The 144,179-nt window shown below is 44.1% G+C and overlaps 5 protein-coding genes and 1 long non-coding RNA gene across 7 annotated transcripts in view; all 6 read right to left on the bottom strand.

Moving 5' to 3' along the window:
* Positions 1-16,661: 16,661 nt before the first annotated feature.
* On the bottom strand, positions 16,662-21,290 carry LOC124264044. 2 transcript variants are annotated; one of them, XR_006895033.1, is made up of 4 exons: positions 21,188-21,290; positions 20,056-20,281; positions 17,246-18,050; positions 16,662-17,099 (listed from the first exon to the last, which is right to left on the bottom strand). It is a non-coding gene; the product is annotated as an uncharacterized LOC124264044 (long non-coding RNA). The 2 variants fall into 2 exon arrangements; XR_006895032.1 differs by having other exon boundaries at positions 17,210-18,050.
* A 2,353-nt stretch (positions 21,291-23,643) lies between these two features.
* LOC124264047 lies at positions 23,644-40,671 on the bottom strand. The gene is made up of 3 exons (XM_046698765.1): positions 40,432-40,671; positions 24,751-24,853; positions 23,644-23,890 (listed from the first exon to the last, which is right to left on the bottom strand). Exons 1-3 carry the CDS (start codon positions 40,481-40,483, stop codon positions 23,644-23,646), a joined length of 402 nt encoding a protein of 133 aa, XP_046554721.1. The 5' UTR covers positions 40,484-40,671.
* A 1,548-nt stretch (positions 40,672-42,219) lies between these two features.
* Positions 42,220-45,304, bottom strand: LOC124264042 (integumentary mucin C.1-like). Its single transcript, XM_046698761.1, has 2 exons — positions 44,662-45,304; positions 42,220-42,436 (listed from the first exon to the last, which is right to left on the bottom strand). Exons 1-2 carry the CDS (start codon positions 45,020-45,022, stop codon positions 42,255-42,257), a joined length of 543 nt encoding a protein of 180 aa, XP_046554717.1. The 5' UTR covers positions 45,023-45,304; the 3' UTR covers positions 42,220-42,254.
* LOC124264049 (oviduct-specific glycoprotein-like) lies at positions 45,135-83,676 on the bottom strand. The gene is made up of 19 exons (XM_046698766.1): positions 83,403-83,676; positions 82,329-82,391; positions 79,515-79,691; positions 78,517-78,758; positions 76,640-76,764; positions 73,153-73,282; positions 72,729-72,914; positions 72,457-72,591; positions 71,590-72,355; positions 70,783-70,989; positions 54,054-54,281; positions 53,408-53,584; positions 51,821-52,062; positions 51,460-51,584; positions 49,823-49,997; positions 47,749-47,934; positions 47,404-47,499; positions 45,320-45,436; positions 45,135-45,263 (listed from the first exon to the last, which is right to left on the bottom strand). Exons 1-19 carry the CDS (start codon positions 83,536-83,538, stop codon positions 45,135-45,137), a joined length of 3,642 nt encoding a protein of 1,213 aa, XP_046554722.1. The 5' UTR covers positions 83,539-83,676.
* Positions 83,677-94,155: 10,479 nt separating this feature from the next.
* Positions 94,156-121,105, bottom strand: LOC124264051 (sushi, von Willebrand factor type A, EGF and pentraxin domain-containing protein 1-like). The gene is made up of 7 exons (XM_046698768.1): positions 120,839-121,105; positions 120,597-120,693; positions 118,331-118,415; positions 117,916-118,077; positions 116,233-116,355; positions 96,418-96,514; positions 94,156-95,348 (listed from the first exon to the last, which is right to left on the bottom strand). The coding sequence occupies exons 1-7, from the start codon at positions 120,871-120,873 to the stop codon at positions 95,171-95,173; spliced, it is 777 nt and encodes a 258-aa protein (XP_046554724.1). The 5' UTR covers positions 120,874-121,105; the 3' UTR covers positions 94,156-95,170.
* A 3,625-nt stretch (positions 121,106-124,730) lies between these two features.
* LOC124264050 overlaps positions 124,731-144,179 on the bottom strand; it is a 120,945-nt gene continuing 101,496 nt past the window's right edge. The window contains 9 exon segments of the mRNA XM_046698767.1: positions 124,731-124,740; positions 126,591-126,739; positions 129,029-129,190; positions 134,143-134,312; positions 136,039-136,194; positions 137,021-137,182; positions 140,175-140,330; positions 141,016-141,174; positions 141,380-141,467. Coding sequence (XP_046554723.1) covers positions 134,143-134,312; positions 136,039-136,194; positions 137,021-137,182; positions 140,175-140,330; positions 141,016-141,174; positions 141,380-141,467 — 891 coding nt within the window. The 3' untranslated portion in view covers positions 124,731-124,740; positions 126,591-126,739; positions 129,029-129,190.

Below are 144,179 nucleotides of genomic sequence, written 5' to 3' on the forward strand. Positions count from 1 at the left end.
CTGCCTTGTGTCAGACAGGGTTGAGTATCTCTCCATCCTGTGTCACTGCTAGCACTGACTGCCTTGTGTCAGACAAGGTGAGTATCTCTCCACCCTGTGTCACTGCAAGCACTGACTGCCTTGTGTCAGACAAGGTTGAGTATCTCTCCAACCTGTGTCACTGCTAGCACTGACTGCCTTGTTTCAGACAGGGTTGAGCATCTCTAGACCTTGCATCACTGCTAGCACTGACTGCCTTGTGTCAGACAGGGTTGAGTATCTCTCCACCCTGTATCACTGCTAGCACTGACTGCCTTGTGTCAAACAGGGTTGAGTATCTCTGCATCCTGTGTCACTGCAAGCACTTACCGCCTTGTGTCAGACAGGGTTGAGTATCTCTCCACCCTGTGTCACTGCTAGCGCTGACTGCCTTGTCTCAGACAAGTTGAGTATCTCTCCATCCTGTGTCACTGCAAGCAGTCGCTGCCTTGTGTCAGACAGGGTTGAGTATCTCTCCACCCTGTATCACTGCAAGCACTGACTGCATTGTGTCAGACAGGTTTGAGTATTTCTCCACCCCGTATCACTGCTAGCACTGACGGCCTTGTGTCAGACAAGTTGAGTATCTCTCCATCCTGTGTCACTGCAAGCAGTCGCTGCCTTGTGTCAGACAGGGTTGAGTATCTCTCCACCCTGTGTCACTGCTAGCACTGACTGCTTTGTTTCAGACAAGGTTGAGCATCTCTAGACCTTGCATCACTGCTAGCACTGACTGCCTTGTGTCAGACAGGGTTGAGTATCTCTCCACCCTGTATTACTGCAAGCACTGACTGCCTTGTGTCAGACAAGGTTGAGTATCTCTCCATACTGTGTCACTGCAAGCACTTACCGCCTTCTGTCAGACAGGGTTGAGTATCTCTCCACCCTGTGTCACTGTTTACACTGACTGCTTGTGTCAGACAGCTTTGAGTATTTTTCCACCGTGTTTCACTGCCAGCACTGACTGCCTTGTGTCAGACAGGTTGAGTATCTCTCCATCCTGTGTCACTGCAAACAGTGCCTGCATTGTGTCAGACAGGGTTGAGTATCTCTCCATCCTGTGTCGCTGCTAGCACTGACTGCCTTGTGTCAGACAGGGTTGAGTATCTCTCCATCCTGTGCCACTGCTAGCACTGACTGCCTTGTGTCAGACAGGGTTGGGTATCTCTCCACCCTGTGTCGCTGCTAGCACTGACTGCCTTGTGTCAGACAGGGTTGAGTATCTCTCCATCCTGTCCTACTGCTAGCACTGACTGCCTTGTGTCAGACTAGGGGAGTATTTCTCCACCCTGTGTCACTGCAAGCACTGACCGCCTTGTGTCAGACAGGGTTGAGTATGTCTCCATCCTGTGCCTCTGCCAGCACTGACCGCCTTTTGTCAGTCAAGGTGAGTATCTCTCTACCCTGTATCATCGCTAGCACTGACTGCCTTGTTTCAGACAGGGTTGAGCATCTCTAGACCTTGCATCACTGCTAGCACTGACTGCCTTGTGTCAGACAGGATTGAGTATCTCTCCACCCTGTATCACTGCAAGCACTGACTGCCTTGTGTCAGACAGGGTTGAGTATCTCTCCATCCTGTGTCACTGCAAGCACTTACCGCCTTGTGTCAGAGAGGGTTGAGTATCTCTCCACCCTGTGTCACTGCTAGCACTGACTGCCTTGTGTCAGACAGGGTTGAGTATCTCTCCACCCTGTGTCACTGCTAGCACTGACTGCTTTGTTTCAGACAAGGTTGAGCATCTCTAGACCTTGCATCACTGCTAGCACTGACTGCCTTGTGTCAGACAGGGTTGAGTATCTCTCCACCCTGTATTACTGCAAGCACTGACTGCCTTGTGTCAGACAGGGTTGAGTATCTCTCCATACTGTGTCACTGCAAGCACTTACCGCCTTGTGTCAGACAGGGTTGAGTATCTCTCCACCCTGTGTCACTGCTTACACTGACTGCCTTGTGTCAGACAGGTTTGAGTATTTTTCCACCCTGTTTCACTGCCAGCACTGACTGCCTTGTGTCAGACAGGTTGAGTATCTCTCCATCCTGTGTCACTGCAAACAGTGCCTGCATTGTGTCAGACAGGGTTGAGTATCTCTCCACCCTGTGTCGGTGCTAGCACTGACTGCCTTGTGTCAGACAGGGTTGAGTATCTCTCCATCCTGTGCCACTGTTAGCACTGACTGCCTTGTGTCAGACAGGGTTGAGTATCTCTCCACCCTGTGTCGCCGCTAGCACTGACTGCCTTGTTTCAGACAGAGTTGAGCATCTCTAGACCTTGCATCACTGCTACCACTGACTGCCTTGTGTCAGACAGGGTTGAGTATCTCTCCACCCTGTGTCACTGCAAGCACTTACCGCCTTGTGTCAGACAGGGTTGAGTATCTCTCCACCCTGTGTCACTGCTAGCACTGACTGCCTTGTCTCAGTCAAGTTGAGTATCTCTCCACCCTGTGTCACTGCAAGCACTGACTGCCTTGTGTCAGACAAGGTTGAGTATCTCTCCAACCTGTATCATCGCTAGCACTGACTGCCTTGTTTCAGACAGGGTTGAGCATCTCTAGACCTTGCATCACTGCTAGCACTGACTGCCTTGTGTCAGACAGGGTTGAGTATCTCTCCATCCTGTGTCACTGCAAGCACTGACTGCCTTGTGTCAGACAGGTTGAGTATCTCTCCATCCTGTGTCACTGCAAACAGTGCCTGCATTGTGTCAGACAGGGTTGAGTATCTCTCCACCCTGTGTCGCTGCTAGCACTGACTGCCTTGTGTCAGACAGGGTTGAGTATCTCTCCATCCTGTGCCACTGCTAGCACTGACTGCCTTGTGTCAGACAGAGTTGAGTATCTCTCCACCCTGTGTCGCCGCTAGCACTGACTGCCTTGTTTCAGACAGGGTTGAGCATCTCTCCGTCCTGTGCCACTGCTTGCACTGACTGCCTTGTGTCAGACAGGGTTGGGTATCTCTTCACCCTGTATCACTGCAAGCACTGACTGCCTTGTGTCAGACAGGGTTGAGTATCTCTCCATCCTGTGTCACTGCAAACAGTGCCTGCATTGTGTCAGACAGGGTTGAGTATCTCTCCACCCTGTGTCGCTGCTAGCACTGACTGCCTTGTGTCAGACAGGGTTGAGTATCTCTCCATACTGTGCCACTGCTAGCACTGACTGCCTTGTGTCAGACAGGGTTGGGTATCTCTACACCCTGTATCACTGCAAGCACTGACCGCCTTGTGTCAGACAGGGTTGAGCATCTCTCCATCCTGTACCACTGCTAGCACTGACTGCCTTGTGTCAGACAGGGTTCGGTATCTCTCCACCCTGTGTCGCTGCTAGCACTGACTGCCTTGTGTCAGACAGGGTTGAGTATCTCTCCATCCTGTACCACTGCAAGCACTGACTGCCTTGTGTCAGACAAGGTTGAGTATCTCTAGACCTTGCATCACTGCTAGCACTGACTGCCTTGTGTCATACAGGGTTGAGTATCTCTCCATTATGTGTCACTGCAAGCACTGACTGCCTTGTGTCAGACAGGGTTGAGTATCTATCCACCCTGTGTCACTGCAAGCACGGACTGCCTTGTGTCAGACAGAGTTGAGTATCTCTCCACTCTGTGTCACTGCTAGCACTGACTGCCTTGTGTCAGACAGGGTTGAGTATCTATCCACCCTGTATCACTGCAAGCACTGACTGCCTTGTGTCAGACAGGGTTGAGTATCTCTCCATCCTGTGTCACTGCAAGCCCTTACCGCCTTGTGTCAGACAGGGTTGAGTATCTCTCCACCCTGTGTCACTGCTAGCACCGACTGCCTTGTGTCAGACAGGGTTGAGTATCTCTCCACCCGGCATCACTGCAAGCACTGACTGCCTTGTGTCAGACAGGGTTTAGTATCACTCCATCCTGAGCAACTGCTATCACTGACCGCCTTGTGTCAGACAGGGTTGAGTATCTTTCCACCCTGTATCACTGCAAGCACTGACTGCCTTGTGTCAGACAGGGTTGAGTATCTTTCCACCCTGTATCACTGCAAGCACTGACTGCATTGTGTCAGACAGGGTTGGGTATCTCTCCACCCTGTATCACTGCTAGCACTGACTGCATTGTGTCAGACAGGGTTGAGTATCTTTCCTCCCTGTACCACTGCTAGCACTGACTTTCTTGTGTGAGACAAGTTGAGTATCTCTCCATCCTGTGTCACTGCAAACAGTGCCTGCATTGTGTCAGACAGGGTTGAGTATCTCTCCACCCTGTGTCACTGCTAGCACTGACTGCCTTGTGTCAGACAGGGTTGAGTATCTCTCCATCCTGTGCCACTGCTAGCACTGACTGCATTGTGTCAGACAGGTTTGAGTATTTCTCCACCCCGTATCACTGCTAGCACTGACGGCCTTGTGTCAGACAAGTTGAGTATCTCTCCATCCTGTGTCACTGCAAGCAGTCGCTGCCTTGTGTCAGACAGGGTTGAGTATCTCTCCACCCTGTGTCACTGCTAGCACTGACTGCTTTGTTTCAGACAAGGGTGAGCATCTCTAGACCTTGCATCACTGCTAGCACTGACTGCCTTGTGTCAGACAGGGTTGAGTATCTCTCCACCCTGTATTACTGCAAGCACTGACTGCCTTGTGTCAGACAGGGTTGAGTATCTCTCCATACTGTGTCACTGCAAGCACTTACCGCCTTGTGTCAGACAGGGTTGAGTATCTCTCCACCCTGTGTCACTGCTTACACTGACTGCTTGTGTCAGACAGCTTTGAGTATTTTTCCACCGTGTTTCACTGCCAGCACTGACTGCCTTGTGTCAGACAGGTTGAGTATCTCTCCATCCTGTGTCACTGCAAACAGTGCCTGCATTGTGTCAGACAGGGTTGAGCATCTCTCCATCCTGTACCACTGCTAGCACTGACTGCCTTGTGTCAGACAGGGTTCGGTATCTCTCCACCCTGTGTCGCTGCTAGCACTGACTGCCTTGTGTCAGACAGGGTTGAGTATCTCTCCATCCTGTACCACTGCAAGCACTGACTGCCTTGTGTCAGACAAGGTTGAGTATCTCTAGACCTTGCATCACTGCTAGCACTGACTGCCTTGTGTCAGACAGGGTTGAGTATCTCTCCATTATGTGTCACTGCAAGCACTGACTGCCTTGTGTCAGACAGGGTTGAGTATCTATCCACCCTGTGTCACTGCAAGCACGGACTGCCTTGTGTCAGACAGAGTTGAGTATCTATCCACTCTGTGTCACTGCTAGCACTGACTGCCTTGTGTCAGACAGGGTTGAGTATCTATCCACCCTGTATCACTGCAAGCACTGACTGCCTTGTGTCAGACAGGGTTGAGTATCTCTCCATCCTGTGTCACTGCAAGCCCTTACCGCCTTGTGTCAGACAGGGTTGAGTATCTCTCCACCCTGTGTCACTGCTAGCACTGACTGCCTTGTGTCAGACAGGGTTGAGTATCTCTCCACCCGGCATCACTGCAAGCACTGACTGCCTTGTGTCAGACAGGGTTTAGTATCACTCCATCCTGAGCAACTGCTATCACTGACCGCCTTGTGTCAGACAGGGTTGAGTATCTTTCCACCCTGTATCACTGCAAGCACTGACTGCCTTGTGTCAGACAGGGTTGAGTATCTTTCCACCCTGTATCACTGCAAGCACTGACTGCATTGTGTCAGACAGGGTTGGGTATCTCTCCACCCTGTATCACTGCTAGCACTGACTGCATTGTGTCAGACAGGGTTGAGTATCTTTCCTCCCTGTACCACTGCTAGCACTGACTTTCTTGTGTGAGACAAGTTGAGTATCTCTCCATCCTGTGTCACTGCAAACAGTGCCTGCATTGTGTCAGACAGGGTTGAGTATCTCTCCACCCTGTGTCACTGCTAGCACTGACTGCCTTGTGTCAGACAGGGTTGAGTATCTCTCCATCCTGTGCCACTGCTAGCACTGACTGCATTTTGTGTCAGACAGGTTTGAGTATTTCTCCACCCCGTATCACTGCTAGCACTGACGGCTCCTGTGTCAGACAAGGTTGAGTATCTCTCCATCCTGTGTCACTGCCAGCACTCGCTGCCTTGTGTCAGACAGGGTTGAGTATCTCTCCACCCTGTGTCACTGCTAGCACTGACTGCTTTTGTTTCAGACAAGGGTGAGCATCTCTAGACCTGTGCATCACTGCAGCGCTGACTGCCTTGTGTCAGACAGGGGTTGAGTATCTCTCCCACTGTATCACTGCAAGCACTGACTGCTTGTGTCAGACAGGGTTGAGTATCTCTCCATACTGTGTCACTGCAAGCACTGACTGCCTTGTGTCAGACAGGGTTGAGTATCTCTCCACCCTGTTGTCACTGTTTTTACACTGACTGCTTGTCAGACAGCTTTGAGTATTTCTCCACCGTGTTTCACTGCCAGCACTGACTGCCTTGTGTCAGACAGGTTGAGTATCTCTCCATCCTGTGTCACTGCAAACAGTGCCTGCATTGTGTCAGACAGGGTTGAGTATCTCTCCATCCTGTGTCACTGCTAGCACTGACTGCCTTGTGTCAGACAGGGTTGAGTATCTCTCCATCCTGTGCCACTGCTAGCACTGACTGCCTTGTGTCAGACAGGGTTGGGTATCTCTCCACCCTGTGTCGCTGCTAGCACTGACTGCCTTGTGTCAGACAGGGTTGAGTATCTCTCCACCCTGTGTCACTGCTAGCACTGACTGCCTTGTCTCAGTCAAGTTGAGTATCTCTCCACCCTGTGTCACTGCTAGCACTGACTGCCTTGTGTCAGACAGGGTTGAGTATCTCTCCACCCTGTATTACTGCAAGCACTGACTGCCTTGTTTCAGACAGGGTTGAGTATCTCTCCATACTGTGTCACTGCAAGCTCTTACCGCCTTGTGTCAGACAGGGTTGAGTATTTCTCCACCCTGTGTCACTGCTAACACTGACTGCCTTGTGTCAGACAGGGTTGAGTATTTTTCCACCCTGTTTCACTGCCAGCACTGACTGCCTTGTGTCAGACAGGTTGAGTATCTCTCCATCCTGTGTCACTGCAAGCACTTACCGCCTTGTGTCAGACAGGGTTGACTATCTCTCCAACCTGTGTCATTGCTAGCACTGACTGCCTTGTGTCAGATAGGGTTGAGTATATCTCCACCCTGTGTCACTGCAAGCACTGACTGCCTTGTGTCAGACAGGGTTGAGTATCTCTCCACCCTGTATCATTGCTAGCACTGACTGCCTTGTTTCAGACAGGGTTGAGTATTTCTCCACCCTGTATCACTGCTAGCACTGACTGCCTTGTGTCAGACAGGGTTGAGTATCTCTCCACCCTGTATTACTGCAAGCACTGACTGCCTTGTGTCAGACAAGTTGAGTATCTCTCCATCCTGTGTCACTGCAAACAGTGCCTGCCTTGTGTCAGACAGGGTTGAGTATCTCTCCACCCTGTATCGCTGCTAGCACTGACTGCCTTGTGTCAGACAGGGTTGAGTATCTCTCCACCTGTGCCACTGCTAGCACTGACTGCCTTGTGTCAGACAGAGTTGAGTATCTCTCCACCCTGTGTCATTGCTAGCACTGACTGCCTTGTGTCAGACAGGGTTGAGTATCTCTCCACCCTGTGCCACTGCTAGCACTGACTGCCTTGTGTCAGACAGGGTTGAGTATCTCTCCACCCTGTATCACTGCAAGCACTGACTGCCTTGTGTCAGACAGGGTTGAGTATCTCTCCATCCTGTGTCACTGCAAACACTGCCTGCATTGTGTCAGACAGGGGTTGAGTATCTCTCCCACCCTGTGTCGCTGCTAGCACTGACTGCCTTGTGTCAGACAGGGTTGAGTATCTCCATCCTGTGCCACTGCTAGCACTGACTGCCTTGTGTCAGACAGGGTTGGGTATCTCTACACCCTGTATCACTGCAAGCACTGACCGCCTTGTGTCAGACAGGGTTGAGCATCTCTCCATCCTGTACCACTGCTAGCACTGACTGCCTTGTGTCAGACAGGGTTCGGTATCTCTCCACCCTGTGTCGCTGCTAGCACTGACTGCCTTGTGTCAGACAGGGGTTGAGTATCTCTCCATCTGTACCACTGCAAGCACTGACTGCCTTGTGTCAGACAGGGTTGAGTGTCTCTAGACCCTGTGTCACTGCTAGCACTGACTGCCTTGTGTCAGACAGGGTTGAGTATCTCTCCATTATGTGTCACTGCAAGCACTGACTGCCTTGTGTCAGACAGGGTTGAGTATCTATCCACCCTGTGTCACTGCAAGCACGGACTGCCTTGTGTCAGACAGAGTTGAGTATCTATCCACTCTGTGTCACTGCTAGCACTGACTGCCTTGTGTCAGACAGGGTTGAGTATCTATCCACCCTGTATCACTGCAAGCACTGACTGCCTTGTGTCAGACAGGGTTGAGTATCTCTCCATCCTGTGTCACTGCAAGCACTGACTGCCTTGTGTCAGACAGGGTTGAGTATCTCTCCACCCTGTGTCACTGCTAGCACCGACTGCCTTGTGTCAGACAGGGTTGAGTATCTCTCCACCCGGCATCACTGCAAGCACTGTGCCTTGTGTCAGACAGGGTTTAGTATCCTCCATCCTGAGCAACTGCTACACTGACCTTGTGTCAGACAGGGTTGAGTATCTTTCCACCCTGTATCACTGCAAGCACTGACTGCCTTGTGTCAGACAGGGTTGAGTATCTTTCCACCCTGTATCACTGCAAGCACTGACTGCATTGTATCAGACAGGGTTGAGTATCTCTCCACCCTGTATCACTGCTAGCACTGACTGCATTGCGTCAGACAGGGTTGAGTATCTTTCCGCCCTGTACCACTGCTAGCACTGACTTTCTTGTGTGAGACAAGTTGAGTATCTCTCCATCCTGTGTCACTGCAAACAGTGCCTGCATTGTGTCAGACAGGGTTGAGTATCTCTCCACCCTGTGTCACTGCTAGCACTGACTGCCTTGTGTCAGACAGGGTTGAGTATCTCTCCATCCTGTGCCACTGCTAGCACTGACTGCCTTGTGTCAGTCAGGGTTGGGTATCTCTTCACCCTGTATCACTGCAAGCACTGACCGCCTTGTGTCAGACAGGCTTGAGTATCTCTCCATCCTGTACCACTGCTGGCACTGACTGCCTTCTGTCAGACAGGGTTCGGTATCTCTCCATCCTGTGTCGCTGCTAGCACTGACAGCCTTGTGTCAGACAGGGTTGAGTATCTCTCCATCCTGTACCACTGCTAGCACTGACCGCCTTGTGTCAGTCAAGGTGAGTATCTCTCCACCCTGTGTCACTGCAAGCACTGACTGCCTCGTGTCAGACAAGGTTGAGTATCTCTCCAACCTGTATCATCGCTTGCACTGAATGCCTTGTTTCAGACAGGGTTGAGCATCTCTAGACCCGGCATAACTGCAAGCACTGACTGCCTTGTGTCAGACAGGGTTTAGTATCTCTCCATCCTGAGCGACTGCTATCACTGACCGCCTTGTGTCAGACAGGGTTGAGTATCTATCCACCCTGTGTCACTGCTAGCACTGACTGCCTTGTGTCAGACAGGGTGAGTATCTTTCCACCCTGTATCACTGCAAGCACTGACTGTCTTGTGTCAGACAGGTTTGAGTATTTCTCCACCCTGTATCACTGCAAGCACTGACTGCCTTGTGTCAGACAGGGTTGAGTATCTCTCCATCCTGTACCACTGCTAGCACTGACTGCCTTGTGTCAGACAAGTTGAGTATCTCTCCATCCTGTGTCACTGCAAGCAGTGACTGCCTTGTGTCAGACAGGGTTGAGTATCTCTCCACCCTGTATCACTGCAAGCACTGACTGCCTTGTGTCAGACAGGGTTGAGTATCTCTCCATCCTGTGTCACTGCTAGCACTGACTGCCTTGTGTCAGACAGGGTTGAGTATCTCTCCATCCTGTGTCACTGCTAGCACTGACTGCCTTGTGTCAGACAGGGTTGAGTATCTCTCCATCCTGTGTCACTGCAAGCACTGACTGCCTTGTGTCAGACAGGGTTGAGTATCTCTCCACCCTGTATCATTGCTAGCACTGACTGCCTTCTGTCAGACAGGGTTGAGTATCTCTCCATCTGTATCACTGCTAGCACTGACTGCCTTGTGTCAGACAGGGTTGAGTATCTCTCCACCCTGTATCACTGCAAGCACTGACTGCCTTGTGTCAGACAGGGTTGAGTTTTTCTCCACCCTGTATCACTGCTAGCACTGACTGCCTTGTGTCAGACAAGTTGAGTATCTCTCCATCCTGTGTCACTGCAAGCAGTGACTGCCTTGTGTCAGACAGGGTTGAGTATCTCTCCACCCTGTGTCGCTGCTAGCACTGACTGCCTTGTGTCAGACAAGTTGAGTATCTCTCCATCCTGTGTCACTGCAAACAGTGACTGCCTTGTGTCAGACAGGGTTGAGTATCTCTCCACCCTGTGTCACTGCTAGCACTGACTGCCTTGTGTCAGACAGGGTTGAGTATCTCTCCATCCTGTGTCACTGCTAGCACTGACTGCCTTGTGTCAGACGGGGTTGAGTATCTCTCCACCCTGTGTCACTGCAAGCACTGACTGCCTTGTGTCAGACAGGGTTGAGTATCTCTCCACCTGTTTCACTGCAAGCACTGACTGCCTTGTTTCAGAACAGGGTTGAGCATCTCTGTGCATCACTGCTAGCACTGACTGCCTTGTGTCAGACAGGGTTGAGTATCTCTCCACCCTGTATCACTGCTAGCACTGACTGCCTTGTGTCAGACAGGGTTGAGTATCTCTCCATCCTGTGTCACTGCAAGCACTGACTGCCTTGTGTCAGACAGGGTTGAGTATCTCTCCACCCTGTGTCACTGCCAGCACTGACTGCCTTGTGTCAGACAGGGTTGAGTATCTCTCCATCCTGTGCCACTGCCAGCACTGATCGCTTTGTGTCAGACAGGGTTGAGTATCTCTACACCTTGCATCACTGCTAGCACTGACTGCCTTGTGTCAGACAGGGTTGAGTATCTCTCCACCTGTATTACTGCAAGCACTGACTGCCTTGTGTCAGACAGGGTTGAGTATCTCTCCATACTGTGTCACTGCAAGCACTGACTGCCTTGTGTCAGACAGGGTTGAGTATCTCTCCACCCTGTGTCACTGTTTAGCACTGACTGCTTGTGTCAGACAGCTTTGAGTATTTTTCCACCGTGTTTCACTGCCAGCACTGACTGCCTTGTGTCAGACAGGGTTGAGTATCTCTCCATCCTGTGTCACTGCAAGCAGTGTCTGCCTTGTGTCAGACAGGGTTGAGTATCTCTCCATCCTGTGTCGCTGCTAGCACTGACTGCCTTGTGTCAGACAGGGTTGAGTATCTCTCCATCCTGTGCCACTGCTAGCACTGACTGCCTTGTGTCAGACAGGGTTGGGTATCTCTCCACCCTGTGTCGCTGCTAGCACTGACTGCCTTGTGTCAGACAGGGTTGAGTATCTCTCCATCCTGTCTACTGCAGCACTGACTGCCTTGTGTCAGACAGGGTTGAGTATCTCTCCACCCTGTGTCACTGCAAGCACTGACCGCCTTGTGTCAGACAGGGTTGAGTATGTCTCCATCCTGTGCCTCTGCCAGCACTGACCGCCTTTTGTCAGTCAAGGTGAGTATCTCTCTACCCTGTATCATCGCTAGCACTGACTGCCTTGTTTCAGACAGGGTTGAGCATCTCTAGACCTTGCATCACTGCTAGCACTGACTGCCTTGTGTCAGACAGGATTGAGTATCTCTCCACCCTGTATCACTGCAAGCACTGACTGCCTTGTGTCAGACAGGGTTGAGTATCTCTCCATCCTGTGTCACTGCAAGCACTGACTGCCTTGTGTCAGACAGGGTTGAGTATCTCTCCATCCTGTGTCACTGCTAGCACTGACTGCCTTGTGTCAGACAGGGTTGAGTATCTCTCCACCCTGTGTCACTGCTAGCACTGACTGCTTTGTGTCAGACAGGGTTGAGTATCTCTCCACCTTGTATCCATGCAAGCACTGACTGCCTTGTGTCAGACAGGGTTGAGTATTTCTCCACCCTGTATCACTGCTAGCACTGACTGCCTTGTGTCAGACAGGGTTGAGTATCTCTCCATCCTGTGTCACTGCAAGCACTGACTGCCTTGTGTCAGACAGGGTTGAGTATCTCTCCACCCTGTGTCACTGCTAGCACTGACTGCCTTGTGTCAGACAGGTTTGAGTATTTTCCACCCTGTGTCACTGCCAGCACTGACTGCCTTGTGTCAGACAGGTTGAGTATCTCTCCATCCTGTGTCACTGCAAACAGTGCCTGCATTGTGTCAGACAGGGTTGAGTATCTCTCCACCCTGTGTCGCTGCTAGCACTGACTGCCTTGTGTCAGACAGGGTTGAGTATCTCTCCATCCTGTGCCACTGCTAGCACTGACTGCCTTGTGTCAGACAGGGTTGAGTATCTCTCCACCCTGTGTCGCTGCTAGCACTGACTGCCTTGTGTCAGACAGAGTTGAGTATCTCTCCACCCTGTATCACTGCTAGCACTGACTGCCTTGTGTCAGACAGGGTTGAGTATCTCTCCACCCTGTGTCACTGCAAGCACTGACTGCCTTGTGTCAGACAGGGTTGAGTATCTCTCCACCCTGTGTCACTGCTAGCACTGACTGCCTTGTGTCAGACAAGTTGAGTATCTCTCCACCCTGTGTCACTGCTAGCACTGACTGCCTTGTGTCAGACAGGGTTGAGTATCTCTCCACCCTGTGTCACTGCAAGCACTGACCGCCTTGTTTCAGACAGGGTTGAGTATCTCTCCAACCTGTGTCATTGCTAGCCCTGACTGCCTTGTGTCAGACAGGGTTGAGTATCTCTCCACCCTGTGTCACTGCAAGCACTGACTGCCTTGTGTCAGACAAGGTTGAGTATCTCTCCAACATGTATCATCGCTAGCACTGACTGCCTTGTTTCAGACAGGGTTGAGCATCTCTAGACCTTGCATCACTGCTAGCACTGACTGCCTTGTGTCAGACAGGGTTTTGAGTATCTCTCCACCTGTATCACTGCAAAGCACTGACTGCCTTAAGTGTCAGACAGGTTTGAGTATCTCTCCATCCTGTGTCACTGCAAACAGTGCCTGCATTGTGTCAGACAGGGTTGAGTATCTCTCCACCCTGTGTCGCTGCTAGCACTGACTGCCTTGTGTCAGACAGGGTTGAGTATCTCTCCATCCTGTGCCACTGCTAGCACTGACTGCCTTGTGTCAGACAGGGTTGAGTATCTCTCCACCCTGTGTCGCCGCTAGCACTGACTGCCTTGTTTCAGACAGGGTTGAGCATCTCTAGACCTTGCATCACTGCTAGCACTGACTGCCTTGTGTCAGACAGGGTTGAGTATCTCTCCACCCTGTGTCACTGCAAGCACTGACTGCCTTGTGTCAGACAGGGTTGAGTATCTCTCCACCCTGTGTCACTGCTAGCACTGACTGCCTTGTCTCAGTCAAGTTGAGTATCTCTCCACCCTGTGTCACTGCTAGCACTGACTGCCTTGTGTCAGACAGGGTTGAGTATCTCTCCATCCTGTATCACTGCAAGCACTGACTGCCTTGTGTCAGACAGGGTTGAGTATCTCTCCATCCTGTGTCACTGCAAGCACTGACTGCCTTGTGTCAGACAGGGTTGAGTATCTCTCCATCCTGTGTCACTGCAAACACTGACTGCCTTGTGTCAGACAGGGTTGAGTATTTCTCCACCCTGTGTCACTGCTAGCACTGACTGCCTTGTGTCAGACAGGGTTGAGTATCTCTCCATCCTGTGTCACTGCAAGCACTTACTGCCTTGTGTCAGACAGGGTTGACTATCTCTCCACCCTGTGTCATTGCTAGCACTGACTGCCTTGTGTCAGACAGGGTTGAGTATATCTCCACCCTGTGTCACTGCAAGCACTGACTGCCTTGTGTCAGACAAGGTTGAGTATCTCTCCAACCTGTATCATCGCTAGCACTGACTGCCTTGTTTCAGACAGGGTTGAGCATCTCTAGACCTTGCATCACTGCTAGCACTGACTGCCTTGTGTCAGACAGGGTTGAGTATCTCTCCACCCTGTATCACTGCAAGCACTGACTGCCTTGTGTCAGATAGGGTTGAGTGTCTCTCCATCCTGTGTCACTGCAAGCACTTACCGCCTTGTGTCAGACAGGGTTGACTATCTCTCCAACCTGTGTCATTGCTAGCACTGACTGCCTTGTGTCAGATAGGGTTGAGTATCTCTCCATCCTGTGTCACTGCAAGCAGTGGCTGCCTTGTGTCAGACAGGGTTGAGTATCTCTCCACCCTGTGTCACTGCAAGCACTGACTGCATTGTGTCAGACAAGGTGAGTATCTCTCCATCCTGTGCCACTTCTAGTACTGACTGCCTTGTATCAGACAGGGTTGAGTATATCTCCACCCTGTGTCACTGCAAGCACTGACTGCCTTGTGTCAGACAGGGTTGAGTATTTCTCCATCCTGTGCCACTGCTAGCATCGACTGCCTTTGTCACCTCTCCCCCACCGACACACTCATCAGCTCTATATCTTGCAACCCAAACGCACACTACGGTTCAGTCTTCTCCATGCGGAGAGGATAACAAGGTAGACCTTTGTGATAATGAAATGGAAACAATCCATTGATGTGCGAGTGTTTTCCAACGACCACTGAAAACAGTTGCTGAGGCAAAGCATATCATTCGTACAAAGTTTCGATCTTTGTTGAATACAACGGAAATAGGATCGTTTCTGGGTGCCTTGTCTGAAACTATAGCTCATCTTTCCACAGCCTCTGGTAATAATAAGGTCAATCTTCTGAGACATCCAGTCGAACAGTAGAAGACCTTGTCCCTGAAGCAAGAACAATTCCGACATAATAGGTCGGTTTCACGGCACGATAAAAACGGAATCGGCTGGAGTTTCATGGGGATAAAGATACAAATATGACAGTTCACGTACTTACTTCTTTGAGGCTGGTACTAGTTGTGACAAGACATGACTCCACCTGTAGATGGTGGGGCAGCCTACAAAACATGGCTCCACCTATATATGGTGGGGCAGCCTGTAGATGTAACAAGACATGGCTCCACCTATAGATGGTGGGGCAGCCTGTAGATGTAACAAGACATGGCTCCACCTATAGATGGTGGGGCAGCCTTTATATGTAACAAGACATGGCTCCACCTATAGATGGTGGGGCAGCCTGTAGATGAAACAAGACATGGCTCCACCTATACATGGTGGGGCAGCCTGTAGATGTAACAAGACATGGCTCCACCTATAGATGGTGGGGCAGCCTGGCTCCACCCCATACATGGTGGGGCAGATGTAACAAGACATGGCTCCACCTATACATGGTGGGGCAGCCTGTAGATGTAACAAGACATGGCTCCACCTATACATGGTGGGGCAGCCTGTAGATGTAACAAGACATGGCTCCACCTTTACATGGTTGGGCAGCCTTTATATGTAACAAGACATGGCAGCCTGTAGATGAAACAAGACATGGCTCCACCTATACATGGTGGGGCAGCCTGTAGATGTAACAAGACATGGCTCCACCTATACATGGTGGGGCAGCCTGTAGATGAAACAAGACATGGCTCCACCTATACATGGTGGGGCAGCCTGTAGATGTAACAAGACATGGCTCCACCTATAGATGGTCGGGCAGCCTGTAGATGTAACAAGATATGGCTCCGCCTATACATGGTGGGGCAGCCTTTATATGTAACAAGACATGGCAGCCTGTAGATGTAACAAGACATGGCTCCACCTATACATGGTGGGGCAGCCTGTAGATATAACAATACACAGCTCCACCTATACATGGTGGGGCAGCCTGTAGATATAACAATACACAGCTCCACCTAGGTCAACCATGGTAATTATTTTTATTGACTAAGGAAATGAAATATCTGCACTCCCTGAACAGTAGGTCATGTTGGGTCAAAGTGTACGCGTCTGTTGTTCCTACACCCTCACCCATCCGTTCACGTACCATAAACATTACCTTGTACGGGATGCCGTGTAAATCATAAGAAGTTGCCGATCGGGGTCAGTCGCCCTTTGCACGGGCAGCGGTCAGTCAGTCATCGCCGTGTACATATCTGATGCGAGTTATCAAGACAACCTAATCACAAGATAGACATTCTGCTCCTCCAGCGAACACTTCATTAATTTCCCGCTGGCCTTTTCATGATAACTTTAATTTCATCAAGCAATTTAATTACGCCGTGCCCAGCAAACGGACCAGGCTAGTCACAAGCTCGACATACTTTTGTCTGTGTGACCAGCAGTAACTGGTCAGTCGTTCATGCAAATTGCCTCCTCTCTATTACTCAGTGGCTAACTGCAGGATCGATGCAGACTTAGTCAAATTCGGAATTGGTCACAAATATAAGCATTAATCCTATGAATGTCGCCAGTAACACTTACTGATGATGGTGTTTGTAGTTGATATATATATGTAACAGACTGCTGGTTTAGACGTATATAGGTCATATATCTGTAGCAGCCTGGAGGTGTATGTATAAATGTATATAGGTGATATAAACAGCTGTTTTGTTTGTCACAGGAATAGGATGTAATACGAAACATTAACTTACTACTTTGAATTCCAGTGACTGATAGAAAACAATATCGTACAAAAACTGCATAGTTTATTTGAAAATGATATGTACAATATGGAAACGTACAAAAATCAACATCGTACGAAATGTAGACAGTACGCATGTTTGTTGGGAAGGCTTGTGCATAAACAGTAAACAAACTGTACACAAACAATAGACAATCTGTACACAAACAGTAGAGACAATCTGTACACAAACAGTAGACAGTCTGTACACAAACAGCAGACAGTCTGTACACAAACAGGAGACAATCTGTACAACAAACTGTCGACAATCTGTACGAAAAACGTCAACAGTCTGGTCACCAACGCCACACACTGTTTATTAACTGTACAGGCAATTATGACAATACTTGTTACCCAGCAAAGTATAGGTACCTCCCCTGTATCACACACGTCCCATCGTCACAGACAGGCTTACCGCCACAGACAGGCTTACCGTCACACACGGGCTTACCGTCACAGACGGGATTACCGTCACAGACAGGACTACCGTCACAGACAGGCTTACCGTCACAGACAGGCTTACCGTCACACACGGGCTTACCGTCACAGACAGGACTACCGTCACAGACAGGCTTACCGTCACAGACAGGACTACCGTCACAGACAGGCTTACCTTCAGAGATAGGCTTAATGCAACATCGTATCACATGCAACAAATACTGTTCAGATCTGTGTAAACGTCCAATCGTTTGTATAACGAATATATTTAGTAACGTAGCAACAGGATGGACCGACATGGCCGACAACGGAAATATATTATACCTTCATAACAAAATACATACTCTGTCATTGACTGTATTTCTGTATTGCGTCTGAGGAAACTATGCGTCATTGGGCCTCCCACGACTTAAACGAGGACACTTTTGTTGTTTCCACCGTCTGGTGTTAATGGAGAACATATATCATTTGCTCTTTCAGTTACTTGTAATGCTGATCCAAAGTATACTATTATCGATGAACACCTCTCCTACGGGCGAACGTTGATATTCTATATAGTAACGGTACACGTTTTGGCACATTGTGACGCCCGTCTTGTATGCGTTAATATTCCAGTGTAAAAAGAACATGACTATAGTCAGTGTTGTCAGAGAATATGTAAAGTATCTAGGAACCACATTGACAATCAACAGGTACGTTATATACCCCACGTTTATATGGCATTCATATGTACATAAGAGTATAAAATGGAAGATAACAATTTGAAAATATCTCCTGAAAACTAAGCTCCACCCTGCAGCACGTCCCCGGCTGTACGACCATCGGATATTTTCTCAATAGCTGGAGGGAAAGTGACGACGTCAGCGGCTACAGGTCCAAGTTGGCGGTGGTGGCTAAGTGTTGTTTCTTCCATGTTTGTTGTTTACTGATGTACGTGACATTTGGACACTGACAGCCAGCTGAAACGAAAATTACCAAAACATGTGTTCCTGATTCCAATAATTAACGACAGTGAGTAGCTGCTAATAACATGATGGAACCACCGCACTAACACACCAAATATTAGTCCTGACTGTCAGGGAAATGTAAGGGCAACCACTGATCGTCTGGAGCCGGGAGCCGGGAGCCGGGAGCCGGGAGCCGGGAGCCGGGAGCCGGGCTGGACCACAGGGGCTGATGTTGTAATCACCACCATCTTATACCCATGTGCGCAAACTCTACATCAGCCATCAGTAGACATCCCCGACTGAGTTAAGGCCCAGCCACGTATTCCTGCTGCGTTGTGACAGTTGGGTTAAAACAAGTGCGCGTCAATTTGTGTTTGATGAGCGCTGAGACCCCCCCACATAATGTGATTTACATTGTCAGGGCGTCTGAGTACTGTGTTTATAAAGTGTGTTAACAACGTTCACTTCATAAGTGACTGACAGCCCTGCTTAACATTCCGACAACTAGTCTTCTATTATATTACTACAGGAAGGCACAGTATTCAAAGATGTAAAGGGATTAGACTGCTGTCATGTAAAGCTGCATCTGTCAACATGAAGCTCCTCTGCTGGTGTGGGGGGGATTGTAGGGCTCTTCCAGTATTACGGTTTCAACCCTCAGAACTCTCTCAATGAAAAGAGGGGGGACGGTGTCAGACGCACTAATCCGATTCTTGATGCGTGTAAAATCTATCAGATATAATCTCGAAGGATTAGTGTTCATATCTTTCTGTGTTGCTAAAGTGTATTAAATGAACGTATAACGGAACGTCAGGTACAACAGTTGAGTTTCAGCACAGCTAGCACAGAGATCATGACAAACACTACTCAAGGTCCCTGTATATTATGTGTGACGTGTCAACTGACGGCTAGGTATAGTGACAACCCGTGGCTGTACAACAACTCTACCCTGTGACGTGTCACCTAACGGCTAGATGGAGGGACAACCCACAGTTGTACAACAACTCTACCCTGTGACGTGTCACCTAACGACTAGGTATAGTGACAACCCGTGGCTGTACAACAACTCTACCCTGTGACGTGTCACCTAACGGCTAGATGGAGGGACAACCCACAGTTGTACAACAACTCCACCCTGTGACGTGTCACCTAACGGTTAGGTGTAGTGAGATCCCTACCCTGTGACGTGCCACCTAACGGCTAGGTGTAGTGAGATGCCTACCCTGTGACGTGTCACCTAACGGCTAGGTGTAGTGAGATCCCTACCCTGTGACGTGTCACCTGACGGTTAGGTAATGTGACAACCCACAGCTGTACAACAACTCTACCCTGTGACGTGTCACCTATCGGCTACGTGTAGTGAGATCCCTACCCTGTGACGTGTCACCTGACGACTAGGTGCAGTGACAACCCTGCCCTGTGACGTGTCACCAAACGACTAGGTGTAGTGAGATCCCTACCCTGTGACGTGTCACCTAACGACTAGGTGTAGTGAGATCCCTACCCTGTGACGTCAACTAACGGCTAGGTGTAGTGAGATCCCTACCCTGTGACGTCAACTAACGGCTAGGTGTAGTGAGATCCCTACCCTGTGAGTGTCACCTACCGGCTAGGTGTAGTGAGATCCCTACCCTGCGACGTCACCTAACGGCTAGGTGTAGTGAGATCCCTACCCTGTGACGTGTCACCTAACGGCTAGGTGTAGTGAGATCCCTACCCTGTGACGTGTCACCTAACAGCTAGGTATAGTGAGATCCCTACCCTGTGACGTGTCACCTAACGGCTAGGTGTAGTGAGATGCCTACCCTGTGACGTCACCTAACGGCTAGGTGTAGTGAGATCCCTACCCTGTGACGTGTCACCTAACAGCTAGGTGTAGTGAGATCCCTACCCTGTGACGTCAACTAACGGCTAGGTGTAGTGAGATCCCTACCCTGTGACGTCAACTAACGGCTAGGTGTAGTGAGATCCCTACCCTGTGACGTCAACTAACGTCTAGGTGTAGTGAGATGCCTACCCTTGTGGGCTCTGGTCCCTCACAGGAGTGCCGTGCAGTCTTTCAGGGTGGTGGTGCTGGTGCCTACTTCATTTCCGCTTGACGACGACTGCCGTACGATCCCGGACTTGTTAACGCTGGCGTAGAGGCCTTCGGGGACGTCGATGTCGGTGGTGTTGTCCTCTAGTGTTGTCTCTATCCGGTACTCAGGCTCCGGAGCTTCAGGCCCAAGCTGCATCACTGCATCCTGCCAACAACAGAGGAGGACCACAAACACTACACATGGGATTCGGGCTATGCACGTCCCTGTAATCTCTGTTTATGGAAGATCAATTCCTGAACAGTGAATAACATCATTAATCTTGTACTCTTGTGCACCTGTATATTGCTAGATATATAATTCAGTCTTCAGAAAAATAAGATTGGTTTGCAGACACGGGTTCACAACAAAATGAAACTGAAACTGAAAGTAAGCTGCAAGATTTCTAATCATCGAATGACAAGTAATTACCACGTTCCCCCACCCCCACCCCCCATCCCCATACACATTTCCGCGCCCTTTTCTAGAATGACTTTGAAGTGTATGAAAATATCCATTAAACGATCAGTAAGTAGAGACATTCTATTGCAAGGATAGAAACATACAACAAGGATAAGTAATTGTTTGTGACATTGGGACTCCAGTAGCACAACAATATCAGAGTTACCTCCCTTGCGTTAGCGCTCGCTCAGTTCTTCATGTGACTATTGCAGTGGATTAGTGGCTGAAAGCAAACGTGTGTGAGGGTGAGATGTAACAAGCTACAGGTGAACGTGGCTGAGGGTGAGATGCAACAAGCTACAGGTGAACGTGAGTGAGGGAGAGATGTAACAAGGTAGAGGTGAAGGTGGGTGAGGGTGAGATGTAACAAGCTACAGGTGAACGTGGGTGAGGGTGAGATGTAACAAGCTACAGGTGAACGTGGGTGAGGGTGAGATACAACAAGCTACAGGTGAACGTGGGTGAGGGTGAGATGTAACAAGCTACAGGTGACCGAGGGTGAGGGTGAGATGTAACAAGCTACAGGTGACCGAGGGTGAGGGTGAGATGTAACAAGCTACAGGTGAAGGTGGGTGAGGGTGAGATGCAAGTGTAGCGTGTATGATATCTTACCCTTTCTTCTGTGTGACGATCATTCCTGTAACAAGGATCATGTTTGTATTATCGAAAGATTTCCGTATAACATACATTAGTGTCGAACATTAGTCACTTAGTATTATCATGTACTTCAAACAAAACATATTTCCCCTCTGAACAGGTAACCTCCCATTACCCCTACATGCCACTACCCCTACAGCTTATAACAACATAGTTTATGGTCTGTTGCATAACTAATCTCCTGCCTGTTACCTATTCCATACAGTGGACTGGTCCACTTAAGATGCACAACATGACACAAGACAGATTTTAAAAGTGACTTTAATACATGTGTTATCACAAAGTACCACATCATTGAGATCAATTGTCAAGTTTTTCAGTCTATTTACATTCAGTGTTTTCATATCATCATATAAGGATGAACAAAGATCACATTATCACAAGTGTTTCATATCAACATATCAGGATGAGAGAAAGACCACATTATTACATTATCACAAGTGTTCAAGTGTCAGTGTTACAGTCTATCAAGCTTGAGCAGGTAGCCGACGGCGTCAAGAAACTGAAGAGGGGATTTCTGTCCACGCTGAAGCTGTTCCTTGAGTCTGCACAGACGGTTGTCGATCTCTCTGTACACTCGTTTTCTGTTTGTTGGCGCAGCACCAAAGTCAATCTGAGCAATCCTCACTCTCTCGGCGTGTTCGACTCTCCTGATGACTTCTACAAATCTGTAGATGTTCGGGTGCCTGTGTGGAATTTCTCGATTCAGACGGTTGTGGAATCCTTCCAGGTTGTTGTTTGTCCTCGGCCCAGCTGTCAAGTTGTGGTTCCACAGGTGAAGAAAAATCTGGCAGTGTCGTCGACCCATGTTGTCACGATGTAGTCGTTGAAGTCGCCAGCTCTTGGGACGTCAGGAGTGTCATCCATGGCTTCAATCCAAGTGTCTTGGACCGCGGCTTGAGGAAGTAGAGGTAGTCCAGCTGCTCTCCTGATCCACTTGGTGACTTCGGGGTTTTCCTTGTAGGCAACAGCTAGTCAAGATCCTGAACCTTCCTCCAGATGGCTTGACAGAAATGGAAGAAACAGCCCTTCACGTCAGCAGTGGGAAATTCTGTTTCTATGGCGTGGATTGCTGCTAGCTCAAAATCGGTCTGGATGCAGGCAGGATCAAGCGGTCTGTTGAGTCTCTGCTGAACTTCATCCTTGAGCAATCGGAAGAGTCTGGAGTAGGTTGTTGTCTGGCGGTCCGGAAGAAGGGCGAAGATGAGGGGATATGTTGAGCTGCCACGTCTTGCATGGATGATGTATACTTGATTCCACAGTGCAGGACAGGCTGTGAAAGTTCCATCCATGTAGAGGTTGTCAGCTGACTGCAAGGCTTCAAGACTCTCTTGTGTTCCGAAGGCCAAGATCTTGTCGTCATGGCCGTCCGCAAACAGGAGGAATGGTCTACCATCTGCTGTCTGCGTCCAGGGATCTTGGAGGTCGACTTCTGATCTCGTCTGTGGTAAGACAGGAATCGTCTTCTGGCGGTGGCGGTACAGGGCACTGCTAACAGATGGAAAGGAGGGCATGGTACGTGTCTCGTCATCAGTCAGGTTGGTAAGCTCGTTGTTGTAGATGGTGCGCATCGGTATTGACTCCTCCCTGGCTCTCTTCCTCAGGTTGCTGACAAACCGGACCTTCTGGCTATCCTCTGGTGGGTGATTGTGTTCAGTCGTATTTCTTACCACATCGCCAACAGTTGTGACTCTTCCTTTGCATGTTGACTGCACACACTTCCAGTGTACACAGGTCTGTCGCTCAACATTCTTAGTGTGAAGATATCCATCCAACAGAACTTGACGGCTACCTCTCCGTGACATAACAAACTCAACATTGCGAAGACCAGCCATGTTGATGCCATGTTTGTTTCATGTCAGCACTTATATACTGTATGGAACAATCTCAATTTCCTGTATCATCTCCACGTTTTATTTCTCTCAACTTCTCAACATTGTAATATATGTAACATTAAAGTGCACTATAACAACTTTTCTTAACAACATTTAGCAATCACAACACTTTTCCAATTGTATGTTTCTTCTACTCAGGGTTGAGGTTTGTTTTCATCATGAGACCACTAATTTCCTTGCCACAAAAGACTAATCACATTTATGCATCCCTTGATCTCATCTATGCTCCATGCACTAATCCCTCTTTAGGATTAGTCTATTATATCAGACAGGTAAATGCTAGGTGTTGTTTTAACTAGCTGTAGGGGTACTGGAGTGTAGGGGTAGTGGCATGTAGGGGTTATGGGTGTGAACCACGGTACTCGATATTCGATACACTGTACACGGTACACGGTACTCGATAGTCGATACACTGGCCACGGTACTCGATAGTCGATACACTGTACACGGTACTCGATAGTCGATTCACTGTACATGGTACACGGTAGTCGATACACTGTACACGGTACACGGTACTCAATAGTCAATACACTGTACACGGTACTCGATACACTGTACACGGTACACGGTACTCGATTGGCGATACACTGTACACGGTACACTATACATTTTCCTCCGGGAGAAAAACCTACCCCTGTCCGCTGTGATCTGGGTCGTCAGGTATTGCTCGGAGGAATGGCGGCTCAACTTCTTCATCACTTCGACTCTCTTCCGTTCGTGTTTTGGTATTAATTCATAACCAAAGGACCGGTAAATTGCGCCACTGCCAAGAAATGAGATTATTTTACATATACAAAACTGTTGCAATATATGATAAGCTTCATATTCTGTTAAAGAGTCTGTATTCGCTAGACGAAGGTATTTAAAGGCCGGTAATGATACGAGATAGTGGTTTAACTGGACGTGTATACCGCCATGTTTCAGTGACTCAAACGATCACCCTTGGTACGGACAATGATCACTTCTGGTTTCCATGATTAGTTTAAGACCATGTAAGGCATGGATCCGGTGGTTCCAATCTACCTGGTTGACTGAGTCAGTGTACCATGAGTGAGTGAGTGAGTTTAGTTGCTGCACTCAGCAATATTCCAGCTATATGGCAGCGGTCTGTAAATAATCGAGTCTGGACCAAACAATCCAGTGATCAACAGCATGAGCATCGATCTGCGCGTTTGGGAACCGATGACATGTGTCAACCAAGTCAGCGAGCCTGACCACCCGATCCCGTTAGTCGCCTCTTACGACAAGCATAGTCGCCTTAAGTAGCAAGCATGGGTTGCTGAAGACCTATTCTACCCCGTATCTTCACGGGTCCAGTGTACCATGACTAATTCCATATAAGGGTGGGACCTGGTGGTTCCAATCTCTCCGTTTGACTGAGTCAGTGTACCATGACTATGTGAATTGTTGTTATCAGCCATTTGTTTGTTCAAATGTTGTTCTATACCCAGGCCTTGCTAGATATACATAAACATTACTGTCTTGCTTCAGGTATGTTATGTCGTGAGCAGGTGGTGTTTGTAGGTAGCATATTAATGCCACGTTCATTTACATGCTGTCTAATTCTACACGTCATTCTTCGGGCCTGATACATTAAATACAAGGAATATAGAGAGCACTTACCAGTTGTAAAAAATAACTGCCATTGTTATACAGAGGATGAGGAGAAGGATGGCCACTGTGCAGCTGGCGATCAAGTAGTTGAGCTCGGTTTCAGCGGCGATCACTGAAACACATTCACAGCTTACGTTATTGGGATCCTCTAGATGTTACCAGTGTCGTACTTTGCTGAATACCACCATGTTGGTATTGGGTGTATGTCAACATAACACATACACTGTCATACTTTGCTGAATACTGCCATGTTGGTGTTGGGTGTATGTCAACATAACACATACAGTGTCTTACTTTGCTGGATATAGCCATGTTGGTGTCGGGTGTATGTCAACATAACACATACGGTGTCATACTTTGCTGGATACTGCCATGTTGGTGTTGGGTGTATGTAAACATAACACATACACTGTCATACTTTGCTGGATATTGCCATGTTGGTGTTGGGTGTATGTCAACGTATCACAAACACTGTCATACTTTGCTGGATATTGCCATGTTGGTGTTGGGTGTATGTCAACATAACACATACGGTGTCATACTTTGCTGGATATTGACATGTTGGTGTTGGGTGTATGTCAACATTACACATACAGTGTCATACTTTGCTGGATATTGCCATGTTGGTATTGGGTGTATGTCAACATAACACATACAGTGTCATACTTTGCTGGATATTGCCATGTTGGTGTTGGGTGTATGTCAACATAACACATACACTGTCATACTTTGCTTGATATTGCCATGTTGGTGTTGGGTGTATGTCAACATAACACATACACTGTCATACTTTGCTTGATATTGCCATGTTGGTGTTGGGTGTATGTCAACATAACACATACACTGTCATACTTTGCTGAATACTGCCATGTTGGTGTTGGGTGTATGTCAACATAACACATACACTGTCATACTTTGCTGAATACTGCCATGTTGGTGTTTGGTGTATGTCAACATAACACATACACTGTCATACTTTGCTGGATACCGCCATTACGCGGAGTGATACTCAGGTCACGGTAACCACAATGCGGAAGTTTCCATAGTGACGTATAGTGTCAGATTTCATCAGTGTCATGAAACGGTTATGAAGTAAATACAGAACGTCACACCAGTGCCTTTATACCTAACGTGTTGAACTAAAAGATGTCATGGTTGGAGAGAAACAACGACTTCGAAGAACTATCTATAATGTGCTAGTTTGGCGTTCTGTATATTTGTTTAACGTCCTACAACAGGGGAGAAATGGGAGAAGTGACGGGGCCCCAAAACACGATAACATTCCCTGGGCCACAACCGAAAACATAATAACATGGTCAAGGTCCCACACCCAAACACGATAACATGGTCAAGGTCCCACATCCAAACACGATAACATGGTCAGTGTCCCACACCAAAACACGATAACATGGTCAGGGTCCCACACCAAAACATGATAACATGGTCAGGGTGCCACACCCAAACACGATAACATGGTCAGGGTGCCACACCCAAACACGATAACATGGTCAGTGTCCCACACCAAAACATGATAACATGGTCAGGGTGCCACACCCAAACACGATAACATGGTCAGTGTCCCACACCAAAACACGATAACATGGTCAGTGTCCCACACCAAAACACGATAACATGGTCAGGGTCCCACACCAAAACATGATAACATGGTCAGGGTGCCACACCCAAACACGATAACATGGTCAGGGTGCCACACCAAAACATAATAACATAGTCAGGGTGCCACACCCAAACATGATAACATAGTCAGGGTGCCACACCAAAACACGATAACATGGTCAGGGTCCCACACCCGAATACGATAACATGGTCAGTGTCCCACACCCAAACACGATAACATGGTCAGGGTCCCACACCCAAACATGATAACATGGTCAGGGTGCCACACCCAAACACGATAACATGGTCAGGGTCCCACACCCAAACACGATAACATGGTCAGTGTCCATCACCCACACCAAAACACGATAACATGGTCAGTGTCCCACACCAAAACACGATAACATGGTCAGGGTGCCACACCCAAACACGATAACATAGTCAGGGTGCCACACCCAAACACGATAACATGGTCAGTGTCCCACACCAAAACATGATAACATGGTCAGGGTGCCACACCGAAACACGATAACATGGTCAGTGTCCCACACCAAAACACGATAACATGGTCAGTGTCCCACACCAAAACACGATAACATGGTCAGGGTCCCACACCAAAACATGATAACATGGTCAGGGTGCCACACCCAAACACGATAACATGGTCAGGGTGCCACACCAAAACATAATAACATGGTCAGGGTGCCACACCCAAACATGATAACATAGTCAGGGTGCCACACCAAAACACGATAACATGGTCAGTGTCCCACACCCGAATACGATAACATGGTCAGTGTCCCACACCCAAACACGATAACATGGTCAGGGTCCCACACCCAAACACGATAACATGGTCAGGGTGCCACACCCAAACACGATAACATGGTCAGGGTGCCACACCCAAACACGATAACATGGTCAGTGTCCATTACCCACACCAAAACACGATAACATGGTCAGTGTCCCAAACCAAAGCACGATAACATGGTCAGTGTCCCACACCCGAACACGATAACATGGTCAGGGTCCCACACCCACACCAAAACACGATAACATGGTCAGGGTCCCACACCCAAACACGATAACATGGTCAGGGTCCCACACCAAAACACGATAACATGGTCAGGGTGCAACACCCAAACACGATAACATAGTCAGGGTGCCACACCCAAACACGATAACATGGTCAGTGTCCCAAACCAAAACATGATAACATGGTCAGGGTGCCACACCGAAACACGATAACATGGTCAGTGTCCCACACCAAAACACGATAACATGGTCAGTGTCCCACACCAAAACACGATAACATGGTCAGGGTCCCACACCAAAACATGATAACATGGTCAGGGTGCCACACCCAAACACGATAACATGGTCAGGGTGCCACACCAAAACTTAATAACATGGTCAGGGTGCCACACCCAAACATGATAACATAGTCAGGGTGCCACACCAAAACACGATAACATGGTCAGTGTCCCACACCCACACCAAAACACGATAACATGGTCAGGGTCCCACACCCAAACACGATAACATGGTCAGGGTCCCACACCCAAACACGATAACATGGTCAGGGTGCCACACCCAAACACGATAACATGGTCAGGGTGCCACACCCAAACACGATAACATGGTCAGTGTCCATTACCCACACCAAAACACGATAACATGGTCAGTGTCCCAAACCAAAGCACGATAACATGGTCAGTGTCCCACACCCAAACACGATAACATGGTCATGGTGCCAGACCCAAACACGATAACATGGTGAGGGTCCCACACCAAAACACGATAACATGGTCAGTGTCCCACACCAAAACACGATAACATGGTCAGGGTCCCACACCCACACCAAAACACGATAACATGGTCAGGGTCCCACACCCAAACACGATAACATGGTCAGGGTCCCACACCAAAACACGATAACATGGTCAGGGTCCCACACCCAAACACAATAACATGGTCAGGGTGCCACACCCAAACATGATAACATGGTCAGTGTCCCAAACCAAAACATGATAACATGGTCAGTGTCCCACACCCAAACACGATAACATGGTCAGGGTGCCACACCCAAACACGATAACATGGTGAGGGTCCCACACCAAAACACGATAACATGGTCAGGGTCCGACACCAAAACATGATAACATGGTCAGGGTGCCACACCCAAACACGATAACATGGTGAGGGTCCCACACCAAAACACGATAACATGTCAGGGTGCCACACCCAAACACAATAACATGGTCAGTGTCCCACACCCAAACACGATAACATGGTCAGTGTCCCACTCCAAAACATGATAACATGGTCAGGGTGCCACACCCAAACACGATAACATGGTGAGGGTCCCACACCAAAACACGATAACAGAGTCAGGGTCCCACACCAAAACACGATACCATGGTCAGTGTCCCACACCAAAACACGATAACATGGTCAGTGTCCCACAACAAAACATAATAACATGGTCAGGGTCCCACACCAAAACATAAGAACATAGTCAGGGTGCCACACCCAAACATGATAACATAGTCAGGGTGCCACACCAAAACATAATAACATAGTCAGGGTGCCACACCCAAACATGATAACATAGTCAGGGTGCCACACCAAAACATAATAACATAGTCAGGGTGCCACACCAAAACATAATAACATAGTCAGGGTGCCACACCCAAAGATGATAACATAGTCAGGGTCCCACACCAAAACATAGTAACATGGTCAGGGTCCCAAATCAAAACATGATAACATATTCAGGGTGCCACACCCAAACACGATAACATGGTCAGGGTGCCACACCCAAACATGATAACATAGTCAGGGTGCCACACCCAAACACGATAACATGTCAGGGTGCCACAACCAAACACGATAACATGGTCAGTGTCCCACACCAAAACACGATAACATGGTCAGTGTCCCACATCAAAACATGATAACATGGTCAGGGTCCCACACCAAAACACGATAACATAGTCAGGGTACCACACCCAAACACGATAACATGGTCAGGGTGCCACACCCAAACACGATAACATGGTGAGGGTCCCACACCAAAACACGATAACATAGTCAGGGTCCCACACCAAAACACGATAACAGGCCTCGCCCTCTCTCAAATACCTCATACTATGTCTACACACTGATGACCCATTCAACACATGTATTCATAATTATTAACCCGTAATGTAGACATCAGCAGCCACGCCCTTTGACGTTAGAGAAATGTAGTTTCCGACCTGAACCTGGATACGGTTGTTTCCTAGCCAGACAAGTGTGTTCAATACGGAGTGTTTACCTGATGCTAGACTGCCCGTATTGTGGGACATGTGGATGGTACACCGCTCGTTCATCTTGTGTCCCAGCTCAATACAGAGGGCTGTGTGTCTCATAGCAGCCATAGAGACATAGTCCATATTACACTTGCTTACAGATGATTACATTATCAGTGCTCAAAATTTGACCAAACATATATTTGTACAATTTCATTTGATATACTTTGAATGTGAAAACGATCTCATAGTAACAAACTACTAAGCTTTTCCTGTGGGACATCTAGACTCGATTATTTTACAGACCGCCGTCATACAGCTGGGATATTGCTGAGTGCTGCATAAAACTAAACTCAGTGTGGATTATACATGACCAACTGTGTAACTGTAGAGTGATTCTTTGAGAGGCATTTTAGAAATTAATGAAAACCAAGTTCTATGGTGGTCAACTTCTTAATTGCAATGAGTGCAACGTTTCGGTGTAGGTACTAACACCGTTACCAACCTTGAGTTGAACCTGACTTCAACTGTAGACGATACATGATCAACTGTGTACCTGCAGAGAATACATGATCAACTGTGTACCTGTAGACGATACATGATCAAATGTGTACCTGTAGACGATACATGATCAACTGTGTATCTGTAGACGATACATGGTCAACTGTGTACCTAAAGACGACACATGATCAACTGTGAACCTGTAGACGATACAAGATCAACTGTGAACCTGTAGACGATACATGATCAACTGTGAACCTGTAGACGATACAAGATCAACTGTGTACCTGTAGACGATACATGATCAACTGTGTACCTGAAGACGACACATGACCAACTTTGTACCTGAAGACGATACATGATGAGCTGTGTACCTGTAGACGATACATGATCAACTGTGTACCTGTAGACGATACATGATGAACTGTGTACCTGTAGACGATACATGATCAACTGTGTACCTGTAGACGATACAAGATGAACTGTGAACCTGTAGACGATACATGATCAACTGTGTATCTGTAGACGATACATGGTCAACTGTGTACCTAAAGACGATACATGATCAACTGTGAACCTGTAGACGATACAAGATCAACTGTGAACCTGTAGACGATACAAGATCAACTGTGTAGCTGAAGAATATACATGATCAACTGTGTACCTGAAGACGATACATGATGAACTGTGTACCTGTAGACGATACATGATCAACTGTGTACCTGTAGACGATACATGATCAACTGTGTACCTGTAGACGATACAAGATCAACTGTGTACCTGTAGACGATACAAGATCAACTGCGTACCTGTAGAGGATACAAGATCAACTGTGTACCTGTAGACAATACATGATCAACTGTGTACCTGTAGACGATACATGATCAACTGTGTACCTGCAGACGATACATGATCAACTGTGTATCTGTAGACGATACATGGTCAACTGTGTACCTAAAGACGATAAATGATCAACTGTGTACCTGAAGACGGTACATGATGAACTGTGTACCTGTAGACGATACATGATCAACTGTGAACCTGTAGACGATACATGATGAACTGTGTACCTGAAGACGATACATGATCAACTGTGTACCTGAAGACGATACAAGATCAACTGTGTAGCTGAAGAATATACATGATCAACTGTGTACCTGAAGACGATACATGATGAACTGTGTACCTGTAGACGATACATGATCAACTGTGTACCTGTAGACGATACATGATGAACTGTGTACCTGTAGACGATACATGATCAACTGTGTACCTGTAGACGATACATGATCAACTGTGTACCTGTAGACGATACAAGATCAACTGTGTACCTGTAGACGATACATGATCAACTGTGTACCTGTAGACAATACAAGATCAACTGTGAACCTGTAGACGATACAAGACCAACTGCGTAGCTGTAGACGATACATGATCAACTGTGTACCTGTAGACGATACATGATCAACTATGTACCTGTAGACGATACATGATCAACTGTGAACCTGTAGACGATACAAGATCAACTGTGTACCTGTAGACGATACATGATCAACTGTGTACCTGAAGACGATACATGACCAACTGCGTACCTGAAGACGATACATGATGAACTGTGTACCTGTAGACGATACATGATCAACTGTGTACCTGAAGACGATACATGACCAACTGCGTACCTGAAGACGATACATGATCAACTATGTACCTGTAGACGATACAAGATCAACTGTGTACCTGTAGACGATACATGATCAACTGTGTACCTGAAGACGATACATGACCAACTGCGTACCTGAAGACGATACATGATGAACTGTGTACCTGTAGACGATACATGATCAACTGTGTACCTGTAGACGATACAAGATCAACTGTGTAGCTGAAGAATATACATGATCAACTGTGTGTACCTGTAGACGATACATGATCAACTGTGTAACTGTAGGCGACATATCTCGCCCTCAGGCTGGGGAATGCGCGTCTTCGTTTATGCTTTGTTTATGGGTACGTGTCATGTTTTTCTGTGTAGTTGTGTGTATAACAATCCGCCATGCTCGTCAGCTGTCGTAACTGTCACACCTAGGAGGTGTATTTTACGGGCTGTCCGACGTGCTGCCCACCATATACCCTGACGGTATTTCCCAACTGTATATCTATATGACCACCATCCAAACATTCAACAAACATTCCGTGTTCACGAAATACAAAAGGATCATGTAATAATCCTGTAGCGTCTTGCCTACAACTGTACACATTTTCAATCCAATGAAATGAAAACAATCAACTTTTGTGTAACAAAGAATCAATGTTATTGAAGGTAAAAATTGTTTGCGTGATTTACAGTTATTGTAAAGCCATGTTGTGGAGGTTCGGAGATATTGCGATACGCAAGTCAGGCAACAATGACGCAACTTCCTAATCGACTTCACCGACTGTACTTGACAATATCTCAAATCCCCCCTGCTCTTACATAATTGACGGCAATTATCTGCTGTGAGTGAACGTGGTTGCAGCAAGGTGTTCAGGGGCGCCAGGCGTGATAACCTGGTCAATTAACTCACGTTTTGTAGATATACCTTTTTTGCCAGATGTGGACAACAAAAGATTTATATCACTATTACGCAATTCCTTGAGGCGTATCCATTCACCCTGGTATATAGTTGTTTATAAGGTAAAAGAATGCCAACGGCAATTTGAAAGATAAAACCAACGAATTCCAATATCCATTATAACATGGTGACATGATTCAATTGATACTGAGTAAACAGATCATCAGGATAAGCAGGGTAACCGGACTTGACATGTATGTGTACTCCTGTTGCCGGGTGACGACAGTACACCGAGACAGTGGTGTATCGGGGATCACAGACCTCCGCGGACACCCAGTCCAGTTTATATATATACTGTACGCTCGGTATTCTCATCACTTTCTTTATATATATATATATATATATATATCCTGAAACAAATATATCCAAGAAAGCCCATGCAAATCTAGAATTTGTGGCAAGTCCAGATTTCCACAGTTTCAAAATAAAGAAGGTGTCTGGGTTCCTTTTCATTATAGTATGTGATTATATTTTCATGAACAGTATTTTTCTGTAAAATATGTTCATTTCAGAAACTAGATGTTAGTCTAGCTGTGGTGCTGAAACATCTGATGCTGACATCCTCAAACTATGGATCATCACTGTCGGGAACATACAGAATGAGCAGTCACAGCCCAAACCCCACTTACACAACATCCCCACCATACTGGGATACGTTTACAAGCCACAAATACAGATGGAAGGTTTGTTAGTCGCTTAGTGCCGTGTGTATAGCGAGTGAGTGAGTAAGTGAGTATGGTTTTGGCAATATTCCAGCAATACCACGGCGGGGACACCAGAAATGGGCTTCACACAATGTACCCACGCCAGGAATCGAACCCAGGTCTTCTGCGTGACGAGCGGACGCTGTAACCACTAGTGTACCCCACCGCCCCGCCGTGTGTATAAACGTGCTGTTATGACTAACAGTATTTCTATGATACAGGACACGGGTTGGCAAGGACAGTCCTGTATATTCAGACAAACCTTAACGACTAAGTATCGCATCGCATGTGGATTATCCGCTAAAAACATAAAAACACCCCATTTCTAAAACACGAGAGGTCGTGGGGGTATTTATGGGTCTTTCCCACATTGGGACCTTAACACGTTCAGCACAGGACAAGGAACGTACAGGTGTAGTAACCGGTGTAGTTTGATATGGATACTCCACTCTGACACAGTGCACTAACTCCGGGTGGACCAGTAGTCCGTCCATCTAATGCCGAGCGCAAGGCAGAGCAATAACAAGCACCATCTCTCTGCAGGATCCGCGATGCTTGCGACTAGTGCATGCCGCACCTTTGTGCAACTTACATTCCTCCGAACTCCTTCATACAGCCAGTTTACAGCGGATGTACTGTCAGGATAAACGAGAGTCAATAAATGTGCCCACACGTTTCTGACAGTCAGCTCACCTCACCAGGTATTAGGTGTGAAGTATCTCTCTCGTCGTGCAGCTCTTGGCCGGCTTGACTCGGTGGTGGTGGGTACGGTTAAGTGAAGAATTGCAATCATAATTGTTCGTAACATGTTGCCAAGTTGTCTTTCAGTTAAAGACGAATTCAATAAACAGTTAAGTTTTCCATGATGATTATTTTTTGCCTGTCCATTTCACACCGAGCCAAACAGGACTGTGGTGAACAGACGTTACTTGGAGTCATCAACTCTAGCCTGTAACCCTGTCCTTTCCCTTATTGGAAATAGTGAAACATGTCTCTCTGAACCCCAGCTGAGTCAGACCGTGGTCTGCCAGGACCGTCTCCCATATCCGTGGTATATTTACTCATATACACGCACACTCCGACACCACCTTATGACTGTGACGTCACCAACATTCATTCATATGTGCACTGTCAACTGTCATACCCGCCTGCAGCTACAGGGTCGTAAGACTGTTACATCACTACAATGCGGTGGTTATGACGCCTTTTACTGTTTGGGGATATTGTTTGAGGACAAGGAAATAGTGAACCAGCAGTTTAAATACTTTTCCCCATTGATCCCATGGGTGTTGATCTTTCTGTGAGGCACTATGGGCTTTTCAGAGCATGGTAGTATTCTTAAAATATGGCCATCAATCATGGTCTCGTAGAATACACTGAGGTACATTACATGACTATAAGGTTGTGTAGACATTGCAATACAGCTAGATGGGGGATTGAAAACTGCCTCGGTTTATACCAGTACTGCCTCGTATTATACCAGTATTACCACGTATCATTTCAGTACTGCCACATAGCCCGGCTCGTGACCACTAGACAGGTTCCTGAGTGTGACCACTAGACAGGTTCCTGAGTGTGACCACTAGACAGGTTCTTCAGTGTGACCACTAGACAGGTTCCTGAGTGTGAGCACTGGACAGGTTCCTGAGTGTGACCACTAGACAGTTTCTTTAGTGTGACCACTAGACAGGTTCCTGAGTGTGACCACTAGACAGGTTTCTGAGTGTGACCACTAGACAGGTTCCTGAGTGTGACCACTTGACAGATTCTTCAGTGTGACCACTAGACAGGTTCCTGAGTGTGACCACTTGACAGGTTCTTCAGAGTGACCACTAGACAGGTTCCTGAGTGTGACCACTAGACAGGTTCCTGAGTGTGACCACTAGACAGGTCCCTGAGTGTGACCACTAGACAGGTTCCTGAGTGTGACCACTAGACAGGTTTCTGAGTGTGACCACTAGACAGGTTCCTGAGTGTGACCATTTGACAGGTTCTTCAGTGTGACCACTAGACAGGTTCCTGAGTGTGACCACTTGACAGGTTCTTCATAGTCACCACTAGACAGTTTCTTCAGTCTGACCACTAGACGGTTTCTTCAGTCTGACCACTAGACAGTTTCTTCAGTCTGACCACTAGACAGATTCTTCAGTGTTACCACTAGGCCAACGCCCGAGACCCACGATTACCGAACTCTAACACATGTTACAAAATGTATGCCAAAACATGTTCGACAGCTGTATAACCACTTGACACGGAACCTTCGTTCACTGAAGTACACAGTATGCAGCGGCTAATTGTGTACCTGGGGTATTTGTATTTCAAATGTGTATCTTGTTCAAGCGGACCTTCTTTAACCTTTTTTAGGCCAACAAGGATTGAATCGGGTTTCACGCACAGATGGGATTGCACTTCCTTGTTGAGGCAGAACATTGTTTACAGACAATGCTGCACATTGTGCTGCCGTGAGGGAACTTGTGTCCTTCAAGGGATTCACCGGATTGTCTTTCTCAAAGGGTGCACTATCAACATGTCTTCTTTATAGCATTGTCCATGCAAGCGGTGTACATGGAAATGTTTGTGACCAAGCAGATCGAATGTTCTCGGGGTTCTTCAAACCGGAGTAGTGTTGCAGCACATATCGCGAGGCTATAGTGAGGCTTCATATCGTAGTTTGAGGGGCATCAAAGCTGCCGTATATCACGGTATTAGGATACAACATGCTAGGCCATGTCATAATCTATTTTGTATTACCTCACACACAAATGTCGCTTTCTGATTGGCTCAGCGCTCTTCTAATATTTTCAATGTACAATGTTACAAGCGAGTAACATTTTCTGTGTTACCCGCTGGGAATGCCGAATAGTGAGAATTCATTTGGTACTTCTTGTTAGTAATTCTTTATCTCGAATAATTGAGTCACATATGACGTACGGAAATTACCGATATTTTGCGAATGCAAATCGATGAAAGGGAGATAACACTAAAGTTTGTTTTTCTTGTCGTCTGTCATTGTCGGTATTGGCTAATTGCCTAACACTGGTGCTCCTTATTATGGTTCGATACCCGTGCTTCAAACAGATAAAAAAATTCATTTATCTTCGGTAAGATAAATACGGTGTTCACAGGACCCCCTCGGGGCCCATGGGTTGATGTACCCTCAATGTTTGTTTATGTTTGCGTTAGGGACAACAGGGCGTGATGAGGAGAACTGTCACGTGCGTCAAGGCCGACAGGGCGTGATGAGGAGTACTGTCACGTGCGTCAAGACCAACAGGGTCTGATGAGGAGAACTGTCACATGCGTCAAGGCCGACAGGGCGTGATGAGGAGTACTGTCACGTGCGTCAAGACCAACAGGGTCTGATGAGGAGTACTGTCACATGCGTCAAGGCCGACAGGGCGTGATGAGGAGTACTGTCACGTGCGTCAAGCCAACAGGGCGTGATGAGAAGTACTGTCACCTCCGTCAAGTTGAATCAGCTAACGTTTACACACCTACTTCCGTCATACACGTCTCGGTAGACCTTTTCGGTCTTTATTCGGTTATTATCTTCCACTATATTGTATACACAACGATAACATTACGTATCAAAGCAAAAACGAATTGTGATATGATAATGATAGCATTCAAACCTACCAACAAAGCATATAACACTATCGTCTATTCCACTGTAAACAACACTCACTACACCAGCGTGTTTAGTAATAACATAATACATTATCTCGGCCCTTTGTACTTTGTTAAGTGGGTGAGTGAGTTAGGTTTTACGCCTCACTCAGCAATATTCCAACTATATGGCGGCGGTCTGTAAATAATGAAGTCTGGACCAGACAATCCAGTGATCAACAACATGAGCATCGATCTACGGTATACGATGCGATGACGCGTGTCAGCCAAGTCAGCGAGCCTGACCACCCGATCCCGTTAGTTGCCTCTTACGACAAGCATGGGTTACTGAAGATCAATTCTAACCCGGATCTTCACGGGTTGTAGTTTGTTAAGTACTGGGTAGTATTGTCTTTATCAACACCATTTGAAAGTAGAGGGTAAACTGGTACAATTAAACATTGTTTTCATTTAAAACTTATATATATAGTTATACAAGTCAGTGTATAGGGAATTGTTTCATCATGACGTCCCTGGTAGTGGAATAACAGTCCCTGACCTATACAGGAGCTGTACCAGGACGTCGTCGTCACACACACAGGCTACATCCACTTAATGGACATCGTCCATAGATAGTATTCTAGCGGGAAACAATAAGATTCTGAACAGTATTATTATCATCTGTCTGATTCTCCTATCTTTGTTCAAACAGAGACCATATAATAGACTATTATATGGTTTCTGGTTCAAGGGATCATATTTCCAGACTTATAAATCTATATATCACGCCCGGTGAAGCTTTGAAAGCTGCAATCATGTTGTGTACACATGTATATACAGTGTGTACCGTGTTGGCCATACCGGCTACGGCGGGAGCAGAAACTGCCTGGCCCCATGTTGACCCGACTGGGTGGATCTACAGCCCCAGTATGGTATGTATGTAGGTCAGCTTTTGATCATACTGAGAATATGCTTGTTCAATGCAAAACGTTTTCAATGCCTAAAGTCCCGAGAAGGGAATGTACACTGCGTTGAATGACTAATCTGAAATAGTTCATATCAAATTCAAACAACATATTCGAAACAACAAAAAATATATCACGTATTTACAGCCCGATTGTTTCCAATTGAAAACGATAAATTGCAAATTAACTCAAAATCGGGGAGAGTCTATGAAAATTCCATACTGTACCCTGCACCCAACAATATCTGCTGCCTATTATTTTTGTACCCATCATTGGACAAAGTTGTTGACGAAACTATCATGTTGTTAGGTGCACAATTGGACACTTTTAACGGAGGGGGCACAACAGTAGGAGGAACAGCCCAAACACGTCCTGCACGTGCTACAAAGTGTACGGTATTGTACACTCACAAACATGAAGCAGACAGAAGAAAACAGTTGTATGATATTAATAAATGCTTGAAACGACCGTTTGAAGCTAAGCTCTTGGTATGTCTATTAAGAAGCTGAAAAATGTTGTCCGTCGACGGGATTCTGGAAATCAGGCCATTGGTTGATAAATTAGACAGTTTTTAATAAAATAAATGAGACGTAAAATTGTTCATCTGATTTTTTTAAATGTACGTGCCACTAAGACTGTTGAAGGAATACCCTGAAAGTGAACCTGTGAATGATACTAGAATGAGTGTACTTGTGTTAGATATATACATCACATATGACCCTGTGATCTGGAGGTACTGGTATGTCGGTTACTCCTGTGTATATGGACTCCGGGTCAAGTCAGGACTCATTATCCAGGCATGTCTGTCAACTACCCGCCGCAGGCAATGGTCCTTTATCTTAAAATGTCTTTGTAGTTGCCACGCTTCATCAAGCATGTCTATATGTGTCAAAGGAAACCCTGGTTTATGAGGGGAATTTACAACTCCTCTAGCAGATCTAGAGTGATATAGCTTGGACACTAGCGCAATATACACTAATTATACAGTGACCACGAGTCTCTAAAAATAGATATATATTCAATTTGTGACATTTTAAACTGTCAAGTCGTCGTCTTCCTGTTGAAACTGGAAGATGGTTCAATATCGATTATAATTGTAGAAAATGTACTTTGTGCACCTTAAATGTACTAGAGATGAGTACCACTACCTGTTTAACTGTCAATATTTTAACGAAAGAAGAAAAAGGTTTATTCCCAAAAGGTTCATTACAATATGATTCATATATTTCAAACAAAACAATGTATCCACCTAAATAAGATTGTCCATATTTTGCCGCCATGAGCTATGTAGATTCAGATACATACTCCTTCAATACATTATTCATGCATATACTTAGCCATGTATACACCCGTATACAATTATTTTATATCTCTTCATGCTACATTGTAGTCTTGAGTGAATACAGTAAGGTAAATCAGGGTGGGTTTGTTAGAGGATTTGTTGCTTCAGTGCAATCACATACTGATTGTTTGATACAGACAGTGTCTGTGGGCAAGTACATATTCACTGTTCTAAATATACAAACTTATAACACACAGGCACACACATGGAGAAAATATTTCTTCCGTTTTGAAATATTTCAACAGCATGTCGCTGTCCAGATCGTGGTCGATCGTTTCAACACAACAAAACCCGGAGTATTTATAGTTCACGTGTCAGGTCTACACCCGTTCGTGAATGAACCACCAGTTCGGTCCACCATGACGAATCTGGTTTAGGAGCTGACAGCCTTCAGTTGGAACTCACGATTTGTGGCAGTTATTTCCCGAGTGTGTGTAAAACACGCACTATAAAGTGTGGGCTCCCTATAAACTGACCCGTGTAGGAGCGACAGTGTATGTACATTAATAACCGAACACCGACAGCAGGACAGTGTTGATGGGAGTCAATAACGTCAGGGTCTCGCCTATAACAAAACCGGTTACTGGTTCCCTTTCACTGCACTAACACAATAGGCAACAAGTGCAGGCAACTAATAGAGAGGTATTTAGCGCTATAACGAGGCCGGTATAACAGTAGGACACGTACTTCCTACAAACACAACTTTTAAGAACGGAGAAAGAAAAATAGCGAAGATTTTACAGTTGGGTTAATCGTTATTTCCCGTGTGCTGTGAGCGATCATATATAGGTCATGTATATCGGGTTAATGTTAATATGGTCGGTTGGAGCAACTACACATACCCCGACTGTCACCATCTCAACACACCTGCCATGTTTCGTCATATATACACATTTCAGTAAGTTATACTGTAGTTATACTGTACTGTAGTGTGTAGCGTGTAACATGTTGACAGGCGTTGTCCACGACTGTCACTGAAACCTACAACATCCTGGTTGATAATGTACATAATAAACATCGATAAACGTCGATAAACAAAACACCACTCACCTGGAATCAATGTTAAGAAGACTACCATCGTCTCACTCAGTAGAGATGCCATTGTGATCCTTCTGGGTACAATCCTAGTTTGTAATATCAGCACCCGGCCAGTCCTCCGTCCCAGTCTGTTCTCAGCACTGAGATCACCGTCGTACTGTCACTCTAGCGTGGTCGCAGTGGGCCGCGGGTTGGGTTACCTGTGTCGCCGCGCAGCTACCTGTCCCCTGAGTGGGATGGATGTGTCGGGGAGTTAAGCTGATTGGTCCACTTATACACGGATTTCGTAAACTTGGAAATATCCCAGATATAAATTACCTGTTACGTCAGTCCTATTGCTTGAAACAGATGTCTAATTTGTGGATGGAACGTTTTCTATATGATCGTGATACAGTTGTCGATTGTGTATGTTTCCCATATATTTGTTTACTTTCAATGTGTTTAATATATTCGTTAACTATTCGGCGTAAATATTTTGAATATTTCATTCAGACTGTGTATGTTGCCCTATTTATATTGTGTGCCTCTTTACCACTGTAGGACTAGCTTCAAGTCACGTGATGTACATAACGGCATATTACGTGCACACATCATCAGGTGGCTTTGTGTTATTTACGGAAGTATCGTCTGTAATACTGAACTCCGTATCCATTGTTGACTGGTGTGAGACAATACGTACCCTGCAGCGGACCAGTGGAATCAGGAGTCCGCTTCAAGGCCTCATTTGATTGGCTGTGACTAACGGGGAAGGGAAAGTGATTTGAGAGTGAGTTCGAATCCCTGTGTGATTTCGATGCCCATCCATGGTGTACAGCACTTATGACAGTGTCGATGTAGTGGTGAACACGTCTCCAGTCGACGACAGTTTCGTGAGAGTTACCTGAGACTGAGACTGCTCTGCCGCGACACGACACGTCACGTGACTCAGATATAACCAATAACAGCATGCTCTGCTTTCACTGCATGCTGATGTCCACATGGGATGGTGATATGTGTGACGTATTAGTTTAAATGTCTCAGCAAAACGTTATATTTATAGAAAGTCGACCCTCCACTTATTCCGGATGCTATATATATATATATATATAATACTGGTTGCTAGGGGCGACCGAGTGGATTTAGTGGTTAGGATCGGTCCTCCCAGGTTTTCCCTTGTCCTATATTCTCGTTGCTATGGGCGACCGAATCTATGGAATATTGCAGTTATTGCAGCAAACACAATGCTTACCTCACACAAAACATTTTGACAATACACCATGAACAAGCAGCTTTATGATCACGACGGGTCTCCTGTTTGTCTCTACAGAAACATATAGTTTTATTTTACGGAGACCGTATATGCCAGAAGGATGAATGCAATACACCATGCTCGTTCTTTAGAAAACAAAACGCACGTGTTGCCCGGTCGTGCACCGTCTTGCCCCGTGGGTTATTTATAGGTTGGAGTTGGTTCTATGAAACCGTCAATCGAGGCGACTAGCTCAGTGGTCAGGTGTACTGGTTGATCGCATGTGTGTGCCCACACAGTGGTTCGTTGTTCAATCAGTAGCCTTTGTACTACAGCGTCAACAAGCCCACATGACTCACAAACAACTTGTCCGATTTCACTTAGTACCAAATAATGATACGAAATTCCATTCTTGTGAGTTATGTAATTGTCACTTCCCAGGCACTCATGTCGCCGTGCATGTCACTCATAACGAAAACAAATTATGGGGAGCAATTGACTGGTAAAGAAATTAACACAGATATAAGCCACTTTTCACATAAAGACATGAAACATTTTGCCAAACATATTTTATTGACACCAATGGTGCCTACGGCGCAGTACGAGGTCAAGAACAGCTGGACACTGCCCACACCCAGTTGCATGTCTTGTAGACGAGGTCAAACACCAGTGGGGTGGGGCAACTCAAGGTGTACACCATCCCCTGAACACAACGGTAGAACACAGAGCAGTCCACGTCGCTCCGACGCCATTCCGCTGACGTTCCTGACGCACACTCGGAGACGACATCTGCAGAATAGATGACGTTGTGGTGTTAATGGTGAAATTACTGTGTAGTGATGTGCGGTTGTGCATAGGGTAGAGGTCACAAATCAGTTAAGTTAAACAATCTTGTCCTTAAATGGATGTCTGCGTTCGAAACTGCCTCTGTTCAAGCAGTGAATGGGTACCATGTGGGATGAGATGGCTCTATGATTGTTAACCTTTCATCGTCTCACCCGGATAATTAATGCATGCATAAGGATGGAAATTGCGCATCATGAATTGACCATTTTTAATTGGTGATTGTTATTGAACAAATAATGTCAGCACGTATTCATGGATAACACAGAATTTGCTATCATTATCTCTATAAGAAAATAGTGAGACGTTAGGCTGCGTCTGCCATACTAATGCTGATAATACACGACAATACAAATATGACCAATTCCCCCTAGCTCCCGTAACACACACTCATTCTCAACTGAGGCGGAATTCGGAAGTCATTCCAGCGGTACCAGAGTCTGCATATACACAGTAGATCATGGTACTGCACGCACATAAAGATATGTTAACGGAAATAGTAACTGTGCATAGCATAAAATTCCATAAAAAAACAGTTAGATGAAAAGTTATGAAAAATAATTAAGAAATACAGTTCGCTCTACCACCATGTATCGTGTAATAAAACACACTTTCGCCCTGAACTATAATAGTTAAAGTACAGAGGACGCTTGCGTCCGAGTGCTTTAACGTTATAATAGTTCAGGGCGAAAGTGTGCTTTATTACACTATACACATGGTAGAGCGAACTGTATTTCTTTTCTAAGATGCCAAATTCAATACTTTCTAAGGATAATTACGATTAATTTAAGGTAGACAACAGACGACGGTGTCGGTGACCTAAATTAAGGATCCCCGCACAGGGCTAACGTCATTCAATTGTTACGTCATCAAAAAACTATACCTTTATTGTCTGATAATGTTGTTGTTTTTTCGATTGTTCTAACCGCTAGGCATCTTAGAACCCTAAATACAACATGTAGCAAAGCACTTTGCATGAAATTTGTTGTCACCTATAACGCGTGGCACGGCTTACATCAAATCCGCGCCGGGGGTACGCTGGAGACTGGAATGGCCCAAAATGAAGTGGCCAGACATTTTGGCGCCCATCGAAACACGATCTCATCTCTCTGAAGAAGTTTTCAACATAATCGGAACACGAGAGATTTGCCGCAGATCGGCCGTCCACGCGTGACGTCACGTCAGCAAGCCAATCACATTCGGCTGACCCATCTGAGGGATCGATTCCAGACTGCCAGTTTGACTGCTCGGACCATTCCGAGTCAGTTCCAGGACTGTACAGAACTGACTGAGGAGCACATCATCCAGCCCCGGCGGCCTGCAATACATCCAATCTCACCTACAGGCACATCTTACCCGGCATCTACAATGCAGGAGACAAGATTGGAATGGTGTTTTGTACACTGACGAGGCGAGATTTCATCTGGACAGCTCAGATGGCAGGGCAAGGGAGTACAGACGGCGAGGTGAACGGTATGCTGACGCGTGCGTTGTTCAACGTCGACAGTTTGGTGGCGGAGTGTTATGATATGGGGGGGGGCATCACATCTCATGGTCGGACCCAACTTGTCATTGTCAATGGCAATCTGACAGGTCTGCGATATAGGGATGAGATCAATGGGCCTCATGTACAGCTGTTCATTCAAGGACAGAGACGTAACTTCACGCTTCAGCAAGATAATGCCCGTCCACATGTCGCTCGTGTTGTGATATATTTCCTGAGATAGGAGAACATTCCGGTTCTCCCCTGGCCAGCTGTTTCTCCAGACCTGTCCCCTATCGAGCACGCTTGGGATGAAAAGGAGAACTAGCCATTCACGTCAGCTGAATTGGGACAAGCGTAGGTTCAGACCTGGAACAACATTCCCCACGCTTTCTTCAGTCACTTTGTGTCGTCCATGCGTCATCGTTGTCAAGCCTGCATCAACGTCTATGGTGGACACACACGATGCTGAATTTGTGAACTGAATTCAGACACCACATCTCTTCAAGGACGTGTCACGATGCCTAGAGTCAACTAATACAGATTTCGATAGTTTCCTGTCAACAGTTAAACAGTGATTAAGAAAAACACCACAAATCATGGTGTTATTCTTTGCTTTAAGAAATGGCATGACATCAAATAATGTCACTGCTACGTTCTTCCGTTAGTATATATAAACACCACCTACCATTAAAATTGCTTGCTATCGTTGTCGGTGATGATGGTGTTGTTCCTGAAGTAGTGTCTGAGGTTGTGGTGGCAGATGTTGTCACAGATGTAGTGGGAGAGGTAGTCATAGCAGATGTAGTCGTTGGAGATGTCGTAGCAGACGTGGTTGTAGCAGACGTAGTTGTTTGAGATGTTGTAGCAGACGTGGTTGTAGCAGATGTAGTCGTAGCAGATGTCGTAGAAGATGTGGTTGTTGCTGACGTAGTCGTAGGAGATGTTGTAGCAGACGTAGTCGTAGGGGATGTCGTAGCAGATGTGCTTGTAGCAGACATAGTTGTTGGAGACGTTGTAGCAGACGTGGTTGTAGCAGACGTAGTCATAGGAGATGTCGTAGCAGATGTAGCTGTAGCAGATGTAGTTGTTGGAGATGTTGTAGCAGACGTGATTGATACTGACGTACTCGTAGGAGATGTCGTAGCAGATGTGGTTGTATCAGATATAGTCGTAAGAGATGTCGTAGCAGATGTAGTTGTTGGAGATGTTGTTGCAGACGTGGTTGTAGCAGACGTAGTCGTAGGAGATGTCGTAGAAGATGTGGTTGTAGGGGATGTGTTTGGTGTGCTGGTGGGTGAGGTTGCTGGTGAAGTTGTAGGGGATGTAGATTGGCATGTCAGCGCTGCACTAAGTTCTGACACCAACGGATATTCCTTGCCGCAGAATCCTCCTGTAAAATCATCCATGTCAAGAGACCAGACCATGGCACCGCCGTAACCGTTGTCCTTGACGTACTGCATCTGGGAGGGGAGACAATGGGGTGGGATGAAACACCGCTGCATGTTTAGGATACCCCCAAAAGGCCGCGACATTGTTTGCCAAACTGATTCGAAAGAATATATATGTAGACAGTTTTGGAATTTGTCTTTGACGGGCATTGTTCACGAAGGTTTAGCTGAACAGTTTTAAGATTATGAACAAAGGAACACCCTAACACATCTAATATACACAACCCCCAGGCAACATGTGAACTAAATACACAACAAGGCAGGGTATTTCCTAATGCTATTTCCTTTGGTACCTCTGCGACGAAGACCTAACAACCAAGACAAATGTTGAAGAAATGTTCGATGACCCTCAAGAGAGAGTTGTTACCCATCTAGGGTATGAAAGGATCAGGACCATAGCCTTTCGTGAGAATGTATAACGTTTTGATGAAGACCTAATTAATGGTGCTGTGCGACTTGTAATCATGGACAGCGTTTGTCGTCACCACTAGCAATCAGACAACAGTCTAAGCAATGGAAAAATCTCTCGTCTACTCCTTGGATGAAGACAAAATCTGCACCATCAGTAGAAAAGAGGTTATTTCCGTTTTTTTCAATTTCAAAGAATTCATATTGTAAGGGTAGACAAAGAACGGCAAATACTTAAATGAATACTAGTATGCTCAGGAATTCAACCAGGACAATGCACCTGGGTCCAAGTCAACATGGCTGCAGTGAATGACCGTGGCTTTGAAATCATTGACTACATCCAATACATTCAACTCTTCCATTACCTGATAAACGAGCCGTCTAGCAAACATGAAGTAAAATAAATAAGATGACATAATAAGGAAGGGTCTTACACAGCGGGATCCAGGCCCACGTCCGGCATCGTCGGCAGTCTAAGTGGGTGAACCTCGGAGGCCACCATGTGGAGTAGTAACTTGTAAGCGTGTCCATCAAGGCAGTCAGTCATAGCTAATAACAGACGTTTCGGCCACCTCAACACCCTTCGAAAACCATCATGTCGCTGATTAAGGACCATGATATACAATGCTGTCATGCTACTTTAGGAATGACACCACTGTAAAACAGTAGCAGCACCCTCCAGCACCCTGTGTATTTGACCATATCGCTATATACAGAATCCTGTGTCACCATTCGCAACGTAGAAGAACCATTTCTCACCTGCCCCACCACACTAAGCATCTTTCACACTCACGAGAGTCATTCTATATTTTGTGGTACACAGTTCGAATCAGCTCGAAGTGCATTGGCGTTGGTTGTATGAAACAGAAGATATAGAAGACCTACGACCTTACTGAAGTCCAATATAAGAACGTGCGTCAATTCTCTAGCTCGTCTAAGACTAAGGCTATACAGACCAGTAAGGCTATACAGACCAGTAAGGCTATACAGACCAGTAATACACACCAGGCTATACAGACCAGTAGGCTATACACACCAGTAAGGCTATACAGACCAGTAAGGCTATACAGACCAGTAAGGCTATACAGACCAGTAAGGCTATACAGACCAGTAAGGCTATACAGACCAGTAAGGCTATACAGACCAGTAAGGCTATACACACCAGTAAGGCTATACAGACCAGTAAGGCTATACAGACCAGTAAGGCTATACAGACCAGTAAGGCTATACAGACCAGTAAGGCTATACAGACCAGTAAGGCTATACAGACCAGTAAGGCTATACAGACCAGTAAGGCTATACAGACCAGTAAGGCTATACAGACCAGTAAGGCTATACAGACCAGTAAGGCTATACACACCAGTAAGGCTATACAGACCAGTAAGGCTATACAGACCAGTAAGGCTATACAGCCAGTATACAGACCAGTAAGGCTATACAGACCAGTAAGGCTATACAGACCAGTAAGGCTATACAGACCAGTAAGGCTATACAGACCAGTAAGGCTATACAGACCAGTAAGGCTATACACAGACCAGTAAGGGCTATACAGACCAGTCATCATAGCCCACCCACTCCGTGTGTCCATTCCGGGGGCCGTATGAGAAGGGAACACCCATAGACTCCACACGAACCGTGCTGAATCCACCCTCAAGCAGCTGGCATATCTGACAACAGAGTGTGACAGGAACATAGTTCTGGTGTGAGAATGCATCAAATACATTCATTGTAACACCAAGAGTCATTTAAATCGACCTTACTCTAAGGTTAGTGCCAGTACAGCAGTTAACACGCCTACTCGTTGTAGGCTTCAGTGGCTTGAGGTACAGTCACAAGAAACATTCATCCTGGCAAACAACCATCTCCGGCTCAATAACTGTTTGACAGTGCTGGGTTAGACAGTAAGTCATACTTACTTCATAGTAGCTGAGCGAACCTGTCATGCGGGTGTAGGGCCCAGCGGATCCTGCTGCCGAAAAGGGAGATCTGATGGCTATTTGGGACGGATCTGATAGACGGAAGTGTCTCCCATAGGTTGGTATTCCCATCAACATCTTCTTCGGATCTGCTCCCTGGTCCCGCCAGTACCGCATCGCATAGTCCTTTCAACACATTTAACTCATTTCAACAGTCTACACACTGCGTCCATATAGACACAGTTATGTCAACATTGAACTCACTGGCGACACATGAATACTGCGTGAGCACCGCTGTTCTCAAAATTCAGAGCATTATCTTGACAAATCTAACATGACATCTGCCGTTTGAGACCACCTATACAAAGTCCAGATCATTTTATTTCGTGGCAACAAACCAAGATTCTCCACATCAAAACCTTTCATTGGAAGAACAGGAAACTTCAAGAAAACACAGAAATTCAAGGAAAGAAGCCAGTCGAGACCATAGTCCCAGCTCCCTACCAGAGCCCAGCGTCTACTCCACCATGGTATCGTCATAATAGCCACCACGATTGCCCCCTTGCTTGTGTCACCATTACATTATTATCGTTGTACATTCATGCTATATATTAGCTTTACATAGCTGTGCATTAATCCCACCTTGTGTTGTGTTAACAGTACAATGATTATTCCATGCACTTGCTCAGCATTCATCGAAACAAGGGGCAAGATGTAGCTCTGAAACGTTGTCATAGAGAATGTACTTATGTTCTTTAAACTTCCAAATTCCTTTCACAGATTTCATTATCGGCGCATACTAGCAGTATGTTGTGGACACGTAGTAAAGTATTCCAATATCAGCCATCAATTGCCAGATAGTAGGTCCGGGTAAGGTATGGAATGTCGGACATAAATAATAACGGACCAGAGAAAAGTTTGAATTTGGAACACTCCACAGGTGTATCACTTTCCACGATTTTTAATCAACATGGTGGAATGTGTCATAATTTTAACCATCTATACTGTAACTGTGTTACCAGGTATATTATTACCCACGTGGTCAACGTATGGGTAGTTACACACTAATCTCGTACGTCACACGAGTGTCGTATCGTGTTGACCTGTGTCGTAACGACTTGTCGTAACCTGAGATTCTAACGATTTGATTGGATAACCGATGAACTCTCAATTAGGTCACGTTGTGACGGAACTACTTTTTCATTCATAACAAACACGTGAATTTACTCATTCTACACAAGAACACTTGTTTCGTATAATTCGTATGTTATGAGACCGAGTGTAGTATTCTCTATGTAAGCCCACCTATAGCTCTCCATCCTTTTCCGAGGCGAGGCAGGTCCAACTTGTTTTAGAATGATGTACAGTGGGTTTTTTTCTGAGACTTCATTGCGTGGAACTAAGCGTCTGGTTGTCTGACCTTTTTTAATGGACGTGAACACTGATGGCCACCTGGCATGGCTTCCTTGTAACCTTCAGTGATGAACAGTGGTTTTTTTTGAGACTTCATTGAACAGGAACTGACTTTTATTGCGTTTCTTCAACCATTTGTACACATTCCTTGTCTGATTGAAATCGAAAACTGTATTCATAAGATCACTAATGAAAACATTCCATGTCACACCAACTTTTGCTTCTGAGTATATAAAGACAGGCGGCGTGTGTGAGCGTGGTTCTGGTCTTCGTGTTAGTTGGAGCAGGTGTGGGGAGAGCGGTGAGTGAGCGTGGTTCTGGTCTTCGTGTTAGTTGGAGCAGGTGTGGGGAGAGCGGTGAGTGAGCGTGGTTCTGGTCTTCATGCTAGTTGGAGCAGGTGTGGGGAGAGCGGTGAGTGAGCGGACATACCGTGTAGTAGATGGCGCTGTTGGAGCAGGTGTGGGGAGAGCGGTGAGTGAGCGGACATACCGTGTAGTAGATGGCGCTGTTGGAGCAGGTGTGGGGAGAGAGCGGTGAGTGAGCGTGGTTCTGGTCTTCGTGTTAGTTGGAGCAGGTGTGGGGAGAGCGGTGAGTGAGCGTGGTTCTGGTCTTCATGCTAGTTGGAGCAGGTGTGGGGAGAGCGGTGAGTGAGCGGACATACCGTGTAGTAGATGGCGCTGTTGGAGCAGGTGTGGGGAGAGCAGTGAGTGAGCGGACATACCGTGTAGTAGATGGCGCTGTTGGGGTTGTAGAGCGGGCTGTGGTGATCCACCTCTGGGGGAAACGTCCAGGCTCCCTGGAAGTCGTATGCCATGATGCTTAGGAAGTCCACGTAGCTGCAACAGTGATTACACATTACAACACATGACAGAACTTGATACCATGTTTGAACACATCACTGCCTATCTACACTCTTAAAAAGATAGAAACACATACGGGATTTTGAGACTATTGAACTCATGTAGCTGCGGCAGAAACAACACAATGATACTATTTCTTTCTAAAACGTCATCTCTGTGTGATTGTAAACGGCTACGGAGCCAAAACGGGGCAATTTCAATTCTTTCCCTTTTTCAAAGAAGCGTTTGAAGAAATATTCGTCAAAACGTCACCAAGAAAACATGCAAAAGCTGTGGAATCGAAGTCTGCCGTTGCCCGACATTTCAACGATCATCAGAGCACCATATCTCGACTTGGGGATCATTTCCTGCAGACCAATTCCGCTCAAGGTCGGTCGAGAAGCGATCATCCTAGAGTTACCACGCAAGCCCAGGACCGCTACACCCGGGTTGTGCAATTGGGTCATTTCTTGCCATCCAGACTGCACAAAGCAATCCTGGTTTGAAATTTTCCGACCAAACTGTCAGGAATCGATTGCGTGAAGTGGGGATTAGACCAAGAAGGCTTCACAAAGGAGAGACTTCCATTGGCGCAATCACTGGAACCTGACCCTAAGAACCTGGAGGCGAGTCTGGTTCAGTGATGTATCACGATTTCTTCTTCACCGGCGAGATGGAAGACAGTGTGTTTGCCGCCGGAGAAATGAACGGTTTGCCCCTAATTGCATTCGACAGGTCGACAGATTCGGTTGAGGCAGTGTCATGGTGTGGGGTGAGATCAAACATCTGACTTAGTAGTGGTTCAGGGAACTTGACAGCAAATCGGTACATCAACAAAGTCCTTGCACGTCACATGCTTCCGATCATGGACCGACAGAGGGACTTATTCCAGCATGACAACGCTACTTGACATACAGCACGCGTCACAGCCCGCTACCTTGCCAGTTCTTACGTCAATGCCTTGTCAAAACACGCCTCATACACTTCCACAACTGACCATCGCACTGCAGTGTGAAAAAGTCCGCAAGTGCGACCTCGTCGACTTATCCAGTCTGTGCCGAGACGGTGCCGAGCTGTAATTTCTGCCAATGGTGACCATACACAGTACTCACGTTAGCCATCTTGTGGATTCAAGTAAACAAACACACAACAATAAAGACTGTTGCTGTGTTTGCGAACTCTTTGTCTATTGACGTGTGAATTGTGACCTGTTTACCATTGAAAGTACATGAAATAATTGCAATAAATTCTAACGCAATAAATTCTTCTAAGAATGGCGTATGCGTTTCTTGTTTGAAGAGTATATGTGCCGCGGTGACTGCACGTGGAAACAAGTGGATACCGGACAATGTGTTACCAACTACCCTTGGCAACTGACGTGCATTGTAAAACCTGACCTAGATAACATATGTTAATTACCTAGATAACAGAGGTGTAATGTACTATGTTACCAGCTGACCTAGATAACAGAGGTATGTTGTAGGAGCCGTCGATGATGGGCTGGCCAGCTGACACAGCGGCAGCCAGTATGAGGCGCTTCCGGTCACCCGTGAGAACTTCTTCATCAAACTTGGTACGTAGAGTCTTCAACCGAGCAAACACACGATGTTCAACATTCAGCATCAACTGGGAGTTCTATACCAATCATTTATAGCATCATCATTCGCGTAAAAACATGCAGATATTATGTTATGATAACAAAGTAAAATTGATCCGCATCTGGTGCTAGCTACATCATGGTTTCTATAGCGACCTGATTTTTAAAGGCAGCTTGTCACAAAATGTATATATGTCGACGTTCTGTTACAGTTCGCACCGACCTCCATCAGTTCCGTGTGTTGTGTCTTGTGGCCGGTCATTGACGGATATTCCCAGTCTATGTCGAGCCCGTCGAGGCCGTTGTCACGTATGAAGTTTATGGCGTTGACGGCAAAAGTTTGCATATCAGCCTGAGACTGTGTGACGCTAATAAAGCCTTGTATACGCTGCCAGCCACCCAGGGCAGCCAGAAGCTTCAGGTCAGGGTTGGTCTGTCTGACGGCACGTAGCTGCTGTAACATAACTGACGAAGAACATTGTGTCACCAATACAAAAGTAAAACTGCATCATTTTGTTGTAAAGAACCTAGATACCTCCTGTATACCAGGCGTCAAACACAATATCACACCCCGAAATTCCTAGACTATGCTTAATTTACATTTGCCCCGGGCGCCGTACGATAAATTGGTCTACGTTACTCCGTGCGATGTTTGGGGCATCGTAGATGGCTGCGGGCTACGGTGTTTGTGTTCATACTATCTACGATCATCATGGCATTCTTGTATTGTCCCTAGGGGGCAAGCCGGGGCAATCTGTACAGAGGCTGTTCGGACATCGCAGCCGTTGTGCAGCCGTTGTGCCGTTTTAAGCATCATCAAAACTGTATAAACATTATCACACACAACATTTTTGCTTGTGGTTTCCAATCGCACATTAAGAAACTAGAATTGTAAGTTTAGGCAACAACACAATGTCTAAATCAAGCAAACGGAGAAATGGATGGAAATCCAAGAAGGACCCACAGCCTGTTGAGAAGTTGCAATATATAGCCTACCCATCTGACAAGTGTTTGGCCCGCCTCAAGGCGGCTACACGCCCATGGCGAGGATTGTGCCGCCTGCGACATGTCTATTAACTTTTCAAATTTCTATTACTTCCCGCGAAACAAAATCGTAGAGGCTGCGGAGTCAGTGAATCCGTACGAACATCTCGGAAGCAGCACAGGAAAGTGGATATGGGCAGGATACGGGGTCCGAAGATCAATCGCATGCCAAATGACTAGTACGTGTCCCCGCACATACCGACTCTCCCACGTGCCTCCAACACTGACACTCCCATATTACGTGCCCGATCACACAAAAAATAAAACACCCAGAGATTACGCCCGCCCCCCCCCCCCCACACACACACCGATAGTGTCAGATTACGTGTCCCCGCACGCCGACTCTCCCACGTGCCTCCCACACTCTTCACTCACTTACGTGCCCTCCACAAAAACACAACGCACGCAGAGATTACGCCGCCCCCACACACACACCGATAGTGTCAGATTACGTGACCCCACCCCCACAGAAACACCCCAAGATTACATGTCCCCCACACAGCAACAGTCACCGATTATGTGTTCTCCCTCACACACGCGCGCGCACCCACGCACACACACACACAGACAGACACACGCGCACACGCGCACACAGACACAGGTTACCTGCTGCACACAAACCAACACACACAGATTACTTGTCCCACACACACCAACACTCACAGGTTACTTGTCCCCCACACACCGACAGTGACAGATTATGCGTTCAGCCACTCGTGGATGCTCTCAGATTACGCACGGGGATGTATGTACACATTATACTGACCATTCTCGTTCCACTCTCTGTAAACAATTGTCTTCGAACTCGCGTCGATGTCGAGGAAGGCGTAGAGGATGTGTGTGCACAGTGTTGCGTTGATGTTACTCGGCACAAACCGTGCCGGTGCTGATCTGTACTGGGACCAGTTGGTGATGTAGCACGCCCTCACGTACTTGCTGCACACTGTAGGCACAGACATCAGCTGTACTGCATGGACAACAGCTGCTTGCCTATAGAGGTCAGTTTCAACCTGTCCAGCAGCTGGACATTTCCTGACATCACTACACTTTGTACAACGATCATGTATATCACGTGTAACAGACAAGAGTGAGTGCATGAGTGAGTGAGTTTACTTTTACGCCGCTTTTAGCATTATTCCAGCAATATCACGCCAGGCGACACCAGAAATGGGCTTCACTCATAGTACCCTTGTGGGGAATCGAACCAGGGTCTTCACGAACGACGAGCGACGAGCGAACACTAAGCTACCCCACCGCCCCTTTTCAGACAAGAAGGGCCATGTATTTGATATTTGCTGCCACTAGTTTATAGAGAAAGTAACCTAATATTTTACTTTTGCTTGACACACATACACTGTAAGTAGATTTAAGGGAACAGTATGTGTCTGTGTCAAAATACCGAGAAGATTTACCTTCATTACTCGTACAGGTTTTCGTGAGGAAAGAGTTTCCTGGCTTGGTGACCTTGACCGTGTTCACAACGTAGACGTAACAGTCAGTGTCCCGTATCTCCGCTGCCACGCACCCGGCAGTCCCGTCACAGAAGTCCTTGCACTCCTGGGTGGAAGCCACTGTTTTAAAATTAGCCCAGTCAGATTGATCACCTGCAGTGTCCGCTTCCTCCGTGTAAGTGCAGCCCCCTGAAAACACACACACACACACAGAGTAAAGGGACATTAAGGACACAGTAGAATGAACATGCATGCCTATTGTATATCAGATTGACAGCTGGTTGTTTTTGAGTATATTATTAAACACATGACGATAATTCTGATATCAGCAAAATTCTAACACTGCATATGCATTGACTGCAGGATATTTATTATCAAATATGCACATAACGTGTTCCTAAATTAAAATCAACAATCACAAATATGCCAGTTGCTTAATATGTTTTCAATGAGAAAAGTTTCCGTCACTGTACACAACTATTCAAATCTGCCTGTCTGAAAAGGAAGGTTGACGTTGTAACATCTACATCTAGAATAAGATGTCCTCAAATATTTGGGTCACTTCATCTTAAATGTGTTTCCATAACTATTCACATATTCATAAGGTATTTAAACGTATTGTAGTAATGCCTTTAAGCATACTTGCGATGACTGAAAGAGATTACCGTGTAGCCTGTGTCTATCTGTGTCAATGACTTGTTTACAGCCTGCTACTCCAGGCAAAGCAAAATATAAATCTAACATTGTTTTGTGAATAATGATTCACATCATCCGAAGATTATGAAAAAAGGGACATGGTATTGAAAACTAACTGTTTGCTAAACGCAACAATACTACTCAAAGTTTGCTAGGGATTACGTCTTGATGACATCTCTACTGTCTGTGTACTTTGGTAATTACCTTGTCGACACAGAAAGACTTGTCCAATATTTATTCATATCATTTTGGAAATGAAATACTGACACTGTAGTAGTAAACAGATGTAAATAAATACGAAATCCCAATTACTATAAATGTCCGTTACCAAAGTACTACACAAAGCATTATATGTTGTTAAAGGAAGTCTTATTTGGTATTTTAACAAAAAGTCATACTTCCTATGACAAATTATGGAAATTATAGTGGTTATATTATATTATGGTTATTGCATATAGTTAAGATAAAACAATAGTTCCTTATATCCTAATATAATTTATGTCAATTACAAAGAGATGAAATCTGTATAATAACTCAAATAAAAGTTTAAAACTTCCAAGACAGCCTTTACAAAGATAATTTATTGAAAGCAAACAAGTTCACAACACAATATAGCCTTGTACGAAATGACAGGGTTGAACAATCTGTGAATCACAAATAAGACGTGATACATATACTTTAGTTTCACCGTGGTTGAAGATAGCAGAGGATTGCTTGCGACGCCTATCATCCCTTAAAACCATAGACATGCATAGTCTGAGCTTGAAAACGTGTCGAAGCCAAAGGGGGATAACTCTCATTAGTGTAACGTTCACTAACTCACTATAAACAAAGTTATGCCACTTTTCAAAAGTGGCTAAAGGGAACTACATGTAATCCATTAAATTTACTAATGTGCCACGTGTCAAATAGGCCTCTTATTGGCCCACGTCGCCCTAAAACCTTAACACCACCTGTGTCATTACAACATAAACCAATCATATAACACGGAAAGATTGAAACAACCCGATATACAATGGCTGGTTAACCACTACAGGACCCAAATTTTACTTTGAACGAACAGATTGCATCCAGTCACGGACACGGAATGCACGAGTTGCTTGAAACCCTGTGTTTGGATATATTCTGACTGAATTGTTGCACGTCAAAATGTTATCAGAGAGCACAGCATTTGATATTGACGACTGCACCCACCGGGGGCACGTATGCTCCCGCATCAGCAAAGAAGGTGTCCGCAGAAATATGACCAGCAGTGCATGGAACTAGAGGTCTGGATCGGGGAGACATGTTTCTCCGGATTATAGGAAGACGCCATTACTTCGTGACACCTATCACAGTCAGGAATGACCCATGGAAAGCCAGAAGCGTTAGCGGTAAAATAATTAGAAGTTGGTCCACTAAGGAAGGATAACACTATATGGATGAACACCGTCTATAATAAACATGGTCGCACATCCATATATTGCCATCCTTCCATATATTGCCATCCTTCCTTATATTGCCATCCTTCCATATATTGCCATCCTTCCTTATATTGCCATCCTTCCATATATTGCCATCCTTCCATATATTGCCATCCTTCCTTATATTGCCATCCTTCCTTATATTGTCCTTATATTGCCATCCTTCCATATATTGCCATCCTTCCATATATTGCCATCCTTCCTTATATATTGCCATCCTTCCTTATATTGCCATCCTTCCTTATATTGCCATCCTTCCATATATTGCCATCCTTCCATATATTGCCATCCTTCCTTATATTGCCATCCTTCCTTATATTGCCATCCTTCCATATATTGCCATCCTTCCATATATTGCCATCCTTCCTTATATTGCCATCCTTCCTTATATTGCCATCCTTCCATATATTGCCATCCTTCCATATATTGCCATCCTTCCTTATATTGCCATCCTTCCATATATTGCCATCCTTCCTTGGTTCCTACTCAGCATTGGTATAAAGTTGATTCGACATGACATGCACGTTACAGGATTGGGATGATGATAACGTCAGTTGCACGGCACATGGTTGTGGTTCAATACACAGGTGAGTCGAGATACGGTGGCCAGCCGGCATAGTATGAGGGGAGCTCAATAAGGATTTGTTATTTCAATAGAGGTGTCGGGGGACAGATAATGCTACAGGCAAGACATTACTAAATTTGTACGTGGGACCGGATGATGGTGCAGGACTTCATCCTCATATGGTCGATAACTCAGACCTTCATCGCCCCAGGGTTGTTTATGTCTGCTCAGAGCAGGAGACCTCTGCCCGACCTTCATTTTCATGGTCCCCCTACATATACACATACATATATATATATATATATATATATATATATATATATACACACATATATATATATATATACATACAAATCGCAGATACACTCTTCTACACTTGAACCCAGTTACACGTAAATCTGGAAAGTTATGTTTACAGACTCAGTAGCATATTCATATTGTGGTTCATTCAGATCAATACATCTGTGAAGATGCGGGTTAGAACTGATCTTCAGCAACGCATGCATGTCGTACACGTGTCATCGTATCCCAAATGCGTATATCGATGCTCATGCTGTTGATCACTGGATTGCCTGCTCCAGACTCGATTATTTACAGACCAAAGACATCCGACAAATTACACTCAATACCAATCCAACATTGACAGCAAGAGAACAGCGTGCCTCAGTGTAAAATACCCGGAGAAGTCAATGATGAGGCAGTAAAATCTCCCTCATGTCATGGAGTTTTTGAACTCTAACCCAAAATGGACATGGATACACACTAAGTCTATTAGAGAATGGCGTCATTTTTACAGAGAAGGGACACATGACATAACTCGGAAATCTCTAAACATGGGGCTGCATTCATGAGTAAGACAATGTACTGCTGGTAGCAGAGAAGACTTCCTGATTCACCATAACCACACTACATCATATCGACCTTGCAGTTTGTTATTAGAAGCATACCGCAACTTAAACAAAACGTTTGATCGGAGAAAGGTTGATTCTCCAGTGGATCTTTCTGCAGAAAGTAGGTAAATCCTCATAAATAGCTGGGGAAAAACAGTGAATTGTTCAACAGATATGAATGACATTAAGTTATCCTCCCAGGGCTGATTCCACAAAACTGTCTAAAAGCAGTTATATCCTGAATATAACAAGCTACATTGTGAAAAAACTAGTAATCAACAAACTTATGCATAGCCCTATCACTGTTATTTTGTTTGAGGTTCAACAAATAGCAAAATGGCTCCCCAACTGCGTTTTAAACTCATTCCAAAAATAACGCGTGGGCAATATCACACAAAGAACATGGCTACTTGAGGTACGTCTACGAGATATAGCAAGTTGGCAGTATAAAGGGGAATGTCTCAACAAATCAAGAGTACACACATCAATTACGTACTTGGTAAAATGTGGGAAGCGATCTTGCAGTCCACGGTTTGCGTCATTAGAAACATAACGAGAGACCTGTGGTTGGCCTTGTGCGTTTGCCTGAACTTATGGAATAATGCCATTCCTCAATCGAGTTCAAGTTAAGTCCGTTAATTTGGGGGCGTCTGTTCTGAATGACATTATTTTCTTTTATTAAATCCCATTTCGTTTCCATAAATCAGATAATTTTTCACTCTTGAGTTATAGTTTTAAAGTTTTCAGCTTCACATGTAACCATACAAGATGGCCGAATTGCTTCATGGCCGGAGATATGAACTTGCTTGGTTGAAATAACCTGTCTGTAACCTGAATAACCCCAATATAAGGAATAAACCCTTGTGACCTAAAATATGTTTGTCTTCATGCAACAAATGATTCTAACTAACTCAGTTCAGTCTCCTGAGTAGACGCAACTCTGTGTGCTGCAGACACCTGTATAATACAAACAATACGTGTTGTAGCACTCACTGTTAAACTAACTCTGTCTTGTCTGGCCACATAATTACACCCAACATATTGTAGCACAGACAGAAGTGCCTAGTTGTTTAGTTGACGAAGTACGTTTCTGTACCACTTCAGGCAGCATACATATGATCAGTTTACACATATAAGCTTTGTTATGACTTTCTTCTTGGAAATATATAGTAGGACGAAGTTCATTGTCCTTTCAAGTGTATATGTCATAATAACTCAAACAATCAGTTAACATATAGCAATAACATAAATACATTTTATAGAAAATGGGATCAAAACACGCCAATGAGCTATCTCATTAACATCTACTTGGCGACATCTATCGATTGCCACTACCATTAACTGGGACATCTTGCATAACGGGCATTGTTAAACTTAGTTCATCTCTTACAGCAACCCACAGTTAACCTAATTAATCAGGAGTGGGCCATTGTTATCCTTAGTTTATCTCTCTTACAGCAACCCATAGTCAATCTAATTAATCAGGAGTGGGCCATTGTTATCCTTAGTTTATCTCTCTTACAGCAACCCATAGTTAACCTAGTTAATCAGGAGTGGGCCATTGTTATCCTTAGTTTATCTCTCTTACAGCAACCCATAGTCAATTTAATTAATCAGGAGTGGGCCATTGTTATCCTTAGTTTATCTCTCTTACAGCAACCCATATTTAACCTAGTTCATCAGGAGTGGGCTATTGTTCACCTAGTTCATCAGGAGTGGGCTATTGTTATCCTAGTTCATCAGGAGTGGGCTGCTGTTGAATCACTATGACTGACCATCACTGACATCCATCTTTGACCTCGGTTAACCGTCAACCTATTTCATCCACAGAGGACCTTCATTAAGCAAGACTTACATACTTTATAGTGGCCAATCGTTGACCCTGACCTTGATAATCGGTAATGGTTAAGACGTAGATCATCCACAATGTGCCACAGTTGACACTGACCAAGATCACCAACAATAGCCTTGACCCTGTATTTGAACAGCAGGCCATAAGTGACAGTTGATTATCCACGATGGAGCTCCATTAAAGCTAACCTAAATCATCGACTGAGTACTATCGACGACCCTCATTATTTACAGTGGACCATCAGTGACCCTGACCAGCCTCAATCACAATCGTTTAGATCTGTCACTTTGACATACATCTTCCACAGACAACACTCGTTGACCCAGTTCTTCCAGAGAGACATCTTCCACCCTGACCGGGGTGGGTCATCAACAGTGGCCTTGACTTTGATTATGGCCCAGACAATAGACCATTGTTGATCAGGGGCTCCTTTCACAAAGCACTAAGGTGATCGTAAGTCACTAAGGTAACCTTAGGTCAATGTTAAAGAATGGGAGTTAAGGTTAACCTTAGTAAAGGTTGCTTTGTGAAAGGAGGCCCTGGACGGTCCATCGTGGAAATTCGTTAGCTTCGACCACCCACCATGAATCATCAATGACCTTAATCATCCCGACCTACATGATCCGAACTGGCCTCCACATATGTGACTTCTACAGTGGAGGCCATAATCCATTGATGAACTCCTGTTGATCAATGAATTAATTAGAACATCCACAGTGATCACAGTGACCTACAATGCACCATTTTAACATCATGAAACTACACTCTCCCAAAAACGAAACGTAAAAAGTGTATTTTCACGAATTTAATCCGATAACGTTAAAGTGAGATAACACATGTAACGCTGGATCAGTTCCAGTCATCCACTGTATAAAAGATTAAATGAATAGCGTATAAAGCGTTCAGTAAGTGAAGGCGTCCGTTCCGAGTTGGACGGTCTCTTCAGTACCTGTTATGGTCACCATGAGTCCCCAAGCCTGATCTGCGCCGTCTCGGCATGGACTGAATAAGTCTTTGAATAAGACCTTGTGCAATTCTGGCCCATTCCTCTTGCAATGCCTGCGACAGTTGATCTCACGACTGGGTGCCGGTTGACGTACACGTACGCGTTGGCCGAGGTCTTCCCAGAAATACACGATGGGGTTGAGGTCGGGTGATTTGAAAGGCCATGGAAGCACTGTACTATTCTCATTCTGGAGATACGGAATAGTGGCGTGTGCTTTGTGAGGCCTGACATTATCTTGCTGGAACAACTCCCTCTGGCGGACAATGCTAGTCTCTGTACCGAATAGCGGTTAAATTGCCCTGGAGGTGCACACAGTTAGAGTTCTGCTTGTAGGATATGGTTCCCCACCCCATGACACTCCCCCATCATATTGGTCAACCTGGTCAACACACTACTGGAGAAAACGTCCATCTCCCCGTCGATAGACACATAGTACCAGTCACACCACTGAAGCAAAAAGCGTGATTCTTCATTGAACCATACACGTCGCCAGTGTCGTATAGGGTCCAGAATCGAACGTTATTGCACCAAGGTCTTCCAGGCCGATCATGCATAGAATTGGTTTGTTAATATTGGTCCCCAAAATGACTGATGGTACTCTGGTGAACATTCAGGTGACTTTCAAGGGCAGACTGACACTCCCCAGGAGTGAGTCGCGGCATAAAGGTATTCTTTCATTTAGATTAAAAATGTCAATGACGGTCTAAAAGCAAAACGGTCCTCAAATCCGTACCTGCATACTTCTAACCACTGTTTCTTCATGACATTTTCATGCAGGTTTCGGAGATAAACTTGCATTAACAATTCCGAAGATGCATTCTTGCGCTTTCCATTCGTTCCATGTACACAAACCTTACAATAGCGATATTATAACAATCAAACACTAAGTTTGAACAATATTGGACATTTCATAAATCCATATCACCTATGCTGGGTTTTTTGTTTGTTTGTTCGTTTGTTTGTTTTTGTTGTTTTTTGTTGTTTTTTGTTTCTTTTTTTTTGGGGGGGAGTACTATAATGGGAGAAAAAGGAGAAACAAATGTTCCATAAAACAAGACGATATCACCCGAGTATCCCCAAATATAACTTTTTTTCTGTACTATTGTTCAGCAGTAACAGTAATACAGATGGTGAACGTAGCGTTGAGAGATGTAGCCTTGAGAGATGTAGCCTTGGGAGATGTAGCGTTGAGAGATGTAGCTTTGAGAGATCGTGGTGAGATTTCAAGCAATTTACTAATGTACAATATTAACTGTACTCATGGGGAACCACTGTCACGCTATCGAGGAATCCAGACATTGATGAGCAACACGTACGGACATACCTGAACATACCGGCAGGAGACACAGCACAGCAAACACACGGAGCACCATCATCCACACCTGGAAAATACTAACGTTCTACACATGTTATCTATTGCATAGTGTGTCAGTGTTATTCTGTGTGAAACAATGTTCCACGTTTAGTATACTGTATATGTGGACAGTCAGTAAGGGGCAGTGGTGTGCTTTTTTTAGGCTACTACTGGGTATGACGGCAGTATGGACCTTTCCACTATATTCTGACTCGGGGAGTTAGAGAATCTTTCGAAGTCCTTTTCCTAGCTGTATCAGGTGTGCCTGCTCTTGAACCTATCTCACATTAAATTTCAGGTTGCCAGAAGACCAACACTTGTGTGAACATCATTCTTGCCCTGGATACTTAGCCTACACCTATTTTGAAACTTGACCATTTTTTAAGAGAATTGAATATGGTCATCGTTGTCTTTATTGCTATGATCACTGCTTCTGTATTTGGATTTGTACTTCGCTCCAGTTTTTTTCTTCCTCTGTAATATCTTTGAGGAGATTTATATTAATTTGTAAACTTAGTTAATTATAGAATACAATGTTTCATTATATATCACATCGCTGTTTGTTGGTTTCAAACCAAGTTCTTTACGGCCTAATTTCCGGGTAACTACTGCATGAGTATGACTGACTGACTGACTGAGTTTAGTTTTACGCCGCTTTTAGCAATATTCCAGCAATATCACTGCGGTGGACACCAGAAATGGGGCATGAGTATGAAGTCAGCAGCACTGTGATACAAGAAGCACGCAGATGCATACATGATGCCATAATACTGAACCCATATTGCATTGTGATTACACAGTCACAAAACAAAATGAATCAGGTGAACTTGAATTAAATTCGAAAACAAATATGATTATTAAATGTATAGATCTTTTACAACAGACAAAACGTTTTGAGTAAATGATAATAGATGGTATTGTTATGAAAATTGAGAGATTAATGAAAACCAATGAATATTGAAATGGTCTTACAACTCAAACCTGTTATAGTTAATCTACGATAAGTATTTTAATACTTATTTCATTACCACATCTCATTGAACATATGTTTAAGGTTTAACAACATCTTTGAAATGATGAGAGTAATCGTGTGTGTGTACTACAGGTATGATAGTTGTCAATATGTACCGTATATAAACTGTTTGAATACTTTCAGATAACAGTTTGAAAATATGATAGCCCGTGTTCAGAATGTACAGGAATGGTTCTGCGTTGTTACACTTGCTGATCTGTAGATGTTGTAATAACAATGTTATAGAATACGAATATCGGAATATCATTTTCTTCTTGTATGTCCAGCATATAAAACTAAACGTAAAACTGTAGAATTCTATTTTGTCCATCCGTCAATTAATAAATTTTCTTCTATATTGAATTCAAATTCAAGTTCAAATGAAAGGGTAATTCAAAATGTTGCAGTTTTTAGTTATCAAGCCATGATGATAAGAAAACTGTATATATGAAATGTACTATAGGCCTGTGGCCTCCTCAGTACCGATTGATTGAGAACATCGAAATCCAAAAGAGAAAAACTAGACATAAACAGAGCCCCTCCCCCTTCCCTGGCTGTACTCCACTGTGCTAGTATCTCCTAGTCTAAGACAATGTGGTGGTTGCTTGCCTTACAGCTTGTGTCACAACAGACAGCTTTCCGTCATCACTACTTTGATTTATCACAATTGGTTTCCTTGTACATTATTCTCACTGGTTTCGTCGTTACATTGTTATACATGTACATTTATCTCACCGTGCGAAACGCTTTAGGTATTAGTGTTATCTATAGGCTCAAAATAACACTTCACTTCACTAAATCAAGCTTCCCTGATAACCAGGATCATTCTGTCTATTGTCAAATGTGCATATATGTCCCTTTTGTGTTTGCAACCTTTCGATTACGGAAAGATTTTGCATGAATATTATTTATTCCCCTGTTAAACTGTCTGTCACCTATAGTCGTACACATCTAAAACCCATAACGACAGTGTTGGGCCGAACGCTCAGCGTGTGTATCACATTGCTACGTCCCTGGTTTAACGTCATGTCCTTGTAGCTATCTTCCCCGCACAAAATATGCTTTAACAACCCCGAGGGAACATCTCTATGGCATGTAACCGTATGTGCTGCATGAGGAGATCATGGTGGTGTCTATGTTGAAGGAAACATCTCTGTGGCATGTAACCGTATGTGCTGCATGAGGAGATCATGGTGACGTCTATGTTGAAGGAAACATCCCTGTGGCATGTAACCGTATGTGCTGCATGAGGAGATCATGGTGGTGTCTATGTTGAAGGAAACATCCCTGTGGCATGTAACCGTATGTGCTGCATGAGGAGATCATGGTGGTGTCTATGTTGAAGGAAACATCCCTGTGGCATGTAACCGTATGTGCTGCATGAGGAGATCATGGTGACGTCTATGTTGAAGGAAACATCCCTGTGGCATGTAACCGTGTGTGATGCATGAGGAGATCATGGTGGTGTCTATGTTGAAGGAAACATCCCTGTGGCATGTAACCGTGTGTGATGCATGAGGAGATCATGGTGACGTCTATGCTGAAGGAAACATCCCTGTGGCATGTAACCGTATGTGATGCATGAGGAGATCATGGTGACGTCTATGTTGAAGGAAACATCCCTGTGGCATGTAACCGTATGTGCTGCATGAGGAGATCATGGTGACGTCTATGCTGAAGGAAACATCCCTATGGCATGTAACCGTATGTGTGATGCATGAGGAGATCATGGTGGTGTCTATGTTGAAGGAAACATCCCTGTGGCATGTAACCGTATGTGCTGCATGAGGAGATCATGGTGACGTCTATGTTGAAGGAAACATCTCTGTGGCATGTAACCGTATGTGCTGCATGAGGAGATCATGGTGGTGTCTATGTTGAAGGAAACATCCCTGTGGCATGTAACCGTATGTGCTGCATGAGGAGATCATGGTGGTGTCTATGTTGAAGGAAACATCCCTGTGGCATGTAACCGTAACCGTATGTGATGCATGAGGAGATCATGGTGGTGTCTATGTTGAAGGAAACATCCCTGTGGCATGTAACCGTATGTGCTGCATGAGGAGATCATGGTGGTGTCTATGTTGAAGGAAACATCCCTGTGGCATGTAACCGTATGTGCTGCATGAGGAGATCATGGTGGTGTCTATGTTGAAGGAAACATCCCTGTGGCATGTAACCGTATGTGCTGCATGAGGAGATCATGGTGGTGTCTATGTTGAAGGAAACATCCCTGTGGCATGTAACCGTATGTGCTGCATGAGGAGATCATGGTGGTGTCTATGCTGAAGGAAACATCCCTGTGGCATGTAACCGTATGTGCTGCATGAGGAGATCATGGTGGTGTCTATGTTGAAGGAAACATCCCTGTGGCATGTAACCGTATGTGCTGCATGAGGAGATCATGGTGGTGTCTATGTTGAAGGAAACATCCCTGTGGCATGTAACCGTATGTGCTGCATGGGGAGATCATGGAGGTGTCTATGTTGAAGGAAACATCTCTATGGCATGTAACCGTATGTGCTGCATGGGGAGATCATGGTAGGTGTCTATGTTGAAGGAAACATCTCTGTGGCATGTAACCGTATGTGCTGCATGAGGAGATCATGGTGGTGTCTATGTTGAAGGAAACATCCCTGTGGCATGTAACCGTATGTGCTGCATGAGGAGATCATGGTGGTGTCTATGTTGAAGGAAACATCCCTGTGGCATGTAACCGTATGTGCTGCATGAGGAGATCATGGTGGTGTCTATGTTGAATGAAACATCTCTGTGGCATGTAACCGTATGTGCTGCATGAGGAGATCATGGAGGTGTCTATGTTGAAGGAAACATCCCTGTGGCATGTGTGCTGCAACCGAGATCATGTGCTGCATGAGGAGATCATGGTGGTGTCTATGTTGAAGGAAACATCCCTATGTTGATGTAACCGTGGCATGTGCTGCATGAGGAGATCATGGTGGTGTCTATGTTGAAGGAAACATCCCTGTGGCATGTAACCGTATGTGCTGCATGAAGGAGATCATGGTGGTGTCTATGTTGAAGGAAACATCCCTGTGGCATGTAACCGTATGTGCTGCATGAAGGAGATCATGGTGGTGTCTATGTTGAAGGAAACATCCCTGTGGCATGTAACCGTATGTGCTGCATGAGGAGATCATGGTAGTGTCTATGTTGAAGGAAACATCCCTGTGGCATGTAACCGTATGTGCTGCATGAGGAGATCATGGTGGTGTCTATGTTGAAGGAAACATCCCTGTGGCATGTAACCGTATGTGCTGCATGAGGAGATCATGGTGGTGTCTATGTTGAAGGAAACATCCCTGTGGCATGTAACCGTATGTGCTGCATGAGGAGATCATGGTGGTGTCTATGTTGAAGGAAACATCCCTGTGGCATGTAACCGTATGTGCTGCATGAGGAGATCATGGTGGTGTCTATGTTGAAGGAAACATCCCTGTGGCATGTAACCGTATGTGCTGCATGAGGAGATCATGGGGTGTGTCTATGTTGAAGGAAACATCCCTGTGGCATGTAACCGTATGTGCTGCATGAGGAGATCATGGTGGTGTCTATGTTGAAGGAAACATCCCTGTGGCATGTAACCGTATAAAGCTGCATGAGGAGATCATGGTGGTGTCTATGTTGAAGGAAACATCCCTGTGGCATGTAACCGTATGTGCTGCATGAGGAGATCATGGTGGTGTCTATGTTGAAGGAAACATCCCTGTGGCATGTAACCGTATGTGCTGCATGAGGAGATCATGGTGGTGTCTATGTTGAAGGAAACATCCCTGTGGCATGTAACCGTATGTGCTGCATGAGGAGATCATGGTAGTGTCTATGTTGAAGGAAACATCCCTGTGGCATGTAACCGTATGTGCTGCATGAGGAGATCATGGTGGTGTCTATGTTGAAGGAAACATCCCTGTGGCATGTAACCGTATGTGCTGCATGAGGAGATCATGGTGGTGTCTATGTTGAAGGAAACATCCCTGTGGTATGTAACCGTATGTGCTGCATGAGGAGGTCTTGGTAGTGTCTATGTTGAGATGGATATAAGAAATATAGGCTTAACTTCCCCAGAATGTCCTTGGACAGATATCCAGAGATACGATTGTTGGTGACATCACATGCAGTCTGGAAAGAAAACATGGACTTCAATTTGAAGAGAATTTTATTTTATTTTGGTTTGGGTTTCGTTTTGGGAATCTCAAGGTGTTTGTGACACAGTGGTGTTACATGTTGATGCCGAGTTGAAACAATAGGGTCCCTGGAAATCAGGCCGTAAAGGAATCTGATGTGAAACCAACAACTAACAATTGTATTCTGATTGTAACTAAGTTCACAAAGCACTACACAGGAATTACAATGGCAGTGCAAAATAGTGCAGCAGTACAATCTCATTGGTAGTACAAATACAATGGCCAATGCAATATACAAGCAGCGATTATAATCATGAAGACAGTGATGAGGATATTCACCTCACTGCAACAGTGGTCAACAGTGGTCAACAGTGGTCACAGCTTCCAAAACAGGCATCGGAGGAATCGCCAGGCTGGATCGCCACAGAACTTCTTGTAGTGTAAGATGTATTATGAGATGACCGAGACAAAAGCGTGTCCCTTATATGTAGTGTAACTGTTCTTGACGTTTCCCAGGTATTAACGGGGTAGGTAATGCCGAAACGGCAAACACTCTCGGTCTAAGCATAGCACAAGACTAATATAGTATATCTCACTAAGGGAACGTTAATAATTTACGCATAACGTATGCTTACTTTATAAAGGATTACAGAGTTTGTACATTTTGCATAATCTATGGCATAGAACCGCGATATGATATATTTATCATGTAAATGAAAATGAAATTCATTTCGTATTGGTATGCCCTCATATCTGAAAAATCTTTCAAAATATATCCGATGTTTCAGTGTCCATGGTTATGCCATTCCAAGGGATGACGAGATGACGTTGCAACCCTCTGATATGAACGTTCTCAAATATCTCACAGATTGCGTTACAGATGAAATCACTTTCTGATCTTCAAAACATTGGTAATAGTTTCCGCTGCAGTTATGTTACGAATAGATTCATTGCATGAAGTGTACTTGGCGCCTATACCGTAATACTGAAGTCTGTTATTGATTCATGCTCGCAGCGGATTTGTTGAGACTTAATGTGATCTTTACTCTGGCATATGTGACGCTTGAAGAAACTACAGCGCAGACAGATCATCATTCCTTCATCATAGCTTATTCCCTACCGATATAGCCCGTTTAAGTCGAACGGTCTATACTCCACCTAAGTAAACTTTAGTCATTGCATTTATAAAATGATTTAAATTTCCAGTTGTGTTAGATACAACAGACCAATCTCATTGTGTATACCTGCATTTATGGGCAGGGCATCAGGCCTCGTGTTTACATGTTTCAGCACCACTCCTTGGTATTGACGTGGATCGGGAGTTAATTCATATTTTTCTTTTTCGAAAAGAGTTCTCTAGTTGTCAGAAGGGAATCTTGAACAATAACATTTTGACACTTTTATATGATTGTTTTGATTTACAAAAATATTAAAAATACTACCTTCAGTCAGTGTGACGAGACGTGTTCCGTGTGGGTGGTGAAGCGCTTGTTGACGATCACTAACGAAATACCACTGACAAGTGTATATGACAGCAAACAGTGGCAATAAAACATACCCCCTTCGGCATATACCCGTCTATATACAGTAGGCCCTCCAGGCAGATGGTGAAGATGCTCAAGTACAACACGTTACATGTTTACATTGTACCCTGAGGTGATGTGACTTAATATAAAAAACAACTTTATGTCGCGTCCAAAGCTTGTAAACTCTCTAAAGCTCAGTGTGGGTGACAACAGCTAGATTCATCCAACTATATATTTTAACAGCTTATTGTAGAGGCAACTGAGCAGCATCGTTCAGCCCGTCATGTTGCAAAGCTATGTATTTACATCCATTGATCCTCACATTTAGAGCTAAACGACAGTTGGAACTGTCTGGGTTGTTCCTTCGTCTTACCAAATCCTTTAGCTCTACACTTGGTCGCGACTGAATCACTCCATCAAGGCAGATGTCATCTGACGCGTATACATGTATACACCTGGACAGACGTTAAGCACCCCAAACTACCTTGACCACTAACAGAACTATGTTCAAGTTCAGCTTGTGTAGGATAATACATATGATACTAATGTGGCATTTATGAAATTATTGCAAGTGTACTTGGCGGAATTCGTCTCCCAAACACACGCTGAGGAGCATGTCCAGAAGCAAACCCAGGAATGTCCACCTGCCGGTATTTAATGTGCATGAGTTGCAATGTTCAGTCATTTTCAGGTTGCTAGTCTGTGTAGTCATTCCCTGAACAAGGGAAGACACGTGACGAACAGGTGCCTTTGACTACCCTTTACCAAGGGAAGACACGTGACGAACAGGTGTCTTTGACTACACCTGACCAAGGGAAGATACGTGACGAACAGGTGCCTTTGACTACACCTGACAAAGGGAAGACACGTGACGAACAGGTGCCTTTGTTTTCGCTTGACCAAGGGAAGGCACGTGACGAACAAGTACCTTTGACTTCACAAGACCAAGGGAAGGACACGTGACGAACAGGTGCCTTTGACCCCTTGACCAAGGAAGACACGTGACGAACAGGTGCCTTTGACTTCCCCTGACGAAGTGAAGACACGTGACGAACAGGTGCCTTTGACTTCACTTGACGAAAGGAAGACACGTGACGAACAGGTGCCTTTGACTACACCTGACCACGTGACGAACAGGTGCCTTTGAAGTGAAGCGAAGACACGTGACGAACAGGTGTCTTTGATTTCCCCTGACGAAGTGAAGACACGTGACGAACAGGTACTTTTGACGTCCCCTGCGTCCCCTGCCCAAGGGAGGACACGTGACGAACAGGTGTGCTCGACTTCCCCTGACGAAGTGAAAACGTGTTACTGGCAGGTGTGCCACACATTTGAGCAATGGACACCACCTAACAAAACCATGCAATAGACGTACGGCAGTGATATACCTGTTTTATACCTCCCTTAATAAAGGAAGACATTGATAGACTAAGGACTGATTGGCTGGCTGTCTGCTTAATGTGGTTTTATATGCAGAGAAATTCCCAGTAAAGAGCAACTTTCTATGCCAGTTACATTGCGGCATGCCGGTTGGATGCGAGTTGAAAGCCCAAAGTCTTCATGGTCCGAGGTTTGTAATTCAGATTTTAAAGACCAAGGCGAATAAGGTTTCGATTCCATCATCCTAGATGTTTGACACACATCATGGATGACACAGTGGCATGCGGGATCATAAACCACTAACAGTAAGGCCACTTCTATACCCCGCATGGGCATGCTCTAAACGCATACAACATGATGGACACTACTTCATCAGATAACCCAAGCTGCCTGTGGGGCACTAGAAGGTTACTAGTCACATGACCTATCCCACAGGGTACACATTCACTGCTGGGTGAACAGAGGCAAAACTCACTCGGCTAAGGTAAGACCACAGGCCATCGTGTCTTTGTGAGAATTAAAGATAAAAGAACAAAAATGTTTTTGTGATGACCCTCGATATCATGACGTATTGTACTATGAAGCATTTCGAGTCCGGGGTCATCTAAAAAAACATTTTAAAATACCTTGAACCCCCGCAAAGACACGAGGGCCCGTGGGTGAGACCACATGTGTCACCTGGCACATAAAAAGGATGTAACAAACACATATTCTCCGTTGCGATATATTACGTAACATTTAGAAAATAGTACAAATAATACAAAATGTCTGCATAACCTCAGAACAGCGAACATCTTCAACAGGTTTGGGTGAGGGTAACTCTATCGCTTGTTATTACATTCGGGAACCAGGAACGACCAGTTACACACTGAGTACCTGGTGTCGTAGGCCAATCCCGGGGACACGTGAAGGAGGTTAGAATGCCGTTGCTGCACATGTAGAAGATGGTGCAGTTGGCGCTGAGGCCGGAGTACGTCCAGGAACCGTCAATGCAGGTCTGCTGCAGTGCTGAAGCGGGAAACACGGTTGAGGGTAATACAGATGTGCATAACTGATACCCATATTAGCCCGTCCGTCGGGATTCAAATAAGAATGCAAAAGAAACCCAGAAAAACGTATATAGGGTAACTCAGCCCACACACACACACACACACACACACACACACACACACACACACACACACACACACACACACACACACACACACACACACACACACACACACACACACACACAAAACACACAAAAACACACACACACAAAAAAACACACACACACACAAAAAACACACACACATATATACATTGAGAGAGTTTTATCGAGACAATGGATAGCCGAAGCGCCATAAAATATCATATACAGGTGTAGTGGTTAATGCAATATTACAATGGGCAATGATAGCATCAACATGATGCTAAATATGGAAACGTCAATATCAATACATCTATGTTTAAATTCAGTTAAAAACCGCTGCACATTGGCGACACGCTGATCCATCCACACCTGTCCAAAACCAGAAGTAAACAGTAATTTTTTCACTTTTATTCCCCAACACACACAGACGCACACACACGCACACACACATACACTGTGAAGTTTAGACAAACCTTGTTCAGCCATAACTGACGTCGGAGATGTCGGTGATGTTCGAGATGCTGGTGAAGTTGGAGATGTTGGTGAAGTTGGTGATGTTGGTGAAGTTGGAGATGTTGGTGAAGTTGGAGATGTCGGGGATGTTGGTGAAGTCGGAGATGTTGGAGATGTAGGTGATGTTGGAGATGTCGGTGATGTTGGAGATGTAGGTGATGTTGGAGATGTCGGTGATGTTGGAGATGTTGGTGAAGTTGGAGATGTTGGTGAGGTTGGAGATGTAGGTGATGTAGGTGATGTCGGGGAAGTTGGGGATGTTGGAGATGTCGGTGATGTTGGAGATGTTGGTGAGGTTGGAGATGTAGGTGATGTTGGAGATGTTGGTGAAGTTGGAGATGTTGGTGATGTTGGAGATGTCGGTGATGTTGGAGATGTTGGTGATGTTGGAGATGTCGGTGATGTTGGAGATGTTGGTGATGTTGGAGATGTCGGTGATGTTGGAGATGTTGGTGATATGTCGGTTGGAGATGTTGGTGATGTTGGAGATGTCGGTGATGTTGGAGATGTTGGTGAAGTTGGAGATGTAGGTGATGTCGGTGATGTTGGGGATGTTGGAGATGTCGGTGATGTTGGACTCGTGACGAGGGAACAGTTGAGAATGTCTTTCATTTGTGATATTAGAGGAAAACTGACACCCCCATTACAGAAGGATCCATCGAAGTCATCAAAGCTGTAAGACCAGACCATGGCGCCGCCATAGCCGTTGTCCAGCACGTACTGAAGCTATAGAGGAACAGTTGCAAGTAATCAAATATAGGTATGGTAAGCACAACACATGTTACAATCAGTGTAAGCTCAGTGTGTGTTTAAAAGTTCTTCATTACCTTTTCGCGGAAACTCTGACTGTCGTCGTAGCCTACCCACTGAGTGAGGCCGTCTTTGGACCCGTAGGCGTAAGGCACCTTCATGTCGGCCATCCTGACACTCGTCCAGCCTTCCCTCTCGATCAGCTGACAAATCTGAAGTAGGATGCAGAAAGTTATCACCATTTGGAGCTCTTCCAAAACTAGGGATCCTGTGTTCGTCAGTTGACCCTTGTCTCGAAACAAAGTTGGCCAGGTCAAAAGAAAACGGGGGTTGAGTTCCGCGTGCTTACCTCAAAGTACCCAAGGAAGCCGCTGGACCTGGTGTATGCTCCGGGTGTTCCCGCCCCAGAGAAAGGCGCCCCGATGTTGGTATTGGAAGGGTTCGAGAGGGTGAACGAACGGCCGTATGAAGCCAGACCCAGGATCAGCTTCTGAGGGTCCGCGCCGCCTGCTCGCCAGTACTTCATGGCCCAGTCCTGGAGACAAACATCAGCCAGGTATGTAACATTGAAACATGAGGGGTGTAGTACTGACACATGCTGAGAGGTATACATATCAGAATAATTGAACATATAGTTCCTTGGTGTCCATGATTACTACTTTATGCAAGCTTCATTATGTCTTGTCTTAAGAGGGTGAACTGTGATGCCTTCGTTGGTGTTTGGCTGAATGTGATGATTTCTAACGTGAGAGAGTATAAGGTTGTGTACTTACCACACTGAACTGGGCATTAGGGGACACGTCCCCTGTCTGGGGATAGAGAGGGCTGTGGTGGCCAACCACTCGGGGATTGTTCCATGTACCCGAGAGGTCATATGTCATCACATTGATCAGGTCCACAAGGCTGGAAGAAAAAAGCATTCAGGATACAGTACTCTGCACAGGGGCGTGTCACGCTTAGAAACAGCGTTAGAAAGACATATAGGTATATAGACCCTACCCTAGTACTATATAAAAGGAAAGGGATGTAACGATGGAACCACCCCCTCCTCAATCAAAGTTAGATTTCACCACGTAAACTATTTTTAAGGCCCCGTCGAGGCCTATGGCCATCTATGGCCATCTATGGCCGACAAGTGAGTATAATAACCGATGGTTTTGGAGAAAATGCCTCCTTACTGTCGAGGAAATGATTTGTAGATGTTGCAATAAGTTTTTAGACCCGTGGAATGCCGCTGCCGATCGAATCTAGCCCTACATAGGTGCTGTCAATGTGGCTGGAATTAATTAACGAATTTAAAAGGTGAGTTTTCGCTGTCTTGGGTGATCCATGATTTTGTCTTGGAATTGCGGAGGTAGCTGTTTTCGGTGAGTCGTGGCGTATAACTTTTGAAATAATGATCCGATTGTGACCATTTATAGCTCATTTTGTAGGGAAATCAGGGGGTGGTTCCGTCGTTACATCCCTTTCCTTTTATATAGTAGTTGAGCTGATTTGAGTTGGGCTTTACGTCACATCGGCATTATTCCAACCATGTAGTGACGAGCTTTATATATAGTACTGGGGTAGGGTTATAGTACTAGGGTAGGGTCTATATACTTATATGAATTTCTAACGCTGTTTCTTAGCGTGACACGCCCCTGTGGTACTCTGAAGGTACGGTGGTAGCAAGGAAATCAACACTGGGAGTGAGAGTCCTAACGAATTCACTGAAAGACGGAAAGGATGGTGGAGGAGACTCACCCAGGCCCAGTATAGCTGACCTACTAGAGACAACAGGGACAGTATAGCTGACCTACTAGAGACAGCAGGGACAGTGCCGCTGACCTACTAGAGACAACAGGGACAGTATAGCTGACCTACTAGAGACAGCAGGGACAGTGCCGCTGACCTACTAGAGACAACAGGGACAGTATAGCTGACCTACTAGAGACAGCAGGGACAGTGCAGCTTACCTACTAGAGACAGCAGGGACAGTATAGCTGACCTACTAGAGACAGCAGGGACAGTGCCGCTTAGCTACTAGAGACAGCAGGGACAGTATAGCTGACCTACTAGAGACAGCAGGGACAGTGCCGCTGACCTACTAGAGACAGCAGGGACAGTATAGCTGACCTACTAGAGACAGCAGGGACAGTGCCGCTGAGCTACTAGAGACAACAGGGACAGTATAGCTGACCTACTAGAGACAGCAGGGACAGTGCCGCTGACCTACTAGAGACAGCAGGGACAGTGCCGCTGACCTACTAGAGACAGCAGGGACAGTGCCGCTGACCTACTAGAGACAGCAGGGACAGTATAGCTGACCTACTAGAGACAGCAGGGACAGTGCCGCTGACCTACTAGAGACAGCAGGGACAGTATAGCTGACCTACTAGAGACAGCAGGGACAGTGCCGCTGAGCTACTAGAGACAGCAGGGACAGTATAGCTGACCTACTAGAGACAGCAGGGACAGTGCCGCTGAGCTACTAGAGACAGCAGGGACAGTATAGCTGACCTACTAGAGACAGCAGGGACAGTGCAGCTGACCTACTAGAGACAGCAGGGACAGTATAGCTGACCTACTAGAGACAGCAGGGACAGTGCCGCTGAGCTACTAGAGACAACAGGGACAGTATAGCTGACCTACTAGAGACAGCAGGGACAGTGCCGCTGAGCTACTAGAGACAACAGGGACAGTATAGCTGACCTACTAGAGACAGCAGGGACAGTGCCGCTGAGCTACTAGAGACAGCAGGGACAGTATAGCTGACCTACTAGAGACAGCAGGGACAGTGCAGCTGACCTACTAGAGACAGCAGGGACAGTATAGCTGACCTACTAGAGACAGCAGGGACAGTGCAGCTGAGCTACTAGAGAGACAGGGACAGGGACAGCAGGGACAGCAGCTGAGCTACTAGAGACAGCAGGGACAGTGCAGCTGAGCTACTAGAGACAGCAGGGACAGTGCAGCTGAGCTACTAGAGACAGCAGGGACAGTGCAGCTGAGCTACTAGAGACAGCAGGGACAGTGCAGCTGAGCTACTAGAGACAACAGGGACAGTGCAGCTGAGCTACTAGAGACAGCAGGGACAGTGCAGCTGAGCTACTAGAGACAGCAGGGACAGTGCAGCTGAGCTACTAGAGACAGCAGGGACAGTGCAGCTGAGCTACTAGAGACAGCAGGGACAGTGCAGCTGAGCTACTAGAGACAGCAGGGACAGTGCAGCTGACCTACTAGAGACAACAGGGACAGTGCAGCTGAGCTACTAGAGACAACAGGGACAGTGCAGCTGAGCTACTAGAGACAGGTGCCACTGAGCTACTAGAGACAGCAGGGACAGTGCCACTGAGCTACTAGAGACAGCAGGGACAGTGCAGCTGACCTACTAGAGACAGCAGGGACAGTGCAGCTGAGCTACTAGAGACAACAGGGACTGAGTGAGACAACAGGGACTGAGCTAGCTACTAGAGACAACAGGGACAGTGCCGCTGAGCTACTAGAGACAGCAGGGACAGTGCCGCTGAGCTACTAGAGACAGCAGGGACAGTGCAGCTGAGCTACTAGAGACAGCAGGGACAGTGCAGCTGACCTACTAGAGACAGCAGGGACAGTGCAGCTGAGCTACTAGAGACAACAGGGACAGTGCAGCTGAGCTACTAGAGACAACAGGGACAGTGCAGCTGAGCTACTAGAGACAACAGGGACAGTGCAGCTGAGCTACTAGAGACAGCAGGGACAGTGCCGCTGAGCTACTAGAGACAGCAGGGACAGTGCCGCTGAGCTACTAGAGACAGCAGGGACAGTGCAGCTGAGCTACTAGAGACAGCAGGGACAGTGCAGCTGAGCTACTAGAGACAGCAGGGACAGTGCAGCTGAGCTACTAGAGACAGCAGGGACAGTGCAGCTGAGCTACTAGAGACAGCAGGGACAGTGCAGCTGAGCTACTAGAGACAGCAGGGACAGTGCCGCTGAGCTACTAGAGACAGCAGGGACAGTGCCGCTGAGCTACTAGAGAGGGACAGCAGCTGGACAGAGACAGCAGGGACAGTGACGCTGAGCTACTAGAGACAGCAGGGACAGTGCAGCTGAGCGACTAGAGACATCAGGGACAGTGCAGCTGAGCTACTAGAGACATCAGGGACCGTGCAGCTGAGCTACTAGAGACAGCAGGGACAGTGCAGCTGAGCTACTAGGGACATCAGGGACAGTGCAGCTGACCTACTAAAGATGGCGGGGACCTGGAACTGGACGGCGGGGATGTTGTAGCTGACTTACCCAGATACGGTGGGGATGTTGTAGGAACCATCGATGTTGTACTTGCCGGCTGAGACAGCGATGATTAATAGCAGTGTGTTGAGGCCTGCAGTTAGAACCTCTCCGTCTATCTTACTCCTCATTATCTGCCAATATAAATACAGCTGATTAATTATGTGCTTAAATTATATTTTTTTTCGATTGTATTTTAACAACACGCTTTCCACCAATGCTTCTACTAATGCTTCTACTTCACGACTATCCCCACAGGTCACCAACAAAGGGATAGATTGTGTAGAGGACAATACTTCCACACAGCTGTAGATGCTCGGTGACTACCCGCATCATCTATAGGTGGCGTGATCATGTCGACCAGTTTGGAAGACATGGACTACATTCATGACAGAATGAACAGACCAAAACATGATGTGTACCACGACTGTGTAAAGAAACTGAATGCTTTATGTTGTACATTTTGGATTTGCATGTTGATTTGAAGACTTAAAAAGATTCTCAGGGGATCTGTCAGGCATGTTAAACAAAATGGCGTAAGCTTAGTAGATAATGTACTGCAATCAGCGGATGGTGATTACGGCTAGCTGTCCATCGCTATTGGCATCACACTTTAGGTAGCGGCAGCACCAGTGGTGTGTTCCATATGCCAGACATGTCGTCTAGCACGCAGCTGACCAGATCAACAGCACTGGGCCCAATGTCAGATGGATTTAGGTGACGGATTCATGCTAAAGAAGACCAGGTATTCAATACCTTACCACATCACTTCACACTATGATGCACTGTGGATATCCCACCAAAGACATGGCAGTCAGACACATCAATTGATGACCGGGGTGTGGATGATGAACCACACACGAGGCAATATACCACCCACCTGACGATGTTCCACCCACCTGGCGATGTACCACCCACCTGACGAGGTTCCACCCATCTGGCGATGTACCAATCACATGGCAATGTACCACTCACCTGACGATGTACCACTCACCTGACGATGTACCACTCACCTGACGATGTACCACTCACCTGACAATGTACCACTCACCTGACGATGTACCACTCACCTGACGATGTACCACACAACTGACGATGTACCACTCACCTGACGATGTACCACTCACCTGACGATGTACCACTCACCTGACGATGTACCACACACCTGACGATGTACCACTCACCTGACGATGTACCACTCACCTGACGATGTACCACTCACCTGACGATGTACCACTCACCTGACGATGTACCACTCACCTGACGATGTACCACTCACCTGACGATGTACCACCTACCTGACGATGTACCACCCACCTGACGATGTACCACCCACCTGACGATGTACCACCTACCTGACGATGTACCACCTACCTGACGATGTACCACACAACTGACGATGTACCACTCACCTGGCGATGTACCACCCACTGACGATGTACCACCTACCTGGCGATGTACCACTCACCTGACGATGTACCACCCACCTGGCGATGTACCACCCACCTGACGATGTACCACACAACTGACGATGTACCACTCACCTGGCGATGTACCACCTACCTGACGATGTACCACTCACCTGACGATGTTCCACCCACCTGGCGATGTACCACCCACCTGACGATGTACCACTCACCTGACGATGTACCACTCACCTGACGATGTACCACTCACCTGACGATGTACCACACACCTGACGATGTACCACTCACCTGACGATGTACCACTCACCTGACGATGTACCACACAACTGACGATGTACCACACAACTGACGATGTACCACACACCTGACGATGTACCACTCACCTGACGATGTACCACTCACCTGACGATGTACCACTCACCTGACGATGTACCACACAACTGACGATGTACCACTCACCTGCATCAGTGTTGTAAACCGAGCAGACAACCCGGAGTCAACTGGAAACTCCCAGTCTATGTCAATGCCGTCAAATCCATGTTGCCTGGAGAAGGTGATGGCACTGTCGGCGAATGTGCGGATGTTGTTATCGCTAGTGACGACGGCATTAAACTGCCACGACACGCCGAAACCTCCAATAGCTAGGATGATTTTTACGTCCGGGTTAGCTGCCTTTAAGCTCACAATCTCGCCGTACAGCGCTGAAGAAAAGAAATCATCCACTCAATGACACTGTGATATACAAACATTCTCCTGTGTCTATGTCAGCCCATCCACAAACACAGACCACTACGTGCGGTATGCAAACATTCCACTAGCTGCCCCGTCCTACCCCCTGCACCACCAGAGCTGTCCCGTCCTACCCCCTCCACCACCAGAACTGTCCCGTCCTACCCCCTCCACCACCAGAACTGTCCCGTCCTACCCCCTCCACGACCAGAGCTGCCCCGTCCTACCCCCTCCACAGCACCAGAACTGTCCCGTCCTGTCCCCCTCCACGACCAGAGCTGCCCCGTCCTACCCACCACACCACCAGAGCTGCCCCGTCCTACCCCCTCCACCACCAGAACTGTCCCGTCCTACCCCCTCCACCACCAGAACTGTCCCGTCCTACCCCCTCCACCACCAGAACTGTCCCGTCCTACCCCCCCTGCACCACCAGAACTGTCCCGTCCTGCCCCCTTCCACCACCAGAACTGTCCCGTCCTGCCCCTCCACCACAACACCAGAGCTGCCCCGTCCTACCCCTCCACCACCAGAGCTGCCCCGTCCTACCCACCACCACCAGAGCTGCCCCGTCCTACCCCTCCACCTCCAGAGCTGTCCCGTCCTACTCACCACACCGCCAGAGCTGCCCCGTCCCATCCCTCCACCACCAGAGCTGTCCCGTCCTACCCCCTCCACCACCAGAGCTGTCCCGTCCTGCCCCTGCACCACCAGAGCTGCTCCCAACCTACTTATGTCATTCCATTCGTGTGTGATGACGTTGAAGGTGGTGGTGTCGATCCTGGCGAAGGCGTAGATGATGTGGGTGCATAGCGTCGGGTCGATGTCAGAGGGGTTGAACTTGGCGTTCCCAGTACGGTACTGAGCCCAACTGGTGAAGTAGCAGAGTCGCTTCAGATTACAGGTTCCTGTAACAGGGAAAAACAAGATCTTCTAACATGATGTGAGGTGAGGTGAGGTGATGTGAGGTGAGGTGAGGTGAGGTGAGGTGATGTGAGGTGAGGTGAGGTGAGGTGAGGTGAGGTGAGGTGAGGTGAAATTGGGTTTTAACGTCGTGCTTGAGAATATTTCGCTCATATGACGACGTGCATGCGTGTGTATGTGTATGTGCGGCTGCTTGTACTAGCCCAGACTGAAGCTGGTTTTATAGTGCTAGCCCACTGAGATACCATGCCGCAGTGAAGCACGAATACCCCACTCAGACACATTATACTCACTCCGAGCCGACCAGTCCTTGTTGTACCCATTAATGCCGAGCGCCAGGCAGGGACCAACAAGTACCATATTTTAACGTCTTTTGGTATGACGCGGTCGGAGATCGAACCCGCGACCTTCCGCTCTCCGGGCGGACGCTCTAACCACTACACCACGGAGGTGGGTCTATTACATGATGTAAGTCAGTTGTGTAAGATATTACATGTTGCCGCATTCTGCATTCGGTATAAAGTCAATACAATGTACTTCACTATGATATGTGTGTGTGACAATATTACCTGAAAAGAGTTCTATAAATAGCATCACGACACAGGTTTGGTACTATGATTGTCAAATTTCAAGTAGAAGAATAAGATGCACTGATATGTTAAACATTGGTCGGAAGAGGTTGCATTCCGTTTACGGAAGCGCTGAAGGGACCTCATAAAATAAAAATTATCTTGAGCGCACAAGTTAATATCTTGAGCGCTCAAGTTAGTTATCTTGAGCGCACAAGTTAGTATCTTGAGCGCACAAGTTAACATCTTGAGTGCACAAGTTAATATCTTGAGCGCCTGAGTAATATCTTGAGCGCACAAGTTAATATCTTGAGCGCTCAAGTTAATATCTTGAGCGCACAAGTTAATATCTTGAGCGCACAAGTTAGTTATCTTGAGCGCACAAGTTAGTATCTTGAGCGCACAAGTTAGTATCTTGTGCGCACAAGTTAATATCTTGAGCGCTCAACTCCGTGTTTAGCATCTAATGGCATTAATGGAACGCACATTTGCTTGACTGCTGGCTAAAATGTACAAACTTATATCCTTTTGGAAGATTTCAAACGATGCAAAGTCGGAGTTAACAATAGGTGTTTATGATGAGACTATGTAAAAGTATGCAAATGTATCATGAACATTGATAATGTTTATCATGTAAACGTTCATCGTCTTTATGCTTGTCAATACTATTCTTTGTATCTGATTTTACCACTTTTTGCTTTATTACATAAAGCAGGCCTAGGTATGTGTAATGTCATAATAAGAATTAAAACATAAACATGAGTAGGAGTTTATTGCAGGGATGAATAGTGGTTTTACTTGCTTCTTATATTGATACATAGAATTATGAACACTTGGATAACTTGTTTTGCTACGGCTTTATTATGTATATATAGTATTACATGACCATGAAAATGTAAACATTGAGTGTTATACTTTAATTATCTTAATTATAAAACTAATGTCTGATGTATTGGAAGTAAAGTCGACCACTTTCAGGGAACTATAGTCTGTAGTCTTGGTTTGCATGTATCAGTAATGTTTCCTAACGTGGGTACAATGGCAGTTTAACTCTGTACAATATCATTTTAAAACCCGCCTGATTTATTTGATCCATTAGTATGTGCACGTATAGCATATATACCGACTTTATTTCTTACTAAAATACCGTGTTACCCGTTTCACTTCTTCCGTATCAATCCCTTTTTGTATACGTATGTGTGTTGTAGTTTATTTAACATGTTTTAACAACACAGGAAGTTGAAGAATAAAGACGTCGATGAAGACAAGTGTCCTGAGCGAAATTCAACACCATTCGGGTCCAACAACGACCGTACAGTATCCTGTTTCACAATTAAACCGCATTGAATACATTTTTGATGCATCAACGATAACCATGTCTTTGTTCAGATCGTCGAAGTCGTCCGCAATAAAGTATGCAACATCAGCGCGGCGGTGGGGTAGCCTCGTGGTTACAGCGTCCGCTCGTCACGCCTGGGTTCGATTCCCCAAGCTGGGTACAACGTGTGCAGCCCATTTCTCGTGTTCCCCACCGTGATATTGCTGGAATATTGCTAAAAGCGGTGTAAACCGTATTCACTCACTCACTGTAACATCAGCAAATCTGGTATCTGGTACGAGAGAGGGACATACACCTCAGAATACGCTTCAAGTGGCGTACTATACTATACCCTGAGTTTTGACAAGAAGATGTGTTACGTGTTTGTATTGGAACCCAAAGACTGAAATAAGCATGAATCAGTTCGCGTTTCCGCTCCTCCTTGCTTCCACATGAACTGCTTATGAAGCAGTGTATCTCAATATATACTAAGTTGAGCGCTCAACATACTAACGTGTGCGCTCAAGATACTAACTTGTGCACTCAAGATAACTAACTTGTGCGCTCAAGATATTAACTTGTGCGCTCAAGATACTAACTTGTGCGCTCAAGATACTAACTTGTGCGCTCAATATACTAACTTGTGCGCTCAAGATAAATTATATTTCATGAGGTCCCTTCAGCGCTTCCATTACATTCCGTTTAATGAAGATAGTCACTATATATACACGTACCTGCTGTTAGTGACAGCGTGGCCCACAACGTCAGGACAACTTTGTACAACATCCTGTAGGTGGCTGAAACACGGTGAATCAACACTATGTGGGATTCTGTATACGGCGTAAGGAAATAACGCATGACAGTGGCTGGATCATAAAGTATCGGGAAAAACAAGGTATACACTCGGAACTTAATTTGTTCTTGACAAAAGTAAATATTAACCGATACGAAACCTTCCTAGGGTGACAACAGTGGTCTACACATTGAAAACACAAGGTCCGAAACACAACTGTGATACATGTAAGAAATACATCATCGACAAAACATTTCATGTATGCATCAGTTTAACAAGAATCAGGCTATAACGTCTGTTGCCCGGCAACCACGCTGAGTACAGTGAAATGTCGGAAATCTGCTCACGATCACAACCAGTCCAAACAACATTTCACTTCCCTAACGAATACTTCCCATCAAAAGTTTAGACTCACTTTAAGCACTCACTATATGTTATGTATATATGTATAGTTACATCGAAGATGAATTTCTCCACTAACTTGGGGGGAACCAACTGCAAACCTTGTGCAGATGAATTGCACGAGGATCATGCTTGAAATTGCTGTAAAGCATGTGAAAATATCGTGCATGTGAACAGCTGCGTTTTGGTGTAAAGTTGTCAATTTTCACTGACTTTCATCATTTAATGAACTCATGACAATAATCTTTTCAGTGTTACAAGTTTGTTTTACAATACATATTAAGTTCATGTGTAAACAGTACCTTTAAACAGTATGGAATATTTTGCAAAATCTAGTTTAGAACAGTTGACTGAGGAAAGTGGCTACAGTTACACTAGTGAGTCTAAACTTTTGACGGATAGTATATTTTAACTCATACCGACTAAACATGCACAAACAGATATACTTTAAGGACAACGACGTCTTGTTTATTGAACAGAACGACTGTAGATTCGTAAACCGTTCTGACGGTATTTCCGCTACGAATCTACACCGAGACGTCGCTCTACTCAATAATCAAGAAGTTGTTGTCCATAAAGTCGTTACTTCGTCCATGCTTCGTTACTGACTCACCAACTTGTAGAGTGCCGATTAAACAATTCCTGGTGTCAATGGACGATGCAGCACTCAGAGTCGCAGCAGTCGTAGGTATGAAGTTGCTCATTTCATTTTGCTTATATACCCGTATATACTCATCTACCCGAGGCATACGCCCTTATCTCTTGCAGGGTACATTGCTGGTCCACTTCTCCCCCGGGGCAGTTGGTCATCCGCCGGGCCCACCCCGGGGATGTTAGACTGACCACACACGGCACTTAACGTGCTTGGTATCGACCTGCGATCTGTGTGTTGTTACGTGTTACATCGTGTATATAATACCCCGGCTCGTCACAAACAATGTAGACAGGAGATAACACATCAGTGATGTCTGACAACAATGACAGACACATGTCCCACCTTATCACTTACATCAATGTGTAATGGTTACCACAGTTCATAATGTTAATAGATTCGTTTTATCTTTCACTCTCACCTGCAGTTTCAGTTGACTGACGTCAAAGTGATTGCTCGTGATTCCCAACTATTCTAGATATCACTAGTATGGCAGTGTTCTATGTATCTCTGTAGTTTACATATCACTAGTATGGCAGTGTTCTATGTATCTCTGTAGTTTACATATCACTAGTATGGCAGTGTTCTATGTATCTCTGTAGTTTACATATCACTAGTATGGCAGTGTTCTATGTATCTCTGTAGTTTACATATCACTAGTATGGCAGTGTTCTATGTATCTCTGTAGTTTACATATCACTAGTATGGCAGTGTTCTATGTATCTCTGTAGTTTACATATCACTAGTATGGCAGTGTTCTATGTATCTCTGTAGTTTACATATCACTAGTATGGCAGTGTTCTGGCAGTGTTCTATGTATCTCTGTAGTTTACATATCACTAGTATGGCAGTGTTCTATGTACCTCTGTAGTTTACATATCACTAGTATGGCAGTGTTCTATGTACGTATCTCTGTAGTTTACATATCACTAGTATGGCAGTGTTCTATGTACCTCTGTAGTTTACATATCACTAGTATGGCAGTGTTCTATGTATCTCTAGTAGTTTACATATCACTAGTATGGCAGTGTTCTATGTATCTCTGTAGTTTACATATCACTAGTATGGCAGTGTTCTATGTATCTCTGTAGTTTACATATCACTAGTATGGCAGTGTTCTATGTATCTCTGTAGTTTACATATCACTAGTATGGCAGTGTTCTATGTATCTCTGTAGTTTACATATCACTAGTATGGCAGTGTTCTATGTATCTCTGTAGTTTACATATCACTAGTATGGCAGTGTTCTATGTATCTCTGTAGTTTACATATCACTAGTGTGGCAGTGTTCTATGTATCTCTGTAGTTTACATATCACTAGTATGGCAGTGTTCTATGTATCTCTGTAGTTTACATATCACTAGTATGGCAGTGTTCTATGTATCTCTGTAGTTTACATATCACTAGTATGGCAGTGTTCTATGTATCTCTGTAGTTTACATATCACTAGTATGGCAGTGTTCTATGTATCTCTGTAGTTTACATATTTGTATATGTAATGTTGTAAAGAAATACTTTCATTATTAATTTTATACTGTGATTTTCTGAAAATGATAAACTTACATAGCTTATTTACTTAGTTCCTGGTTGAGTTCCTTTAATTCAACTTTAGTATAATTTAACTGCCTTTTGGGTAGAGATAGATAGATAGATATTCTTTATTTTCTCCAGTGAATGAAGATACAATATGATATGAATCAGATATATTTACATGCAGATCAGAAACAGGGGAATACAACTAGTTACATACAGTTTACTAAGAAATGTTTCCAGTGGTTTACAGTTGTACCTACATTGGTGATACATTCAAGCCATACATTATCATCAAGGGATAGACAATATTCCGTTGGAAGTCCTCCGAGTAAGAAACATAGAGTCAATTCTTCATCATTGTTCCAAAGGCTTGTCAGCTCGCAGTACATAAAAACATGTTTGACAATATCGTAGGCAAATGTGCCACATATACTGAGTCTCTTTTGATTGAATACGTACTGATTTGCACCAAGTTTGCAAAACAGTGAAGTAGATCAGATCGACATTTGCCATAGTCTATGTATATTCTGGTCTCGTCCTGAGTAATAGTATCTATGTTGATTTTCCCTTGACGTTAACTCTTTACATATATAGACATTTCCAGCATCATGAATTGTTTTCGTAACATTTTGATTTACTAGGAAAGCTGGCAGACACAATGTATGTATTTAGCTAATCTGTCAGGTCGTATTTATATGTTCATAGTAGCATAGGGTAGATAGGGGATTTTGTACTTTTAGCTTCTCTTTCATAACATGAGTCAAGTAAGAATTCACTAAGTTTATAGTTTAAGACATTCTTGAATTCAAAGATTAAATCACTTCTATATAATTTGCCAAGGAACATAAGACAACGTTTTTCTCGTGCGACAACTGCCGAAGAACATTTGGAAAGTCCCTAGATGTTTTACAGAAGAATGATTGTGCTCTTTCAAGTATTTAATACTCTTTAGATGTTAGTCTACAACATAGTTCACAAGCAAACAGGGCACATGGTAACTCTGTTCCGAGACTCCACAGGCAGACATGGTATTTAGATCACCAAAGTACAAACCATTGTACAGCGATTTGTGTTGACTAACATTCTAAGTTTATCACATGGTTTTGGAGACAGCACAAAAGTTAAAGATGCAGTGGTTTCCAAGCCAGCATACACAACAAGATCTTTTTCTGTTACAATCTTCTCCCCAATGTAAAATGATGGACATGTATGTTTTGGGTATTACCAAACAATAAGAATACACTTATATTATGTCGGCATTATATTTGAGATGCCATTTACAGGATTACTCAAACACACATTTAGTGCACACTGTAGGCCATCTATGGCTCCATTTATAGTTGTGTCATCTGCTAATAACATACCTGGCACATCACCCCATGGAAGACTTAAACCGTGTTGTACTGTTTCCAGTGCGTATAATAGGTCATTAATATACAATGAAAACAGCCAAGCTGACAAAATACAGCCTTGGTCAACACCTTGTTTAACAGGAAAGGAAGAAGATGCAACTCTCCCTATTTCAACACAAGCCTGCATTGAATTATATTTAATATGTAAGATACGCCGCAGTTTACCATTTGTAACAAAGTGATGGAATTTATATAATAATCCATTGAGCCATACTCTACCAAAAGCCTGTTCGTTGTCTAGAAAGACACAATACACTGGTGAGTTTCTTTCCCTGTAATAATCTCTACTTTCTAACAGTGTTAATGCAGCTGTTTCTGCACCAGCACCTTTACGGAATCCAAATTGATACTTGTGCGGGAAAGATTTACTGAGATTTAACTCCAATTTTCTATTCTTTCTAAGATGATTCTTCGAATAATTTGCTGAAAATGGAGTTACAGTTATTCCCCGGTAATTTGAAGGATCGCATGTGCTTTCACCTTTACCTTTGTGCATGCGGAGTATAGTACCAACATTAAAACCACAAGGTAGATATTCATGATGAACAAGTCGCCGAATAGTGCATAATATATCATCAAACGTAAAAGGACATTGACAAAGACAAGGTTATTTAGATAGTCAGTAAAATCTGATTCAAACTTAACATCTGTACATGGTAGAGAGGGGTGTCACACATATACCTCCTTGATACGTTTGTATATTTTGGTAGTACTCTTGCATACCTAGTTCAGACGCCTCAACATTCTTTTGAATTTAAGATGATCCTCATGTTTCTGTCTTTTATTTCTCTATCATTCCATCAGAAGGCTGCTTCTCCACTGTCTTAGATAGGGAGTTGTACGTGCTACCCGTATTTGGCTCACCACCAAAATCACGGGCTTCTACACCTGTGACGTATGACAATTTGAATTCACATTCAATTGTCATCCGTTAGCCATCACACATGCATGGCTGACACAACATCTTACTAATGTTGTATAATTCACAGGTGAGCACCCTCTCTATATTCTTTCTCTATTTCATAGTGCTAAATATCTAATTATTATCAACTAAGTACCTTGAGTTAGTAAACATATTGTTACCGACCGCGCATAAAGTAAACATATCTATCGCCTATCACTTACTAACTTCAGCACTAGCACGTAAGACAGTGTGTGGAAGTATAATTACAAATTATGATCTATTTTATAAACCTTGTATTATCAACACAAACTGTGTATAGGTTTAGTAATATTATGATTCATCACCAGTATGTGACGTCATCATGTAAACAATCACTATTATTCAATTGTTTTCATAAATATAACGTATGCCACTGCTATGCTATTAGCAGTTGAGTAATTAATATGACAATTTGAATTCACATTCAATTGTCATCCGTCAGCCGTCACACATGCATGGCGGACACAACATCTTACTAATGTTGTATCATTCACAGGCAATAATCGAGATGTTTTACACAAACGAGGATCTCCGTCCGTTATTGTGTCTGCTTGGCAAGACTAAGGCCTGAACCCGTGACATTTCTTTGACTGACGATGTCGTTTTCTGAAAATACGTTTTGCTTCTTTATATGCAATGTAGTAACTATTCTCTTTATCATGGATTTTACCATTCGATTTATTGCGACATTTTCTCATTGTCTCATTCAACGTTTCTAAAATAGTTTTCAGTTTCATACCGATACAATGAGAGATCTACTTGATTGGCTCTCCGCCAATTTAGGTGTATACCACCAGTATAGCTGTATGTAGGAGTTTCACTACGAAACACCGTGAGGATAGCAAAGTGGTCGGATACAGCATAGCTTAAGTTATTGTCAAAAGCATAACCCAGTACCCTATTTCTCAGATCACAGTCTATGCAGACGTAGTCAATCAAACGTCTTCGTGTTTTACACTTGCTGGAATAAGTACAAACATTACTATCATCTAGAGGTATAACGGATACAAGGTTTCGTTCTGTTAAACCCTCATTTAGATACATAGCTCTACGCTTTGAGTCAACACAGTATCTTTTTTCAGCACAGCATTAAAATCGCCAACTAATATTGTCTCTGCTTCTTGAGAGATCATATAGATCAAAGGTATTTACAGTTCTTCACAATTCCCCAGAATCAAGCAGATTTGTGGGCCGACGTCGGGTACCAATGATAATGGTTGTATTCCCGTTAATAGTCACTGTAGCGCCAATGATGTTGTCACTTTCTGATACGTAGAGGAACAACTGTTTAATGTTTTTCGGAGAAACAGAGCAACACCACCTGCTCCTCTCTGTGGCGAATGGTCAGTTCTACACTTATAGTATACGCTAACAGAGTCATGTAGATAGGGCATTGTTGATATTTCAGACTTATTCATAATTTCAATGTTCGTTAATGAATAGAGCATCACAGACATCGAGCTTTGTTTTGAGATGGTGCAAACATATATTAACACCCCGTACATTCCACGTAATTACACTGAAGGTTGCCATGACAATATACACTCTCTCAAAAAAGAAACGCAACCCCTGTTTTTTTTGGTAATGTTTATATCAATTTTAACTGGTTATTACATTTGTATTTTTAAAGATAATGCCATGAAATTTGACATGGTGAACCTTAGGTCAGCACGGTATAAGGTAACAGTTAATGCAGGTCAGTATCGAACTCTCAATTTACGCTAGGGGGGCGTTGTCTTCAGTATCTCGTTGTAGAGCCACGAGCTCTAATCACAGCAGTGCACCTCCTCGGAACAGAACGAATCAGACGGCGGATGTTTTCCTGGGGGATTGCTCTCCACTCTTCCTGGAGTGCTGCGGCCAGTTCAACCAGTGTGCGGTTGTGGTGTACGTGCACGAACACGACGATCCAGCTGGTCCCACAGATGTTCGATAGGATTGATGTCTGGCGATCTGGAGGGGCCACGGCATCACGTTGACGTTTGAATTCTGTAGGAATGCCACTGTTGCACGAGCTGTATGAGGGCGGGCATTGTCATGTTGAAACAACTCCCTCTGTTGGGCGATTATCGGCAGAAGATGTGGCTGTAAGACGTCATCAATGTACCGTTGTGCCGTCAAATTGCCACGAATGATGACCAAGTCTGACCGTTGGTTGTAAGACATGGCTCCCCATACCATGATGCTTCCTCCTCCAAATCTGTCGACCTGTCGAACGCAGTTCGGTGCAAAACGTTCATTTGCTCGTCTATAGACACGTTGTCTACCGTCACGTCGTTGAAGAAGAAAACGAGACTCGTCACTAAACCAGACTCTTCTCCAGTTTCTTAGGGTCCATCTCCTTACGTTAGTACACCACCTGAGACGTTGGCGTCGATGTTGGCGTTTCAAGACGGGCCCAACAACTGGTCTTCTTGCACGTAAATTTGCCTCATGTAAACGGTTCCTGATGGTTTGGGCCGATACTCTCCTCAAACCTGGCACCTGTGTTGCAGTGATGGTGGGTGTGGCATGCCGATTACGTAGGTGGCTGAGCCGAATAAAGCGATCCTGAGCCGGTGTGGTGATCCTAGGTCTACCGCTCCTGGGACGATCTTCAATTGCATGGAACTGTGTGTAACGATTCCAAAGTCGTGAGATTGTTGTTTTGTGTACGTTTAGATGACGGGCAACTGTTCCAAAGCTTTCCCCGGCCTCAATGCGACCAATGGCAATATTTCGATTTGCTGTACTCAAACGGGGCATTTTCGAACTTGATTTGCAGAGCAAATTATGAGAGAAAAATTACAAACTACGCGTGCTTTTAAAACCCTCTACATGAACTGTGTTTTTTACGATTTGCACGTGCAACAGGCTTTTAGCATTTTGTACATGACAATTTCGCACTTTCTCAAATAACACGGATACAACGGTCATCATGTGTGAAAATGGTTCCGTTTGGGAGCTTATACTGATCAGATGGGAACGTATTAACAGTATTTTAAAGAAAATTCTAATTTACATTCACCATCTTTATTCTAGAAATGATGTCAGATATTTAGATAGGGGTTGCGTTTCTTTTTTGAGAGAGTGTACACAAACACACACCACGCCCTACTTGTTTGCTCCAATGTCTTGGCTTTTCAGAAATGTCGTCATTTTAACAATCGCTGTTTGGAATCCAGTCGCTGTAGTTTACGTTTTCTGGCCAGAAGCACTCGTCGTCATATATAATATCCGCACATCGTCTTGACACTGTTGGTGTATATTGGATTACGTCCCCTTCCCAATGTTTCATCAGCCGTGTATTGGAGGTCTTAACGCCACGTTCTTTGGCATATTCACTCATGGCGTCCTTAACGACTTCGTAAGGTTCATCAGCACGAACATAATTATTTACTTAGTTCTTGGTTGAGTTGTCTTTAATTCAACTTTAGTATCTTTTAACTGCCTTTGGGTAGACTGACTGAGTTTGGTTTTACGCCGCTTTTAGCAATATTCCAGCAATATCACGGCGGGGAACACCAGAAATGGGCTTAACACATTGTGCCCATGTGGGGAATCGAACCCGGGTCTTCGGCGTGACGAGCCAACGCTTTAACCACTAGGCTACCCCACCGCCCCCTTTGGGTAGATGTGGGGTAGGATGGTATAGCTTGGGTCATTCCTTTTCCAGACGGATTACTCCTGATTAGCCTTGTGTAAAATACTTCTGTTCAGCACTTTACAAGTACCGTCGGTAGGTTCCGAGAACACAACAAACTGAAACCCTGCACACCACTCAAGCCACTGTAGTTTTACTTACAGGTTAGCTTAATATGTATTATTATATATTTGTATACAGCACCTAATGACTTACAGTGCCGTGATGTTCTAATGTTATCTGAATAATCAGTACGGGTATAACCAAACTATGATTTAACCAGAACAGTAAGTGTACAGACCATTTAAATCACATAAACACCAGCTCGTCATCTTTTCACTGTCCTATGTCTGTCTGAGAATGAGAGAGTAAGTATATTCTTTTCATCATATATGTTTGTTTATATCTATGTTGGTTATGTATCTCTTGACATTCACATGTATGTTGCGGGCAGTATACAGCGTGCTGCCCAGTTTCTATTAGTACTTATATTTGTATATATATTTGTAGTTAGATGCACTTGGTGCCACCAGTCCACGCCCCAGTATAATCCACGAGGTATGGTTCTTCTATCTCTCTGTGTTTATGAAATTAGTCCTGATGCATATTACACTCTTCAAAAAAAGAAAAAAAAAGAAACGCATATGTGATTTTGAGAATATTGGACTCATGTAGCAAAAACAATACAAACATACTATTTCTTTCCAAAAAGTCGCCTTCGTGTGATTGTAAACAGTTTCAGCGTCAAAACGCGGCAAATGTAAACTTACTTTTCCCCTTGTTTTGGTGTGGAAACACTAAAACCTTGAATTTGAAATCGACCCCCGTGCATACTGGATATTTTATGCATGTATGTTATTTTATATTTTAGCTCAGGTCACCAATCAGGTGAAGTTAAGCAACGGCGAGCGCGGCTGTCCTTGGGTGGCTGACCGTGTTTGGCAGCTTGACTCCTGATAGTTTCTAGGACTTCAGTCCTGTCCCACAACGAAGCACATGTGATCTCACCTTAGGCAAGTGAGTTTGTTCAAAATTGCCTCTGTTCACCCAGCAGATAATGGGTACCCGGTGGGATAAATCATGTGACTATAACCCTATAACCCTATAACACGTTAACAGCTTGGCTTATCCGGGATAATAATAATCCGATTGTTTGGGAGCTTCGAGAATGCAATGTGCATGGAGAAATGCGCATGGTAAATGGACTATTATTATTATAATTATTATTAGATAATAGGTGACTGCGACACAGCTGGTGTAGCCTGGCTAAGTATGGATCAAAGTGTATGTCTAGTTCACCACTGATGGCTTGGTTGGTTGTTTAACGCCGCACTCAGCAATATTCCAGCTATATGCCGGCGGTCTGTAAATAATCGAGTCTGGACCGGACACTCCAGTGATTGACATCATGAGCGTCGAACAGCGCAAGTGGGATACGATGGCATGTTTCAACCAGGCCAGGGGGCATGAAGCATGGATTGCTGAAGACCAATTCTAACCCGGATCTTCACGGATCTCACTGATGTGAGAACACATTCAACATGCCTCGGCTACAACTGTACTGTTATTTAACCGGTGAGCGAGACGTCGACATCGAATCTACCGTTATAGTTAGGTGCACATAGTGTCTTGCTCGGAGAGCGGAAGGTTTGATGTGTAGCCGGTCGTGTCTGGATAGGTTATTAAGGTCAACACTGCCGTATGGTATCCTAGTAGGACAGCGCTACACGTAACAGATAGTACACACACGTACTCACGCACGTACGCATGCACATCTGGTATAAGAGGTGAAATTGGGTTTTAACGTCGTGCTTGAGAACATTTCGCTTATATGACGACGTGCATGCGTATGTATGTGTATGTACGGCTGCTTGTACTAGCCCAGATTTAAGCTGGTTTTATAGTGCTAGCCTACTGAGATACCATGCCACAGTGAAGCATGAATACCCCACTCAGACACATTATACTGATTCCGAGCCGACCAGCCCTTGTTGTACCCATTAATGCCGAGCGCCAGACAGGGACCAACAAGTACCATATTTTAACGTCTTTTGGTATGACGCGGCCGGGGATCGAACCCGCGACCTTCCGCTCTCCGGGCGGACGCTCTAACCACTACACCACGGAGGCGGTCCATCTGGTACAAGAAGGTGTGGTTGGAATTCCACCGGAGACTTCCCGTCCATTGACGAAACTTTGGGGAATTTCATAGCCAAGTTTCGTAATCGGAGCAAAGCAGACATTCGAACCTACGACCGAGGCCGAGGACTGCTGCAGAGTGAATGAGTGACATATTTATCAAACAAATGATGTTATATCTAAATAACAGATTCTTGTCGAATGACCAGTTCATTGTTTGTTCAAGTAAAGCAAAAGTGCTTGATGTAGTTTCAAACATTGATGCCTCTGGCCTGCTCAGAAAGGGCCACCAATTATGTGACTTAGGTGAAGGTGTGGTGATGTAGGTGTAGGTCTTGTGAGAAACATGCAAGAAGAAAATATGATAAACTCACGGCAAAAGCCATAATCATACTTCATGTAAAGTTCTGCAAGAAGCATAATGAAAATATAGAATGCGTCTTTCAGTATCTATTCCTGGAGGCCTCGCCCCCTACTTACAGGTCGTGAGTTTTTTAACGCTCAGGTCAAAGGACGGCACACGGATGTTTTGTGTTTGTTGGAAGCATGATATACAGACGTATTTCTGTGGGCAGTCCAGCTATCAGATGCCCATAAAACACTTTCATTTCTTACCGTAAATACCGTAACAGTTTGCTGACCATATACAGTGCAATGGTGTGATTCAAATAGGGACAAAAGGGGATGACTGAAATCAAGGTTGCAGGGAATGTTAATGGCCATCGTACGACTAATTGATTTGCTTCTTTGGAATAGCACGGGAGGATGATGATGTTGTTGCTGTTTTTCACGTGCATATTCTGCCCTAATTAACTGGAGACACGAACATGACTGTATCTCACTTCCATAACGAGGTATAGGTGTGTTAAGTATATGAACAGCTATGTTAAAATTGCGCATCAAAACTTTGGTGTTCTGACGGTCACGTGTGAACACAGATTGCAGTGTTGCCATGAAGTTATCCCTCTGTGATCATGAGCTCAGTATAATACACGGCCCGAGGATCATGTATATTGCTGTGGATAAACATACACGCCTGAAGGCTGCAGAGAAAGACACGCAAAATATAATTGCACATATTTTTAATATTCATTGATTCCGGACAGACATACATGTTTTAGACTACCATACTCAATCAACAAGGTATATTTACAAACAACACTCTCACCAAGACATAAGAGTAGGAACGATAAGGCGTTAGTTGTGAAAAGGTCCATGTAAATGTGATATAACATACACTGGCCACGAGGAATGACGCCACAGGCAACAGTCCACGTGGTCGACCACAGCCAATCAAGCAAGGTACCCCAGGAAAGGGTGTCACTGTCCGACTGGTGTTCATAAACTAGTGTTTGCCTTTCGTATTAGCACAGAAACTCAAGGAAACCATTGAAATGTATTACTCGAGATTCATGAACTATGCTGGCAACACATGTATATGAAATTGATAATCTGCATGATAACCCACACACTGGCAGGACGTGTGAACACTGTCAGCCATGTTACGGTCCACATTAAAACAAATGTTATTTTCTGGCTGAGTGCGGCGTTAAACATCGAAAAAAACACACTACTTTCTAACATGTTTCAAAGTGGCTAAGCATGCCATCAACAATCAGTCCACTCAGTTCAAAACACAAAGAACGCGTGACGTCAACAGTCAAGTGCTTCATACATTGGTATCATCATACAAGCATACGATTAGGTTGCCCCCGGTAAATAAAGCATGTTAAACACGTTTACGGAAATTTGAATATGACACACGTGCTCACCATATAGGAATCTGTATAAAAATGCTGGTTAATTGTGAAGAAATATTTCTCTGGCGTAGATAGGTTGTGCATATTCATTAAACCATGTAGCCTGCAGAAACTGCAAGAGTTGTACGACCATCACATGGAGGTTGATGTGGACACTGGTATGTCGTCACATCAGAGTCTAATGTCGGCTGTGTTAACACTATGTGGTCAGATACGTCTATATGAACACGTTTTAGAACTGGAATAAATACATTACGTCTATCAGTCCTAGAAGTGAATACACTCTCAGAAGGTGAGCCAGAATACATCGGAACATGTCTCTATTGGTCGGAGAATTTGTCTTCTGCACTGTAAAAGTCGTAGACCTCGTTAAACACAGGTGACGGATACTGAGTGTATCCGCGGTACACGGTGTATGGCGACCTGGTGTAGTCGTGGACAGTGGAGGTCTTGTCCATGGCGGAGTGTTTCTCCCTCTCCAACCGGCCTCGTGAACGTCTGAGGGCAAAACACACACAAGTAAAGACATCGGCAGCGAAAACTGCAGCAATTGTAATTTCAATGCTCACGGGAAGAGTGCAAATGTTCACAAATTGAAATAAGTTAAATAAATAATTTTAATAAATTAGAAATTTGCTTTATTTGACATTATCAAGCGACATGTCAAAGACATGAGAGCGAGAGAAGGGGGAAGGGGGGGGTAGTACAGTTTACTTGTTATCGACGGGCGGTTGAAGTGAGAAGTTAACATGTTCAGGACGTTTTGAAGTGGGTTTAAAGGAAACCGGTTACTCTGCTAGCCTTACAGCCATATATCAACCCGAGTGTGCAGAAGGAGGTTAACGATTCTGTTCGTTATTTGGGTGCCACAACTTTTGTTGTTGAGCATACGCTTGGTGGCATCAGATATTGTAATGCTGTCAAACTGAAAATTCAACGATATTAAAAAACAGCAAATTAAAACTCTTCAGATTGGTACACTCTAGGTAATTCGATTTGTAAATTATTGACTGCAAATATATTCCATGTAAAAGCAATGCATTTGAACATGCTTGACATTTCTCGACAACAATAGTTCAATGTTCCAAGGTTTGTGGTTTCGGAACATGCGCTTAGTACTTATAGTTTGTACGAGTTATAGAATAACATATTTTCCCATGGCTCACCAAAGTGGCGTTGGTGACCGATCATGAGCGAAATATATCAAAACTTCCTATTTGATGTTTGACGGACGTACAACTGCAACGCGCCACTAATTGTGATGACAACTGACCATTGTAAGATTGAGAATAAAGCTTACATCCAGCGTCACGTATAACTATTATGCGCAGGGCCAATTTTAAGACTAACATTTTGATGCATTAGGAAGTCAAATATTACCACATATGGTAAGTAACATCGTGACTGCACCGTCGCTGACAGCCTTCCTGTAGCAGAAATAGCCTACCTGTAGCAGTAATAGCCTACCTGTAGCAGTAATAGCCTACCTGTAGCAGAAATAGCCTACCTGTAGCAGTAATAGCCTACCTGTAGCAGTCATAGCCTACCTGTAGCAGTAATAGCCTACCTGTAGCAGAAATAGCCTATAGCAAGGCCGCTGAGCAGCAGGGCGAAGATGCCGACGCAGACACCGATGATGACCTCAGACAGTCCTGACTCAACAGCTGTTAGAATGCGAATCATGAAAATTTGACTGATACCAGATATTTGAACAGGAAACTAACTACCCATCCCTCAAATACAGCGCGTGATTCTACCTGTATATAGTCCCATATTGTTTTATTAAGTATTCACTGCAGTATGTTCTGTGTGTGATGTGTTCTACAGTTACTCACATCGCCGGACAGTACAGGTGTCACCAGTGTAGTAATCACTGTAGTTTGTTCTATGTTTGGTGTGTTCTACAGTTACTGCAGTGTGTTCTATGTGTGGTGTGTACTACAGTTACTGCAGTATGTTCTATGTGTGGTGTGTTCTACAGTTACTGCAGTATGTTCTATATTTGGTGTGTTCTACAGTTACTGTAGTATGTTCTATGTTTGGTGTGTTCTCAGTTATACTGTTCTATGTGTGTAGTATGTTGTTCTATGTTTGGTGTGTTCTACAGTTACTATAGTATGTTCTATGTTTGGTGTGTTCTACAGTTACTGTAGTATGTTCTATGTGTGGTGTGTTCTACAGTTACCCTCATAGCGTAATTCTATGTGTGGTGTGTTCTACAGTTACTGCAGTATGTTCTATGTGTGGTGTGTTCTACAGTTACTGCAGTATGTTCTATGTTTGGTGTGTTCTACAGTTACTGTAGTATGTTCTATGTTTGGTGTGTTCTACAGTTACTGCAGTATGTTCTATGTGTGGTGTGTTCTACAGCTACTGCAGTATGTTCTATGTGTGGTGTGTTCTACAGTTACTGCAGTATGTACTATGTGTGGTGTGTTCTACTGTTACTGCAGTATGTACTATGTGTGGTGTGTTCTACTGTTACTGCAGTACCCATCCCTCAAATACACCGCGTAATTCTACCTGTATATAGCAACATATTGTTTTATTAAGTATTCACTGCAGTATGTTCTATGTGTGATGTGTTCTACAGTTACTCACATCGCCGGACAGTACTGGTGTGACCACTCACCACTGTAGTATTCACTGTAGTTTGTGCTATGTTTGGTGTGTTCTACAGTTACTGCAGTATGTTCTATGTGTGGTGTGTTCTACAGTTACTCAAATCGCCGGACAGTACAGGTGTCACCGGTGTTGTATTCACTGCAGTATGTTCTATGTGTGGTGTGTTCTACTGATACTGCAGTATGTTCTATGTGTGGTGTGTTCTACAGTTACTGTAGTGTGTTCTATGTGTGGTGTGTTCTACTGATACTGCAGTATGTTCTATGTGTGGTGTGTTCTACAGTTACTGTAGTATGTTCTATGTGTGGTGTGTTCTACTGATACTGCAGTATGTTCTATGTGTGGTGTGTTCTACAGTTTCTGCAGTATGTTCTATGTGTGGTGTGTTCTAAAGTTACTCAAATCGCCGGACAGTACAGGTGTCACCGGTGTAGTATTCACTGCAGTATGTTCTATGTGTGGTGTGTTCTACAGTTACTGCAGTATGTTCTATGTGTGGTGTGTTCTACAGTTACTGTAGTATGTTCTATGTGTGGTGTGTTCTACAGTTACTGCAGTATGTTCTATGTGTGGTGTGTTCTACAGTTACTGTAGTAGTCTTCTATGTGGGGTGTGTTCTACTGTTACTCACATCGCCGGACAGTACAGGTGTCACCGGTGTAGTATTCACTGCAGTATGTTCTATGTGTGGTGTGTTCTACAGTTACTGCAGTATGTTCTATGTTTGGTGTGTTCCACAGTTACTGTAGTATGTTCTATGTGTGGTGTGTTCTAAAGTTACTCAAATCGCCGGACAGTACAGGTGTCACCGGTGTTGTATTCACTGCAGTATGTTCTATGTGTGGTGTGTTCTACTGTTACTGCAGTATGTTCTATGTGTGGTGTGTTCTACAGTTACTGCAGTGTGTTCTATGTGTGGTGTGTTCTACAGTTACTCAAATCGCCGGACAGTACAGGTGTCACCGGTGTTGTATTCACTGCAGTATGTTCTATGTGTGGTGTGTTCTACTGTTCCTGCAGTATGTTGTATGTGTGGTGTGTTCTACAGTTACTGCAGTATGTTCTATGTGTGGTGTGTTCTACAGTTACTGCAGTGTGTTCTATGTGTGGTGTGTTCTAAAGTTACTCACATCGCCGGACAGTACTGGTGTCACCACTGTAGTATTCAGTGTAGTTTGTTCTATGTTTGGTGTGTTCTACAGTTACTGTAGTATGTTCTATGTGTGGTGTGTTCTACTGTTACTGTAGTATGTTCTATGTGTGGTGTGTTCTACAGTTACTGTAGTATGTTCTATGTGTGGTGTGTTCTACTGTTACCGTAGTATGTTCTATGTGTGGTGTGTTCTACTGTTACTGTAGTAGTATGTTCTATGTGTGGTGTGTTCTACAGTTACTGTAGTATGTTCTATGTGTGGTGTGTTCTACAGTTACTGTAGTATGTTCTATGTGTGGTGTGTTCTACTGTTACTGTAGTATGTTCTATGTGTGGTGTGTTCTAAAGTTACTCAAATCGCCGGACAGTACTGGTGTCACCGGTGTAGTATTCACTGTAGTATGTTATATGTTTGGTGTGTTCTACTGTTACTGTAGTATGTTCTATGTGTGGTGTGTTCTACAAGTCACTGCAGTGTGTTCTATGTGTGGTGTGTTCTAAAGTTACCGCAGTGTGTTCTATGTGTGGTGTGTTCTAAAGTTACTGCAGTATGTTCTATGTGTGGTGTGTTCTACAGTTACTGCAGTATGTTCTATGTGTGGTGTGTTCTACTGTTACTGCAGTATGTACTATGTGTGGTGTGTTCTACTGTTACTGCAGTGTACCCATCCCTCAAATACACCGCGTAATCTACCACTGTTACCGCAACATGTTTTATTGTGTGTTCAGTTACTGTAGTATGTTCTATGTGTGGTGTGTTCTACAGTTACCGCAAATCGCCGGACAGGTGCTGGTGTCACCACTACTGTTACCGCAGTTTGTTCTATGTTTGGTGTGTTCCACAGTTACCGTAGTATGTTCTATGTGTGGTGTGTTCTAAAGTTACTCAAATCGTCGGACAGTACAGGTGTCACCGTGTTGTAGTATTCACTGCAGTATGTTCTATGTGTGGTGTGTTCTACTGTTACCGCAGTATGTTCTATGTGTGGTGTGTTCTACAGTTACTGTAGTGTGTTCTATGTGTGGTGTGTTCTACTGATACTCAAAATGTCGCAGGACATGTTCATGTGTCACCGGTGTGTGTTCTACAGTTACTGCAGTATGTTCTATGTGTGGTGTGTGTTCTACTGATACTGCAGTATGTTCTATGTGTGGTGTGTTCTACAGTTACTGCAGTATGTTCTATGTGTGGTGTGTTCTAAAGTTACTCACATCGCCGGACAGTACAGGTGTCACCGGTGTTGTATTCACTGCAGTATGTTCTATGTGGTGTGTTCTACAGTTACTGCAGTGTGTTCTATGTGTGGTGTGTTCCACAGTTACTGTAGTATGTTCTATGTGTGGTGTGTTCTACTGTTACTGTAGTATGTTCTATGTGTTCTGGTGGTGTTCTACAGTTACTGCAGTATGTTCTACTTGTTGGTGTGTTCTACAGTTACCGCAGTATGTTCTATGTGTGGTGTGTTCCACAGTTACTGTAGTATGTTCTATGTGTGGTGTGTTCTACAGTTACTGTAGTGTGTTCTATGTGTGGTGTGTTCTACAGTTACTGTAGTGTGTTCTATGTGTGGTGTGTTCTACAGTTACTGTAGTGTGTTCTATGTGGGGTGTGTTCTACTGTTACTCACATCGCCGGACAGTACAGGTGTCACCGGTGTAGTATTCACTGCAGTATGTTCTATGTTTGGTGTGTTCTACTGTTACTGCAGTATGTTCTATGTTTGGTGTGTCGTACAGTTACTGTAGTATGTTCTATGTGTGGTGTGTTCTACAGTTACTGTAGTGTGTTCTATGTGGGGTGTGTTCTACAGTTACTGTAGTGTGTCTACCTGTTATGTGTTCTCGCTGGGTGTGTTCTATGTGCAGTGTGTTCAACAGTTATCCGGACAGTACAGGTGTCACCGGTGTTGTATTCACTGTAGTATGTTCTGTGTGTGGTGTGTTCTACAGTTACTGCAGTATGTTCTATGTGTGGTGTGTTCTACAGTTACTGCAGTGTGTTCTATGTGTGGTGTGTTCTACAGTTACTGCAGTATGTTCTATGTGTGGTGTGTTCTACAGTTACTGCAGTATGTTCTATGTGTGGTGTGTTCTAAAGTTACTCAAATCGCCGGACAGTACAGGTGTCACCGGTGTTGTATTCACTGCAGTATGTTCTATGTGTGGTGTGTTCTACAGTTACTGCAGTATGTTCTATGTGTGGTGTGTTCTACAGTTACTGCAGTGTGTTCTATGTGTGGTGTGTTCTAAAGTTACTCAAATCGCCGGACAGTACAGGTGTCACCGGTGTTGTATTCACTGCAGTATGTTCTATGTGTGGTGTGTTCTACTGTTCCTGCAGTATGTTGTATGTGTGGTGTGTTCTACAGTTACTGCAGTATGTTCTATGTGTGGTGTGTTCTACTGTTACTGTAGTATGTTCTATGTGTGGTGTGTTCTAAAGTTACTGCAGTGTGTTCTATGTGTGGTGTGTTCTAAAGTTACTCAAATCGCCGGACAGTACTGTGTCTATGTAGTATTCACTGTGTGTTCTATGTTTGGTGTGCAGTAGTGTGTCTATGTGTGGTGTGTTCTAAAGTTACTGCAGTATGTTCTATGTGTGGTGTGTTCTAAAGTTACTGCAGTGTGTTCTATGTGTGGTGTGTTCTACAGTTACTGCAGTGTGTTCTATGTGTGGTGTGTTCTACAGTTACTGCAGCATGTTCTATGTGTGGTGTGTTCTACTGTTACTGCAGTATGTTCTATGTGTGGTGTGTTCTACAGTTACTGCAGTATGTTCTATGTGTGGTGTGTTCTACTGTTACTGCAGTATGTTCTATGTATGGTGTGTTCTACAGTTTCACTGCAGTATGTTCTATGTGTGGTGTGTTCTACAGTTACTCAAATCGCCGGACAGTACAGGTGTCACCGGTGTAGTATTCACTGTAGTTCTGTTCTATGTTTGGTGTGTTCTTCCACAGTTACTGTAGTATGTTCTATGTGTGGTGTGTTCTAAAGTTACTCAAATCGCCGGACAGTACAGGTGTCACCGGTGTTGTATTCACTGCAGTATGTTCTATGTGTGGTGTGTTCTACTGTTACTGCAGTATGTTCTATGTGTGGTGTGTTCTACAGTTACTGTAGTATGTTCTATGTGTGGTGTGTTCTACTGTTACTGTAGTATGTTCTATGTGTGGTGTGTTCTACAGTTACTGTAGTATGTTCTATGTGTGGTGTGTTCTACTGTTACTGCAGTATGTTCTATGTGTGGTGTGTTCTACAGTTACTGCAGTATGTTCTATGTGTGGTGTGTTCTAAAGTTACTCACATCGCCGGACAGTACAGGTGTCACCGGTGTAGTATTCACTGCAGTATGTTCTATGTGTGGTGTGTTCTACAGTTACTGTAGTATGTTCTATGTGTGGTGTGTTCCACAGCTACTGTAGTATGTTCTATGTGTGGTGTGTTCTACTGTTACTACTGTGTTCTATGTTCTATGTGTGGTGTGTTCTACAGTACAGTTGTCACTGGTGTTGTATTCAGCAGTATGTTCTACGTTTGGTGTGTTCTACAGTTACTGCAGTATGTTCTATGTTTGGTGTGTTCCACAGTTACTGTAGTATGTTCTATGTGTGGTGTGTTCTACAGTTACTGTAGTGTGTTCTATGTGGGGTGTGTTCTACAGTTACTGTAGTGTGTTCCATGTGTGGTGTGTTCTACAGTTACTGTAGTGTCTTCTATGTGGGGTGTGTTCTACTGTTACTCACATCGCCGGACAGTACAGGTGTCACCGGTGTAGTATTCACTGTAGTTTGTTCTATGTTTGGTGTGTTCTACTGTTACTGCAGTATGTTCTATGTTTGGTGTGTCGTACAGTTACTGTAGTATGTTCTATGTGTGGTGTGTTCTACAGTTCCTGTAGTGTGTTCTATGTGGGGTGTGTTCTACTGTTACTGCAGTGTGTTCTATGTGTGGTGTGTTCTACTGTTACTCACATCGCCGGACAGTACAGGTGTCACCGGTGTAGTATTCACTGCAGTATGTTCTATGTTTGGTGTGTTCTACAGTTACTGCAGTATGTTCTATGTTTGGTGTGTTCTACAGTTACTGTAGTATGTTCTATGTGTGGTGTGTTCTAAAGTTACTCAAATCGCCGGACAGTACAGGTGTCACCGGTGTTGTATTCACTGCAGTATGTTCTATGTGTGGTGTGTTCTACTGTTACTGCAGTATGTTCTATGTGTGGTGTGTTCTACAGTTACTGCAGTGTGTTCTATGTGTGGTGTGTTCTAAAGTTACTCAAATCGCCGGACAGTACAGGTGTCACCGGTGTTGTATTCACTGCAGTATGTTCTATGTGTGGTGTGTTCTACTGTTCCTGCAGTATGTTGTATGTGTGGTGTGTTCTACAGTTACTGCAGTATGTTCTATGTGTGGTGTGTTCTACAGTTACTGCAGTGTGTTCTATGTGTGGTGTGTTCTAAAGTTACTCACATCGCCGGACAGTACTGGTGTCACCACTGTAGTATTCAGTGTAGTTTGTTCTATGTTTGGTGTGTTCTACAGTTACTGCAGTATGTTCTATGTGTGGTGTGTTCTACTGTTACTGCAGTATGTTCTATGTGTGGTGTGTTCTACAGTTACTGTAGTATGTTCTATGTGTGGTGTGTTCTACTGTTACTGCAGTATGTTCTATGTGTGGTGTGTTCTACTGTTACTGCAGTATGTTTGGTGTTCTATGTGTGGTGTGTTCTACTGTTACTCTGTAGTATGTTCTATGTGTGGTGTGTTCTACTGTTACTGCAGTATGTTCTATGTGTGGTGTGTTCTACAGTTACTGCAGTATGTTCTATGTGTGGTGTGTTCTACTGTTACTGCAGTATGTTCTATGTGTGGTGTGTTCTACTGTTACTGCAGTGTGTTCTATGTGTGGTGTGTTCTACAGTTACTCACATCGCCGGACAGTACAGGTGTCACCGGTGTAGTATTCACTGCAGTATGTTCTATGTTTGGTGTGTTCTACAGTTACTGCAGTATGTTCTATGTGTGGTGTGTTCTACAGTTACTGCAGTGTGTTCTATGTGTGGTGTGTTCTAAAGTTACTGCAGTGTGTTCTATGTGTGGTGTGTTCTAAAGTTACTGCAGTGTGTTCTATGTGTGGTGTGTTCTAAAGTTACTGCAGTATGTTCTATGTGTGGTGTGTTCTACAGTTACTGCAGTATGTTCTATGTGTGGTGTGTTCTACAGTTACTGTAGTGTGTTCTATGTGTGGTGTGTTCTAATGTTACTCAAATCGCCGGACAGTACAGGTGTCACCGGTGTAGTATTCACTGCAGTATGTTCTATGTGTGGTGTGTTCTACAGTTACTGCAGTGTGTTCTATGTGTGGTGTGTTCTACAGTTACTGCAGTATGTTCTATGTGTGGTGTGTTCTACAGTTACTGCAGTATGTTCTATGTGTGGTGTGTTCTAAAGTTACTCAAATCGCCGGACAGGTACCAGGTGTCACCGCAGTGTATGTGTATTCACTGCAGTATGTTCTATGTGTGGTGTGTGTTCTACAGTTACTGCAGTATGTTCTATGTGTGGTGTGTTCTACAGTTACTGCAGTATGTTCTATGTGTGGTGTGTTCTACATTTACTGCAGTATGTTCTATGTGTGGTGTGTTCTACAGTTACTGCAGTATGTTCTATGTGTGGTGTGTTCTACAGTTACTGCAGTATGTTCTATGTGTGGTGTGTTCTACAGTTACTGCAGTATGTTCTATGTGTGGTGTGTTCTAAAGTTACTCAAATCGCCGGACAGTACAGGTGTCACCGGTGTAGTATTCACTGCAGTATGTTCTATGTGTGGTGTGTTCTAAAGTTACTGCAGTATGTTCTGTGTGTGGTGTGTTCTACAGTTACTGCAGTGTTCATGTGCGTATGTTCTACAGTTACCGCAGTGTGTTCTATGGTTACTGTTACTGCATGTTCTATGTGTGGTGTGTTCTACAGTTACTGCAGTATGTTCTATGTGTGGTGTGTTCTACTGTTACTGTTCATTACCCATTACCAGTCTATGTGTGGTGTGTTCTACAGTTACCTGTAGTATGTTCCATGTTTGTTTGTTCTAAGCAGTTACTGCAGTATGTTCTATGTGTGGTGTGTTCTACAGTTACTCAAATCGCCGGACAGTACAGGTGTCACCGGTGTAGTATTCACTGCAGTATGTTCTATGTGTGGTGTGTTCTACAGTTACTGTAGTATGTTCTATGTGTGGTGTGTTCTACAGATACTGCAGTATGTTCTATGTGTGGTGTGTTCTACAGTTACTGCAGTATGTTCTATGTGTGGGTGTGTTCTACAGTTACTGTAGTATGTATTATGTGCGGTGTGTTCTACTGTTACTGCATTACCCATCCCTCAAATACACCGCGTAATTCTACCTGTATATAGCCCCATATTGTTTTATTAAGCATTCACTGCAGTATGTTCTATGTGTGATGTGTTCTACAGTTACTGCAGTGTGTTCTATGTGTGGTGTGTTCTACAGTTACTGCAGTATGTTCTATGTGTGGTGTGTTCTACAGTTACTGCAGTATGTTCTATGTGTGGTGTGTTCTACAGTTACTCACATCGCCGGACAGTACAGGTGTCACCGGTGTAGTATTCACTGTAGTATGTTCTATGTTTGGTGTGTTCTACAGTTACTGTAGTATGTTCTATGTTTGGTGTGTTCTACAGTTACTGCAGTATGTTCTATGTGTGGTGTGTTCTACTGTTACTGTAGTATGTTCTATGTGTGGTGTGTTCTACTGTTACTGCAGTATGTTCTATGTGTGGTGTGTTCTACAGTTACTGTAGTATGTTCTATGTGTGGTGTGTTCTACTGTTACTGTAGTATGTTCTATGTGTGGTGTGTTCTACTGTTACTGTAGTATGTTCTATGTTTGGTGTGTTCTACTGTTACTGTAGTATGTTCTATGTGTGGTGTGTTCTACTGTTACTGTAGTATGTTCTATGTGTGGTGTGTTCTACTGTTACTGTAGTATGTTCTATGTGTGGTGTGTTCTAAAGTTACTCAAATCGCCGGACAGTACTGGTGTCACCACTGTAGTATTCACTGAAGTTTGTTCTATGTTTGGTGTGTTCTACTGTTACTGTAGTATGTTCTATGTGTGGTGTGTTCTAAAGTCACTGCAGTGTGTTCTATGTGTGGTGTGTTCTAAAGTTACTGCAGTGTGTTCTATGTGTGGTGTGTTCTAAAGTTACTGCAGTGTGTTCTATGTGTGGTGTGTTCTAAAGTTACTGCAGCATGTTCTATGTGTGGTGTGTGTGTTCTACTGTTACTGCAGTATGTTCTATGTGTGGTGTGGTCTACAGTTACCGTAATGTATGTTCTATGTGTGTGTGTGTTCTACAGTAACTCACATCGCCGGACATTACAGGTGTCACCGGTGTAGTATTCACTGCAGTATGTTCTATGTGTGATGTGTTCTACAGTTACTGTAGTGTGTTCTATGTGTGGTGTGTTCTAAAGTTACTCAAATCGCCGGACAGTACAGGTGTCACCGGTGTAGTATTCACTGCAGCATGTTCTAAGTGTGGTGTGTTTCTAAAGTTACTGCAGTATGTTCTATGTGTGGTGTGTTCTACTGTTACTGCAGTGTGTTCTATGTGCGGTGTGTTCTAAAGTTACTGCAGTATGTTCTATGTGTGGTGTGTGTCTACAGTTACAGCAGTTACTGCAGTATGTACTATGTGGTGTGTTCTACTGTTACTGCATTACCCATCCCTCAAATACACCCGCGTAATTCTACCTGTACATAGCCCCATATTGTTTTATTAAGCATTCGCACTGCAGGTATGTTGTATGTGTGATGTGTTCTACAGTTACTCAAATCGCCGGACAGTACAGGTGTCACCAGTGTGAGTATTCACTGCAGCATGTTCTATGTGTGGTGTGTTCTACAGTTACTGTCGTATGTTCTATGTGTGGTGTGTTCTACAGTTACTGCAGTATGTTCTATGTGCGGTGTGTTCTACAGTTACTGCAGTATGTTCTATGTGTGGTGTGTTCTACAGTTACAGCAGTATGTACTATGTGTGGTGTGTTCTACTGTTACTGCATTACCCATCCCTCAAATCACCGCGTAATTCTGTATATCGCCCCATATGTGTTTATTAAGTTCACTGCAGTATGTTCTATGTGTGGTGTGTTCTAAAGTTACTGCAGTGTGTTCTATGTGTGGTGTGTTCTACAGTTACTGCAGTATGTTCTATGTGTGGTGTGTTCTACAGTTACTGCAGTATGTTCTATGTGTGGTGTGTTCTACAGTTACTCACATCGCCGGACAGTACAGGTGTCACCGGTGTAGTATTCACTGTAGTATGTTCTATGTTTGGTGTGTTCTACAGTTACTGTAGTATGTTCTATGTTTGGTGTGTTCTACAGTTACTGCAGTGTGTTCTATGTGTGGTGTGTTCTACAGTTACTGTAGTATGTTCTATGTGTGGTGTGTTCTACTGTTGTTACTGCAGTGTGTTCTATGTGTGGTGTGTTCTACAGTTACTGTAGTATGTTCTATGTGTGGTGTGTTCTACTGTTACTGTAGTATGTTCTATGTGTGGTGTGTTCTACTGTTACTGTAGTATGTTCTATGTTTGGTGTGTTCTACAGTTACTGTAGTATGTTCTATGTGTGGTGTGTTCTAAAGTTACTGCAGTGTGTTCTATGTGTGGTGTGTTCTACTGTTACTGCAGTGTGTTCTATGTGTGGTGTGTTCTAAAGTTACTCAAATCGCCGGACAGTACTGGTGTCACCACTGTAGTATTCACTGAAGTTTGTTCTATGTTTGGTGTGTTCTACTGTAACTGTAGTATGTTCTATGTGTGGTGTGTTCTAAAGTCACTGCAGTGTGTTCTATGTGTGGTGTGTTCTAAAGTTACTGCAGTGTGTTCTATGTGTGGTGTGTTCTAAAGTTACTGCAGTGTGTTCTATGTGTGGTGTGTTCTAAAGTTACTGCAGCATGTTCTATGTGTGGTGTGTTCTACTGTTACTGCAGTATGTTCTATGTGTGGTGTGTTCTACAGTTACTGCAGTATGTTCTATGTGTGGTGTGTTCTACAGTTACTCACATCGCCGGACAGTACAGGTGTCACCGGTGTAGTATTCACTGCAGTATGTTCTATGTGTGATGTGTTCTACAAGTTACTGTAGTGTGTTCTATGTGTGGTGTGTGTTCTAAAGTCCTCAAATCGCCGGACAGTACAGGTGTCACCGGTGTAGTATTCACTGCAGTATGTTCTATGTGTGGTGTGTTCTACAGTTACTGCAGTATGTTCTATGTGTGGTGTGTTCTACAGTTACTGCAGTATGTTCTATGTGTGGTGTGTTCTACAGTTACTGCAGTATGTTCTATGTGTGGTGTGTTCTACAGTTACTGCAGTATGTTCTATGTGTGGTGTGTTCTACAGTTACTGCAGTATGTTCTATGTGTGATGTGTTCTACAGTTACTGCAGTATGTTCTATGTGTGGTGTGTTCTACAGTTACTGCAGTATGTCCTATGTGTGGTGTGTTCTACAGTTCCTGCAGTATGTTCTATGTGTGGTGTGTTCTACAGTTACTTTAGTATGTTCTATGTGTGATGTGTTCTACAGTTACTGTAGTATGTTCTATGTGTGGTGTGTTCTACCGTTACTGCAGTGTGTTCTATGTGTGATGTGTTCTAAAGTTACTGCAGTATGTTCTATGTGTGGTGTGTTCTACAGTTACTGCAGTATGTTCTATGTTTGGTGTGTTCTACAGTTACTGCAGTATGTTCTATGTGTGGTGTGTTCTACAGTTACTGCAATGTGTTCTATGTGTGGTGTATTCTAAAGTTACTCAAATCGCCGGATTGTACAGGTGTCACCGGTGTAGTATTCACTGTAGTATGTTCTATGTTTGGTGTGTTCTACAGTTACTGTAGTATGTTCTATGTGTGGTGTGTTCTACTGTTACTGCAGTATGTTCTATGTTTGGTGTGTTCTACAGTTACTGCAGTATGTTCTATGTGTGGTGTGTTCTACTGTTACTGCCGGACAGTATGTTCCATGTGTGTGTGGTGTGTTCTACAGTTACTGCAGTGTGTTCTATGTGTGTTGTGTGTGGTTCTAAAGTTACTGCAGTATGTTCTATGTGTGGTGTGTTCTACAGTTACTGCAGTATGTTCTATGTTTGGTGTGTTCTACAGTTACTGCAGTATGTTCTATGTGTGGTGTGTTCTACAGTTACTGCAGTGTGTTCTATGTGTGGTGTGTTCTACTGTTACTGCAGTATGTTCTATTTGTTGGTGTGTTCTACAGTTACTGTAGTATGTTCTGTGTGTGGTGTGTGTTCTACTGTTACTGCAGTATGTTCTATGTTTGGTGTGTTCTACTGTTCCTGCAGTATGTTCTATGTGTGGTGTGTTCTACAGTTACTCAAATCGCCGGACAGTGTCCAGGTGTCACCAGTGTGTGTGTGGTGTATTCTACAGTTACTGCAGTATGTTCTGTGTGTGATGTGTTATACAGTTACTCACATCGCCGGACAGTACAGGTGTCACCAGTGTAGTATTCACTGTAGTTTGTTCTATGTTTGGTGTGTTCTACAGTTACTGTCGTATGTTCTATGTGTGGTGTATTCTAAAGTTACTCAAATCGCCGGACAGTACAGGTGTCACCGGTGTAGTATTCACTGCAGTATGTTCTATGTTTGGTGTGTTCTACAGTTACTGTAGTATGTTCTATGTTTGGTGTGTTCTACAGTTACTGTAGTATGTATTATGTGCGGTGTGTTCTACTGTTACTGCATTACCCATCCCTCAAATACACCGCGTAATTCTACCTGTATATAGCCCCATATTGTTTTATTAAGCATTCACTGCAGTATGTTCTATGTGTGATGTGTTCTACAGTTACTCACATCGCCGGACAGTACAGGTGTCACCAGTGTAGTATTCACTGTAGTTTGTTCTATGTTTGGTGTGTTCTACAGTTACTGTCGTATGTTCTATGTGTGGTGTATTCTAAAGTTACTCAAATCGCCGGACAGTACAGGTGTCACCGGTGTAGTATTCACTGCAGTATGTTCTATGTGTGGTGTGTTCTACAGTTACTGCAGTGTGTTCTATGTGTGGTGTGTTCTACAGTTACTGCAGTATGTTCTATGTTTGGTGTGTTCTACAGTTACTGCAGTGTGTTCTATGTGTGGTGTGTTCCACTGTTACTGCAGTATGTTCTATGTCTATGTGTGGTGTGTTCTACAGTTACTGCAGTGTGTTCTATGTTTGGTGTGTTCTACAGTTACTGCAGTGTGTTCTATGTGTGGTGTGTTCTACAGTTACTGCAGTATGTTCTATGTGTGGTGTGTTCTACAGTTACTGCAGTATGTTCTATGTGTGGTGTGTTCTACAGTTACTGCAGTATGTTCTATGTTTGGTGTGTTCTACAGTTACTGCAGTATGTTCTATGTGTGGTGTATTCTAAAGTTACTCAAATCGCCGGACAGTACAGGTGTCACCGGTGTAGTATTCACTGTAGTATGTTCTATGTTTGGTGTGTTCTACAGTTACTGTAGTATGTTCTATGTGTGGTGTGTTCTACTGTTACTGCAGTGTGTTCTATGTGTGGTGTGTTCTACTGTTACTGCAGTATGTTCTATTTGTTGGTGTGTTCTACAGTTACTGTAGAATGTTCTATGTGTGGTGTGTTCTACTGTTACTGCAGTATGTTCTATGTTTGGTGTGTTCTACTGTTCCTGCAGTATGTTCTATGTGTGGTGTATTCTAAAGTTACTCAAATCGCCGGACAGTACAGGTGTCACCGGTGTAGTATTCACTGCAGTATGTTCTATGTGTGATGTGTTCTACAGTTACTCACATCGCCGGGACAGTACAGGTGTCACCAGTGTAGTATTCACTGTAGTTTGTTCTATGTTTGGTGTGTTCTACAGTTACTGTCGTATGTTCTATGTGTGGTGTATTCTAAAGTTACTCAAATCGCCGGACAGTACAGGTGTCACCGGTGTAGTATTCACTGTAGTATGTTCTATGTTTGGTGTGTTCTACAGTTACTGTAGTATGTTCTATGTGTGGTGTGTTCTACAGTTACTGCAGTATGTTCTATGTGTGGTGTGTTCTACAGTTACTCAAATCGCCGGACAGTACAGGTGTCACCGGTGTAGTATTCACTGTAGTATGTTCTATGTTTGGTGTGTTCTACAGTTACTGTAGTATGTTCTATGTGTGGTGTGTTCTACTGTTACTGCAGTGTGTTCTATGTGTGGTGTGTTCTACTGTTACTGCAGTATGTTCTATGTTTGGTGTGTTCTACAGTTACTGTAGTATGTTCTATGTGTGGTGTGTTCTACTGTTACTGCAGTATGTTCTATGTGTGGTGTGTTCTACAGTTACTGCAGTGTGTTCTATGTGTGGTGTGTTCTACTGTTACTGCAGTATGTTCTATGTTTGGTGTGTTCTACTGTTCCTGCAGTATGTTCTATGTGTGGTGTATTCTAAAGTTACTCAAATCGCCGGACAGTACAGGTGTCACCGGTGTAGTATTCACTGTAGTATGTTCTATGTTTGGTGTGTTCTACAGTTACTGTAGTATGTTCTATGTTTGGTGTGTTCTACAGTTACTGCAGTATGTTCTATGTGTGGTGTGTTCTACAGTTACTGCAGTGTGTTCTTTGTGTGGTGTGTTCTACTGTTACTGCAGTATGTACTATGTGTGGTGTGTTCTACAGTTACATCGCCGGACAGAACAGGTGTCACTGGTTTTGTATTCACTGTAGTATGTTCTGTGTGTGGTGTGTTCTACTGTTACTGCAGTGTGTTCTCTGTGTGGTGTGTTCTACAGTTACTGCAGTATGTTCTATGTTTGGTGTGTTCTACTGTTCCTGCAGTATGTTCTGTTGTGGTGTGTTCTATGTGTGGTGTGTTCTACAGTTACTGTAGTTACTGTAGTGGTGTTCAGTGTGTGGTGTGTTCTACAGTTACTGCAGTGGTTCTCTGTGTGTGGTGTTCTACTGTAGTACTGCAGTGTGTTCTATGTGTGGTGTGTTCTACAGTTACTGTAGTGTGTTCTGTGTGTGTGTTACCGCAGCATGTTCTACAGTTACTGCAGTGTTCTATGTGTGGTGTGTCTCAGTTACCTCAAATCGCCGGACAGTGCAGGTGTCACCGGTCTGTATGTGTGTGTGGTGTGTGTTCTACAGTTACTGCAGTTTGTTCTATGTGTGGTGTGTTCTACAGTTACTCACATCGCCGGACAGTACAGGTGTCACCGGTGTAGTATTCACTGCAGTATGTTCTGTGTGTGGTGTGTTCTACAGTTACTGTAGTATGTTCTATGTGTGGTGTGTTCTACAGTTACTGCAGTATGTTCTATGTGTGGTGTGTTCTACAGTTACTGTAGTATGTTCTATGTGTGGTGTGTTCTACAGTTACTGCAGTATGTTCTATGTGTGGTGTGTTCTACAGTTACTGCAGTATGTTCTATGTGTGATGTGTTATAAAGTTACTGCATTACAAGTGTGTCACTGCAGTTACAGCATGTTCTATGTGTGATGTGTTCTACAATTACTCACATCGCCGGACAGTACAGGTGTCACCAGTGTAGTATTCACTGTAGTTTGTTCTATGTTTGGTGTGTTCTACATTTACTGTCGTATGTTCTATGTGTGGTGTATTCTAAAGTTACTCAAATCGCCGGACAGTACAGGTGTCACCGGTGTAGTATTCACTGCAGTATGTTCTATGTTTGGTGTGTTCTACAGTTACTGTAGTATGTTCTATGTTTGGTGTGTTCTACAGTTACTGTAGTATGTATTATGTGCGGTGTGTTCTACTGTTACTGCATTACCCATCCCTCAAATACACCGCGTAATTCTACCTGTATATAGCCCCATATTGTTTTATTAAGCATTCACTGCAGTATGTTCTATGTGTGATGTGTTCTACAGTTACTGTAGTATGTTCTATGTGTGGTGTGTTCTACAGTTACTGCAGTATGTTCTATGTGTGATGTGTTCTACAGTTACTGCAGTATGTGTTCTATGTGTGGTGCGTTCTACAGTTACTGCAGTGTGTTCTATGTGTGGTGTATTCTAAAGTTACTCAAATCGCCGGACAGTACAGGTGTCACCGGTGTAGTATTCACTGTAGTAGTATGTTCTATGTTTGGTGTGTTCTACAGTTACTGCAGTATGTTCTATGTGTGGTGTGTTCTACAGTTACTGCAGTGTGTTCTATGTGTGGTGTGTTCTGTTACCGCAGTATGTTCTATGTGTGGTGTGTTCTACAGTTACTGCAGTATGTTCTATGTGTGGTGTATTCTAAAGTTACTCAAATCGCCGGACAGTTACAGGTGTCACCGGTGTAGTATTCACTGTACTGCAGTATGTTCTATGTTTGGTGTGTTCTACAGTTACTGTAGTATGTTCTATGTGTGGTGTGTTTCTACCGTTACCGCAGTATGTTCTATGTGTGTGTGTGTTCTACTGTTACCGCAGTATGTTCTATTTGTTGGTGGTGTGTTCTACAGTTACTGCAGTATGTTCTATGTGTGGTGTGTTCTACTGTTACCGCAGTATGTTCTATGTTTGGTGTGTTCTACTTTGTTCCCGCAGTATGTTCTATGTGTGGTGTGTTCTAAAGTTACTCAAATCGCCGGACAGTACAGGTGTCACCGGTGTAGTTACAATTCACTGTAGTGTCACAGTTCTATGTTTGTATTCACTGTAGTGTTCTATGTGTGGTGTGTTCTACAGTTACCGTAGTATGTTCTATGTTCTGGTGTGTTCTACAGTTACTGCAGTATGTTCTATGTGTGGTGTGTTCTACAGTTACTGCAGTGTGTTCTTTGTGTGGTGTGTTCTACTGTTACTGCAGTATGTACTATGTGTGGTGTGTTCTCTACAGTTACATCGCCGGACAGAACAGGTGTCACCGGTTTTCTATTCACTGTAGCATGTTCTCTGTGTGTGGTGTGTTCTACTGTTACTGCAGTATGTGTTCTATGTGTGGTGTGTTCTACAGTTACTGCAGTGTGTTCTATGTGTGGTGTGTTCTACAGTTACTGTAGTGCGTGTTCTGTGTGTGGTGTGTTCTACAGTTACTGCAGTATGTTCTATGTGTGGTGTGTTCTACAGTTACTGCAGGACAGTACAGGTGTGGTGTGGTTCTTGTATTCACCAGTAGTATGTTCTATGTGTGGTGTGTTCTACTGTTACTGCAGTATGTTCTATGTGCATGGTGTGTTCTACAGTTACTGCAGTATGTTCTATGTGTGGTGTGTTCTAAAGTTACTCAAATCGCCGGACAGTACAGGTGTCACCGGTGTAGTATTCACTGTAGTATGTTCTATGTTTGGTGTGTTCTACAGTTACTGTAGTATGTTCTATGTGTGGTGTGTTCTACAGTTACTGCAGTATGTTCTATGTGTGGTGTGTTCTACAGTTACTGCAGTATGTTCTATGTGTGGTGTGTTCTACAGTTACTGCAGTATGTTCTATGTTTGGTGTGTTCTACAGTTACTGCAGTATGTTCTATGTGTGGTGTGTTCTACAGTTACTGCAGTATGTTCTATGTGTGGTGTGTTCTACAGTTACTGCAGTATGTTCTATGTATGGTGTGTTCTACAGTTACTGCAGTATGTTCTATGTGTGGTGTGTTCTAAAGTTACTCAAATCGCCGGACAGTACAGGTGTCACCGGTGTAGTATTCATTACAGTATGTTCTATGTGTGGTGTGTTCTACAGTTACTGCAGTATGTTCTATGTGTGGTGTGTTCTACAGTTACTGCAGTATGTTCTATGTGTGATGTGTTCTACAGTTACTGCAGTATGTTCTATGTGTGGTGTGTTCTACAGTTACTGCAGTATGTTCTATGTGTGGTGTTTTCTACAGTTACTGCGGTATGTACTATGTGTGGTGTGTTCTATAGTTACTGCAGTATGTACTATGTGTGGTGTGTTCTATAGTTACTGCAGTATGTACTATGTGTGGTGTGTCCTACAGCTACTGCAGTATGTTCTCTGTGTGGTGTGTTCTACAGTTACTGCAGCATGTTCTATGCATGGTGTGTTCTACAGTTACTGCAGTATGTTCTGTTTGTTGTGTGTTCTACAGTTACTGCAGTATGTTCCATGTGTGGTGTGTTCTACAGTTACTGCAGTATGTTCTATGTGTGGTGTGTTCTACAGTTACTGCAGTATGTTCTATGTGTGGTGTGTTCTACAGTTACTGCAGTATGTTCTATGTGTGGTGTGTTCTACAGTTACTTCAGTATGTTCTGTGTGTGGTGTGTTCTACACTTTCTGCAGTATGTTCTATGTGTGGTGTGTTCTACAGTTACTGCAGTATGTTCTATGTGTGGTGTGTTTCTACACTTACTTCAGTATGTTCTGTGTGTGGTGTGTTCTACAGTTACTGCAGTATGTTCCATGTGTGGTGTGTTCTACAGTTACTGCAGTATGTTCTATCTGTTGTGTGTTCTACAGTTACTTCAGTATGTTCTGTGTGTGGTGTGTTCTACACTTACTGTAGTATGTTCTATGTGTGGTGTGTTCTACAGTTACTGCAGTATGTTCTATCTGTTGTGTGTTTCTACACTTACTTCAGTATGTTCTGTGTGTGGTGTGTTCTACACTTACTGCAGTATGTTCTATGTGTGGTGTGTTCTACAGTTACTGCAGTATGTTCTATCTGTTGTGTGTTCTACAGTTACTGCAGTATGTTCTATGTGTGGTGTGTTCTACAGTTACTGCAGTGTGTTCTATGTGTGGTGTGTTCTACAGTTACTGCAATGTGTTCTATGTGTGGTGTGTTCTACAGTTACTCACATCGCCGGACAGTACAGGTGTCACCGGTGTAGTATTCACTGTAGTATGTTCTATGTGGTGTGTTCTACAGTTACTGCAATGTGTTCTATGTGTGGTGTGTTCTACAGTTACTCACATCGCCGGACAGTTCAGGTGTCACCGGTGTAGTATTCACTGCTAGTGTGTTCTATGTTTGGTGTGTTCTACAGTTACTGTAGTGTGTTCTATGTGTGGTGTATTCTACTGTTACTCACATCGCCGGACAGTACAGGTGTCACCGGTGTAGTATTCACTGTAGTATGTTCTATGTTTGGTGTGTTCTACAGTTACTGCAGTGTGTTCTATGTGTGGTGTGTTCTACAGTTACTCAAATCGCCGGACAGTTACAGGCGTCACCGGTGTTGTATTCACTGTAGTGTGTTCTATGTTTGGTGTGTTCTACAGTTACTGCAGTGTGTTCTATGTGTGGTGTGTTCTACAGTTACTGCAGTATGTTCTATGTTTGGTGTGTCCTACAGTTACTGCAATGTGTTCTATGTGTGGTGTGTTCTACAGTTACTCACATCGCCGGACAGTACAGGTGTCACCGGTGTAGTATTCACTGCAGTATGTTCTATGTGTGGTGTGTTCTACAGTTACTGCAGTATGTTCTATGTGTGGTGTGTTCTACAGTTACTGCAGTATGTTCTATGTGTGGTGTGTTCTTACAGTTACTGCAGTATGTTCTATGTGTGGTGTGTTCTACAGTTACTGCAGTATGTTCTATGTGTGGTGTGTTCTACAGTTACTCACATCGCCGGATAGTACAGGTGTCACCGGTGTAGTATTCACTGCAGTCACAGCTCACTGATCCTTGTGTACCTTCTCTACAGATGCCGTTGTTTTTACAATATTCTGTCTCCAGTTTACATTTGGCTGCAAAGTCAAGAAGATTTCAAAGTCCATGCCATGTTTTAGCTTTAGATGCTTGGTTGGCATTTTAGAAGATGCTATTTGATAAACATATTGATTTTTCTGGGTTACAAATAAAACTAAAAATAATAAAAAGAAGATGTATCCCAGAAAAATCTCTATGTTTTAGCTTTCTGTCACAAAACTGGTCATACACACTCATTTACCACCGGGCTACTCTCATTATAATTTAGTCCGACTATATATTCTTATTGCTTGATAAGCATTCTAGAAGTTGGAAAGTCAATAGTGAAGGTGACAATTATGTGTAGTTTAGCTTATTGTATTTTGTATGGAGCGACGTTTCCACATGCCTTTGGTCACATAATACCATAGGTATTGCATTCCACCAGCCACGAAAAGCTGGCCAAGCGATTGACTTGATTAATCAACTATTAAACTATCATCCAGTCAGCTTTAATCCTTTCTGTGCACTGGCTACCTGACTAGTGCTATCTGTTGTTTTACTCTCCACCTGGCCCCATCCACTTATGTGCTGCTTCTTGTAGTTAATGTTAATCCGCTGCTTGTTGCAACACACCATGCAGATATATCAACACATGGTTACATTCCGCTCATTCCGACTGCGCCACACATTGTTGCGCCTGTCAAGGAAGTCCAAAGTAAATCTTGATTCTTCCTACAACATAATGTTTTGTCCAGCGACGATTGCTCCAATGCTGTGCACAACTGTTGTCATCAACGTCGTCTTGCCACGATATGGCGGTCTGCCCATCGTGGAATAACACGTGGTCGAAAGGAATGCAGGTTGTATCTAAGTACCAGATTATGACTCGTCTGGAAACTCTAACATCTGTTAGGTCTGTGCATTTCACATCTGAGAGATACCACTGTTTCGTCACACAGTCGTTCTGCGCCTCGCCTTCGGTCAATCAGATCAACGCCTGTCATATCATATTATTTGTCTGTCCTTATTGTACTCTGCTAATTATTGACCCTAAAAAGTAAAGAACTCGTTCTAACTTCCAACATGCCAAGCGCACGTGACAGTTTCTGATGTGACTGACGCCGCGTGTCAAAAAAGCATCAAACACCAATTTCAGTCAGATTTTTATCATTTACAGCAACACAATGACACGTTTCACTGTCAGTTTCATTGTCACCCTGCACATCATGAAAAGCCGCTCGTGCGAAAGTGGCATGTTTGCTCGAAATTCGTAACGTGTTGTAAATTGAATAATCATTTCTAAACCCATAACCAATAAAACGGTTCGATAATACTACCCGTGAAGGTCCGGGTTACAATATTGATCTTCAGTAACCCATGCTTGTCGTAAGAGGCGACTAACGGGATCGGGTGGTCAGGCTCGCTGACTTGTTTGACACATGTCATCGGTACCCAATTGCGCAAATCGATGCTCATGATCACTGGATTGTCTGGTCCAGTACAGACCGCCGCCATATAGCTGGAATATTGCTGAGTGCACTCACTCACTCGTAAATACTATCACCCAAGACGGAATATCACACTACTTGTTTTATGATTAATATGGATATACTCACACACACAGTCTGTGACATTGACGCTGTTGGTCCTGAGGGTGGGCATCGCATCGGGACACGCCTTGCAAGATGTCTGCCCTGTCTGGTCCTGGTACTTACCGATACCACAGTCCGGACAGGTGTCCGTTGAACTGTCGTGTCGTGTACCTGCTGGACAAGGTTCTGTAACAACCACAGATAATACAACGTCATTAAACGTCACAACCGGCCAATGATCGTGGAGCACACGTGGGCTTTTAGGAACTTATGTTGTTGGCGTGAAGCGTCCTTCAGCTTCATGCTTATGGGATGTAACTGCGATACGTTGTCCATGGCAGTGATTCATTGTGACAGGGAGATCCGAGTTATTTATTTCATGAGAATTTGGGGTGTAAACGACATGTTCATGTCAGGAGCTAAATAGGAGATCACTTACCGCAAACCGTGGCGTTATTCACAAAGCCGGCTGCACATGATACGATGGGGACAGTGATGTTCCTGTAGGTGACGCCATACGAGGTCTACAACACGTGTATATTGATAATAACAGCCTCAGATCATCATAAAGCTAATACTGGCATTGCAACTAGCATACAGTCCGTAGATCTACAACTAGGGGCAGTGAGTGTAGATGCAGTAAAATACCGTCTGCAGATCTACAACTAGGATAGTGTGTCTAGATGCTATCGAAATACAGTCCGCAGATCTACAACTAGGATAGTGTGTCTACATGATATTACAATACAGTCCGCAGATCTACAACTAGGTTAGTGTGTCTAGATGCTATTAAAATACAGTCCGTAGATCTACAAGTAGGGTAGTCTAGATGCTATTAAAATACAGTCCGTAGATCTACAACTAGGGTAGTTCAGATGCTATTAAAATACAGTCCGTAGATCTACAAGTAGGGTAGTCCAGATGCTATTAACATACAGTACGCAGATCTACAACTAGGATAGTGTGTCCAGATGCTACTAAAATACCGTCTGTAGATCTACAACCAGGATAGTGCTCTAAAGCAAAATGGAATGGTATTGTTAAATCAAGAATCTGTGATTCTTACGTGAGTTTGTTGTGTCATCAGATAGCAGTGAGAGAAGATCGCTCTAGATATTGTCTTATCCGAGAGCCTTGCAATTGTAAACCAAGCAGACTGTGGGAACTAGCTTTGATAATAACCACAACGTTTACAAAATCTCTCATATTATTCATGTTGGCTGTAAAAAGATTGCATCCAGAGAGTTTATATGTTGAATAGTAGCTTCTGATATTGTTAAACATGTTGGAAACGATATGTGATATCACATCAGTTTCTGATTTTGTTGAATTCTGGGGAAATGATGACGATGGATCTTGTACAACATTTGGTTATTTAAATATGACAAAATGGGAAAAAGTTCTGCTATTAGTGTCTGATTTTATGACTGTCTGTCACTCAACTTATTCTCACAATTACTTGTGTACTGGTTCAATGTGTATTCAACTTCTAATTCTGTTGTAATATGTAACAATCTTCCTATGTTTTGAGGAAATACAGATGATCTACCTCATCTGCTACTGCGACAGTAGTGAGTTATGCCACTGAGGCAGTGCTATAGGTTGTGCAACACTGCTTCACCTGCCATAGTTGTCCATGTGATACTCAGAGAGGGGCAGCGCTGTGCTATATTCAGACTTGTACTCCCCCCTTATCATCTCTAGCGACGTTGAGAACAGGGTGTTAAGCCCATTTCTGGTGCCCCCCGCCGTGATGTTGCTGGAATATTGCTTAAAGCGGCGTAAAACCAAACTCAGTCAGTCAGTCAGTGAGAACAGGATTGATGTTCTGGACCATTTCTTGGGAATATAAGGTGAGCTAGTTATTGCCTCTCACCTCACACTACACCTCACACTACATCTTACAATACATCCTCACACTACATCTCACACTACACCTCACACTACATCTCAACTACATCTCACACTACACCTCACACTACATCTCACACTACACCTCACACTAACATCTCGCACTACATCTCACACTACACCTCACACTACATCTCACACTACACATCTCACACTACACCTCACAATACACCTCACACTACACCTCACACTACACCTCACACTACACCTCACACTACATCTCACACTACATCTCACACTACATCTCACACTAAGCACTCACCTCACACTACATCTCACACCTCACACTACACCTCACACTACATCTCACACTACATCTCACACTACACCTCATCTCACACTACCTCACACTACACACTCACACTCACACACTACACCTCACCTCACACTACATCATCTCACACTACATCTCACACTACACCTCACACTACATCTCACACTACATGTCAATCACCAGAAGACCAGTGTGTGATGGCCAGGCCTAAGTACAGGTCTGATTAATGCTACTGAGAAGGAATAGTACCATCATTGTCTTTGTTTCTGTAATCACTGCTCTTGTATTATACTGGCTTTAATTATGTACAGCCATTGTATTGACTGATTTGCATTGACGACTTAGCTAATTATAATGAAACAAATACAGCACATTTCTTTGTTGTCTTGTGTTTTCTTTTGTTTCTTTTACGGACTGATTTCCATTTGATCTGCTTAGTTTCACCTTGATAATCAGCACGTAACACACTACAATAGTTTGTCGCAGATACTGCTGCACTGTCGTGCTAAAATGTACTCACCAGTGTTGGGGCGACAGCAGCATTATCCGCTAGAGCCTGCACCAACAGAGATTCAGAACTTCTCCTGACAGTCTGGTTCTTGTCAGAAAGTGTATCCCTGTCAACAGAGCACGGACTGTGAATATCATTCTGATATGGCAGCGAAGAAATATTACCATATAACTCTGGAAAATATGTGAACGTTTCTGCATATTTGTTTTAATTGCTGGCGTAATGTTAAGCTGTGGGGAATGTGTACCTACGGGAGATTTGCCGCCGTCACTTCAGCAGTGACCATGTTCCCTGTTTGTCTCTTCCTGCGGGTCCCTCCACAACCATCCGTGATGCGGACCTCTATGTTACTACAGGTACTGTCCTCGCAGAAGCCCGGGAACTCATTGTGTTGGGCGCGAAGTAAGATATTGATCTGTTCAAGGATTGTTCCATGTATGAGATCGAGGTTACTGCAGTCATTTACTTCGAATATGATCTCAACTGTCACTGTCACCCGAACAGGTGCGGGGGTGGTACCTGCTACACAAAAATGAAATAATCGTGAAAGACAAAATAGAACCCTAGTATGTAACATGTGTACTGCATACAGTATTATTCAGTGTTGTATACACACCACCTGAATCCAAGGGCAATTTCTAATATTATGGTCCCAACAGGCGATCATATACTCGAATGCACATGTAAAGCACGCGCTTCATACAATATCTCAACATGAGTGGATTGTATGTTCACACTCTGCAAAAGAGCCAAGCACCTGGGGGTTCGACAGGACTATAAATAACTTGTCTTGACATGGCAAGGCGTGGACTTTCACAAACCACACGCTGGCAAGTTATGGGGCGTGTATGACGGTGCTAACGTGAACATCCACAAGACAGTGGGCAAGAACGTGGCCACCGGTGACGTAAAGCACCATCCCAGGTGTGGAAGAGTGAGTGAGTGAGTGAGTGAGTTTAGTTTTACGCCGCACTCAGCAACATTACAGCTATATGACGGCGGTCTGTAAATACTGGCGTCTGGACCAGACAATCCAGTGATCAACAGCATGGGCATCGATCTACGCAGTTGGTATACGATGGATACACTCGTGCCAGTTATATTGGGCCCACTTTTAGTTTTTGACAAAAGGTTATGTGATGTACACGAGGCTTAGCTTGGCTTCTCATTACAAGAAAACCCGCGGTAACCAGCATTAAGCATCTCATCACGTGGCCGATCCTTACGGATACACTGGTTTCTGGCCGTGGCGCTTGTGCACTGCGAGGAATGTGGTCCCGCCTTCACCACACCTGCCGCAAGATGTTTGTCCTTTGACTATTGGTGAACCCCCTGCCAGCAAGGCTGGCAACCGGAGTTCAACGCGGTAACCGGCCTCACATGCAACTGAAACAGAATCCACGGTATGTCTCAATGCATTTTGCAGGTATGGAGACAATGACAACAAGATTTAGATATCTGAACACCGCACACAGTTATAATTGACAGAAGGTACAATTTCTGAGCCACTATGCAGAGCAATGGCGTGGTGGTATGCGGAGTAATGGTGTGGTGCATAATCATGGTGTGGTGGTATGCATGGTAATGGTGTGGTGCATAATCATGGTGTGGTGTGGTATGCATGGAATGCGTGGTGTGCATAATCACGTGCGGTATGCGGGCGGGGTCGGTGTGTGTGTGGTATGCATGGTAATGGTGTGCGTGCATAATCATGGCGTGGTGGTATGCATGGTAATGGTGTGGTGTGGTATGCGGAGTAATGGTGTGCGTGGTACGGTAATGGTGTGGGTGTGCATAATCACGGTGTGGTGTGGTATGCATGGTACGGCGTGCGGTATGCGGAGCAATGGTGTGCGGTATGCATGGTACCTGCGGTATGGCGAAATGGTGTGGTGTGGTATGCATGGTAATGGTGGTGCGCATAATCACGGTGTGGTGTGGTATGCATGGTAATGGTGTAGTGGTACGTGAGTAATGGTGTGGTGTGTGCGCATGGTAATGGTGTGCGTACAATCATGGCGTGGTGTGGCATAAAATATGTTGTATGCCTCGAGGGCAAGGGTCTGATGTATGCCTTTGTAGCCGTGTTCACCCGAGCCAGTAGGGCAGACGCCATTTTGTTTACATGTCATATATAGCCGGTAGCGAGCTATCGCCCTCAAACAAAATACAAAATGATATTTTGTACATTCAACAGGTAAGGGTAAATACGTTGTAAACTTCTCCTCGGGTGATACGGTCTCGGACGTACGCCTTTGTAGAAGTGTCACCCGAGCCGGTAGTACTTCTAAAATGCTTCTTTGAGAAATTAAGATTCCCATTTATAATTCGCCTCTCTGTTACAATCGAGCGTGGATCCGGACAATCCAGGGACTGATATCGATCTACGTAAATGTATATGTTGCATCCATTCAACTCAGTGGGCCAACTGCTTCATCCCGCCAGTCGCCCAGCAATTATTGATATGAGGCTCTGAAGACTGATCTTCACGGGCTTTCAGCCCGCCACAGACATATTTGTAATTGACTGTTCTGAAAAGCCCGTCAGAAAACATTATTGCTTTGATTGTTGCCAGTGTGACGCGAATCTACATGCCACCCCAAACACACACCTCTGAATAGACACGCACGTCTCTGCTGTTGTTGTAATTGTAATTGTAACCCCCACATTCAAAAACGTCGGCTGTCGAGAACATTGTATCTTCACCCAGTATTGTTAGGCGTTTCCATGTACATGTACCTAGTGAGCAGTTGCTGGTCAGTTGAACCAGTCAATGTCGTCGGGGCACTGGCGACACTCCTGGTGGTCCCTGCTGTGGGATGCGAAGGTGCCCAGGGATACGGGCATACACGAGCGACGTCACATTCAGGCATTTCCCGCTGCACAGGTAGCCGGAAGGATATCACAGTGGGTTAGAGAGATATCAATGACTTGACAAATATGTAAACGAATGGTTTTAACCAAATGCGCTTTCTGAGTCCCATGAACACAGGCTTGATCCTGTTGATTCGACTAATTGCGAGAGTCCCAGCACTGGCAATTACTTCTAAACAAGGTTCCCGGACAAGGTGTAGTACATAATGCAGACACCCTGTACTTCATTGGAGCCCATGGAGAGGGTGGTGAATCCTGTTTCACACTTAGAACACTGTGTCTGTCCCAAGACTCTGGTATTCCCTACCGCACACTTCTGACACGTGTCGGCGCAGTCCTGTACTCGCCCGCAGGAATAATTCCTGAAATATACCAACACATGCAAAAGTCACTTCCTCGACACGTGCAAGTCACTCTGTCACCTCTCAGACACCTGAATAAGCCACGACTCCTCTCTCAGACACCTGCATAAGTCACAAGTCACTCACCTACACCTGCATAAGTCACGTGTCACTCTCACCCACAAGTCACGTGTCACTTCACCTACACCTGCATAAGTCACGTGTCACTTCACGAATACCCTGAACAGTCACTTTCCAACACCTGCATAAGTCACGTCTCAATCTCTCCAACACCCGCATAAGTCACTTGTCACCTTCAGACACCTGGAATAAGTCACGACTCTCTTCAGACACCCGCATAAGCCGTCACTCTACCTTGCACCTTCATAACTCATGCTCACTTCACCTACACGTTCACGTCACTTTCACCTACACCTGCATAGTCACGCGTCACCTCTACGACATCTGAACAAGTCACTCTCCAACACCTGCATAAGTCACGTCTCAATCTTCAACACCTGCATAAGTCACTTGTCACTTCAGACACCTGAATAAGTCACGACTTCAGACACCTGCATAATACAAGTCACTCTCACCTGCACCTTTCATAACTCACGTCACCATAACACCTGCATAAGTCTCTCGTGGTCTCCTCTCTGTGTCTCAAACACACGCAAACGAGCACATACACGAACACACACACTTCGGGAAGAACAGTTCCAGCCAAAGTATGATGTTAATAGACCGTCCTTACTCAGGTTGCAGGCGGTCGAGGTTGAACCTTCTGCTTGCGGTCGCCTGCGTCACACTTTGGTGCAGTTCTCCGTCCCCACGGTGGCCTTGTAGTATCTCTGTGGGCAATTTGGTGTGCAGGTGGCTGTCTGATGGGCAAAGAATCCAGGCTCACAGTACATCAATGACAGGATAAACAGAACGTGCTATGTTATATGACAGCTAATGGTAAATGATTGAAACACATAGTTTCTGATAGGATTTAGTAGATTTCATTACACTGTTTTCAACAATAAGTAGTTGTCGTCGCATTGTGGCTTTAATCTATTAATCATAATATATATTTGTCAAAGCTTTTGCAGTCAAATGTAATCTCGAGTCACCTAAAAACGCATTATCCCGTCAGTACCAAGTGTGGACATTCGGGTGTTATCGTAGAAGGGGCTGAAGCATTACGTTATCTCAAATCACTGTCCAAGTCCATTATTTTCGGCGTGGATTTTCAGTCTTTATTCATTAGCATTATCTTCACTGCGATTAAATGAATTCTGCCATTGACCGTTATAACACCACTCTGCTGAGTAGCCACGGTGATACTTATGCAGTAGTTTGTATCGATATGTAAACCGGTTCATTTTATCATACAAATCTTAAAATTAATATTTATTATTTGTAAACGGTTCCACGCTGATATCGACACGTAAAATACATAGGAAAAAATCACTGCATCGCTGCATTGTACACAAACATTAGAAGTAGTATTGGAAGTACGTGTGACCCAGCTCGAATCAAATAACAGCCGTCAGCACCCTCAGGCACGGCCACAGAACCAGATAACTATGATGAAGAATTTCCGTAGAACCAGATGTCAAATACGGTGTCAATTCTGACCTTGCTGAGAGACACCAACTGACCGGATTAAACTGGAAATGTCTCTCTCAACATTCACATCATTGATCGGTCTTTGGCAAATGGTATTTTACATCCATGGTTTACATTGTTCAATTAGGACTGCGGAGGTACATACGTTCAATGTTCAATAGACTGCGGTGTGTATATACGTTCACTGTTCACTGAGACTGCGGTGTACATGCTCACCGTTCACTTAACCGCAGTAAACATACCGTTCACTCAATCGCCATAGACTGCGGTGTGTACATACGTTCCTCGTTCACTGAGATCGGTGGGTGTGAACATACGTTCACTGTTCACTCCAGACTGCGTACGTTCACTGTTCACTGACTGTGATGTGAACATACGTCACCGTTCACTTAGACTGGCGGTGTACATATGTTCACTTAGACTGTGATGTGTACATACGTTCACCGTTCACTTAGGATAGTGGTGTGAACATACGTTCACTGTTCACTAAACCGCTGCTCTGAAATGATACCTTCACTGTTCACTGAACTGCGGTGTAGTTCATACGTTCACTGTTTGCAATTTAAACTGCGGTGTGAACATACGTTCACCGTTCACTTTAAACTGCAGTGTACATATGTTCACTTAGCCTGCGGTATGTACATCTGTTCATCATACACCGCGTTGTGTACATATGTTCACTTAAACTGTGGTGGAACATACGCTCCACGCCCATTTAAACTGTGGTGTGTGCCACGTCTCTTAGACTGCAGGTAGAACATACGTTCACCGTTCACTTAGACTGCGGCGGTGCATACATACGTTCACCGTTCCGCCCAGACTGTGGTGTCTACGTTACCTTCAGCACAGCCTGATGCCTCCTGCGTGAAGGTGCCAGACGTGGTGTAGTTCCTGGGGCACGATGTGCAGGACGTAAGCTGTTCTGGCGTCCTTGCAGTAGCCCTTGGGGCGATTGTAGCACGTCCCCGTAGTCACAATATGTAACTAAACAATCTCGATCACAGAACACTGAAAGCAAAAGAAGGTTGAAATTCGTGACAAGAGGCTTTTGAAAGTGCTTTACGTATAACTGGCTACAGAACGTCGTTTGCGACAAGAATCACCCTAACGAGGTGTTGCTTGCCGTCAACAACGTGATCAGGATTGGTTGTTTGATTGAATATTCACCATTGACGCGTTGCATATTGTTCTGTTTTCTGCTGACGTCACATTTGCCATCACATCTGCGTGCAGACAGAGAATCCAGACTGGTTTTTGAACTTGTTCTCGGGTCAAAGGTCGCATTTGCCTCTGATTCCCTTGCTTTCCCTGGACCACAGTAAACTGCTTCAAACAAAGTAAAGTTAATACTTAACGTATGAAATGAATAATAAATGTGGTATTAGCAAGATGAAAACTAATCCTTGACACCAGTCATGCATCTATAACAAAGCATTACAGCGATGAGGGTAAGATTGTCTTACAGCTTTCATCTGTACACACATGACAAGAAACGTCGCACTTCTTCTTGCGTTCATGTCTGGAGAACAGTATAAAAATAGTTACAGAACAATATAGACTAGAGTTGTTAGCACCGCCAAAACATTCTACAAGCCTACTCAGACGGAGCCACACATAACAATATAGACTAGAGTGGTTAGCACCGCCAAAACATTCCACAAGCCTACTCAGACGGAGTCACACATAACAATATAGACTAGAGTTGTTAGCACCGCCAAAACATTCTACAAGCCTACTCAGACGGAGCCACACATAACAATATAGACTAGAGTGGTTAGCACCGCCAAAACATTCCACAAGCCTACTCAGACGGAGTCACACATAACAATATAGACTAGAGTGGTTAGCACCGCCAAAACATTCCACAAGCCTACTCAGACGGAGCCACACATAACAATATAGACTAGAGTGGTTAGCACCGCCAAAAGCATTCCAACAAGCCTACTCAGACGGAGTCACACATAACAATATAGACTAGAGTGGTTAGCACCGCCAAACATTCCACAAGTTCTACTCAGACGGAGACCACACATAACAATATAGACTAGAGTGGTTAGGCCCCGCAAAGCATTCCCACAAGCCTACCAGACGGAATACACACATAACAATATTGACTAGAGTGGTTAGCACCGCCAAAACATTCCACAAACCTACTCAGACGGAGTCACACATAACAATATAGACTAGAGTTGTTAGCAATCTCGCCAAAACATTCAACAAAGCCTACTCAGACGGAGCCACACATAACAATATTGATTACAGTGGTTAGCACCGCCAAACATTCCCTGAAGCCTACACAGACGGAGTCACACATAACAATATAGACTAGAGTGGTTAGCACCGCCAAAACATTCAACAAGCCTACTCAGACGGAGTCACACATAACAATATAGACTCGAGTGGTTAGTTCCGGGCAAAACATTCCACAAGCCTACTGCCAGACGGAGTCACCACATAGCAATATAGACTAGAGTGGTTAGCACCGCCAAACATTCCACAAGCCTACTCAGACGGAGCCACACATAACAATATAGACTAGAGTTGTTAGGCACCCGCCAAAACATTCAACAAGCTTCTACCAGACGGAGCCACACATAACAATATTGATTACAGTGGTTAGCACCGCCAAAACATTCCACAAGCCTACACAGACGGAGTCACACATAGCAATATAGACTAGAGTGGTTAGCACCGCCAAAACATTCAACAAGCCTACCAGACGGAGTCACACATAACAATATAGACTCTGAGTGCGTTAGCACCGCCAAAACATTCCACAAGCCCTACTTCCACGGAGTCACACATAACAATATAGACTAGAGTGGTTAGCCCTCGCCAAAACATTCCACAAACCTACTTCAGACGGAGCCACACACATAGCAATATAGACTAGAGTGGTTAGCACCGCCAAAACATTCCACAAGCCTACTCAGACGGAGCCACACATAACCACAATACATACAGCAGATTCGACATGAACAACTAGCACCCAGGTTACCGCGGAAACACTGCCCGACCCGAGTCTGTAATAGGCTGGTGTCTAACGCCGCTTAACGCCGCTTTTTCTTTTGCAATTTTTCAGCAAAATCACGACGGGGACACACAGAAATGGGCTCACTCATTGTAGCAGTGGGAATCGAACCCGGGTGTTCAGCGTGACGAGCGGACGCTTTAACCATTAGGCTACCCCATCGCCCCGAACAGCTTCTAAGATACAGCTACTACTGTGTGATTATACTACATTTAACATCCATTGTATTTAAAGAAATCAAATGGTCACAGTGACCTGTACATGGTGATGTGGTTCTTCGGTTAATGTCACGTACGTGTGCATTGATCTAGTCTGTACCACTTTTTACAGTGACGTCACCTACATGTACACTGACCTAGTCTGTACCACTTTTTACAGTGGACGTCATCTACACGTACCACTGATCAAATCTTGTACACTGACCGAGTCTGTACCATGTTTTACAGTGGATGTCACCTACTTGTACACTGACCTAGTCTGTACCATGTTTTGGCTAAATGGAATTCACCTGTTTGAACACTGACCTAGCCTGTTCCATGTTGTACAACCCACCTGCTTGTCTACATCGACTGTTCCACTACTTGTGCATAGATCTTCTTGATGTAGAGCCGGTGTCAGACGTCATTCAGATCTGTGCCAATAACTTTCACACACTCGCCCGTGCCCGAAGTGGATTTGGTACTCTCCAAATCCACATGGCTCGCAAGCACTGTCAACGATTTTGTATCCAGGCGGACAGTTTCCTGAAGGCAGTGGCATGTTCACTGTTATCATCATTCACATAAAATCCAAGGACGACAATTATAAACAAAAAAAGTCACTGATGAATGTCATGAAGGTTTTCCAATATGTGATGCCTCGAACCGCATAATTATGCCGGAGGAAATATAATAATATTATTATAATGTTCTTTATATATAGTGCACTTGGTTCCACCCACCAGGAACATGCTCAAGGCCCTACAATAGTCACAGATAGGAAGTTAACGGGATGAGATAGTTCCTGGGGATAGAACTTTCTGAAGAAAGGGTTTTAGGTTGGTGTTGGAATGGCCTTCAAGGGTGGGGATTCTTTAATGTTCTGGGGTAGTGAGTTCCATAACTGAGGTGCTGCTATTTGAAACGATCTGTTGCCGTAGGATTTTAGTCTTGAGTTTAGTACTGCAAGTAGGCGTTAATTTTCAGGCCTTAGACGTCGCGAAGGCTGGTATGGTGAGATCAGTTCTGATAGATAGCTCGGTGCTGTACCATTCAAACAGTGGTAGGCAAAACATAAGATCTTGGAAGTGGATCGGGCTTCTGTTGGTAGTTGGTGTAGGGATATTTCACGGCGGTGTTATATAGGGTCTTTTGGTACACGACACGAAATACCATATTTTGTACCTTCTGGGGTCTGTTCAGAAGTTCCTGACTCTCAAACCATACAACAGACTGTTGCTGTAGTCAATGCGGGACATCGCAAGTTGTTGGACTAGTGTCTTTGTTACGTCTTTGGTAATAAGATGGCGGATATATACTTCTACTGTAGGTTGAAGTAGCAGGTCTGGCACACTTTTGGATTAACTTGGGCTTCCATTGACAAGGAGAATCTAGGGGAGAATCCAGGATCATACCCAGATTCTCTGCTTTGTCGGCGAATGGTATGACTGAATCTCCAACAGCCACTAACGTGATATTCAACTGTTGAATACGTTGTCTGTGCGGCAGAACCATACTACAACTGTGCCTCAGTTTTTTCAGCATTCAGGTTTAATCTGTTTGATGTCATTCATGTTTTTATTGATTTACTTAATGTACTGCAAATACAACAATGAAGGTTGACACAGGAGCTCGTATGCTTCACGCACTATCTACAATGAGCAAGCGTCATATAATATTTTAGCCGTAGTTTTTTTGTGACAGCACATTCTAGCACGATATTTGTTCATATTTTCATGGCGGGTATGAATGTTTTGTTGAGTTTTCATATGTACTTACGCTTTTTTTAAAACAGCTGGTAATCGCTTCACACAGTTAATCTCTCTATTCCCGCACAATATAAAACTTCTGTTGTATTTTGAGCTTCAGAAACGTAACATTGACCTAACTCCTCATCTAGGTCCGGTAGTTCGACCACCGTTGAAAGTGCTGTTTCAACTCGGTGAAAGTCTTCTGAAGAGAAGTGTCAAAATGTTTAATTTGTTTCAAAGTTATTTTATGTATGTGTGTTGTATCGGTCCTTTGTTGCCTTATTTCGTGGTTGCAACGTTACAGAAACACGTGATGATATGAAACAACCGGAAAATTGGTCCTCTGATCGAGGTCACCGCGATACTGGCAAGCACGACCGTTGACATGGTGAAGATGACTGGTGTGAGAGCAGACGACGCAACACACCAGCAGACGAGTGGAAAGATAAAAGACATACCGACCCGTTGTCTTAGGGGGTGTTTGACTCTCACAAATTCAATTTATCTCATCATAATGCTATGTACTTAAAGCAGTGTTACAGTCTTGGGCACTGGTATATTAAATGACTGACACAAATGGTTCAGGGGAAAATATCCACTTTGTCACATAGAGAATTACTCAAGTAGTCTTTCTGATATCAATTATATCAACACGAGTTGATAAAGTTACACACATATCCGAGGCTTGCTGAGGATATTTTACTTTATCAACGAGTGTTGATATATTTGATATCAGAAGACACGAGGGTGAAATTCCCATTTATCATCCAAAATCACTCTTCATTAATTTTCAATGAAAATGTACATCTCTGAACATGGTACTGCCTTTAGACTTGCAGTGCAGCGATGTCATAGCATTGTGACGTCATCAAGTACATGACGTCATAGCGCACTTGTCGTGGGCATTGTACAAAATCTACTGTCAAAAACGATATCTCCTAGGAGATATCGTTTGATCTCACAATAAAAGCGATATCTCCTGTGGAACACAGTTTTGGATGATAAATTCACTTTGCATACACAGTTGTCGGAAGTAGAATAATCCGAAACAGCCAGCGTTTGCTGCTTTTCTATACATGTACATCAATTGAACAAACTCATTACTGCTTTAAGTAGTCAACATATGTGCCAATACACTTCCTCCCATCTACAACAACAACACACCTACAGTCCCAACACGCTAGGGATATCTCGTCATTTAAGGAATATCAGGAGGCATGAGCTCAAAGGCCTTGTTGATTGCATAGACAGTGGCGTACCATCAACCGTCCTGTTGAGGTTCTACTTGGTTATAATGCTTGATATAATGCCATAGTTTCCCCTGGACAAACGGTGGTATTATAACCAGGTCGAAGTTTATTGTGGGGTAAATGTGATGATAGAAGTGTAAATAGAAAAAGTGTTGCTGTGCTTCCGTCACTATATCGCAAAGCTCAGTGCAGTATACTAGTAAACGGTATGTCCAATATCTTAGATTGCGGTTGACCGGGACTTAGCGCAAGGGTGATATTGTCCCCGACATCGTTAAAAACATTATTATTAGTTTTAATGCGGTGAAGTTGAAATAGACATTCGTGGTAAAACTATGTCCACCTTAGCGTATGCTGATCTTATTTTACTTTTCACAATTGGAGGATATGAACAAATTATTACACATTTTAAATAATTTCTGTGAAAAATATAAGATAAGTCACATGCTATTCATTTTATATACATCCCAAACAATTTTACTATTGGTAGGTCTGTTTTGTGCATAATATTAGTTAGACTGCTATTTTGAAACATTCCAAAGAAGTTTGCGTTGAAAACAATAGCTCCAATAACACCACCACCCCACCCTGCAACAACAGATCAATGGTAGGATCACTTTAAGGAATTTTGTGTGTGTATACATCTATATTTAGATTCAACTAGTGTTCATAGAGATGAAATCTCGATCAGTCCGATGATAAACCACACAGCTTCGTTCCTCAAAACAAACCATTCCTATACAGAAGTAGGTGTGTATGCTGGTATTCAGGTTTTAAAGAAAGGAAATCACCTGGACTTAATCTTCAACCGAACTCTTGACAAGAACAAAGGACACAACGACACCTTTACTAAGTGAAGTTAACGGCTTTTGGAATTCCCTCACTCTCTCTGTGAAGTTCTTACTGCAGTAACTAGTTATCAACTGACCCAGTGGTGTGCTAGTAATAATGATACTTTTGTGAGTTGGACACCGGCGCCCGGCCTGATCACCCTCCTACTTATCAGAATCGTCCCCTGGCTATGGCTATGATTCAGAAGTGCCTGTGCAAGAAGCAATGTGACAGACTTAACTGTTATATATGTTAACATTTTCTTCCGCAGATTTGCAAATATAGATATCAATGGTAAAAATATTAAAGGTTCCTATTTTCTATGCATTCTTCATTATCTGTCTGTGTAAGAACGTATAATGGTTTAATCTAGTATTGTCAATACAATGTTGGAACTCCTCAACACTCTGCGAGACAGACCCGTAAATATATGTTATTATCTTTATAAACTAACTTGTTACTCTCATATTAGAACAAGAAGGTGAAATGATATTATGATATCCTCAGAATTCCCCTGGTGTTCTCTTTGGGTTTCTGCTGATATGACTGTGCGCATGAATTACTCAGCTACTACTTCGTATCCACAGACGAAAATACAATTCTTGGAGCATAAATAAAGAACGAATGTAAATTTGAAAGAAAACCTAAATTATGGTCTTCCGTAGAGGGAGGGCCGACATTATGAAAAAATGTTATTAAAAAGGAAATCAAATTGATGTTGGTAATTTCTGTCGATATTTAAGTATAGTATTTACCCTTAATTCATCATGAGTTCCACAGTCAAAACAAGGGTCATGTGCGTATAAGTATAAATATCACAGGTACTACGGCTTTGCTTCCACATGCTGATTCTTTCAAAATCTTTGATACAAAAGCAGCTTCCAGTTCTCTGTTAATGAGCGGAAATGTCGGGCACTTCCTATTGTAAAGTTATAGAAAGCGTACAATTACATTTTGGTAAAACATATTTGAAACTTAACCAATATTAATGCAATGTAACGGCATTTGGGGAATGTGAATTAAGTGTTTCTACTTTCACCTTCCTGCTATTCATCCCATTAGTATTTGTGAATCTGTTTACAGAATAACACAATGTTAATGTTGAACCATCTATAGTCAGCGTACTTGATATTGAGGGACATGTTGGGGAAATGGGCGTGTCCGGGATGTTGAAACTAATAATATCCAAAGCACAAAATATTGATTTTGATTATTTAGGAACATGTTTTGTGGTTAATGACGATTTCCGGATTATTGATCTTCCTCTAAAAACGAATCAATATAAAACAAATATCAGTGTTTGTGGAAAAGGTGACATGACATTATTACAATGAAAGGTTGAATAACGACGGTTACTTCCGGGAAACACTCAGATCAAGTAGAAGTCTAAATTGTGAAGTATCTTTAATGCTGGAATAAATTAGCATTGGAATGTTATGCTCATGGTTTGCATGTTTCGTTTCTGTAACTATACAGCCATAATTATAGTAAATCAAAATAGTGAAACACATGCGATAACATCGAGGTTGTAACCTCTACACTGCTACGTTCAGGGTAAGGTTGAGTATGTTATAACATGCCATCACACTGATAGCAAACCTACTGAGGGCGGCAGTGTATATCACACTTGTTATCTGCTACTCAGTTTCCATGGAAATTGACTCACTCAGTGTGCACTGTGTAGCACTGGTGGCCCAGTTGATTCTGTTGTAAAATTAGCATCAGAACACGCTTCACATGCCGAGAACCGCATCTGGGATGACCCATCGTTCCAGGTTCCTCTTGGACACGGCTCACATTGGCTGCCATTGACCTGCTGGCCAGCTGCACAGAATGCTGGTGGGATAAACACATAGAAGATACGGAATTAGATGGAAGCTGCACAGAATACTGGTGGGATAAACACATAGAAGACACGGAATTAGATGGAAGCTGCACAGAATGCTGGTGGGATAAACACATAGAAGACACGGAATTAGATGGAAGCTGCTCAGAATACTGGTGAGATAAACACATAGAAGACACGGAATTAGATGGAAGCAGCACAGAATGCTGGTGGGATAAACACGTAGAAGATACGGAATTAGATGGAAGCTGTACAGAATGCTGGTGGGAAAAACTCATAGAAGATACGGAATTAGATGGAAGCTATATAGAATGCTGGTGGGATAAACACATAGAAGACACGGAATTAGATGGAAGCTGCACAGAATGCTGGTGGGATAAACACATAGAAGATACGGAATTAGATGGAAGCTATACAGAATGCTGGTGGGATAAACACATAGAAGACACGGAATTAGATGGAAGCTGCACAGAATGCTGGTGGGATAAACACATAGAAGATACGGAATTAGATGGAAGCTGCTCAGAATACTGGCGGGATAAACAACATCACAGGTCGTATGATATGCTATATTCGATACGATATTTCGGATATGAGACTGTATACAACTTATTTTGAATGTTGCGCAATATATGTCGGATGTGATCCCAGATACAATATGCTATGTCTGATATGACGCTATATACAACACTGTATGCTGCATAACACTGTGCTGTATAACACACGATATTGTGGATGTGGCACTGCATACAACACCGTTTATGATGGAGGACTTTGGTTTCATGAAAATAAGAAAAAACAAAATAAAATATATCAATTAGAAGGTTGTCAAATGTAGAATACATTATATTTGGGATTAAACTTTCCCGAGAATGTATAGATTCTGGTACCTTCTGGGTTGAGTTGGAAGAGTTGCGGGGAATGAGTGGGTCAGGTTGCAGATTGTGTTCTACGGAAGAAGTGGTGGATGAGTGGGTCAGGTTGCTGATTGTGTTCTACGGAAGCGATGGTGGATGAGTGGGTCAGGTTGCTGATTGTGTTCTACGGAAGCAGTGGTGGATGAGTGGGTCAGACTGCTGATTGTGTTGTACGGAAGCCGTGGTTGGTGAGTGGGTCAGATGCTCATTGTGTTCTACGGAAGCAGTGTTGGATGAATGGGTCAGGTTGCTGATTGAGTTCTACGGAAGCCGTGTTGGATGAATGGGTCAGGTTGCTGATTGAGTTCTACGGAAGCCGTGTTGGATGAATGGGTCAGGTTGCTGATTGAGTTCTACGGAAGCCGTGTTGGATGAATGGGTCAGGTTGCTGATTGAGTTCTACGGAAGCAGTGTTGGATGAGTGGGTCAGATTGCTCATTGTGTTCTACGTAAGCCGTGTTGGATGAATGGGTCAGGTTGCTCATTGTGTTCTACGGAAGCCGTGTTGGATGAATGGGTCAGGTTGCTCATTGTGTTCTACGGAAGCCGTGGTGGATGAGTTGGTCAGATTGCTGATTGTGTTCTACAGAAGCCGTGGTGGATGAATGAGTCAGATTGCTGATTGTGTTCTACAGAAGCCGTGGTGGATGAATGGGTCAGATTGCTGATTGTGTTCTACAGAAGCTGTGGTGGATGAATGGGTCAGGTTGCTGATTGTGTGCTGTGGAGGTTACAGTGGTCGAATTATGTACTGAAATCTAACATCTTTCACTAGATGCTCCAGATTATCTATAGTTACCTTCACAGTCAGTAGCATTCATAGACCCATTGTGTTGAGTTGAGTAGCCGCTCTGACAAGCGGTACAGTTCCTCTGTAGCGGTTTTGGCTGGAAGCTTCCCACTGGACATTTCGTACACATGCTGCCATTGATGTAGTTACCGGGCGGACATTCAGCTGGCAAGCAGGAACAACCATCTTATATTCAGGAATCAACCACCAATGTATTACTCGACTCAAAAAGGCATCACATTTCAAAATACGAAAACTGTTGACAAAAGTATCAGATTATGTTTGCAGTTTAGAAATAGAGAGAAATATTTACGAAACAGTTTGGGGAACAGTTTCGAAACCGCTTTAAACGTATTGTTGGCTGGCAACATCAGGGCGTGTACAGCCAGGTTCAGTAAGGTTTGACAGTAGTACATCAACTGATACATTCGTACACATATATTGATGTGGACAGTCTACGTATCACCCGTTTCTTGGTCCGATTCTAGTTTAGCCCATCATTTAACGACTATATGACATACCAACGATATTCAATTTCTGCTGAATGAATGGTATTGTATGTGGAGCACAATGGCTGAAGATACGATAACGAACAGCATATATAGAAGGTGCAAGTGAATCATTTCACAGTCAAGAAGGTTCAACTTGACACCTGAGAAGTGTCACTGAACTGTCAGATCCAGACTCGATTATTTACAGAATACGCTCGAACAGCCTGGACATTGCTGAGTGCGGTGTTAAACAGCAAAACAAACACGTTTCTACACTGCTCAGCAAAATCCGGTGAATCCTTTCGCCTGTCAGCTCTGGGTGTCATTAGTCACCATTCAGCATCAGTGCTTTACTGACACAGTGTAATCATGCTGGTAACGCTCTTGTGTACTGAATAGATGCATGGTAGAAGCAACAGCAGTAGTAGTGGAAAGACTAGTAGCAGTATCAACACCAGCGGTATTAATTTACACTAATCTGGCAATAAGGAGATACTGACGTAAGTTACAGCCGGACGATGAGGTCGTTTTGGTTCCTTCCGTAGTCTTTCCACTCGGACATTTCTCACAGCTGTCTTGTACGTTGCGCGTCCTGAAGTAACCCTGCGCACAGTCCTTACATGACCCATCGTCCTGCAACTCGGTGCCAGAAGGACAGCCATCTGTAACATGGAACATACATTGACCAATACTTGGAAGTTAATGACATCGTCCTGCAAGTCAGTGCCAGTAGGACAGACATCTGTAATATGGAACATACATTGACCAATACTTGGACGTTACTGACATCGTCCTGCAACTCAGTGCCAGAAGGACAGCCAGCTGTAACATGGAACATACATTGACCAATACTTGGACGTTAATGACATCGTCCTGCAACTCAGTGCCAGAAGGACAGCCAGCTGTAACATGGAACATACATTGACCAATACTTGGACGTTAATGACATCGTCCTGCAACTCAGTGCCAGAAGGACAGCCAGCTGTAACATGGAACATACATTGACCAATACTTGGACGTTAATGACATCGTCCTGCAACTCAGTGCCAGAAGGACAGCCAGCTGTAACATGGAACATACATTGACCAATACTTGGACGTTAATGACATCGTCCTGCAACTCAGTGCCAGAAGGACAGCCAGCTGTAACATGGAACATACATTGACCAATACTTGGACGTTAATGACATCGTCCTGCAACTCAGTGCCAGAAGGACAGCCAGCTGTAACATGGAACATACATTGACCAATACTTGGACGTTAATGACATCGTCCTGCAACTCAGTGCCAGAAGGACAGACATCTGTAACATGGAACATACATTGACCAATACTTGGACGTTAATGACATCGTCCTGCAACTCAGTGCCAGAAGGACAGCCAGCTGTAACATGGAACATACATTGACCAATACTTGGACGTTAATGACATCGTCCTGCAACTCAGTGCCAGAAGGACAGACATCTGTAACATGGAACATACATTGACCAATACTTGGACGTTACTGACATCGTCCTGCAACTCAGTGCCAGAAGGACAGCCAGCTGTAACATGGAACATACATTGACCAATACTTGGACGTTAATGACATCGTCCTGCAACTCAGTGCCAGAAGGACAGCCATGTGTAATATGGAACATACATTGACCTATTCAGCTCAAATCGTCCTGCAAACTCAGTCATCTGTAACATAGAATGTTGCATAGCTTCCAGATCGTTGTTATAACTGACATTGTCCATTGTCTGTTTCCCGAACACCTGGTGTCATCGCTTATTATAGAGATTCATGAACACATGCTCATGAGATAGTCGGACTCATTAAATTATGTCTGCCTTTAGTAGACACTTCTGGTGACTATTGCAATGTTCTGATGTCATCATGTTCAGATCATACCTTGTCTATAATGTTTCGACAATCATTGACAAGTAAAAACTTTCAGTTACTTAAATATGTTTCACATTGACAAACAGACATGAATTATATACAAGCAAACCGGTCCCTCGTTAAGTATCTCCTTTACCCTTAGATGCCCAGTGATCAATAACATGTTCCATAGTGAAGGTTAGTGAGCAAGCGAAATGTAAAGGAAATCGCCTCATCTTCCCACCACCTGCAGTCACACTCGTGACAACATTTTGTTTTCAGAGCACATTTGGAATACAATAATGAATATTTTTTTCTCGCACCTGTACACAAATCTGAAGATATACACATACTAACCTGCTAATTTCCGGGATATTTAGGGGAAAACGAAGGTCTATTTTACATATTAAACAGCATTTATTTTTTTTCTAAACTGTTTTTGTTTTGTTTTAACGGCCATTCAACAAAAAACGTGCACCACATTAATAGCCCGTGATAAGGATATTCTTTTTATTGTACCCAAATCAAGAATACAGAGTATATATATACAGTGCATACTGAAATATGTGAGCAGGTATACATTGTTGATAGAACTGGTTACTCCAATAATTACACAAGTTGGCCGAAGTCATCAGGTAATAAACTGCGAATAATGCAGACCATTTTTCTGAAAATTTATCAGAAACATTATTTCTTTTGATTGACATGTTTGGTTAAATTTAACCGAAGTCATAAGGTTCACAAACACGAAAAAGTGGAGACCATTTTTCTGAAAACTTATCAAAATCATTATTTCTTTGAAAAGTTATTTTTTATACTTTTAATGTGTCTTTTAAAAACTATTCAATTTTGGACACACATTATTCAGCAAATGTAAATGTGTCTTGTAGCAGAGAGGATCCTATGATGTAATAAAGGGTCTTTTTTCTAAAATACCAAACCCAACAAGGAATTTTGTCAGTTATACAGTTCTTGTATGCTTTGAGCAATCCAACTTCGAATGTCATTCCAAAAGGTTTTGGTTTCCTCACATTCTCAATATACATGGCAGGACCTAAATTGTTACCATGGTCATAGATACGTTTATTCTTCTTTCATAACTTCATACTAATATTTGTATAGAGACAATATCCAGCTCAGCTACTCACAGGCGCTTTGTTTTCCTTCTATCATTGGATGCCAAACTCAACGGCGCATCGTATTTTCAATCTTAACTCCCTGGGAATCATACAACTCCAATGTGTCTTTCTACGCCCCTTGATGACGCTGTCACAAAGCCCTACACTTCAAGGAGAATTCACCTATTTTACTATCGCAGGTCCCTTCTCATTCCTATTCCCTTCCATACATGTAAACTTACACCCACTCCTTCACCGATACCAGAAACACCCGGACTGAACCTTTGTTTACATTCACAGATACAGAACATGACAACAACGTAACGTAACTAAATATAGGTAGAGATATAGAGAGATATAAAACATCCGCGTTGGGCATACAGGTTTATTACGATAACAACATTTGTGCAGTTAGAAGTGAGTTACATGATAGGTCTAAACAGGATGAAGATTTTACTTTTGGATAATTATCCGTTTGTTTCTTAATCGTGAATTTTGTAAAGTAAACATATTTTAATGATATGCATATGGGGTATAATGTAGTAAAATCTGAGCAACATGTTTTCTTTCGTTTTCTACAGAAGGACAAATAAACACATATTATAGAATTCATCACCAACTCACAACTATATTCTACACAGCACAGGATAATTTCTATAACACACACTACTCACTAAAACATTTGGAAGCACTGTCTGTTCCCGCCACTCTGGTTCTCTGGAGCAGGGGACAGGGGTAGCAGAACGCCTGGCCCTCCTTCTCCTGGTAGTAGTCACGTGGACATGGACTACAGCTGCTGCCTTGGAAGTACTGACCAGCTGGACATTTGTCTGAACACACAGAATGCTTCGATTGGTAGGAGCCAACAAAGTAAGAGGAGGTAATGTGACTCTGTGTCGCACCCAACCTGCCTCATATTTAGAAACCAATAATCCACAAAAATATGCCTTGTAACATCTACGATCCCCACACACCGAAATAGTTACAATCTAATATTGACTTTTGTTGTTGTTCAACGATGCATTCCAGGTTTAATAATATTCCAGCAATATGAAGGCGTAAATAATTGAGACGATCCAGTGATTGGCATTAGGAAGATCTGTCTAAACGATGACATGCATCATTCAAACCAGTGCCTGACCATCCGATCCTGTTAGCACGCCTCGTACGACAAGCATGGATTGCTGAAGACCAATTCTAACTCTGATCTTCATTGGACTAATCCTGGCGTGAACCAAAGTGAATGGTAAAAGTAATAAGGAGAAACTGCATGTAGCTGAATGTTGCGAGAAGTTTGGTTTGTCTCTCAAATCTGAAGACATTTCCGTTACACTTTTGTATTGGATTCAAGAGCTATATGCAAATCCATTCATAGAGATGTTTATTCTGAGAGTGAATGTGGGCATGTATAAACAGGACATTTGTGGTTGTTGTTTACATACACAAAGATACAGTTGGCTAGTAAATGTTCATGCATGGGGGCTTATCTCAGTGTAATCCTTCTTTCATACCTACCGACACAGCTAGCTAGCATCCTACCACCAGGCCTGAGAGTGGTCTTTCCTCCCGAACAAGGCTTGCAAGACGTCTGTGAAGATGCGTCAGAGTAGGTGCCTACTGGACACAGTTCACACTGGCCCAGTGTTGAGTTGAAGGACCCAGGGCCACAAGCAACTGAGAGATACAACAGGTACTCAGTTCATTCCCTACTAACTGAATTTGCCACCTTAACACAGGTGTGTGTGTGTGTGTGTGTGTGTGTGTGTGCGTGCGTGCGTAAGTGTATGTGTGTCTGTCTGTGTCTGTGTGTTTTATGCATTCATGATTCATGTCGGTGTTCGTTCTCCTTTACTTCTCGATATGCAATACAGCTACTCACCACAGCTGCTGGTTCCGACTGCTTCATCACAGGACGCCTTAAGGACAACCTCCACCAGGTCCTTCTGTAGCATACTCTGGCCGATGTCCTGAAAAACACCACACACATGTAGCCAACGGTGTTTTGACCATAGCTTCGAATAACACTGCGTCAATGAAGGAAGTCTGTAGGTAACACTACAGTAATGCAGCCGGTGGTGGATGATTGACCAGAGCCTTGAATAAAACAAAGTTAATGTAAAAAGGGTGAAGACCTTGATTAACACCACAGTGATGTAGCCGGTGGTGGATGATTGACCAGAGCCTTGAATAACACAACGTTAATGTAAGAAGGGTGAAGACCTTGAGTAGCACCACAGTGATGTAGCCGGTGGTGGATGATTGAGCAGAGCCTTGAATAACACAACGTTAATGTAAGAAGGGTGAAGACCTTGAGTAGCACCACAGTGATGTAGCCGGTGGTGGATGATTGAGCAGAGCCTTGAATAACACAACGTTAATGTAAGAAGGGTGAAGACCTTGAGTAACAAAACAGTGATGTAGTCGGAGATGGGTGATTGACCAGAGACTTGAATAACACAACGTTAATGTAAGAAGGATGAAGACCTTGAGTAACACCACAGTGATGCAGCCGGTGAGGTGTTGATTAATGCGTTGTATGGAAAAAGCAGTGTCATGTATAGTTCCACGGTGATGAAGACACTAATGGTTTCAATAATTCTTTGATTTACAGAACAGTCAACATAACAGCTATTACACAAGAAAAAAAATGGTGATTTCCAAAAATTTCCAATTTGGAAATATCATATTTCCAAAAAATTCCCAAATTGGAAAGATGATATTTCCAAGGCTTGGAAATTTTTGGAAATTTAGGAAGGATTTTACCACTACTTCTTTCAGTTTCTCCTTTTCCCAAGGATCCCCGTGAGTGTACAGACTGTCTATTCGTCCTCCTAGGAGTGTATTCGTCCTCCTATGCCAGCAACTATAACCAGGGAGACTATAAGACGTTGTAGATTATTCCTGGTATAACTTCCCTCGTCTGCATCCTTGTTGTTCTAGGTGTCAAAAATTGACATTAACTGTCATATTTGCCCTGATATGGCTAGCATTTTCCAAAATACAGTTTTAAGTGTATGGTTTACTTATTATCCACAAAAGCGCAAATAGTTTTTGACCTGTCAAGGTTTGCATAAACACAAATTACATAGACCTACGTTACATCATTGATTAAATAAAAGTTTACCGGACCCACTGACTGACTGGCCAGGTTTTATTACATGTCATAAAAGTGAACCCTTGCCAGGGAATAATAGGCTTATTGTAGTAGAATACATTCTTAATGGTACCCTCTAATTAACACCTGACACAAGGGATGGACCGTTTGGGTGGTTTATCATTGCGAAATCAACAGTCAACAGACCATGAAATGTTGTTTTAAGACTGTAGGCGAATAGAGAGCAACCCGTTTGGGTTTGTGGTCAGAGACGGTGTTATGCAGTTAGTGTATTCACGAAATATCATGAACTTAATAATAGATAATTGGTTATATTGTCCACACACAGGCGGACTGGGGCAAAAAGAACCCTAATGAATTCCTTCTTAAAAACTTCATAGTGTTACTAATTAATTTGGTCATAGACAATAAAAGGTGACTAAATGTTTAATTTTAGATAACGTTAAATAATTTCTAGAGAAATCACTACACAAGTTCATATCACAGGTGATTCCAGAGACAAATAGTTTATCAGATTCTAGTTTATGAAAAGCATTAAATTCCAAACAAACCAATCTGTTCTCTAATGCTCAGGAATTATTACCACTTACATACCATAGTTTGAGATGTCGACTCAGGAAGCCGACCTTTCGATTCTTATAAGGCTCAGGACATTGACAAGGGGTACGCTTTAAAGTTTGGGTGTTATTTTAGCACATGGCTAATCTCATGTGACGTGTTATTACAAGCTGGTGGTTGATGGAAGTGAACACATCGCACACTGAAGCCGACCGTGTAAAAACATGATCAAAACAATCATATGGTAAACACATTTAAAAGGGCACTGATCCAAAGCAATTTCCGCTCACTGGTTGTTATTGCTTTTCTCCCCTGAGTACCCGGATGATATCCCAGTATTTTCGATTGGTTCGTGACCTTTGCTGCGCAACCCGCATGCGCAATTGATCATATAGGTGTAGATTGATCAACAAAAATAAAATCTTTTTTTACTCGATAATACTTCTATCATTTTTATTCTAACAAATGAAAACAGTTTGAAGTTTGATCATCTGCCAGTGGTAAAAAATGTCAGGACTGAAAAATAACGAAGTCAATGTATGTGTCAGGGTAGAGACTGCGATCTGGTAGAATCGGAAATTCTACCAGTAGAGATTGCGATCGGAGTCTCTACCAGTAGAGACTGCGATCGGAGTCTCTACTGGTAGAATCTCCGATCCTACTAGTAGAGATTGCAATCGTAGTCTCTACTGGTTGAATCGGAGATTCTACCAGTACATTTTCCAATTCAACTGGTAGAAACTCCGATCCTACTAGTAGAGGCTGCAATCGTCTTCAACTGGTAGAAACTCCGAGTGATCTGTGGGTAAACAACAAAGACACTTTTTCTGAACAGTACTATGCATTTTATTCAGATATAACACTAGACTGTTTCCGCTTCTACAGATATATTAAGGACTAAAAATACAAATGTGACTTGAGAGATCATATTACAATATACATATATTACAAAACTGATTACAAGCAAGATCAATTGCATAATCAGTGTTTTCCTAGGCATAAAAAT

This window comes from Haliotis rubra, unplaced genomic scaffold (assembly GCF_003918875.1).
Source record: "Haliotis rubra isolate DU_JTF1 unplaced genomic scaffold, ASM391887v1 Scf905, whole genome shotgun sequence".
In the NCBI taxonomy this organism is placed as follows: domain Eukaryota; kingdom Metazoa; phylum Mollusca; class Gastropoda; order Lepetellida; family Haliotidae; genus Haliotis; species Haliotis rubra.

What these genes read in the sequence shown, in the direction of transcription:
- LOC124264051 (XM_046698768.1), bottom strand. Translation starts at nt 120,873, where the DNA reads ATGGTCACTGCTGAAGTGACGGCGGCAAATCTCCC. An exon ending in GAATAACGCCACGGTTTGCG is followed by an intron (nt 118,078 to 118,330) that starts GTAAGTGATCTC and finishes TGGTTGTTACAG; the next exon opens with AACCTTGTCCAGCAGGTACA. An exon ending in ATAGGCTATTTCTGCTACAG is followed by an intron (nt 95,349 to 96,417) that starts GTAGGCTATTAC and finishes TTTTGCCCTCAG; the next exon opens with ACGTTCACGAGGCCGGTTGG.
- LOC124264047 (XM_046698765.1), bottom strand. Translation starts at nt 40,483, where the DNA reads ATGGCATCTCTACTGAGTGAGACGATGGTAGTCTTCTTAACATTGATT. An exon ending in CTTCTTAACATTGATTCCAG is followed by an intron (nt 24,854 to 40,431) that starts GTGAGTGGTGTT and finishes AATGTGTTTCAG; the next exon opens with TGATCGCCGCTGAAACCGAG. An exon ending in GCAGTTATTTTTTACAACTG is followed by an intron (nt 23,891 to 24,750) that starts GTAAGTGCTCTC and finishes ATTTCTTGGCAG; the next exon opens with TGGCGCAATTTACCGGTCCT.
- LOC124264042 (XM_046698761.1), bottom strand. Translation starts at nt 45,022, where the DNA reads ATGACTACGTCTGCTACAACCACGTCTGCTACAACGTCTCCAACAACT. An exon ending in GATAGCAAGCAATTTTAATG is followed by an intron (nt 42,437 to 44,661) that starts GTAGGTGGTGTT and finishes TCTATTCTGCAG; the next exon opens with ATGTCGTCTCCGAGTGTGCG.
- LOC124264049 (XM_046698766.1), bottom strand. Translation starts at nt 83,538, where the DNA reads ATGCCTCGGGTAGATGAGTATATACGGGTATATAAGCAAAATGAAATG. An exon ending in GTCAGAGTTTCCGCGAAAAG is followed by an intron (nt 72,356 to 72,456) that starts GTAATGAAGAAC and finishes GTTCCTCTATAG; the next exon opens with CTTCAGTACGTGCTGGACAA. An exon ending in AACATACCTCTGTTATCTAG is followed by an intron (nt 49,998 to 51,459) that starts GTCAGCTGGTAA and finishes TCACTGTTGCAG; the next exon opens with CTACGTGGACTTCCTAAGCA.